Source organism: Pagrus major, chromosome 22, assembly GCF_040436345.1.
Source record: "Pagrus major chromosome 22, Pma_NU_1.0".
Classification (NCBI taxonomy): domain Eukaryota; kingdom Metazoa; phylum Chordata; class Actinopteri; order Spariformes; family Sparidae; genus Pagrus; species Pagrus major.
In genome coordinates, this window is record NC_133236.1 from 17,870,792 (window position 1) to 17,978,781 (window position 107,990).

General features: G+C 42.2%; 5 protein-coding genes and 1 non-coding gene across 8 annotated transcripts; 4 read left to right on the plus strand and 2 right to left on the minus strand.

Annotated features, from left to right (window-relative positions):
* The first annotated feature begins 45,648 nt into the window (after positions 1-45,648).
* On the plus strand, positions 45,649-80,582 carry LOC141018100 (pleckstrin homology domain-containing family G member 1). Its single transcript, XM_073492985.1, has 17 exons — positions 45,649-46,026; positions 56,636-57,207; positions 62,851-62,951; positions 63,994-64,063; positions 68,669-68,715; positions 70,593-70,743; positions 71,170-71,301; positions 72,173-72,355; positions 72,465-72,560; positions 72,953-73,039; positions 73,450-73,483; positions 73,614-73,706; positions 74,087-74,148; positions 74,239-74,424; positions 74,511-74,630; positions 74,715-76,578; positions 76,788-80,582. Exons 1-17 carry the CDS (start codon positions 46,017-46,019, stop codon positions 77,783-77,785), a joined length of 4,806 nt encoding a protein of 1,601 aa, XP_073349086.1. The 5' UTR covers positions 45,649-46,016; the 3' UTR covers positions 77,786-80,582.
* A 1,649-nt stretch (positions 80,583-82,231) lies between these two features.
* tcp1 (t-complex 1) lies at positions 82,232-87,373 on the plus strand. The gene is made up of 12 exons (XM_073492899.1): positions 82,232-82,345; positions 82,851-82,936; positions 83,025-83,153; positions 83,469-83,566; positions 83,655-83,765; positions 83,901-84,082; positions 84,882-85,008; positions 85,257-85,432; positions 85,575-85,698; positions 85,990-86,182; positions 86,316-86,479; positions 86,950-87,373. The coding sequence occupies exons 1-12, from the start codon at positions 82,273-82,275 to the stop codon at positions 87,161-87,163; spliced, it is 1,677 nt and encodes a 558-aa protein (XP_073349000.1). The 5' UTR covers positions 82,232-82,272; the 3' UTR covers positions 87,164-87,373.
* LOC141018567 (small nucleolar RNA SNORA29) lies at positions 82,601-82,738 on the plus strand. Its single transcript, XR_012180744.1, has one exon. It is a non-coding gene; the product is annotated as a small nucleolar RNA SNORA29 (small nucleolar RNA).
* Positions 87,374-87,429: 56 nt separating the features above from the next.
* acat2 (acetyl-CoA acetyltransferase 2) lies at positions 87,430-91,550 on the minus strand. Its single transcript, XM_073492680.1, has 9 exons — positions 91,434-91,550; positions 90,062-90,196; positions 89,740-89,921; positions 89,395-89,512; positions 89,155-89,298; positions 88,923-89,045; positions 88,628-88,782; positions 88,433-88,543; positions 87,430-88,328 (listed from the first exon to the last, which is right to left on the minus strand). The coding sequence occupies exons 1-9, from the start codon at positions 91,492-91,494 to the stop codon at positions 88,158-88,160; spliced, it is 1,200 nt and encodes a 399-aa protein (XP_073348781.1). The 5' UTR covers positions 91,495-91,550; the 3' UTR covers positions 87,430-88,157.
* Positions 91,551-92,385: 835 nt separating this feature from the next.
* wtap (WT1 associated protein) lies at positions 92,386-100,573 on the minus strand. 3 transcript variants are annotated; one of them, XM_073492355.1, is made up of 8 exons: positions 100,555-100,573; positions 98,246-98,283; positions 98,093-98,148; positions 97,934-97,992; positions 97,665-97,792; positions 96,283-96,461; positions 93,736-93,890; positions 92,386-93,600 (listed from the first exon to the last, which is right to left on the minus strand). In XM_073492355.1, the coding sequence occupies exons 1-8, from the start codon at positions 100,565-100,567 to the stop codon at positions 92,942-92,944; spliced, it is 1,287 nt and encodes a 428-aa protein (XP_073348456.1). In that variant the 5' UTR covers positions 100,568-100,573; the 3' UTR covers positions 92,386-92,941. The 3 variants fall into 3 exon arrangements, with proteins under 3 accessions (XP_073348456.1, XP_073348457.1, XP_073348458.1); XM_073492356.1 differs by lacking the exon at positions 100,555-100,573 and adding an exon at positions 98,860-99,024; XM_073492357.1 differs by lacking the exon at positions 100,555-100,573 and adding an exon at positions 98,523-98,541.
* Positions 100,439-103,364, plus strand: sod2 (superoxide dismutase 2, mitochondrial). The gene is made up of 5 exons (XM_073492358.1): positions 100,439-100,533; positions 101,130-101,335; positions 101,453-101,569; positions 102,385-102,564; positions 102,695-103,364. The coding sequence occupies exons 1-5, from the start codon at positions 100,487-100,489 to the stop codon at positions 102,838-102,840; spliced, it is 696 nt and encodes a 231-aa protein (XP_073348459.1). The 5' UTR covers positions 100,439-100,486; the 3' UTR covers positions 102,841-103,364.
* Positions 103,365-107,990: the final 4,626 nt, after the last annotated feature.

Below are 107,990 nucleotides of genomic sequence, written 5' to 3' on the forward strand. Positions count from 1 at the left end.
CATAAAAAGGCTCTGTGTCACTGAGAGAATGGGAGAGTTATGGGCCAGTGGCTCACTCGCTGCCTCGGCCCTCGGGACCCTTGGGGGACCAGGGGCTTGCCACGATGTCTTTACCCTCAGAACTGTTACACTATTTATGGACTCTCCGGGGTGTGCATGGGCCTGTGATTTATGGCTCTCCATCTGGTTCTGTGGGGATATTGTTGTTGATACTGAGAACATGGACTCCTATGGAGATGGAGTCTGTGCGGGGACGGTCATGGGTGGAATCATGGGGATCGGCATGTGGCTAAAGGGGGTAAGCCATACGTGGGTGGTTTGACTGGAGTTTGGGCATTGGGTCATAAAAGTAGGCAATTAAAGATGTGAAACAGAAAAGCCTGAAATATATTATATAGATAGACATTACCATTGGTGGACTGCAGGGGATAACCCCCCCTGGGATGCAGGGGGTGGTTATCATTCCACCTGGTGCCCAGGTGCCCTCTTAGATGCCCCTATTGTAGATAAAACATGATAAAGTGCACTCTAGGGGCCGCTCCAGTGGACAAAACATGTTGAAGTGCCCTCTTTCTTCACTATAATAATATCAACAAAAAAAACAAAACATAAAGAAATCACGACTTGTGGCGCTGGTACACCCCTCATACATGTGGTGCCCTTTTTATTTTTTTTAGCCCCTGCCCCTTACACACCCAGACTCCACCACTGGACAGTACAGTACAAGGAAGAGTGCAGAAACAAATGTCAAACACAAGTACTGACATAAAAGCAAAAAACTATGACCTTTTGAGCCTGCAAGTGTTGAAATTGCAGGAAAGTATGTAAGATGAATGTACTTATGACTGCACTGCACTTTGCCAGAAGTAACAGAAAATGTACTTGTATGTCTGGTTAGTGAATCTTGGAAGATCTCAGAATCCTCCGAGTCCACTAAAATCCAGACCCCTGAAGAAATAAACAAACTGACCTTAAAGGACAACACATTTTCATACTGTTTTACTTTGTTTGGCGGACCCTGCCACCTTTCTAGCTTCAAACGGTGCTCTGGGGACCTTATTTTCCTCTGAGAACAGCTTGTTGATTCAGTTGTGGAAAAAAAAAATATTTCTGAGGTTGTTTTATTACCTCATTAATATTGTAAATATTAAAATACTGAGTTTGAATTTCTTCTCCAAAACTGTCATTTGACATACAGTATACGCAATTTCACATGGCCTTCTCCGACAAAGATGAACCTAAAGACAGGGTGAGAGATGTAAGGTTTATTGCCTTTATTACCTCTGCCAAGGAGGTTATGTTTTCACCTGTGTCTGTCTCCCCTCAGCTCTGAGGAGCATTTCAGCATTTTTCAGTCCATTAGTTTGGTTTTGTGTCTCACCTCTCTCATCAGTGTCAGTTTTTGGCTGTATCTAGCTCTGATAAACTCACTGTCAGCTATCTGCCCAGCACCAAACAGCACAAGGACTCAGTTAGTGACAGCTGGTGAACATATTTGAGCTTTTAGCTGGTCCAAATGAAATGCATCTGCTGGATGTGTAAACATCTAACACTGACTTTATAATATAATATTTTTTTAATATCCTCAAACCACACGTCCACAGCGAGACTTTCTATATTTTCAAGGTAAAACAACATATTTGATAACTCATTAGCTGATGTTAGCATTAGACAACTTCCTAGCTATTATTACTGTTTGATTACATCCAGTGTGTTTCACTTCCAAGTTTAGACAGTCTCCAAGACCTGTGTTGATATTTCTGAATCAATTTACACTTTTCCTAATGGTATTGTGTCAAGACAGTAATGTGGTTGAATGCTAACATTAGCTGTTGTCTAATGGAAGTAAATCTGTTATTAAACTTGTTGTTTTACCTTGAAATATCAATTGTCTTTACAGTTGCTAATCAATCAGAAAGCAGTGAAATGATAACATTTGAGCTTCCCACCCTGAGTGTGATATCAGAGGAAAATGGCCGCCGTGTGAATGTGGTCTATTGAGTAAAGTGAAGACAGCTTTATTTTTACAGCCCCAAATCAGGGTCAGTTCAAAGCTCAAGAACAATGTTTGGGTGATCGAACTATTGGCCCTTGCTATATCATCCAACTGCACCACACTCAGCACAACAAAAAAAACACAAGCCAGCAAAGTACAAGTTACTGATGTTTGTATGTGTAGGCCTTCACACGCTGTCTAATGTGTCAAGGACAAAGTGTTGCTGTTATTCTCTGTCTATCAATAGAATGATGAATATGCATTGTGAAGCAATTTGAGGATTCTTTTGTGGATTAAAAGTGAAACAAAAGCAAGTTGCCCTTGAGACTTTGCAGATTTTTAGCTTGGAGATTTGAAAAGTATTTCTATTTAAAGTGCCATTTACAGTTTCTTTCAAATGTCAGTCACTCTGGGCAGGAGTGACAGTTAAATCCCTTAAAAAGAAAAGATGAATGCCTTTTGAAAAAAAGTTTAAAAAAGCACTGTAGTTTAAAAAAAGAAAAAGGTAAAAGAAAAACAGCTAAGCTGCGCTCCACCCCAAGCTCTCAGATCTGGATCAGTTTCCTCAAGACGTTGCCTTTTTCTGGTAAATGGGTGGGATTCCTGATCTCGTCCCTCCAGGGGTGTACAAGTGCATGAATAGCTAATGTTCCAGCGAGACCGCCCCCACTTTTATTTGATGCCAGAGAATTTCCTGTCCACTGTCAGTAAATTTGAAATCTACGCTGCTCAGAAACCCGGCTCTTACGAAACTATACTGTCAGAGTCAGATGGAAAGTTTAAATATTTTCCCCTAAATTCATCCAGAAGAACAAACCCAGATTGTTGAAAATATTTGATTTATGTTCCAATTGGCACCTGTTGAGAGAAACTAAAAATGACTCATCTAACTGGTATGGTATCTGTTGTATTGGTTGGGCCTATAAAAATGTCTCTCCGTGTGACCTCATCAGTGGACGAGGCCAGAAAAATCAGAGCAAACATTGGTGATCCTGATCGAAGACCTCGGAAGATGGGCAGGAGTATTCTTTTCAAATTACAGGGATGTAATTTAAGGTGGAACGCATCAAGCTGACCTCCTCGTGACTCGTGTCCATTATGAATGCCTAATGTGTTCAGAGTGTCAGTCAAGTGAAGCATTTGGCCCCCGTTCACGATAAGCGATACATATGACATTGATCTGCTCGCCGGCCCATAGCAGTCCATTGTCGGGCCTCTGTTGCACCTGATGTGAGACGACTGCCAGCGCTACACTCCCTTAACAGAGCTTTAATTGTTTTATATCCTCTCCACATTCTTGGGCTTCAGTTTCTCCTCAGCAAACACTCATACACACATGTTCATACGTACGTAAACAGACTGAAGCAACACTCATCCACACTTTATTTTTTCTTTCCAATGAAGTGCTACGCTTGGCTACCAGTACTAACAAATACAAGCATGTGGGAATGTGGCTTTCTGAGGAATGACTGGCTCTGAAAGTGAAACCACATTTTACTAAGCAAAGACAGCAGCATGAGAGACACTTACTGTAAGTGAATATAAAATCCCAGCTCACCTGAATCATACTTCTACAATGCCATATGGATGTGTTTTGTGATGATGTTGTAACTTGAGAAACTTTAATACATGCAATATATAAAAGTGGTTCTTAACCTTTTTGGCTTGTGATCCCTTGAAGCAGGGGTTTTTAAATGGAAAAACAAAATAACATACATTTTTGATTAATTAACGCCACATCTTTCACATCTCAAATAATTATTAATACATTTTGAAAAATGCTGCAGTAAAACAACTTGAAAATTAAACGCTACTTCTAACAATTTGGGATATTATTATGATTTTAATTATTCAAAGTTCTGAAGTGAAAGAACAATAAAGTTGTAACAGATGTAGGCCTATGTATTTCAACAAAGGAACATTTTAAAAAAGGAAACTTTTTCATTTTTAAAGATCTTTGTGGCCATTTCTTAGTCTATGAGGTGCACTTGAACGCACCATGATTTCCCTGTTAGTGCACCTTTGCCATATGAAGCGCTATAGATTTCAGAGTATACAATGTGCACCTGAATGCACCAAGAAGGAAAAACGTTGTTCAGTTTTTCCTATCCCACTGATCGCTCCTTATATTCATCTCTTGTCCTCTTGTGGGGGTCCTGCCCCCCCCTGGTTGGGAACCACTGATTATGCAATGTCCAAAAATCCATGTCTTACAACCCTGAAGACATTTCCATTCTCATTTCCCACAGCTAAACCACACTCGCCTCAACTATTTGACAAACCTTTCTTGTATCACAGGAGCTGCCATGTTTTTCTTTTTGGATATTTCCTGCTGCCGCTGCCAGGACCTCATTTACTCTTATTCAGGGCTGGGAAACGGGTTTTAGACACTGGGGAAATCTGGTGTGCCTCTGCTCCTCTCACAGCTAATTAGTGTGTGAACTAATTGCATAGCTAACTTTAGCAAAGCGACAGCCTAGTTCCATCTGTCCGCTATCTATATAGAAGGGAGGGAGATGGAGAAGAGCCTTCTGGTGACATCTAAGCTCCTTTTAGAACATTCTAGCGAGAACTGTTACCTCAGAAGCCTGTCAGCTGGTCCAGCCTGGTTCTGATGACCTTTTCTCATATTGACAACATGCTTTAGGAAATTGAGACCTTTTGCAAATGACCACAAACACTTTGTTGAAGTTTCCAAACATGGTGTTGTGTCAGTCCAGCTGCTCTGAGTATCCGTCCGACTGTCAGACATTTTGGGAAATACGCTTATTACCTTTCTCATCTCACGTCTGTATACTAAATATGAAGCTGGCCACGAGCTTAGCCTAACATGCCGACTGCAAGCAGGATGAAAAGGCTTGCTCCCTGCCAGTGGCGGACTCAAGATGATTGAGGGGCAGGGGTAGATATAATAAAAAAGGCACCAGCTGTAGGCGGTGGGGCACTAGCATGCAGAAAAGGGCACTGGAAGGGCACCCTAGAGGGCAATTTATCATGTTTTATCTGCCAAAAGGGCACTTTCGCTGCGTTTTTTCGAATATGGGGGCACCATGGGGGGCGATTGATTGATTTCTGAACATACGTGTAAAAAGGACAAGTTTTGGATGTGGGCAAGCTAGCTGGTTCCCCTCATCTCATCTCAATATCAGAAAATTGGCAAGAAAGTAAACGTTTGTTTCCCATAATGTTGAACTTTGGCTGACTGCTACTCTCTGACACACTTAGGTATGAGAACGTGTTGTATTGTATGTAAGTGAGGAAACATGTTTTTGAGTTTTTGTGAACCCTTTAAGCTGTACTCCAAAATCATTATTGAATTTTCTCCCAACTGAGGAGAAGTGCTACTTACAGGATTACACTCAGGTATAGACAAATATTCAGACTTAAAGATTTCACACACATTCTCACTTTCACGGCTTGATAATAATGGCTCTTGTTTAAAGCTTTAAACACTGCTCCCTTTGTGGCAGGTGAAACCAAAGTTTGTCTGAGGTGAGCCACAGGCTCCCAGGGTTTGATGACCTAGACTTCCCCTGCTCGCTCTCTCAAAGTTGTGGCTGATGAGGAGAACAGACACCCATTTCAAACAGACCCCCCACCTGTCTTCCTGAGGCCGAGGTTGAGTGGGCGGATTGAGGGACTCCAGTCAGACTCAAATATGATATGCAACGCAGCCAACACGCAACAGATGACAGGAGAAGGAAAAAACGATGAAGCTAGATTATGAGGGCTGGATTTGAAGTCAAGGCAGTGGATCAGGTTTCTGGGAAGCTGAGCTATGGGGTGAACGGAGGGTGGCTGCGGAGGAGATGGAGGAGCACAGCGGGACTTGACGTTTAACTTACTTGTTAAAGCGAACTCGTAAAGGTACCAGTCACAAGAGATGGCGGTAAAATGGCCCCTGGTTTAGAAATGTCCATACCAATTTCAAAGTAAAATGCTACTGAAAGGTTTAGATCAGAGGTCATGGTGTGGTTTGGTAGTTAATCCTCTGTGGACTTATTCAGCAAGATTTATCAATATGTTTATCCAGCTTCTTGTGCACATATATGGCATAGTAATAATAGTAATAATGATCCAAAATCATGCAAAACTGCAAGAATGCAACAAAAAAAAGAAATAGTGAAAAATGTAAAACGGCCTCTTGGTGGAGGACACCAGAATCCCTTCACCAAATACATGCACCAAAGTCTCAAATCTAGAGAAAACACTTCCCTCAAGTTCAATTTATATTTGTCCACCTTCGTCAAATATGTACAAACCCAGTTTGTAGCAAAATAAAGGTTACCACTTTAGTACTTTCCTAATAGACTACACAACAGATTATAGACTCCACTTACAATACAATGAGCATTTGTATGAAGGAGTTCCTGGGATCAGTCAGTTACCTCACCCAGATGACATCATCACCGCTGGACAACTTGACACCAGGTACTGATGTAACGATTACATGTTAAAAATAGAGGGAAAGGACCGGGACACCAGACATGATGCATTGAAATGTTCTCTATTGAAGGTCGAACACTAATGGACTGTGTGGCTCCAGGTGTGCCTGTGCTCCTCTTACACTCATGTCCTTTACATAACACCACAAGTCATACACCTTCTCCGGGGCCTTAAATTTATCATCCAGTCTCATGCTATTGTTGGCTACACAGGACATAACATACACGCTGTTTCCGATTATATAAGTATTGGAGATTTCTGGCCCATTTCCGCCAGTTAAAGAAAAAAAAGATGAAAAATAATGAGATAGAAAGTCAAAATAATGAGATAGAAAGTCATAAATGTGAGATAAAAAGTCAAAATTGTGTGGTGGTCAGGTTTGTGGGCAAAACACAGTTCTTCAGGAAACGTGTTTCTTTCAGCCTATTTATATCATTAACATAAATAATACTTATTACATAAAAATGCATTATCTTTTATTCTCTATCTATTTATTATACAATAATGGTTGGTGGTAATGTATTAATGACCCCACGGATATATTATTTTATTGCTTTCATGGGAGCTCAGATCCCTTCTTATGGGAGCTGCTCCTTCTGGCTCCCACATAGCTTGAACCCTGCTGATAAATAAGGATAAACTGCTCATGATGGATTCAAAAGACACGTTCTAAATGTTATCTGATCACCGTCCTGATACAATAACACTCATTCTGTCCTGAAATGCAGCTCATGCTGGCACCTGCCAGCCACCTGCTTGTATGTCCTGCTTCATTATTTTAATCCTTGCACAACCGCTGAGTCAAAAGAAAAGAGTTTCATTGTTAATCAGTGAACTGAGTGCAATAACAACGTGTAAACTTGTATCTCCTGAGGATTTTGTATGAGCTCAATGACGTGAATGACAGACACACCGGAGATTCTTCCTGTGCTCATTAGACAGTTGCTCTCTGCTGTCTTTCTGTTTCACTGAGTGTGAAACATACACCGGAGGGGCAAGACTGTTCAGGCATGAGATCTTATCAAACTTTCTATTACCTGGATTTCACAACTCAAAGTAGGCGATACGTACGAACTGGCCAACTGTTGAATTCATACCGTCAACAAATAGGGGCAACATTTCACCAGAGTAACTCCTAACTGATGCTAACTGTATTCTCTTTGTACATCCATGACTGTTAGCCTGTTAGCTCAGTTAGCAAACAAGCATGTCAAAATATTTTAGAAACATTATTTCCTCACATTTTGTTGACCCTTTTTGAATGTTTTAAACAAAAATTCTTGCACATCGCAACTTTAAACAAATAAGACAAAAAATGCACATAATTCTAAAAAAGTATTTATATTCTTGAATTCTTTCAGACGAGATAAAAGCAAAATCACCACAAAAAAGGTTTTGTGCTTGAACAAGATAAATAGAATAGTCCCCGAGCTCCCAGTCCGGACCGCTAGCTTCATAGCTAACTGTGCTTACTAGCTACAACAGTTAGCAGCAGTTAGCAGTTACAACAGGTGGCCCATTCTGACATAGAGCACCTTTGAATTCTATAGTTTTGGACCGAAATGTAAACAGTTACATACTCCTACATAATAATATTTCGAGCAAACATAAATCAATAGAATATACAATCTAAAAATGTCATTGATTGGTAAAACTGTAATAGTTTATCTAATAAGTCTTTCCATACGAGTTCTGGGACTAATCCCACTAGAATATCTGATGTCTTACAACAGCAACGATACAATCACTTTTTCAAAAGCATCCTCAGATTTCTTAGTATATTTAGCATCTCACTTGTGTGCTGAACGTACAAAAGCCTCCACTATTTTCCCACCACGTCTGCATACATAATGTGGGTGCCACTTGGGCTGTGATCAGAGATAGCATTACACACCCTCTGAGGCATTTCCTGTGGCGTTTCCTGCTTTCTTCACGACTTCATGTGCTAATGTCCATTAATCCTGTCAAACTCTCGGCAGCTCTTTCTGTCTCAGGCTCTGATATCACAAAGCCTCTCTCTCTCTCTCTTACACTTGTCGCTCTGGACTGAAAGCAGCAGACTGGGGCTCCCAGTATTTCACAGCCGATGGTGGAGATAAGCTTTCTGATGTGTGTAGGTGTACACATGCTTGTGTGTGCATGTACAAGAGGGAAAACAGAGATCTGCAGTGTGTACAGCTCAGGCTGGGGGGGAAACTGTCTGGGAAATTGTAAAACTAATGCCAAGCTGTACAAAATCTGTCAAAAAGGTCTGTAAGCGATTGCTAATCCAAATGGATGAGCTGACATTAAAGACATGAGGTCATGAGCAGTGGCGGACTCAGGATGTTTGAGGGGCAGGGGTGGGGAAAAAAAGGGGGGCACCAGCTGTATGAGGTGGGGCACCAGCGAGCAGAAAGTCATGATACATTTATAGTGAACTGGAAGGCCACCCTGGAGGACACTTTATCATGTTTTCTCCACTGGAAGGCCACCCCAGAGGACACTTTATCATGTTTTCTCCACTGGAAGGACACCCTAGAGGGCTCTTTATTACGGTGGTCCTGATCTATTTGAACCTGTAGTGCATTATCTGTATTGTTGTGTCTCCATGGCTTAATAAAACGTTTTTGCAAAACCAACATTATGCGTATGTGTCATCTGATAGCATAGACAGTCTCACGCAAAGTCTATAATGATTTTTATTATGACTGCCCACATCTTTCTTTCAGTCACAGTCTTTGTTTGTGAGCCTATTTTTGGCTTCTCCTCTGTCATATTGCCCTTTGACACTTTAAAACTAGACATCATTTATCTCTGGCATGACACAGTTCAATCTCCTCACAGTCTGCCATAGATAAGCTTTGCCTTAGCCATCACACCTACAGAATTAAACAAGTCAGAAAAGTCACACATTCACTGAGTGAATGAGTGATATATTTATAGTGACGAAAGGGGACTTCACCACGCTTTTCCACTAGAGGGGCACCGTAGAGGGCACTTTATCACGTTAATTATGAGATAAAAAGTCAAAATTTCAACACCACTGACGTTTTTATCTCACAATTCAGACTCTTTATCTCATGATTTTAACCTTTAATCTCATAATTTCAATTTTTATCTCATAATGATGCCTTTTTAATCTCATAATCAGGATTTACCTTGGGAATGTTTTTGTTTTTTTTAATATATATATCAAGCTTAGTTTTCATTTTATGTTTTTTCTTTAACTGGCAGAAATAGGCTTCCATAGATAACATATGAACTAAAGTAACAAATCACAACTCAACAATTACAAAACAACTGCAAAACCAATACCTACAGTAATGCTACCATTAGTAAATAAAAGATGAGTTTTGATATCTGCTGTGTCGCCAAATGGCAGGAAAGAAAGGACTTCAAAAAACAGAGGGTAAAAATAGACAACTGGGGCTGGAAATGATGTGAAAGTAAGAAAAAAACACAACAACTCATGTACACACACTATCAGACGTGCATAAACATCGTTAAACGCAGGAAATCTTTATCTTGAGTTCAGGAAGTCATTTTGTGTGTCCCACAGCCCAAGTCATCTACGATAAATGCCTGTTTTTGAGCAGCACATCATTTCCTGATGTCGCAGAGTGTCACAAGACACAACAGGCCATTAAGACGTTGTAAGCCGACAACCAAGTGAAACTAAGTTTGTCGGAGTTTCGTTGGAATTCACCATCAAATGATAAAATCAAACAAGCATCGTCGCATGTCAAAACCGGTGTAGTTAAAATCGTTTTCAGGCAGTCCTAAGTTCATGACCGCAACCTTCTAACTTGAACTCAAAACTATTTGGACTATGGGACTTCCACTTAACTGAAAATGGCCATGCATGCCGACACATGTGCGGGGGGAAAAACAGTTATTAGCAACCTATAATTTCTTTCACTGGAGGACTAGACAGTGACATGTTGAGAGGGACGGCATTGTTTGTCTGTTCAGCTGCTACCTGAGGGGAAATCCTTATCACTTTCAGGATTTCAGCGGTTTCAGTTGACAATGAAGTCATCTCGCTGTGAGAAAGATGATATTGTATGCAGCCTATCCCCTTCTGGGACAGCCATTTAGGTCGCGACCTCACCAGCGCCAGAGGTATTACTCACCAGTCGGCAGAAAGCATGAGACGTATAGATCACAATGTGAAGGAAGGATCGTCTTTAATAACAATACTGTCCAGACAAAGTGGCTCTCTCTGAAGAAAATACAAGGTGCAAATCAGCACTTCTCAAGTATTACAGTGGAGTCAATAAGAAGGAGGGCAGCGATGTGAGGAATAAGGTATACAGACTGTGCTGCTCATTCCCTGTGGGTTCCTCACAATGACCCAATTCCCATTCAGTGATCACAGCCACGTTCTGCCCCTGCACTGTGTTTTTGTGCCCTAATGATAGGCTGTTAATACAGAGGAAAAGGTCTGAGTTTGGTTTTAGGTTTCCTTTACATTCGGTCTGCATGCAGGGAAGTAACTGGAATCAATTACTGGTACTGTAAATGTCAGCGTAACAAAAAAGTATTAACTGGTGTCCAAGGTCTTGCACTTAAAGCAACATGATCTCTGCAGAGATATGTGATCTAGTTGTAAAAAAACAAACATATTTTTACGATATTGTATCAGCCAGAATGAGAGTGCAGGTAGTTCAAGGTTTCAGTTTCTCTGATCTCTAATCTTGCATCTGGCAATGAGAAGGGACCAGTAATATACGTACAACTAAGGAAAATATCTAGAAACAATATCAATCCAAAAGGATCACACCTGCATTTATGTTGTAATTTTAATTTTCTTGGTCAGGATGTCTCCATTATTCACTGAGCTCACATGAAGAAGTTACATAGTCACAAAATAACGGCTGCTTTGCACAGAAAGTCTCCAAAGAGGTCAGAACCTGTCATAAACTAAAACAATGTGGCCTCTGCTACCGTCTGTAAATCCTACAAGGACCTTCAGGGACTGAGATTGCCTGAAGCCAGCTGCTGAAGAGAACAAAACTGAGAAGTTAAAAACATAAAACAACATGTTTTATGGGCCCAGTGTGGAGGAACGCAGAGGTAAATTCATCGGTAACCATTTTCTATGTTTTACAAATCCTTCGGGGATCGTTTTTAAGAAAACTTAAGAAATGTGTGTTTGTAGGCTGCCATATTTGTGTTCGGACTTGTTTTCCACCACAAACTATGGCCGTTCTGCTGTCTTTATGGGGATAATGCTGGTAAAATAGATGGACTACTGTCAGGCTTGGGGAGTAATGGAATAAATGTAAGGGGGATATGTAATTAGGATATAAAAGAAGGTAACTGTATTCTGGTAAAGATACTGATACAAGATTATACAAAACGATGTAATTAGATTACAGATACATTCAGTTAAAAGGGGATTATTAACAGGATTACAATTCTTAAATAAAGAATGATATACTAGTCTGTAACCATCTGTAACACTTAATGACATCACTCTTGTCTTAAGTGAAACCAAACACACAAGTGTGTATTCTTAGAGGAGACACACTCGTTATTAAGATTACATAAAAGTCATTTTATGGATATTTCTTTTCTCTTGTCTTTATTTGCACATGTTTGGTACTAAGATAATCCAAAAGTAATGGAAAGTAATCAAGTTACATTACTTAAATATTGTGATACTTGGATTACTTTATTGACATTATTAACAGGTAATTAGTAAGTGCAGTGGAATATATGTTTAAGTATTTTTGGTTTAAAAAAACTATAAAAAACTGCTCTGTGTCTGCCTCATATCAATAAAGGTCACACACTCCAGTGTGAAAGTGTAAAATATTTCAAACTGAGTGAAAATTAAATCTGTGATTCTTAGTTTTGTTATTTTTCTAATCTTTGTGTGCATAAATTTAGTTACCAGTTACGTTACAGATTACATGCTGCATCAGAGCCAAATATGTGTTAATTTACTTTTACTTTGATACTTTAAGACTTTTACTCAGGTGCTATTCGTGTGGGTGACTTTCACTTTTACCAAAGCAATAATTATCTTATCTTTACTTTTACTCGAGTATGACTTTAGGATACTTTTAGTGCCTAAAACTTCAGACCACTCAACTGAATCTGCTCTCTGATCAGCTGATGATTAGAGGTAGTGACGCAACGCTTACAGGGACGTGTGTGACGTCAGTAATGTTTTACCACCGGGCAAACGAAGACACCGGTGTGTGAGCTGCCAAGTGTGTCAACGTGAGAGCTGTTTGGTGAGACCTTTTAACCGCTTTTAATGAAGAACGAAGCAGGAAAGCGAAGATTTGCGCATGCGCTCTCTGCAAAGACATCTTCAAAGAGAAACAGTGAGTGTAAATCGTCTAACATCGAGCCCCTTTTCTCTGTGCGTAATGGTTTAGCCCACAGGCAGGTTAAAAAACACTGGCGTCCTCAGCGCGGTACTGATCCACAGGAGCAGGTGCTACCTGTTGCGCAGCCTGCAGGCCAGACTACAGCCTGAGATGAGAGAGACACACGCTGACAGATGATAGAAGATAATAGAGAGATTGACGGTGGAACAGGTTGCATAAGAGGGAGATGTAATGAAGACCATGGGACAGTGACGCACCCTTGATTATGAGATGTGTGTGATGGACAGGAAGAACATGAAGACCTGGTGAACTCTGACACTGGCACCCCCTTTTTTTCAAATTGATCTTACATAAGTGGATCTTATAAAAGAGCCGTCCAGCTTTAAGATTGATGTTGTTCTCTGGACTGAGTAGTATGTCAAACACTGACAGTTTCAGATCAGCCATTGATGATGTTTTTTCCACTTGGACAGACATCAGGGTGTTATGTAAGAGCAGCAGATGGAAGAAGGGGGTGGAACTGTTAAGTTTTTTGGCCTTCGCAGGTGACTTTCACACTGAATCACTTCGGGTTTCATAAGTGATGATTAAGTTTTAACGTCACCCTCCGTGACATATTAAGTTTTGCAAATATGATCGACACGGCCCTTTTATCGCTGTCACATCCGCTCCTGCTGTTGCATACTGACTTAAAGACATAGACATTTTTAGAAGTATTCACTTTGAGAAGATTGATATTAACACCCTTCTCATGTCTGTGCAGTATATGAAGCTGCAGCCTGAAGCCAGTCACATTGGCCTGGCATTGACCCACAGATTTATATAGAAGAAACCAGATACCAGTTGGAAAGATGATGGCCTTTCAAACCAATGAGAATTGCTTGTGTATATGTACGCCAAAAAAGTTTTCCGGCTTCCATGTTACTTCCTGGTTATGCAGCCCATTGAATATGTAGTTTTGCCTTGAAAAATGACCTGATGTCCCTCAAGATTTTCACCATCCATTGTCTTTTCAGTTGCTGATCAATCTTAAAGCACTGAGATGATAATGACTTGTCAGACTGTTTATACGGCTTGCAATCTGGAACACAGCAGTGCCACAGCTGAGCTTTCCAGCCTGAGCGTGACGTCGGAGGAAATTGGCCGCCGTGTGAATATGCTCTATATAGAATCATATTAACATGAGAAAATGATTAGTTCATCTTTAAATCTTAGTATAAGCTCTGCGTGTTTATTCTGCTTCATCCCTGATCAGAGAGAGGAGGTTAGTTGGAGAAAGATGGCAGGTGTTCCTCTTCCTTCTGGATCTCGTGAGAATGTAATCTGAGATTGGATGACCTGTGTGCCACCCTGTAATGTTAACCCAGAACAGACCCTCTCCTCTCCTCTCCTCTCATGTCCTGTCAGTAGTTTGGTCGTGGTGATTTACTGCCTTCCACTCGTTTTCTAATGACATTGTGGCCCCGGGTTTATTTAGCACGTGGCTGTAGGGGCTTTTTAACCACGCCGGCCGCTTGGCTCTAGAGATAGTAACACTGGTGAATCTGTCTCCACAAATTTTTTTCAGACTAAAATACCTCAACAACTATTGGATGGATTGCGATGGAAATTTGTGAAGGCATTCATGGTCCCCAGAGGACGAATTACCCTACCTTTGTTGGTTCCTTGACTTTTGCTCTATTGCTGCTAAACAACGAGTTAAAACTATTTACAAACCCCTTCAGAGTGATAAATGTCCACAGATTAATCATTATGAAGGACACCTTACACATTGTCCCTGTCTTATCACATAATCATTTCATTTTGCCTGATCATTGTCACTTTAAGTGCTCTAAACGTGCTCCTGTCTGTTTGTGCTCTAGCTCACTATGGTAAGAGTAGAAATACAAAAGAGTCAGTCAAATGCATCCAAATATTTTCTGATAATATCTTTCTGTGGAAACTCAGAGGGGACAGATGTCTAGTCTATCATCACCTCAAAAGGCCATTGTAGGGCCTACTGTACTCCTCTTTGTCACATGGAAACAAACCCGTCATAGTGACGGCCGGTCAAGTTTATGATGCGCTGCAGCTGTCATGTGGCTTTCTCTGTGTGTCTCCTGATTGATGTTTTTACTGGAGGTCTTTCAGACGGATGGCTCCACAGGATGTCTTTGGCCCCGCGCTGTATCACGTTTCTCTGCCTTGAAGATTATCTTAAATCACTCCACAACCTGCCCTATTTATACTGAGGTCCAGGTGGTGTGTGTGCAAGTGTACAGCGCCAGTGTGTTTGATGGTTTATTGGAAAAACAGTTGTGTGTGTGTGCGTCTGTGTTCAATGATTGTATACCTGCTATCCTGATGTCCAGTGTGATCCAACACTTTTATCTCTGTCCTGCCTAAAGCAGTTCCAGATGGCATGTGGAGTTCAAACGCACTGCAGGCGGAAGAGACCCACTGAGCTTCCATAGGAGGCACGATACATATCTGGGGCATATTAAATGACCAGAGCAGTTACAGTCCTCTTTGGGAGACTGATACTAGAATAACAACAGATTAGAAGCAGAGTTCATGAGAAAAAAATTAATGGTGAGATTTATAAGAAACAAACCAGATTTTCTCTATTGTTTCCTTATCAGCTCCTCTTGCCTGGATTGTAGCTGTATCAAGGCAGTTTGATTGTGGGATTTGCTGAAACTCCATTTTCTAGACAGGGCTTCCTTTTGTTAGTATTTTAAAATCCTCCCTGATAAGCTGTTGGTGATGATAGACGTGATATCCCCCCGTGTTTCCTAATCTCTGCTCAAGGCTGGAGCTGCCCGCAGGAGGAGGGCAGTGAGTCTTTGTGTGGGGGGTCACGATCTTTCACCTGCTGCTGGCAGTCCTCCCTGCTGGGAGGTCACATGTAGGAGCTGAGGCGTGAAGGAGTCGACAAGAGAGGGAGGAGCAGCAAAGGAGGATGGGAAGAGAGGGAGTGAGAAGAAGATGGCCAGAGGATGAAGTTAATAGAAAAACACACAAATATTTTAGTTATCACTGTGCTGTTGTACCTTTACTTGACGACGTCAGAGTGAGTCAAGTCAAAAATCAACTTTCTGCAGAATAGGCAGAGTTTACCTACGGTAGTCCTACATAGTGTTGCTTTAATTGTCCACCTTAATATATGCACATTGGCTTGCCTCGTCTTTCTGTTTCCCTCTACGAGTGACGTTATCTGCTTTCTTCCTCAGCAATAGGTTTTTTATGAAGTTTGAAAACCAGCGTGCACTGAACGACATCGCAGCAACCGGGTGCAAGTAAACTGTATTTCAATCAGGAGAGGCTCTGAGTGAACATGAAGATTTATTGCCATGTGTACAAAAGAATGAGGAAGATTGGCGGTTAGACTCCATCGTGATGAGGTAATATTTGGGGAGGTGATGAAGAAAAGGAAACACCCCGATGGAGTCTAGACACTGGTGGTGGTGATGGAGGAAGAAGGGTCCTGGAGGTCTGACGACGGGGGGAGATCAATCTGGTGGGTAGAACCTAGCCACTGTTACTTTCTGAACTTGCGCTGAGCTTCATGTGTGGGAAATACTGGAATTGCCAGTTATTCTGATAACCAACAAAAATGTTAAAGATTTACTGGTTCCAGCTCCTAAGTTAAATGTAAGAATAGTCTGCTTGTCTTTCTCATTTATGACAGTAAATGAAGAGTCTTTGGGTTTTGGACAGGTGGTTGGACAAAAGAAGCAGTTTGAACACATTACTTTGGGCTCTGGGGAATTATGATGAGCATTTTTCACAATTTTTTGGACACTTGTCGACAAATAATCGAATCATTGAGAAAATAATCAGCAGATTAATCGATAGTGAAAATAATTGTTTTTGTGTAGGATTGCACTAGACTGTACACACCTAATAAAGTTCCCAATGAGCGTAGGAAGAGTTTACAGGTCATGAAAGCAAAGTTGCCTGAAATTCCACAATGCTGTGATAATAGTAAGACGAGCAGAAATGCTCTGGTCTTGCAGTCCCGAGAAGCCGTCACATCGTCGCACATCTATCATCAAGTAGCTTTGTTTCAGCCAGACAACCCTGGCTTCAGCTGCACAGCTGAATGACCTTTCCTGCCCGTCATACAGGAAAGGGAAATGAGCTGTGCTAACAAGCAGAGCATCCAGCTTTAAATTTAGCTTCTTCAGAGATGCACGCAGGTTGCACACTCGTCCACAAAATGCCTGCATTGTGTGAAGCGTGAAAGTTTGCTCTATAGAAAGTGTTGTTAACCTTTAGTGAAAAATGGTTGTTAAGCCTTGGAGCCATCTTATTGTGATGTTATCGCTTGGAGAATGCTCAATATGCCCACAACTACAAAATACACTACGCTAAAAACCATTATGTCTCTCTGACAGCCATCAAACTGCCTCTCTCCTCTCTCTCGCACCTCTACCCCAATGAAGATGAAAGTCTTCGCTTCCTTTTGCAAAAATAATGAATGCTTTAGCTATTATGGTTTATATTTTAGACTGATTTAAAAAGGATCATGCAAACAACAATCTCTTGCAGCCTGTAGGGGGCTGCCCGCAGCAGGTCTGTTTTCATAGGGTTAAAAGCTTTTCACCTCTACATAGCAATGTCAGCTTTAAGACACATACTGCCGCCTGCAGAGAATAAAACACCAATCATTTCATTGCTACTTGCCGTGAGAGGAGATGCAAATACCGCCAATCTGGATCGTCATGCAAAGCGTGCCCTTCCCCATGCAAAGCTGTGTGGCCGCCCCACAAGATGCAGCTGGGTATCCCTGATAGAAATGTCGGAGTAAAGATGAGTCACAGAGAGTTTCAGCATCATTCTAGTTAAATGTATTAACCTCTGTCACAAGCTGTAGATTTGTACATTTTAATTCAAATTATTTTAGTTAAACATGCCAGGTGGTGTATTTGGGTATATTCTGATGTACTCCTTAATGTGTTTTAATAATGGCGCCCTGTTGTTGTGATGGACGAGCTCGCGCTGCCGCCTTCCTGTTATAATTTCCAAATTTCACAGTTTGTCGTCACCTGTGTGGATGTCAGTGTGTGTTCATGTCAGAGGACAAAAGGTTGATGCATATCGCCATGTGTTTCCTGTTGCACTCAGGTGTGCGTGTGTGTGCGTGCATGTGCGTGCGTGCACATTTGCGGTTGCTCGTGTGTCTCCAGGTCGAGCCCATATTTCCGTGGCCCAGACTGGAGCAGCAGACGGACATGCAGAGACCTGCTCCGCGCTGCACAGAGATATTTTTGGACTGTTGTGTTACTGTGAGGCAGGCTGTTAGAGGAACTTCCTTTTCAAAACCAGATGATTTTTTTCCAGGTCTTGTAGGCTGGACGATAACTTTCTATTCATAGTGTATGAATATAAAACCAAGTGGTTATAACCCCACACCTGCAGGGAAGCAGATTCGAGGAGTAAATATTCTCTTGAAGTGAAAGAGGAGACTTGATCTAGATGTTAAACCAACCCGACCTCCTTACCTTCGGACTAAATACAGATAACCCACATAGAGAACCTTGACCTGATCTATGCAGAGTACAGACACACACTGAATCAGCAAACGAACTCGTCGAACATACACGGAGGTGACCATCTAGCCAGGAAGCAATAGTTTAGTGTTGACAGAGTCATAGAATACTCATCTCCTATGGATTATTTATTGATCCTGAACTAAGATCAGTTTTTTAGGATTTTCATTGTCAATCATTTTGTCTCAGGCTTATTTTATTGCGCACAAAAATGGGAACACCTAATTTTAAGCCCTATAGTTTAAGTCTCTGACCTGACATAACAGATTCACCATCTGGAGCTGAGCCGCTAGAAACTGTTTTGAAAAGGGCATTTTGCAGGTGATTGGACGAACCATCCGTCTATCACCGCCTATCATGGGCTAACTTCAACCAATCAGATCAACGGTAGGAAAGTGCCACCTGGCAGCCTGTTAGTAAATCAGTTGAGAAAAGCCTTCAGTGCCGTTATTTGCTTTTCTTTAAATGAAATAAACTCTCCAGTTCTGATGTAAGAGACGCTATAATGAGCAAACGAACAATTGTTTCGCTCGCTGGTCGTCACACCCAACACGACCGTAGCTGTCGTCTCTAGATATGAATAGATATGAATGAGTTTTGTTTCCAAAACCATGTTTCCATGGTAATAACCTTGGCAGTACCGCTGCGAAACCAGCAAACTCTGCTTTGTTGCAAACTCTGCTTTGTTGCAAACTCTGCTTTGTTGCCCACCATTTGTTTCAGTTCTCTTCAACACAATTTTCACAGTGTCTTAAAACATTTCCTACAGTCGTCCTTCCTGTTTCGGTATTTATGCCTCCACGCCGGCGACCACTATGGCTGAAGCATTATGTTTTGAGGTTGTCTGTATGTCTGTCCCATTCTTGTGAATGTGATATCTCAAGAAAGCCTCGAGGGAATTTCTTTAAAATGTCCAATGTGACTCGAGGATGAACTGATTAGAATTTGGTGGCCAAAGGTCAAGGTCACTTTGACCATACAAAACACATTTTGGGCCATAACTCAAGGATTTATACGATAATTATGATAAAATTGGATAGCATATGTCTATTAGGATAAAATGATGAAGTTATGACAATTGATATCCAAAAGGTCGGAGGTTAAATAAACTGTGGCATCATAATATTCTGCAAAACATTGCTACTGTTGTTTGTCATTCATAGAAAAACACAACATAGAAAAGACTTTTAAGAAAATAAACCATTTAAAATAGTTTAGATAAAGACAACTTCATGCAGGTGATGGTAGCATTTAAATTGTTATTTTCAGGCTCAGTGCAAAAATGACTCAGGTCAACCCAGGATTTTAGGTCTGTGCTGGTATGTGTGTGTATAACAGTTTGTTAGAGTGTGTGTCTGCTTTGAATCAGTGAAAATGGCCCAGATGAGCTGAGACATTTGGATTACCGAGGGCACAATGGATTTGACCTGAGCTGTCAAACCTGCTGATTTGACACATGCCTGTTCCTCACACCCACACACACTTCATTCACCTACTTCACATGTGAAACGAAGCGTGTGTGGGCATATTAGTGCATATGTACTGTATGCCACACCCCACCCTGTACATCTGATAACAAGCTGTCTGTATTTGTAAAAGCATTCCAGCAGACGTACCTATAGGCTGTGATTTAAGTGCGCGTGTGTTCTCGAGCTCTGTCTATACGACTAACCACTACTTGAAGTACTTTAGAGATCTGCTGTAAAAACATGTTCCACCTAATTACAAGGTGTGTGGCGAGGGAAAGTTTGCCCCACTTGCTTTAACGCTGGAAATGCTAACCTTAGAAAATATTTTAATGCATGCTTTCAGACTCGCTTTAATACCCACCTGGTGGAACAAGAGCTGAGGGATTACCAAGATTGTGGAGTTACTTGTAATTAGATTAGTTTAAGTGCTGCTCTGCGAAGATTTATATTGTTGTAAATCACAATACTCGTAGGGCAGATATGTTTAAGCAGTGTCAGAATGTACAAAGCTTTTAATGTAATGTCTATATAGTTGCATTGAATTTTTTTGTTTTCCTGCATACTCCTCCAGTTTTGATGATTTTTAAAAATATTTAAAGACCCCAACGTATCTGTCTATGTCCACTGATTTTATACATCAAAGTCTTTTTACAGATTTTTGGGAGTAATGCTGCAAAGTGAAATATGTTGTATGTTCTGCACCCGAGACCTTATATGAGAGGAGACATCCCGCCTTGAAAAGTGGTTGCACGTGCACTTGGCTCTCTCAGCTACCTGCAGGTTGGGGCCGTGTAAACTAAAGGCTAAAAGGTCGGAGGTCATGAGCAGGCTGAGACTGAAATACTCGCGGCAGGCTAATTCCAGATAGTATGAAAGGAATCCTAATAGTAGTGGCTATATATGGGAGTGCAGGTCGGTTGACGCGCTCACTTATTGTACAGTGGCTGTAGACTCACTCAGGACTGTAAACATTCGGCCTATGAAGGCTCTGTGCTCCTACAATGGAGATTTAATTCTGTATAGTAAGGACATGTAAACACACCTGCTTATCAAGTGGCTAAATGTGGCCCTTTGTCGTTTCTGTGTGTGTGTGTTTGTTGTTATATATGTGTCTGCCTTTCCCTGCTGGTGGTTCAAAGTTCAATTTCTTCATCCACAAAATTGTGGACATTACAGTGTTTCCATTCTCAACACTGATTAGAGAACGTAACTTGGATCAAAGACTTATTCAGGCCGTAGATAAAACAGCATAAAACATATAATTATGTACTTGTAATAAACTACTATACCGCTAGATGCTGCTAAATCCTACACACTGGACTTTAAAGTTTAACTTCATTAATTTACATTTAAAGGTGCAATATGTAAGAATTGGCCACCTGTTGAATTCATACTCTACACAACTCCAAATACAGCCGCTAACTGCTGCCAACTGTAGCCGCCGTTAGCTAGTAAGCTCAGTTAACCATGCAGCCAGAGGTCAATTTAGCTGAAACTGTCCAGACTGAGAGCTCGGAGCGTCAGGGGAGTGTTGGTGTTGTTCCCTATGAGACTATGACCTCTTAAGGTACTAAATGGCTGGGGGCTAATGGTTAGCATGCTAACTTCAGGAGATATGTCTGCAACACAATACATGGCATGACGTCAAAACTGTTATTACATCATGTTCAGTTGAAAACAGTAATTTTTAGGAAAATGGCCACCGTGTGAATATGGTCTATGGTTGATGACCACCTCACCACAGCTTCACATCGCTCACTGGTTTATTTCATTCCACCACCAACATTTCTGATGAAGTCTGTTTTCTCTCAAAGTAAAGTCATTATAATGCAATAACCACAATGGAGCCACTTTAAGCCAAGTTCCCAAGCTCCAAATTGAGAAGTGATCCTCACAGGGCTTTTCTTTAACTCGCATTATCATGTCGATCAGTGTAATAGACCTGTATTGATCCACTGAATGTTTCCTACTGGTGGGACAGACACAAAGAAGAAGAAGACGGAGAAAGGAGAATGCCAGGATGGGTCAGGGGTCACCAGCTCACTATAGCCAGTGAATGTCCCATGACAACTAGTGACATTTTTATGCCAGTCGGGCGGATTCCTTGCTAAGTTTATCAGGTTGGTGAACTCTGAAGTGGGAAACTATGTGGAGTTGAATGTTGTGGTGGAAAAGACATTCCTCTAGTTTTATTTAAATATCCCCCGCAGTGGGAATCTGTTGGTGAATGATGAAGTGCGAGGGCGAGGAAGTCATGAAGAGTGTCCCCCTGAGAACGATGGGTTGTCCCTTCAATCTTTGCACATTATATATTAAATATAGTTTTTGAATAAAATGATTTATTCACCATGAAAATGATACTGTAATTTTAAAGTAAATAACTATATAATGGATAATGATTGCAGTAAATTCACAGGAGTGCACCTTAATGATTTTACAATAATATATTGTGTTTCTACAGAGACAATTGTACTGTGAAAAAATTAAAAATGTAAAATTACATTATGATGCTTTGATAATTATCTGTAGTTATTCTAAATACACACATTTACAGTACATTAATAGTAATATTACAGCGATTTACTGTGTTTTATGCTAAACCAACCATATTGCTTGTTAGCATTTTAGCATGTAAGCCTTTTAGCCTGTCAGCCTGTTAGCATGCTAGCATGTCAGCCTGTTAGCATGTGTATCTTGTTGGACCACTAGTAGGCCTGTTAGCCTATTGTTAGCATGTTGGCCTTTTAGCTTGTTGTTAGCCTTTTAGCATGTTAGCATGTGTACCTTTATGTAAAACTACAATATCTTATTGCTAATACCCTAATTACAGTATTTCCTTGTAATGTATCGTTTTTACTTTTCTCTGCGGTTGCTCCAGAATGTCGCTAATTACAGTAGTTTATTGTGAGAATTCACTGTGAAAACCTGCTAATTGTTAACACTGTTGTTTTACTGCATCTGATGATGTATATAGCCACGTTTTTTTCAGATTTCTCTTTTCAGTATCTTACCTGTACAATGTCATTTAAGCTCCTTCCACTTTCCAATTTTTACCTTGTACAACAATTTATGAATTCCCCTTGTATTCCTGTCAGCCAGGGCGGGTCAGTCACTGCTTCACCTCAAACCTGAGATGTCATCAGGTATAAATAATACAGATTAAAGTCTGATGACTGAAGATTGAACTATGGGAGTGACAAGGGGGATTTTGTGCGGAGATTATCCTTTCTGTTTCATTTACTCATAACTAACAAAAGTCAGTTAAATGTAACATGCCAAACTGGTTACATTTCCTGGTAACAAGTGAGGCAACATTGTTTGGTTTGTTTTTATCAGCTCTGATCTCAGAGGAACTGTCTTATTTACAAAGAAGTAAGAAGAACATTGGATGCAGTTTGTTGTACCTGATCATTTGTAGATACAACCCAGTTATCTTGATTTCAGTGAGGATGCTTTTGGGAGTACAAGAGAAAAGTAGGAAATAAACCTTTTCAATAATTTAAATAACAGATTTGAATCCTTACAGCGAGTGCTGTTCCACTTAGGTCACCTAAATAACGAGGCCACCAGAAACTTGTAGGTTGAACCAGAATGTGAATGTGTGCCATTGTTGGCCTCAGCGCTTCCCTCTCTCCTCCCAGTGTACTCCCCAAGGCCCCGTATATATGGCTGGCTTCTTTCCTCCCTGATTTTGTTATGTCTACAGCCCCTCCGAATACACTGCACTATTTCTGGCATCCATTCATTTTAATGTACATGTGAAAAGAGGCACAGGGCAGGAGAAGAAGAGTAAAAAGAGGGTAGGAGCAGATAAGAGTTGGGCAGGCTGTTAAAGCCTAACAAAAATAAAATGCTGTGGTGAGGAAGTGGAGGCAAAATGCGATTAACAAGCCTTTTTTAGCTTCTGTATTAAAATAGAGTGAAACCAGCTTGCCTCATGTGCCCGAAAATATCCCAAATAAATTTTGTTTTGCGCCTCCAGTTGCAAATCTGTTTTCCACTCTTTTTATTTGCTGACTGGTGTTTTATAGCGGCAGGCTGAGTGGAGTGAGCAGCTGTATTTGAGGTTGTACCAACTCAAACATCAGGCGTGTGACCTGTGGGTCAGACCAACTGTCCATGCTGGAGGGGTGTATGAAGTGCACCTTGCTGTGTAACCCCCTAGCTTGCATACTTCACTGGTTTGTTTCTTAGAAACAGTCAGGTAACCAACATCGGGCTGTAAAATGTATTGGGTCTGTGGAATGAGGATATATTGTTTTATTACTTGTTATTATCCAAAGCACTAAAAAAATAAGTATAATGTTGTAAATTTATGACGTAACCTCTTCCTGAGAATCACCCCCGAGCACCAGTGTGTGTCTGCTGATGTGAAGGCGTTTCATAGCAGCATTATATACTTTTACAGCTTTTCTTTATTATTTGCAGTAAACCAAATTGATGTGTTGCACAGAAACACAACTCAAAATGAATGATGATGTTACTTCACAACTGTTTGCTAACATGCTCTCCACATCAACCTAAAGGGTGATGGTATACCAATGTATACCATATTGTCTTTTTCACAAAAAGATAAAGAGTCTGTGCTAGCGGCTTTGTGAGTTTGTTCTCTGTGCTAAATGCTAATAATGTAATCAATTTATAAGGTGATGATATGTAAATGTCGTGTTCACAACCTTATTGCGCTGCCCAGAGCGGCCAAAAAGAGTCGCTTGTTGCAGGCTTAGGGTCTGACAAACATATTTACTACTTCAAAACGTTTCTAAAACCAATTTCTTTTAACCTATTAAAAGAAATAGCAACATCATCATTGGAAAAGCATGAAATCACCTTGGAGAATTGGTTTTGTGTCACCAGCAGAGAATAAAATACAAACCAACGAGGACCTGCTCAATCGAAACATCTCTCCGTAGCACCACTAGTGGTCAAAAACTCCACAGGGCACCTTTAATATTTAGCTCCAGAAATGAAACCTGGATATTAAAATGGAGGTTAAAGTCTGACCTGTTGAACCTTGTCATGCTCACAATAAAACACACACACCTGGCCAGCCTCCAGCTCTTGACTTAACAGCAGCTACTAGCTGTCATCTCCATCCCTGTGTTTAACAGATCTGTCAGCACACAAGTGCAAGTTTAGCCATGAAGTGACTCACTGATTCTGATACAGAGAATTCCTCAGAAACGGAGGTAGAGGAGCGAAAATGCAGACTGTACCTGAACTTAAACCGATTGTGTACGAGTGTGTGTGTGTGTGTGGTGAAGCTTTTTGAGACATTTCCACCCCACTTTCCACACTGAGCGAATATTGTAAAGAAACAGTATAGCTATAAGCTGTGCCATTGTGCGCTCTTCAATTTGTGTACGCCTAAAGAGACCCGAGGGGGGCCTCACCCTAACGATGGCATAGCTTGAACAGGCCACAAACATAAAAGTAATTTATTTCACTGACAGAGAAAAGAGAAAGAGAGCGCTCCCCCCTCTTTCCTCCAGCTTTCTTTTTCTCTCGTGCCGCCACCCCCCCCTTCATCCAACTCTCCCACTCAGCAGCTGTTCCTCTCACTTTCCGCCCTCCCTGCACCCCTGCATGCTCACCCACCTCCCCCACCAGCCCCAGTGTGATGGCTTTGTTTTATTGTTGTGCAGCGTTTGGCAGGGAAACCCCCGTCTGGACTGGGGCAGGGGTCCGACTCCCTCTGAACGCCGGGGTGCAGCAGTGTGGACGCCCGGATAAGCCGAGGATTAGGAGAGTCGGTTGGACAGTTGGTTCCTAAATGAGCGTTAAGATGTTTTTTGTCGGTTAATTTTAACCTATTTTAACACGTGTTTCTGACGTGAAACTGAATTTCTTTGCTGTGATTGAAACATTTCCAAAACAAAAAGTGTTAACTGTTGAATGTAGAGTTTGTTTTTCACACCTCTTTTTACCCAGACCGGTTTCATCCTGTGTTCATGGAAAAAAAAATCTCATCAGCTCAAATGGCAACCAAACTGTTGCAGCTGACTCACTGAACTGATGCATTTTTCTGTAAATATCAGCTCCAGCCCTTATTTTTATGTCTCGCTTGGCTTGGAAAAAACACGTATCCGATGTCAGCTCCGCACTCGAGTCCAAGATCTGTCATGTAGCTTCCAAATGAGCCGAAAAATCCCCAGTCAAGGACAGGAAGCAAACAACATTTATTTGCAGTGTTGACAAACGGCTGTTTCCTGCGGAGAGGAGAAAATATGTAGAGGGAGCAAAAAAATCGGGAGCAGCACTACCAGCCGAGAACATACAGCAACCTCATGAAAACAAGAAGGATGTATGTTTATACTCTAACCACCAATCAGCATGAATATGGTCCTAGCAGAGATGGGGAGAGCCCCGGGGTGTATTATTATTGTGGAAATGATATGTACTGAAGTATAGATTATGCTCTGTTGCTCATGTTGTTGTTGATCTGATTTTAGCTTATATAGTAGTCATTTCCAACATAAAATGTCCTTTTAACAGATCTGTTTTTGTGTCTTTTCTTGACATTGTTGCACAATTTTGGAAAAGATTTAATTTGCTCACAGTTTAAGTAACACAACTTGTAGACGGTGTAAAATACCTTAAATTGCAGGTTTTTACAACGTGTTAGTGAGCCTGGAAGTGATTTATGGATATGTGTGGTGGAATTGTTGAGTTTGCGGTTTGAAAAAGAAACCGTACTGGTTTCCTGTACCCCTCGTCTGCCCCACCACTGTACCCCTGCGGTTTGCTGGTAGAGAGTTGAGAAGATAATGATCTGAGCTGTTTACCCCTGAGGGGCCACTTTGGGCAGCTCCCGTCTTTATAGGAAATAGCTCGGAGTAAATGGCTAAAAGAGATGGCAATGTTTTTAGATTTAGTGGAATTTTTAGGTCATTGAATGTCTGCGTCGCTGGCTTGACATGACAAGATTTATGCAGCTAACAGATTTGTAGTTTTGTGCTTGACTCTGTGGCTGCCGTTGTGAGCCGACAGCCTCCGGGCCATGAGGGTTATGAGCTGTCCGGTGGCTTTTTAAAGCCCCTAACTGACTTCCTGTTATATTGAAGCTGACATGAAACAGACAGGCTGTAATGAGCTGTCATCTCCAGCACTTAGCCAAATGTCCAACTGTGCCAGTGGAGCTCACATACGGCATCTGTGCAGGTCTGTGTGCAGGCATGTGTGAATTAACGCATCTATGGATGTGTGTGTGAGCTTCCGTGGGTGTGTGCGCAAGAATGTCAGCCTGTGTAACAGGTGGTATCAGCTTTTGGAGTTTGTCACTCAGACTCAGAACAAAAGCTGTGGATATTTCTGAATGCTGGCTTGTGTCTGGCTGCTCCCGTATTCTTTGTGCTGCAGGGCCACACTGTGTGTGTGTGTGTGTGTGTGTGTGTGTGTGTGTGTGTGTGTGTGTGTGTGTGTGTGGTCAGCTATATGGACTGACCATTGTGCCCATGGCCCTCAGCAGATGTGGTCTGAACAATGAGCTGGGTAAATAAAAGGAAGTGGTGTATAAATAGCCCCTTACGTCTGCATGAGTGGAGTTCTTGTGCTGTGTGTGTGCGAGTGTGTGTGAGATCCTGTTTGATCTGAAGGAATTGTATTTTAGGAAGTTGCACTGTACTGAGCTCTCTGCAGGTGCAGTTTGCTGTACTGTCAACAGTTGTAAATTCCCAACACAGCAATATTACACACAACTTTGTTTTTGTGATTGAGGTCTGTCTCTTTCAAAGATTTTTCATGTTGTTGTGACGCTCCACTCTGAGATATTTCCCCTCTGTCTGTCAATGCCGTGTAAAATCTTTACAGTCCTTCATAAGCGCCGCGGCATGTCTTTATGAGCAGTGAAGCTCAGTTAGAAACTTGTCTCTAAATCACATCCTGGTGATAAGTGCGCAGGGGAACAATGCTAAAAATACAGGAGCCTCCTCCCCTCTCCCATCCAGCTCTCTCCTTGGCTCTCGTGTATCCAGGCCACATATAGACCGACGGCCGTATACTTTCACCAGTTGCACAAATGTACGTCATGTCACGTGCATTCATACTGTACAACTTTTGTTTTCGTTTCCTTACACAGCAGTTCCTTGTGAACACTGTGTACTTTCCAATGGACGTTTCATGGCTGACTGACCACAGTAAAATCACTGTATCACTGTCAAAACATAAGCGATCAGGACAAGATATACATGTCTCCATATGTCCATTAGTGATGAAATGATAAGTTAACTGACAAAACATCAAGTTAACAGAGATTATGGTAATCTATGAAGCGAAATGGCCAAATAGTAGCTGGTAGCAGCTTCTCAAAGACTCCTTTCACCTATTTGTTATAATTATAAGTTAGAAAAACAATCAAAAGATCAATCAAAAATGGAGGTAAGCAACACTTGAGGGGGGCAAATCGCACAAATTGCCAATTTCTACGTAATGTTGCTTTCATTTGGCTGCCTGTCGTTATAACCTGATACATCAGGGGAAGGTAGTCTGCGAACGTGACTTTCATTGCTTTGATTGAGAGACCCCTTGCAGCATTGTGTGTGTTTAACTATTTGTTTTATATGCTTAATATTATAACAGGTGTAAAAGTTCAAAGTAGCAAAGAAAATTCAAATAGTCAAGTGAAATACAGCTCCATTAAAATTGTACTTTAGCTACTCGAGTAAATGTACTTAGTTACCTTCCACCACTGAATGAGAGTGTTTTTTCTCCTTTTGACTGAATGTGATGGTTTTCTTTTCAAGCCTTTCTCCTCTCTCATCCCAGATCCTGAGTTCTGTTACAGCTCCACTGGGACGTGTGTTTTTGTGTGTGTATGTGTGTGTGGGGCAGTGTGCGGGTTCGGGCTGGGTGTTGTCATTGGACTCGGCGATGGCCTATATTAGCAGCAGCACACGTCAGCTGAGACACGGCACAGGTGGCGAGCGCTGAGCTGCACCTAAAGACAGATGACAACAGAGAGGAGATGGAGGGAGATAAAGAGAGGTAGAGTTACAGCGGTGACAAAGTGGAATGAAAAAGATGTCAGTGTCTCAGGTTTGATTTATAATTGTGTGGCCTGTGTGATGTTTTTCAAAGATGTTGTCACATGTTGAATAGCGATGCAGATGAGCTTAAGACGCAGCAAAAACATATCCGTTTTCAAGTGTGTCAGCATATATAAAACAATCATTTATATCAGTTTCAGTTGCTGAATTTGCACTCATGATAACATCTTCATGATCCCACAGACTGTAATACTACTGTTAACCCCTTGAATGCAGCCCGTTCGCCTCAATTTAAGTGTATAGTCATGCCATTTATGTTATAAAGCTTAGATTCCCGTAATTCTATTCATGCAAACCATTTCAAGAAAAAAAACACATCCGCAAGGTAAAATCAACAAACAATCAAACAAGTCAACAAACTAGCATGTATGAAGTTTTGCCAACTCACCGATAAAGTGTCTGGGTGTTTCAGTAGTGCATCAAACTCCAACAAAAACTGTCCTCTCTTATTCCTAACTGTCCAGGAGGTCCATTTCAGTAACATATTTTGTCCAAAACATTGATTTAATGGTGACAAAATGGCACTGAAACTGCGATCCTGCATACTTTTTCAAGCTTTTATCTGTTAAAAAGTTCCTGAGTTGGCAGCTGTTTGATTGACAGCTCATTTGAGCAGACAGGAGCTTTTATGCCCACCCTCGAGCCTACAACAGCCAATGACTGATGCAGCCAAGTGACCCACTCTTTCTCCTCTCTCCTGAGCCACTTACACACCAGCCTCCACATGACTGATGCATCATGGAGCCAATGAGATTTCAAATCCAGTAATATATAGTTTATTACAGTTTTCAAAGCCCTAAACTGGGAATTTAGGCAAATGTATGTAGTTTATGCGTTTTGCGCTTTGAATAAGCTGTTTTTCTACCTATGCACTTGTTTTTGACTATTTTATATGCAAGTTTGTATAAATGAGTAAATAAAGAACTATAATGTGTTTTTGTCCCAGTTGCTCTCAATATAGGGTATTTTTAGGTCACAAAATGGCAAATTTTTGCGTGGCACCTGGGTATTTCCTCAGAAACACATGTGCTTGGACCATATAAGACAATATGATGTGGACCCACTCTGTCTTGTGCTAACAGGGGCAGTTACAAGTCATCTGCAGGCTTTTTTTAATGTGTTTCAAAGATTAAATAGGCAAAATGAATAGGCGAGAAAAATAAATAAATAATTTATGCTCCTCGTCCCCGCAGTCATAGTCCTGGTCAGAGCTGCTGTAAATCTCCCTTGTACTGTACTGTATCCCCTGTCTTCAAACTGGCATAGTTAGTTTCAGAGGGCGTGTTCAGTCCCACTCTGATGTCCGGCTGCATTCACTAGGAAGTGGCTTTGCTACAGCAAAGAGTGTTTTGAGTAGCAGTTAAGCTACTTTTGAATTCTGGCCATTTTGTACAAATTACACCTTTTTAAAGACAGCTGTGTTGGATGGTTGAATGCTTCGGGCCTTCGACCTGAATTTGACCTGATGACAAGGACTGAAATGTCGTAAATAAAATAATTGCAAGTGAGCAAATATAGTTTGGATACCATATGTTCAGTTGCGGTCAATCTTTGCAAAATGTTCTGTGTGCACAATCTGCTTTGTAAAAGCAGAAAACCCCCCAGAAGTATTGGCCTTGGTATCACCATAATCTACATGGTTGCCCAAATTGCCACAGATAAAATGCTCCATCTCAGTGCTGTTTACCTCAGAACTTTCAGCATGTGGAGCCGGAGGCTGTGGATGCATTGCATGTTATATTCTTTGTTTCTCTGGGATGTAGAAAATGCTGTGTCAGGGCGTCTGTGGGTGTTGAAGTGTTTATGGGGCCCATCTTCCTCTTGGTCACATCTGGGCCGAGTTAAGACCTGTCACTAACATCTGCATTTACTGTAAACACGAGGGGAGAACATTTTTCTAGCTCCAGAGCCTTTTAATGACTTTCTTTGGACTGGAGACATATTTCTAGTCTTGGTGTCTGAGTGTTATTAGAGAGACGTGTGACAGTAACTTAAAGCCATCAGCTGGACCACAGTTTGGACTACTGTTGATACAGTAGCTTGCAGCAGACCTTGGCCTCCACGTCCATCAAACTACAGACTCTTGAAAGAATACTAGCCTTGAATCAAGTTGCTTAGCAACTATTAAAAACCTGTTATGCTGAAATCTGAAATCTGAAATGTCACTCTGCAGTTTCATCTTTCCTTGTATAAGGCAGACTTCATCTGTAAAACATTCAGTTCTGTGGATGCTGTGCCGACACTCACATGCCAGTATGCCGGTGCTTAAACGTATGTCAGCAATCGTCTTTCAACACAGATTTCCTTTGAAATTCAAATTAATTAATAAAATGTATTCATCATGAAAGCTTCAAAGAATGCCGGTAAAAAGCTGGGCAGAGCAACATTTGCTTCAGTTTATTTTACTGGACAAGGTAATCTACTATGATTTCTATTTATTTTAAGCTTATTACCATATATTGGATTTCTGTATATTACAGTAGGATAACTGTGTTTCACAGTAGTTTTACAGCACATGACAGCATGTTACAGTTTATTTACAAAAGATAATAATTACTTTTTTTACATTCAATTTATATAAATCCCCAAAATATAGCACCTTATAAGTCATTCAAAATAATTATCAACACAATGTGAAGGAACAAAGTACCGTTTTGCAGAGATATCTTGAGAAGTTTGTAATCCAAGTGCATTGGATTACAGTATATCACCGTAAATTTACAGCTATTCATTACAGTGTAGTTTTGATATGTGACGTGTCAGTCATATTAAATCCCCTGAAGAAAGAAATGTAAAGCTGTGTAAAATTCCCCAAATGCAGCTCCTCTGCTAAGAGGGACTTATACGATCAGCGTTGAAATTTCTGCCTGTTTTGAATGGCTCAATGCAGATCGGTGTAGGGCTTACCTCTAATTTTGGGCTTACTGGTTACAAAACCCACTATTTACTTTATTATGGTGGGGGCTGAGAGGGCTGGAACGAGAAGGAGAGAGACATGATTGGAGGAAAGTGAAGCCAGAGAAAAGAAAAATGAAAGGAAGGGATTGGAAAAGGGCAAAATAGGGGAAGCATTACAAGGAGACAGACGGCTGACGCTCGGAGGGGGGGTTACTGTTCGGGAGAAGAGCGATTTTCTTTTGGTACTGTAAATAATAGCCCCTGCTTGAGTTGGACGGCTTTCACGGCTCCTTTTGTGTGCAGTGACATCTTAGGTTCCCCAAAGAGAGGAGAGGGCCGGAGAGGGCTCGGCTTCCAGGGTTTTCACTGGCATGGGAAAGGCAGAGTATTAGCCCAATATGAATATGAGGGAAAATAAAGCCTCCACAGGTCAAAGGGAACCTGCCAACACGCACTCCTGACTCTTTATCCCACTCAAACCCACATGAGCAGACATACGCACACACACAGACATGCTCGGAGTGTGGCGCCTACACACACACACACACACACACATCAGCACTTCACCCATGCTTTATCTCAGTCTGAGCAATAATGTGTTTTGGCTCGTACTTCTGTCGAGAGGAGCCCAGCTAGCGGTTGAGTTGTGGTGTCTCCTCTGTTTTTAACTTAAATGTAAAGCTTTAAATCTTAATGCCAAACACATGCACTCCCTAACATGCCCCATTCATATTTATAGCAGCGGTGGTAATATCAGTTACTCTTTTTAAACCACACCAAGAAATATTATTTTAATCTAAGTGTGTATACAGAGCTGCCAAGATGAAGTAGTGATGACTCATTCAAGAGGGCCCTTTAGTACTGATGATGATGTCATGGCTTTCTACACTGAGGACACTTTGTCATACATCAATTATCAGAAATTCTCTCCCACCTTTGATATACTTGATATGCTCCATGTTTTTAGATTGCAGTTTTGTTGCAGAAAAACTTGATGTTACATTTCTACCCTGCCAGATTTTTGGCACAATTTCTGGTTGTGTGTGGCCCCCAGGGATTATAAATTGAGATTTAGTACAGTCATTAATCTAAGTGGGTTTGCGGTCTTACCTGGAGTTTGATGGAGTTTGATCTCCGTGCAATTAGAGTACAGTCCTCTTCTCGTTAGCTTGTGTAAATCCAAGCAACACACTCCTCTGGCATAATCCTAATCCTAGGGACGACTAGGAGTCCGTCTGCACTGTTGAGCCTGATACTGGCGTATAGGTGAGATATGGAGCAAAACCTATGTAGAGAAAAACATTTAAACAGCAATTTTGTCTTGATGGGGACTTTAAGGATTCAAAGAAGACGTTTAGAGTTTAGGAGAGTGCTTAATGCTATCGAGAGCTACTAAATGCATTGAGAAACACTTTGAGGCGAAGAGGGATGAGGTAAAAGTCAAGCTTGCCAAGGCAAACAAGCTCTGATCACAGACTGCTGTACAGCTGTCAACCACAAAAGCTACATCACAACTACCTGTCAGTTGTTGGGGAAAAAAAATGTTCCAGTTTATTTATTTCTCCATCATCCTCCTCTTCTCACAACAGCAGGGAAAGGGCAGGAAAACAGTCCTTTACAGCGAAGTATCCCACCACAGCTCTGAAACTCTTTGTATTCGCACGCCCCCGATGACATCACAGAAACAAGGATCACTTAAAGAGAATAAACGTGCAAGAAATAAGTTTTGCTCATTAACATTTCCTGCTCTGTCAGTCTGATGTCACCAGGAAGTCCCTGGGTGGAGGAGATAATGATGAAAATCGTAATGTCGGGTGACGCCGGAATGACAAAGCCATCACATGAGTGTGATTCACCTGCGTGATGATGTCATGTCCTGTTTGATTTTTTTTCATCTGTAAACAAGCAACAGGAGACGGGCAGGAAATGGTAGGGGTGGTGGTGGTGGGGAGGGGGTTTCTTCCTGTTGTGAGTTGGGGAATCTCTAAGCTGCTGTCCAATTCACATTCCCACTTTGGTTCAGTCTTTTCTGTTTTCCTGTTGGAGAAACATCAGCGTCAGTCAACACTTTAATGATCCTGTGGTATCCACCAGTGGCTACAGACGAAAATAATTGACCTCTTTCCTTTTTCCAGCACAGACAGCTACTTTATTCTGAACATCAGGCAAACAGGAGTTGCCTGTACACAAAGAGAAATGGGATATGACTAGTTTCCTCTTAATAATCACAGTTGAATGTAGCTTATGACATCAAAACAGGCTGGACTTAACCTACTTTCTCGAAGTGTTTTGTAAGGCTGCAATTAACAAAACTGGTTGTGATAAATCTCAGATTAGTTTCTAAATTAGTTGATTAAAGGTCCAGATTTAGCAGATCTATTGGTAGAAATAGAAGATGATATTCAACACTTTGTTGTTGTTAGTGTTTAATCACCTGAAACTAAGAACCGTCGTATTTTTGTTACCTTATATCTACAGAGGAAGCTGGTCCTCTACCACAGTCCAACATGTTTTTAGTGGCCATCATTGGTTGCAATCTGAAACAACACCACTACATCTCACACACTGGACCTTTTGATAGTTTGGTCAGGACTAGTGGATCATTCATCTTGACTTTTTTTTTTTTTTTAATTGCTTGTTTTTTCTTGCCAACAAGATAAACTGTATTCAATTCACAACTAGAGTTCAGTTTGGGTACCCAGGCCCAACCCGAACTTGACAGCCTTTTTCTTTTGTTTTTTCTCTCACATCTGACCCTGACTCAACTCTGTCACGTAGAGTACCCAAATGAACACATAAATGTTTTTTGCCTGGAAAGTAACAAATAGTCTCTGTGTTGTGTCGTCTTTACTGCACTCATAAGACAGGAGGTCCATCACCTATTATCAATTATCACTTATTACTTGTTATTATCACCTATAACATGTTTTACATTTTATTTATTTGCACTATATTTTCATTAAAAGAACTTGAAAGCACCATGTCAATTGAGGTGATGGAACCCGACACGAACCTGGAAATTTCAGCAGGAACCGAATTTGCCAGGTATCCATGCTCTGTTCACCACAAAAGAAAACAAACAAACAAACAAGCAAACAAAAAAGCAGCAGATCAACACATTTGTGACGGATAAACCAGAAAATGCCTTTTTGGATTGTCCATCCGTACCTCTGTCCCATTCTTCTGAATGCGAAATCTCAAGAACACCTGAAGGTAATTTCTTCAAATTTGGTGCAAATGTTCACTTTGACTCAAAGATGAACTAATTAGATTGTAGTGGCCAAGGGTCAAAGGTCAAGGTCACCGTGACCTCATGGTGTCCAATTCCCATGAACATCATATCTCAAGAACGCATCAAGGGAATCTTTTCATATTTGGTGCAAATGTCCACTATGACTCAAGGAAGAGCTGATTAGAGTTTGGTCGCCAGAGGTCAGAGGTCAGTGTGACCTCACAAAACACATTTTTGGCCATAACCCAAGAATTAATATGAGGATTACAACAATGTTCTGATGTTTAATATCCAAAAGGTCAGAGATTGAAAGCACTATGGCATTATATTCTGCAAAAAAATGTTGTGGCCATTATTCAACGCCACAGCTCTGGATCAGCAACTTGACCTGTGCGTGGAGGTTTACATCCGTGATGCAGTAATCCTGGTTGCTTATGAAACGATCAAAATCACTGCAGATGAATTTACAGTTGATCGACTGATTACTTGTTCCATCATTTCAGCTCTACTATTGATTTTTCTTTTGAAATTTCAAGCAGATGTTTCTCAGAAAAGTGGAAAACAAACTGACCTTATCATTCACCTCAAATAGTGATCATATTACCTTTGCTAAATCTGTCTATATGCTGTTCATCTATTGTTCATGGCTCATTGTGTATAAGTAGAATAAATAAGATTTTAGAGATGACCTCGGCCATAAATTGTTGTCGTAACCATATATTATTTGATCAGAGATAACTCAGACAATCACAGGAAACTGTTGAAAAGTCAGTTTCGTCTACTTTTCTGTGTTTGACAAGCTACCTGACACTTGTAGTGAACTCCACCCATCTTGTCCTCCAAGCAAAATAAAAGCACAGATTAGAATGACCATTTGGCAGGAGGCTATCAGCTTGTTTTTCCTCGACACGGTGCTAGCGTCTGTCTTTGTCTCTGTGTGTTTTTAAAGTGCAAGGTGTTGTGTTGGGTTTCAAAGGCTCGCCACTGCATTTGTTGGGTTTATCCAGGTTAGGATAATAATCGCTGACCCACATCGGCCCTGTTTGTGTGGTCACTGGTCACTGCTACAGTAGGTCACAGACAGTGGGGCTGAATACGTCCCTCGTGTTGATTGATGCTAAAAGTCACTGCATGCTCCATTGTGCGTGCACGAATCATGAAGATTTAGGTCATTTTATTTTCGAGTTAAGTGTATTTTAGTGGGTTTCTTATCAAAGGTCAATGTTTGCCAACGTCTGCGATTGCACAGGAGCACCACGTGCGGTTTTGTTTTCCCTGGAAAAACTTTAAGACCGAGGAAACCATGGAAGTGAGAAAGTGTGTGTGCTGACAGGACCAGGAGTTGCTTTATCAATCCCAGGAAGCCTTGCTACCAGGAGGCAGGAACAACAGCCACTGGCTCAGAGAACGGGGACTTTCCTCCATCCTGCTCCATTAGGATGCAGAACAATGACCAACTTACTCACACACACACAATGAATGACCGCTGGATATTTTCTGTGTGCGCTCATACGGGCTTGCTCACAGCAGGTCGAGCTCTGAGCTCTGTGATCTCTTGCTCTCTGGCTGTTTTTGGGTAGTCTAACCTCTTCCCCTAAACCCGACCTCTTATATCCAAGAAGCTGTGATATTGAAAGTGACGCTGGGGACTCAAGAGCAAGAAAAAGAGGCTCTAGACTGATTCTGTATGCAATGTGACCCACTTGTCGTGTTTTTTTGGGGTTAGATGAGACGGCTCGTCCTTGCGCTGCCCTCGTTTTCTTTCCTCTTCTGCATCAGCTGTTCTCTTCCTGTCTCACCCACCCACACCCCTCGTCTCTTAATCACTATTACCTCTCGATCCCCTTCTCTTCAGTCTCTTCGTCACAGTTTCGGTGACGGCTCCTGCCGCTTTTTTTTTTTCCAGTGTGATTTCTGTCACCAGTGTCGCCTGCAGTGCTGGCTGCTCTCCAGTTCTTGCAGCAGAGAGAGAGAGGAACGAGAGAGAGGGAGAGAGAGAGAGAGCAAGGGTCCAGTTGGAAAGAGAGGGAGAGAGACTAGTCTTGCAGCAGTAATTGGTCAGGAAGTGGGCTGCTTGGATGTGCGAGCACTTCTCTCCCTGTCTCTCCCCCTCCCCTCCCAGTGGGCAGTCAGTTCAGTTGCGTTTTTGCCTCCATCTGCTCCCCCCCCCTCTCTCCCCTCTTTCCTCTCTCTCTTTCTGTCTGAACTGACCTCATAGAGGGGTGGACCACGGACCGGGCCGCCTTGACACGAGCCTACCTCTCTGAGTCAGTCAGCATTTCTAAGACGGCACATGTACTGGTGTGAAACCTTTTTTAAATGCCTGGACATGGATCTAACCTGTGACAGGATACTGGGATACCTGCGGCTGAGGAAAGGCTAATCATGGGAATGGTCTCTGTGAGGTGAGTGACAGGTTGTCTTTGCCTCGGTTTTTGATGCGCGAACTGGTTTCATCGCACGGACGTCACAGAAGAGTTGTTTCTCCCTCCTTAAAGCTCTTTATTGAATCATAATTGCAGAGGTCCACTCCACCAAACCCAGTCTGACCTCCAATTACTCGTTCCAAAGTTTCAATTAACTCTAATGCCACCTTTGCCCACTTGTCTAATTAGGAAGCATAAGTACAAGTTTGGGTTCAAGCTTGGGAGTCAACGGTGAGCATGGCAATGATAAGGCTTTCAAGTCTGTATATGAGAGGATGATCAACATTTGTAGGTGTGTTTGTTATGTCTGGTCTGATTTGAGCCTGATTTGGTTTTCATTAGAGTTTTAACACACTTTTTTGTGAGAAAAATGAGTCTTAGCTTTAATAGAGGTGTCCTGTGTTCGCAGAGAAAGTTTGATAATGAATAATTGAATACAGAACAGAAACAAATTAGTCAGTTTTTACCAGAGATGAAGTTAAGTTATTTGATTGTGTTATTTCAGTACAGTAACCTCAAACTCTTACCTAAGTGTGTGTGTGTGTGTGTGTGTGTGTGTGTGTGTGTGTGTGCGCGCACATACACGTGTGTTCTCCTTTGTGGTCTGTCCTCATTCTGGGAGCTCTAACTGGAGCACCCAGCTTCTGAGGGACACAGATTTACGGACAAAATGGGATGGACTCATTTGTTGTCATGTGTGATGTTAATCATTAAGATTTATCGCATGAAGTCACTTTATTATTGGTTGTCTGACTTCCTTTTCTTTAAAAACGTGGTCATGTTGTCTGTTATGTTAAATGGGACTTTATATGTTTTTGGCATTATTAGTGCTGTTGATGATAACGTGGTGATATAGTATTCATAAATTCTGGGATTAACTTTCTCTGATACTTTTAAATGTTGTTGACCACCATTTTGTAGGGTTTGGTTGCTTAAAGGTGCACTATGTAGTTTGGGGGAAGAAATTTTAATCAGAAAAGAAAGATCATCATTGGCTGCTTTTTTAATGCCTAAACAAACTATGGAAACACAATTTTTGTTTTACTTTGTTTATATGTGGCGGACCCTGCCACCTTTTCTACCTTCAGACAGGGTTCTGGACTTTATTTTCCTCTGAGAACAGCTTGTTTATTCAGTTATGGAAAAAATAAATGTTTCTGAGTTTGTATCATTACCTCAAATATTCAAATTCTGAGTTTGAACTTCTACTCCGAACTGCGTAATGCCCCTTTAAACACCTTCGGAAATTATATATATATTACAAAATAACTTTCAAATCTTTTCTTTTGGCCTTGAAAAATCCATGACATAAATCTTGCAAATTAAACACAATAACATGGATCTAAGTAATATTTTATTTCATATTCAAACAATATTGGAGATAAAATAGGTGTACTATATGTAAATGTTATTTTAGTATGTGTCACGTGTTTCCCTAATGGGAGAAAAGTCCCTCTGTCTCCACTCTGCTGGTCTCCTTTCCTGGAGCAGGACCCTTGTCCTGCATTTTAATCTGAGGCCAAACACAGCTTCCTCCATGTATCCGCCACACATGCTCACATACTCACTCAACACACAATTACACTGAATATATATACACACACACAAATACATGGCACTTAAGAATCGGGACGCTCTCTTTTCAGTCAGATCTGCTGAATGCTACACAAACAAAAAATGTGCCAGTAAGCGAACTAGAGTGCTTAAAAATGTGAGATCTAACTAAAAAAAAAAAGAAACGGCAACACAGATTAATCAATGTGGTGCGTCACGTAATGTTGATGTGTAAAGAAATATCTCTCTACAATCCCCACGGCCAAATGATCTTCACTTATGGGAAATGAAAGTTATAATTCCTGTAAACCACCTGTTTTTCTGCTCTTTCGCCCCCTCTCTCCTCCTCTATCTGCTTCTGCTAATGTGAATACCAACTCACTGCATAGACGAATACTGACATTATCTCCCATCGTAAATACTTTTCCTGGGTTGTGCTACGGCTGGGGTGCCACCCTGCTCTATCATTAGCTGCGGCTGTTGACCTTGTTGTTGTTGACGTAGCAGCTGTAGTTATTTCTGTGTCGCGCTGTTGTTTAGTCTGCTGGAATGGCGAAGACGCTCCTTGTTTTCCTGGATTCTCCCTCCGGCTCCTCCAATTTTGAGGGATGCCTGCACTTATATAAGCTGAAACTGGTGCTCCAGTCAGATTTCTGGCTGGCTGGAGTCAGAAATTCCTGGACTTGTCCTGGCACTGCGAGCAGACTGCTGCGGCCCAAGGGAATACCGTCCATGATTTCTGGAAATCTCATAAATCTGGCAAAGGGAAAATCAATAATGGATATTACAGTCAATCAGGATTGTAGATTTTACACGGATAAAATTGGCATCAGCACAGAACATGTTTAAGGCTTCTTACTGGTTGTTATCCAGAAATCTACTCATGATTGATGGAGTCTGATGATCTAAGACAACAGGCAGAGGTGCTGTCACAAGCATGCTGCAATGCATCAACAACTAAGACTAAGGACTAAGACAGCAGTAAAGAAGATGGCTGTACTGTGTACTCACAGAGCTAAAAGCTGGGGCTGGTAAGACTATAAACCAGCAAAAGCAAGCAAAAGTTTGAAAGTATCCAAACAGAAAAATCCCACCTCCTCTCCTGGGACTACATGGACTGCTCCGTAGCTCTCACTGGCCAGCTGGAAGGTGTATTAGTGGCTAGTTCCCTTTGTTCAACGCACTCTTTTAACTTTTTAGACCAATAAATACAGAAACAAATGACTCTGTTAGGTGCGGAAATGCCACAATCATGCAAACAAAGGCAAAATAGCCGCCACTAACTTACCTCAGCCTGAAAAAGCTACTCAGCACGACAGTTACTCCAGTTGTGTTGTGTGCTTTGTGGTACCTGGTTGGCGGCTGAACGACAGCCTGTTATTACCGCTACTGCTCACTCTGTACTTCGGGTCAGGGGCTGTGCGCTGTGTGCAAGCCTGGTTCCATCACTCTGTTTCACATTAAAGGCCCAAACCCAGACAGTGTTGCCATCAATAGGAATACCAGTGGGTATACCTGTGTTTCTACATGCTACAGTAGAGAAATTCTGACCAAAAAGGTCTTCACAGGCGAGATTAATAATGGGATCTCCTACATAGCTAGCTACCTCGCTAGTTTCATGAAAAATTAGTGACGAGACTTGTATGACGTCAGTGCAGATGTTTTTAAAGTGCTACAGTGACTTTAAAATGCACAAATTGTTGTGCTTACTTGTTGTTTTTTTGTATGAATACATATTTGTTACCTCCAGACAGAGTCAGGCCAGCTGTTTACAGTCATCATGCTAAGCTAAGCTAACCAGCTTTCACTATGGCCTTAATAGCTAACGGAGAGATAGGAGTGGTTTTGATCTACAGTCTGTTTATTTCCCGAAATATTGAATTATTCCTTGAAATTTGAATTATTTGTTACCGCTTGTGTTGTTTCTGTGCCACATGAAAATCACCTAACCGAGAAAATTTTCATCATTTCAGCATATTTTTACATTCAAGTGACAAAGCAGTCTACCAGCTGTAGTTGTTGTGACATGAGTAGAGGGGACGTTGTTATGGATTGACAGTCTGCATCGGGAGGACATGGGGTGGATGGACAGGTCAACAAAACAATGGACCTTTAACACAGGAGACCAAACTCTTTTCCAACAAAAACTCAATGAACCTTTGTAAGGATGTCCGTGCTCGTTCCATAACCCTTAGAAGTGTGGTTATTACTGTGACCACAGTGCTGGTTTACAACATAACCAAATCCCATTTTGAAACCCAAACCAAATTCTTTCCATACTTTTTGATTTATAACAGTTTTGGAAGCCACAGACAAATAATCCTCTGATGATTTTGGCCTCAGTTTAGAAAACACTTGTATGTGTTGTCCTGGAGAGCATGGACAAATTATTGATTTTGTATACGTGACTGTCAGACAGTGAGGAATGATACTTCCAACCTTGGAGCTACTTAAGAGGGAAAAAAGGGGGACGAAACTGTGTTCGGGGGTTAATGAAGAGCTCAGGCGGCAAGAACAAAAGCTTTAAGAGTTGTGACACTTAAAGAATCTGAGAGAAAGAAAGAAGCAGAGTGTGTGTGCAGATGATCCATCTCACCAATGACAAAGACGGACAGCGTCACAGAGGGAGGGGGAAACTGTATATGAAAGACCCCTCCACCCACAAACTCATGTCATTAGTCACAGTCTCTCCCAGTCTGAATCGCTTCCCTTTGGTACTCTCTCCGTTTTCTCCACCATGTGCTGCATACGTTACCACAGAAACGTCCTCGCTTTAAACTGTGGACAGCTGAGAAAATGAAGAAGCTGTCAGGCTGCCTGAGGAAGTGATTGCACCTGATTTCACACATGCAAACACACACACACACGCTGCCCGCTGCAATAACAACCATCAAATAAGTTCTCCGCCTCCCTCCGCCTGCAGCCCTCTTTCCTCCAGGACATGCTTAAGTGGTTGGGGATAGTTTTTATTTCTGATTACACACACACTCTTCCCGCACTAAAGCATTTTCAAGAGGCTGCAGACTTTAAAGTTTACAATGCACTCGGAAAAAAAGCGATTGTGTGTGTGCGTGTGTGTGTGTCAGCAGTTAAAGTTAAATAGAGTGTGTATGAACCCTGTGCCCCGCTTGGCTGTTTGCACTGCTCGAGTGTTATGAGGAATGGAGTGGTTTATTAACAATAAGCATTTTCTTCCTTCCCTCCCTCGCTCTCTCCCTCTCGATGTCTTTCCACATGCCACTCTGCCTTGGAGATGAATTCCTCACCGCCGTCATAGTGACCACCACGGCGCTCTGAGCCCGATCATCTTGGCAACCTCTCAAACTCTCAAACCATCAATTCCTATTCTGGGTGCATGAGAAAGTCTTACTGCCTTGTTATATAGCTTGTTGATAGCCTTTAAAAAGGAGGTCGGGGGGTGTCTGTTGGGAAATCTGCGCTCTGAGTTAGGAGGGAAAGGATAACTCCGAGACCAACTGCGGCCAGCTTGATGACAGGGAATCCGATATCGAGGTGAGCGGTCCTATTAGCCAGGAACTAAACCCGGCTGGAAAACCACCTTATTCCCTCAGACAACACCAAGTCCCTTCCTACCTGACCGTTTTTACAGGACACAAGTACATATGGGAAAGCAAATGTCACTCTGCCTTCAGTTTCAGCTCCACTTTAACTCCCTGCGAGTCGAGCTCATCCTACAATTACCACAGTGCAACTCAGCTGCGCCTTTAATTAAACCCTCCCCCGGCTCCTGAATGCCCCACACCTTGATTTTGTAATGCAGGCTTGAAAAAACCCTGATGGTGACGACATGTTAACAGTTATGCCCCAAAGTAAAGGATTAAAGGTGTTGTGTTAGTATGGATGCTGACACATTTGAGACAATAGTGCCATCAATCTTCTTATCTGCCTCCTGACAAGAAGGTGAATGAGCACAAGATGTCACACTATTTCTTTAAGATTGTCAGGCGAAAACCAAGGAAAGAGATGGTGACAGTTTTCAAGTATTTCTAATATTTTACGAGCAAAATGATTTGTCAGTTATAATCAACCGTTTAATCAGTAATGAGAATAATCACGAGCTGCTTATTCTTGTCAGACATTCTGCCAAGATGACTTTTCATTTGTTGGATCAAATCTGCAGCCAAAACATCAAGCTAATCTTTGATTCTTATCAATATCCTCAGCCTCACTGTCGTCTCTTTCATCCCCCTTTTTAAAGCACTTTGTCTACATGTGTTGCAGCTCATGTAGAGATTGTCATATCCAGTAAAAGAGGAGCAACATTGTTTTTCCGTGGTCAGAGTGTCGCGGAGGCCGTCGGAGCAGACAGGGGGCATCAGATAAGCCGGACTGCCGCTGTAGGTTTCTGTCATCAACAGGTCGTGCTTGGCTGAACCGAGGAGTTTAGACGCTCCCTCTGTGTGTTTGCCAAGCTAGAGGTGCTCGTTATGTACTGTGTGTGTGTGTGTGTGTGTGTGTGTGTGTGTGTGTGTGTGTGTGTGTGTGTGTGTGTGTGTGTGTGTGTGTGTGTGTGTGTGTGTGTGTGTGTGTGTGTGTGTGTGAGAGAGAGAGAGAGAGGGGTGGAGCTGGCAGGGGGACTCGTGTTTAGATTCGGAGTGGAGGTCTAGGGGCTTCGTGGGTCAACGGACCCTCAGACCATTAGAGAGAGGGGTCGTGCTTCTTGGGGTATGCTCTGTGTGTGTGTGTGTGTGTGTGTGTGTGTGTGTGTGTGTGTGTGTGTGTGTGTGTGGATAGACCAGGGGGTCTCTGTTATTGTATTGATGAGGAGAAGGGGGTGGTGTTAGCTGGACCCCATGCTGCTGGGACCAGTCCCTGTCTTTAAAGAGCGACAACTAATAGTCGACACATTTGCTTTAGTGTGCGAGACTGAGGGCCTATTGTCTCCCGTGTGTCTTCCTTATGGGCACATGGCCTGTCCTGAACTATAACTGCTTTCGGACATTATACACTTCAGACCACCTCTTTTGCTTGTTTGTATTTCTTTTAACCAATCACAATCCTTTTGGCCCATGCTAAACCCAGTGACAGTACCCCTGGAAAATAGTGTAGAGGAACTCTTTGCATGGGGGCAGGCTGACCCTGACATTAAGATGTCTGAATCCCTGAAAGAAGGGAAGGTTAGAGGTGTAAGCTTGTGCAGGTTTGTACTGTCAGCTCCCAGATTAGGATAATAGAAACTTGCCATTTTCAGCGTGTAGGTTGCTCGCTGAGGGGTTGTTGCTTCCCATAGTAAAGGGGAATGACACCTGAATGGCAGGCTTTAAACATCGGATGAGTCAGACTACAACCTGTAGACATATCCAGCGCATCAAATCTTGATACTTTTGGAGTTCTTGGTCAGATTCTTGTCTTTAGTCTTTTGTTTATCAGCGTCTTTTATTTTTATTCTTCTTCGGCTTTTATTCTTCTTCGTTGTCGTTACAGATTGCAACCAACTGAGTACCCCTCACCGCACCCACCCCTACGATAGATGCTAAGATCGTGAAAAAGACAAATGGGCCTCTCTTAAGATGATATTTGGTTTCTCCCTGCTGGGCCACTGTACAAACGTGGAGGTGCAACATGGCGGACTCCCACTCCCTCTGTAGATATAAAAGGCTTATTTCTTATTTTCAGGTAATTAGGTTATAATCCTCCTCAATCCTACACACCGGATCTTTAAAGGGTTACTCCATTGATTTAGCTTTGCACTGTAAAAGTTGAGGTAACTACAAAGAGACCTTAAGATTATTGATGGTCACAGTTGAAGCAGCAGCGGGCGAGATGTCCTGTCTTTAAGGCCCTAGTGTGAGTACAGCTCCAAAAATATCCTACAATTACCACAATGCAACTCAGCAGTGCCTTTAATTAAACCATCCTCTGGCTCCCAAATGCCCCACACCTGGATTTTGTGATGCAGACTTTCTGTTAAAAATGCTGATGAGGACGACATATTAACAGTTAATTCCCCAAAGTAAAGGATTAAAGGAGAAGTTTTATATTAGTGTGGGTGCTGAAACATGTGAAACAATGATCTTACACAAGCCCAGATGATTGTGAACCACTGTCTGATGTTCATGTACATGTTGAATCCCACTTCTGACATTTTGTGCGCCCATTCAGTCCAGCCTTCCTCTGATCTGGGACACAATGAGCAGTGCAGTGTCTCGCAGTGGACGAGGAGCTTTTGTTTGAGCTGGCAACCGGCCTATTGATCAGCCGTAACCCCCCCTCTGCCTCTCTCTCTCTCTCTCTCTCTCTCTCTCTCTCTCTCTCTCTCTCTCTCTCTTCTTGTAGAGTGTGTGTGTGTGTGTGTGTGTGTGTGTGTGTGTGTGTGTGTGTGTGTGATCTCTGGAGCTGTGCGCTAACAGCAGCAGTTCAGCTGCCTGCTGAGCATGCAGCAGACGAACACACACAAAAGGTGTCGCCAGACCCTACGAGCGTTACAGGACCGAGCTAAAAGTTTGATTTTGGGGACGAGGGGAGAAGAGACAGAAATGAAGGAGCAGGGAGAAAGATAAAAGAAGGAGCAAAAAAAGGAGAGGAGGCACTTAATGTGGAACTCCCGGCTCCTTGTAATTTGCTGCGGGAGAGAGGGAGGAGGAGTCAGGGGGAGGGGAATACCCAGCAGGGAGGGAGCAGCAGAGAGCAGAGGCCATTCACTCTGACACACACATACACACTGGCATGCAAACACACACATGAACAGTTTTAGACGCACACATGCAGGCAGTGGATGTGTTGCCACAGGAGAGAGAGAGGGAGGGAGAGAGGCATTCAGACAGAGGAGATCAAACTGAAGTGAGAGAAAACCCAGAGAGGAGTGTGTTGGTGTGTGTTCAGCCTGAGAGTTTGAGAGTTTGGGCTCCGGTGTATATTTTGGAGGAGTGGACTTGCATGTTTGCTCCCAGAAGAAAAAGGATTCACAATGACTGAGAGAATTTGGGAAATCTAAGGGAATTGTCTCTCCACACTTTGCTGGGAATACTGCTTGGAATACTCTGGATATGTGACCTGCTGGTTTTCCTTAAAACCTGCACATTTTCCAACCTCATTCACTTTCTTTTCTGTTGAAGAAGAGCCAAGCCACAATGCCTACTGGTAAGAGAGAGCTTTTCTTTTATCAAATATATTCAGTCATGTTTCCCAGCGTGATCAGATTAAAGTTTTTCCAGAGGTGATTCTGGGACTAGATTCTGCTGTCATGTCTACAAACCCCATCACACAGGATTAAATCATAATCACGTTGAACAATTTGTCAATGAATGAGGCTTTTTCAAACTCAGAATTTTAATATTTACAATATTAATGAGGTAATTCTACAAACTCTTTTTCCATAACTGAATAAACAAGCTGTTCTCAGAGGAAAATAAGGTCCCAGAACACTGTTTGAAGCTGGAAAGGTGGCAGGGTCCGCCACATATAAACAAAGTAAAACAATGAAATTGTGTTGTCCTTTAAGATCAGTTTGTTTATTCAGTTTATTCAGTCATGAAAACAAAGAGAGTTTGTTTATTGAGGTTTTCTCTTTTTCTTCTGATTGAAATTTCTTCCCCAAAACTACATAGAGCACCTTTAATATCACGTGTCGCACCACAGAAAAAGTGGTACTTCTAAAGTGGCATCTGGCCAAACTTCCAAAACAAACTTTATACGAGTCATTGATGGTCTGGCTGTTTGTCTTGGTGGCTCTTTTGTGCGGTGTGTGTGATATTTTGTCCTCAGCTGACAGCACCGTGTGAAGTGTCTCTGCACCGTACGTCTCTCAGCGGCACAGTTGTATGAACAGCGTCTCCTGGTTGTTTTCTCACCCCTGGTGTTGAAGGGAGCTTGTTTGCTTTCCCGCAGAAAGCCTTAATGATGCTGAGATGATGGCGTGCGCAGCTTTCTGCTGTTACAATTATAAACGTTGTTTTGTTGGTTGTTCCAGATGCAATTTAAAGGCAGAAACTGCAGAAAAGCATTTTTGTGTTTCATTTTCCCTGAAGAGAAATAACAAATAAGATAAACGTTTAACTGTAATCCGCTTTTTTTTTTCTAAGGCCACCCCATGTGTCAGCGTCCTCTTGCTGGGTGTAGGTTTGACTGAGTGTTGAAATGCCATTCTGCTGCCTGTGACCCAAATTAGAGCCTTGAGGGCAGCAGTTGGGGGGTGGCTACAAATGGGGATAGAAGACAGGAGAGGAGGGGGGGGAATAATTACTGTTTAGAGCAAACTCTTTGGTTTAGAGGTGCCGGAGACAATGGACCCCTCCGTCCTCCTCCTCCCACCCTGCTCGCCCAGTCCTCTGGGGAGGTGGAGGACATCTGCCCCCCGTCCCGAGCGCTCACGTGCGAGGAGCTGCAGCCCTGTGGAGGGGTGGGGAGGGCAGGTCCCTTTGGAGTAATATGAAAACAAATCAATAGCTTTCCAATCATGCAATCAAGCATGTGCACTTAGCTACAGGAAGTCTAACAAGGGAGTGACTGATATGGATGCAGAGTCCGGTGGCGAACGTTTTCTCCGGGCTGACATCCAGAGAATGAGGCTAGTATGTCACACTTGGAGGGAGGGCCAAGGGTGTGTTGCAGGACAGGTCGCATGGGTGTCCCAAGGGTGGGTGTGAGAGTGTCTGAAAATAGGGCGGTGTAAGTTTGCGGGTGGACATTTCTTTTTTCCCACAGAGGCTAAACACCGCTGCTGTCAGCTGAACAGTGTGCACCGCATTCCTCGCTGATGTCCAAACAGAGAAACTACATGTCTCATAAACACAACTTGAAGATAAGAAGGTGTTCATCTGTATACATAAAACCTGTGGGATGTTTAATTGTTTGGTTTTACTCGATCATGAGAAAAACGCCATTCGTTGCCAATTAGCCTCCCAGCTGTGTGTGTGTGCGTTTACTTTAACCGCGTTTTGTGAGCCAATGAAAGCCACAGGAGTCTATTAAGCCGCACATCAAGTTTAAGCTTCCGTCTTTACCAGTCATGAAGCGTTGTTGTTGTTGAGATGTTTGAAATACTTTCTTCTCTATGCCTTACTTTCTCTCTCCTTCCATTCTCCGGAACATCTGCATTAAAATGTATGTCCTCGGCTCTTTGTCGGTCCAGTGATAAGTTGCTCAGTGGAAACCCCGCCTCCCGTCTCAAATCCCATCCTCGGCCTCTCGCCGTCTCTCCCACCTCTGCCCTCTCTTCTTCTGCCTCCGCTCCTCCGCAGTCGTCCGGCCGCGGTGTGAAATCCTGAGTGACACTTTAAGGCCCTTAGCGTCAGTTGAGATCAAGCCTGCGTCTCTATCAGAAACGTAGAGACTGACCTTAAGTGGACGCGGCAGAGGATGTGAGGCCATAACCAAACAGACAGCATGGGCTGAGGTGCCTCATTGTGCCGCTGCAGAAAATTCGAAAGACGAAGGCGCTGAGAGAATTTGGTTAATTGGTTTGAGATAGAGAGAACCTCTGAGGGTTAGAGTCCCACAAAAGGCAGGATTCAAAATGAGCGAGTGGGAAATGGAAAAGAGAAAAAGCAAAGGGAGTGGGTGGTGTTTGACCTTTGGCCCTTTCTTCTCATCTCTTCTTCCTACTTTCATTCCTCTGGGTCCTCTCCTCCTCATTTCTCACTCTCTCTCACAGACACACATGTCCTCTTCTCGCCATCTTTCCCCATTATGTTCGCCACTGACTTCCAATGCTATAAAAATAACTAATTCTTCTCGCAATCAAACCAAACCTCTGGATTCATTTACATTTTAAACGCACCAGGACTGTAAAGTCAGCAAAAAGCTGCGTGGCAGTGAACGCCATCTGGTAGGCCTGTTGCAGAATAAACAAGAACACACACGGACAAACAAGGCTGATTAGAGGATCCGTGAGCTGTACGAAGTGTGTGGTCAAGTCCTGTCTGGTTAAAGGGGCACTGTGTAGTTCTGGAGAAGAAATTCAAACTCTGAATTTTAATATTTACAGTATGTATTATTACTCATATTAATGAGTAATAATACATACATAGAAGTATTTATTTTTCTCCATAACTGAATCAACAAGCTCTTCTCAGAGGAAAATAAGGTCCCAGAACACTGTTTGAAGCTGGAAAGGTGGCAGGGTCGGCCACATATAAACAAAGTAAAACAGTAGTTTGTTTATTTAGTCATGAAAACAAAGAGTTTGTTTATTTAGTTTGTTCAGTCAGTCAGTGAAGATCTTTTTCTTCTGATTAAAATGTCTTCCCTAAAACTACATAGTGCACCTTTAAAATCCTGGAGATATTTGTCTTATTCTGTTTCATTTTGATCATTTCTGCTTCCTTTTTGTCTTAAATGTGCTCAGTTGTCGGTGGATCTTCCATTTTAATCTCAGGCACTGGGTTTCTTGAATGTGCTCTCAGAATTTAATTAAAAGATGTCACAAAATCTTTTTTTCAGGTGACAATTAAGGTCGTCTGCAAGGTTTAAATCCCTGCTGATTATTATGTATGTCAGTTATTTGAGTGTGAATAGGGAGTGTTAGGAATGCATGTAAATATGAGCCCCGGTGGTCTGCAGCCGAACACACAGGCTGGTCAATGTGTATTTTTACATAGTAAAGTATATGCTTGCAGAGGGATGGTCTGAGCCCAGAGGAATGTCCTGTGGAGTGAATTTGGAGTTACTTTATATCCTACCAAACATATTCTGAGTTTGAATGTATATTAAGGAAGAGGGAAGAGGAGAATGGCAGGAAAGGAGAAAGAAAATGGCAGGAAAGAGGCAAGTGGCATTAATGAGAAAGGACGGGGAGAGATGGAAAGAAGAAAGGGGACAGTCTTTCGGCTGACAGAGCCTGTTGTCCTGGTCTCTCCTCGCTGACGTCATGTTGGAAATGATGTTGATGTGAATTTTTTTTTTTGCGCATCCTTTCAAAATAAGTGGTCTGGTTTTGTTGGTGGGAAAAATGTTCTCAGTGTCAAGGCCATTAGCAGTTGGTCAAACGGCCAGATCCGTGTGTCAAAGATCGAAGACTTGCTTTGCCTCCAAGTACGCAGTTCCTTTGAAATTAACTGATTTTGATATATAATAAATATACTGGTAAATACTGGTGTAACCTACTCATAACGCAGTATTTGGAATCGCATTTTGTTCTTGGTGTTTTCGTGAAAGGCTTGAAGGAAGTCCAGAAGAGTTAAAGCCAATTTATACTCTTCACGGTCGCGTTTCGACAAGGTTTTACATGCGTGTTGTAAATTTTGTCGTTTACCTACAGTTTGTCCCAATGCAGCTCAAAACTTGCTAAGCACTAATAATATTTATCTATTGGTTGTCTTAATTTATACATAACACGTCCTTTCATTTTTTGGATTTTTATTTAATGTTTAACGCTTACCTTTTAAGTCAGGGATTATTCTAGCAGACCCCTCCACTCTTATCTGGTCCTTCCATCTCTTCTGCTTCATAGTGCACCACATAATATCTGCACGCTGCTCTATATATCTGCTAAAAGGAGGAAGGAAACTAAAGATACTCAACATCACATGCTCACTTTCCAGTTTGCCAATTCCTTTAGCGTCAGTCGACCTAAAATGAAAATACGCACACAATAAGGACATCAAGTCATTGTAAACCTATTAGTTGCTCGGCCAATTATGACCTGCTGCGAGTCCCTTCACCCCCATGGGGGCCTCCCCCCGCAGCTTATGACTGCATGGACAGTGCACACAGTGACCCAAGCAGCATAAGCGTAAATAAAACTGCATCCAGATCTTTGTGAGCCGCGTGTCCAAACCGACAGCGTATCTGCCCTTTTGTTGGCCACTGTAATCATTCGTCCTCTCCAAACCGACCCTGAACTGTTCCCTCTCTTGCACGACTCGGTCCTCACTGGTAGCAGAAATGCCTTCAAAGTTCAGCCAAATCTAATGTGAGCTGTCAGAGCGCGCCAAACCAAGTTGGTATTTTCCAGTCTTTTCAGTACCAGGTCCCCTCTTTGATTTTCCTGGGTTTTATTGCTGAGGGATACTCCCTGGAAGTCGCGTGCAGGCTTTGTTGCTGGAACCAGCGAACTACACATTGTCATTTTATTACACTTGTCTTGAACCCGATGATTACGAGATGCCGCGCAGCTTAAAATAAACACTGTGAATTTTTTCGCAGCTGTTCTGTATCCAGAATCTGCATATGACATAATACTTTAAAATATGTTGGTTTAAAAGTCCACAAAGGATGTTCACATGCCCATCACAAAGCACTCAGTGAGCTGTTTGTGCTGTTTGAGCTACTTCTGAGGATCATCGGGGTCGTAAAGAGACGAGGGTGCTCACAGCTGTTTGCTGACCACTCCAGAGTAAAGAGCACTTCAGGTGACCATAAAGTGTGCGGCTGAAGTGGACGGGTTAAGTGTAGCATGAGTCATTAAACCTGGCCGGACAGGTAGAGAGGCTCGAGAGTGATGGCATCGAAGCAGAAGAGTGTTCAGGTCTTAATCGATTAGTTTTCAAATATTTTGATAATCAGTTAATCATTTCAGCTATTTTTTCGAGCAAAAGCTTTAAACATTTATTGGTTTAAACTTCTTAAATGTGAGGATGTGCTGCTTTTCTTTGTCATTTATGATAGTAAATGAAGGATCTTTGGGTTTTGAACTGTTGGTTGGACAAAAGAAGCAATTTGAAGATGTCACTTTGGTTTTTTTCACAATTCTTTGACATTTTATAGACTAAACAATAAAAAAGATGTATATGAATGTAGAAATTATAGAAATTCAACTCAACACTCACTCAATTTCTCTGAAAAATGTTGTTTCCTGCTGCAAGATCATCACTGTATTTTACTGTAAGGGCCCGTGTCCACATAGTGTTTTTCTTTTTGGGCATGAAAACGCTGGCAGTGCGCTCTGGAGTGCTGGATTGAAGCGCTTGTGTGGTGAGAGGAAACAACACAGAATGTTGGTTTTGAGCAGAGGTCGACTGCACAGCTCACAACAACCTTACAATGGAACACTCACAGCAACATTTAGTATAGGGCTTTTCTGTCTCTGTTATGTTTCTGTCTAATAAACTCAAGATAAACAGACACAGCCAGAACAAGTTTTTTCTCAGTTTTCTTGACGAGTCCATCCCGATCTAATATATGATTGGATATCTGCTTTTAGTCGTTTTTTTACCCATGTTTTAATAATCAAAATAAACGTGAATGTGAAGGTTTTTTAATCCAAAATACATCAGAAGAGTTGTGTTTACTTGTGACAACCACACTCTCCTAAAAAGTAAAACACCACATGTGACTCTCAGTGTTTTGTACCCTCTGTGGACTTTGTCAGTCTTCAGTCTGGTTCGCACTGTTTGCCTTCCAGGCAGCCTTGATGTTCAACATATTAAACTTGGCTGAATACTAAAGCGCCCCAGCTCTTTGTCTTTTTCAAGTTAAATGAAAGCCAGAGATTGAAGCCAGGTTGTTCAGGCTCTTACTGATTCTCTCCCTCTCTGGTCTGGCAGGAAACACAGCTATCACACACTACCCTAATCCTCACATACACACACACACACACACACACACACTGAGGAGAAACAGTCCCAACCTGCATGCTTATGACCATAATTAGAGATCATTTACAAGGATCAGGTTGAACATAATCTGGACAGGAGGTAACTAAAGCTTGGCCATCTTTGCTCTGTGTGTGTGTGTGTGTGTGTGTGTGTGTGTGTGTGTGTGTGTGTGTGTGTGTGTGTGTGTGTGTGTGTGTGTGTGTGTGTGTGTGTGCGTGTGCGTGTGCGTGTGCGTGTGCGTGTGTGTGTGTCCAAGAGCCAGTTCACCCAGGAAACGGTCGGGGTGTGCCCCAAACATGAAGCTGGAAGGTGGGAAGGAGGGGCTGGGCAAACACAAGATGGAGCAATCTCTCTCTGAGATGTTTGGGTTTCACTGCAAACGGAAACACATGGCCTCTCTGTGTTTGCTCTCCGTGTATGTTTGTGTGTGTGTGTGTAACTGTCTGTCTGTCATGTGCACAGTCATATCTAGCTGCACTAGCTGGTGTGAGGACCATTAAGTTATTAGCTCGGTTAGTGTTATCTTTGGAGCGATAAACGTAATGCATTAAGTGTGATTTACATACATAACCTGCTGTGATAAGGAAGTAAATATCATAGATTTGCCGAAGGGTCAGTTACCTATTAATGTCATGGTATGTGATATAATGCAACCCATTGTGCATTGTGTACGCTAACTTAAAAGCAGCGTGATGCTTATCGAAAAGCCAAGGCTGTTGGTTTGTGTGTGTGCGTTGTTTTCTTCCACCAGATTCCTTCTCCTGTCTGATCTGTAATTGTTAAAAAGTGGGTCAGGCTCGGGAGCGCAAACATTTGGAAGGACACACGCACGCACGATGAATCGGCTCCAAACTTGTCTGAGGAAAATCCAGTTTTCATGCCACTTCAGTTTTTGGACGCTCCAGTTCCTTCCTGCTTTTCTTGGCACGGCTGTGGAGCGAAATTAAAACTGCAGAAAGCTGCGATTCAGCGCTTCAGACTCCAGCCCTCAACACAGTTGTTTTCGAGATTTTGAAACATTTCCTTCTGAGGAACAATGTAACCAGGAACTCCTTTTATATTCCAGTGAAAAACATGATGTTTTGGAGGAGCGGGGCAGACTTGAGGGACGTGACTTTGGACTTACGTGCACTTATCGATATTTTTTATATTAAAAATGGATCAAATTACTTGTTTAGTTGATTGTTTTGGTTAGCCTGAATACTCCATCCTCATCAGCTTCAATTCAAGATACAATAGGCAGCTGTTTTTAAGCTGAATAAAGCTCTGATAAACCAACTCTATGCCACCTGCCTAGTGTCAAATGACTAGCTAGTGAAGAAAAGGGAGCATTTAGAGGCTGATGGAAACAAAACCAAAGAGTGGATATTAAACTTAAAAGAATAGAGTGATGCAGGAATGATTCCTGAACCTGGAAATAAGTTAGCATCTTCGCACATCAGCTTCCCTTGTCCTGAGGTCAATGGGTTTCAGTTTAAATGTCTGAAATACGGTCTGTGGTAATGGGTGCGATATATAAGACTTGTGGTTGAAAACTTGAAAAATTAAGTGAAATTATCAAGAGAATTTTAAGAAATAACAGACATTATGACGTCTATGTATTGTGTTGCATAGATATCTACTGAAGTTAGCATGCTAACTAGCTCGCCCCGATCTGTCTCAGTCCAAAACTCCTGTGCTAGCAGTGTGTACACCAACACTACCCCGGCGCTCTGAGCTCGGGCTGTAAGTGTTTTAAACCTCTGCCTCAAGCTGGAAAAAAAACCCAAAAATCTGAAGTTTGGTAACGCAGGTTCAGTGTCTTAACTTAGTATCAGAACAGTAGTGGTTGCCAAAATCAATCCTGTGATCTTACCATCACAGACCAGTCGAACAAGTGGTGTCACCATGGCAAAAAGACCTCCAAGGTACCTATTTGAAAGGTGAGAGAGTGGGTATGTACCGGGATTCTTTGTGCTTGTTCTCAGTTTCACCTTTCATGTTTTTGAACGTGAGTCTGTGATCTTCGATGCTTTGAAGTGAGACGGGTTTAGGCTGAACTGGTGCTGCTGGCAGCGAGGGAGCGACACCATCCTATAGTGCATTGAATCTCAGTGTTGCCACAACACCGGAGCTGCAGGGTCACCGGTGTATGGAGCTTTGATGATGGAGGCTGGTGTCAAACTCCAACTGAGCTGGTATGAGGCTCTCTCACATTGTCCTCCCCTTGCTTGTGTTTGTTTTCTCCCTGTTCTTCCCATGAAAGCTGGCCTTTCTATGAAGTGGAGACCTTGGAAAACGTTGAAGGAAACTTGGAAGGCTTCTGTTTGATACGCTGCATGTGTGGTTTCACTTCAGCTGGCCAGACTGGGAGGCCTTGAGAGAGCTGGTAATCATATCTTAACGGATCTCTCCACAGACACAAGGTTGTGAGCCAGTTTGGCACCGGCGTGACGCCAGATAGACTCCTGAAACTGCACACACACAAACACACAAACGCACAACCTTGTCTCTTAAAATAGGGCTTTCATTCAATGCCTCAGAGTGAAGTGTTCTCTGCATCACACCGTTAATCTCGTTGTTAAATTCAGTACCTTTCACAGTTTTTCCACACACAGACATTTATCTCTCGCACAAATCACGGTTCTGCTCTGTTCTGTTTCTTGTCTTTGTGTGTGTTTTCTCTCGCTGTTCAGCTCCTTGTACACGACTTGTTTCTTCGGGTAGAACTGAGGACAAACCTGGGAGGGCTAGCGGCCCTCGTTTGGCGGGTGGTCAGTCAGACTGTGGTCAGCTGGAATGTCAGGAATTGGGATGCCAAACAGATAGAGACTGTAAGGCTATATGAAAGTGGTATTGTAAGTGTTCAACGTTACATACAGTGAGTCTTTTTAGCATTTAGTGTGAGAGGGGGAAATACAGGGTCAGTGTCTGTCGAATGTTTGAATTTAATTTGAATTTTAACGGCTCTGTGTGAGACTTTCCAGCATCAGCAAATCGTCAGGACTATTTTGAGAGTCGTGTAATTACTGTAAACAAATACGGTTTTAAAGGTGCGTGAAATACTAGTACTCCACGTTGTGTCCACTCTGATTTATGGCACCTATTGCTCGTTTGTCTGTTTTTTCAATCGAAATCGTCAGTCTAAGGTCTTTAAAGGGTAACTCCACCAATTTTACACATGAAATTGTGTTTACAGGTCTTGGCGAGTACTACAGCATATGTGGAAAAGTAGTATGAAGACTTTTGTGGCTCCCCACAACCTGTAAACACACTGAAATGTGTAAAATTGGTGGAGTTACCCTTTAAGGATAAAACAATTTGAGCCCGATTTCATGCACTCGGCTTTATAGCACAAAGGAACATACAAATGGGAACGATGGTGCTGTTCTTCTGGTATCTAAGCCATAACTTTTATATTACAAGTAGCGTCATCGTTGTGTCAGACAGCAACATTGTATATGTGACATTTATTTGGAAAACACAGGACAGGAATTCCAATGTAGGCATGTATAAGAGATACCAGAGGTCTAGACTGTGGTCTTATATGTTTGCAGTAATTATACCCAGGCATCATGACTGATATATCAACAGCGTATTTAAAAATGCTATAGGCAAAGCCATTGTTTCTGAGACTTTCAGACCAACAATGTAACTACCGCACAACAACACAGCAAGGGGCTGCATCGGCGTGGATGTGTTGCTACTTAAGTATTGTACTTAAGTACAATTTTGTGCTTTACTTTAATATTTCCATTTTCTGCTACATGTAGGAGGCAAAAACTTTGCTTTTTACTTCACTCCAATTATTTCATAACTTTAGTTACTAGTTATTTTGCAGATTACATGCTGCATCAGAGCCAAAGAAGCCATTGATTCAAATTTGAGCCTGGACTGTGCAACTGTGGAAGGCTCTCTAGGCAACACGCAGTAACATCTCTCTCATCTAAATGCTTGGAAAGTAAATTAGACCAATGGTGCAAATTTCTGCAAGCCATTCCACCATTTGCACACCATTATGCACTTGACACTTGATGGTAAACTCAGTGTTTTGCTGGAGTCTGCAGTCTCAAGAGCCTGTAGTTTCACTGAAATGAACAAGGAAGTTGGTGTGTGCACATGTTTTTATGTGTGATGTTGCATGAACTAAAACTTAAAATAAAAAAGAAGAATACTAAATTGAAACTCTACTGACTGATTAAGAATCTCTTCCTTTCTCTTGTTTTCCTCTGTAGACGATTATAACTACCTGCCTGATGTGTTGCCTCCTCTTCCTGAAGTCCCGGACTCCGGCTCAGTCCTGAGCTCCGTTGACATACAGGCCCGCTGCCTCCGCAACCCGGCCTTCCGCTACACCTCCTCCCGCTACTGCTCTGCCCTCAGCATGGACTCCTCACCCGACAGCGCCGAAAGGCCAATCAGCTACAGCTCCACGTCTTCATCCGCTTCATCCCGGGACAGTCACTGCTCGCTGGGCAGCCGCTCCACCCTCGTCACTGCCCCTCACTGTAACCCGGTGACCTCAGATCGGGACTCCGGGGCGATTCGGTTGGAACTGGTCCCCGCCCGGCAGCTGGGATGCCGGGAGGAAGATGACAGAAACGATGGAGGGATGGACACAGGGAGGGGACAAGGGAGACAGGGCAGTGGGCAGAATGTGAGAGAACATTCAGAGCCTGAGCTGAGCCCAGATGGGGGAGAGCGGACGGGTCAGGTGCAGGCACCCAGGACGTATGTGGACCGGGTGGTGCAGGAGATAATAGACACAGAGAGAACCTATGTCCAGGACCTGCGTAGCATTGTAGAGGTAAGAAACACTCTTCCATAGTGTTAAGTAAAGTAAATTTACTTTCCACCAGTGACTTTAGAGGAATAATATGCAATAATTTTAGTTTAAAATGTATGTCCTTAATCATAAAACCACTTGAAGCTCCCAGTCATGCCCGCTCACTGCACGGCTAACTGAGCTAACTAGCTAACAGCAGCTACAGTTCGCTGTTACTCTGGTAATATGCTGCTCCCTATTTCTTCACAGCATGAGGTCAAGATGTGGCACATTCTAGCATATTGTACCTTTTAAACTTTGGTATCTTTGTGGCCTGAAAGCAAATTGGAGCATGTAGTTGTAAATGTTCAGAGGCCTCATCTTTCTCTGGCTAAACCCCACCCCAAAAAAACAGTCTCCCAGCTGACCCATCTGAAGTCCGAGCAGCAGTGGGCTGTCATAAATGTGTTTCAGTCCAGCGCTGGCTTGACCTTGATCTTTCCATGAGGAATACGGGCCTTTAAAACAACAGATAACACACATCCTTCACGTCTTTGTGGTTTTCCCTCACACACGTGACAGACACTGTTCGTTGCCTGCCGGGAACCTCCGCTACAATAAGGTCACCTGCGCTCGCAGGCGGGGTTTGGCCGAGTTACACGACACCGATGCCTTTGTGCTGCGGGCACAGGCACACATTCAAAACGTTTTTTTAAGCGCACACACGGATAAATACACTCTTTTTGTGAGGCTGGCTTTGAACTGCAAGGATACACATTGCCTCTAGTCAGTGCTTTATTGGCTTTGTTAAAGATTGGGTGTAGTGGTTTGTGTCAAAGGTCGCTCCTTTCTCTTCCCTTCCTCTTTGTTTCTCTGCTCAGCTCCTTTTAGTTCTTTATGAAACTTATAAAAAAATTCATACTGCTGTGCTCAAATGTGGTGCGCACATGAGACGTGTGTTTTGCATTTTCACCCTGCAGCCTAATTTGAATTGATGGTGTAAAACGATGAAATGTTTGTGTGGAAGTTGTCATATTCTGCATGTGTTGGAGCTTTTTCTCTACATTCCTCTTTTTAACAGTGCTTCCTCCCAACTCCTGTCTGTGTGCTATTTGGGGTTAAAAAGGTTCATTCCAGGGAATATTTGTTGAGCAGGAAACTCATATCCCTCAGAGACGCGGTAAGCAGGAGGAGTGAGGCTTAGGGTTTTGTGGTTTTGGCCCGTCACCCCTGATCGATGTTCCACCCTCTCCTCCTTCCTTTCCTCCCCTCTTTGGACACAGAGGTGAGGAAAAGGGGGAGAGGGGGAGGAAGCTAGGTAGAGGGGTTTAGCTCGGAGATAACAATGTCTAAAGTAGGTTAGGAAAACACAGAACAGAGCTTAGGAGCTGCACTTAATAGGCCTGTACTGGCTCTGCTCTGCAGACCACCCAGCCCTGGAAGACCACACTTACATGGCAGGACAGCCAATTCGTCACCAGTACTTTGGATAAAGACACATGCATTTAGCCTTTCTTCACCCCTTTTAATGACAGTTCCAGTGAGTGCACAGCTGATGTATTGCACTGATTATATCTGTATGAATAGAGCTTTTAGCGTGACAGTTTACCTACACAGCAGACAGCTGCTGGACTGCACAGCATCGACCCACCTATTATCAGCACGGTCCTACGTGAGCTGGTCCCGTAGTAATCCCTTTGCCCGTGCTGCTTCCTGCGAGGGAAGAGGGTGTGACAGCCTGAACACAAATATTTACCCAGACTCCCCGGGGCTCACCTGTGTTTCATCTGTCAGCGGCCCAGTTGTGGTCCACACTCACACTCCTGCTCTGGCTGCCAGTCGGTGAGCTGTATTTGTGAATTTAGAGAACAATTTGACGCCAAAATTAGCCCATGTATGCCGTTTTTTAAATGTGGGTAAACCTGCCAAAAATAAACAATTGACTTCTTTCCTATTGCCAGTAGATGAGTTTGTCTTCCTGTTTTTATTTCTGGTGTGTCACGGTTGAACGCACCCGAAAACAAGGAAAGTATGCAACATGGGAGCCAGTGACTATGTTACAGCGGTTACTTTTTAATAGTGCTGACTATAGGATGATTGAGTGCTGCTTGAACGGAAACAGACTGAAAAGTATTACGTACTTAACTTCAATGCACGCCATAGCATTGTACTGGAAAAGGGGCGAAAATTACCGTGTCCACCCTGGTGTTGTTTTCATCACTGCTGTTCGAAGCTAGCATAAAAGGGCATGCTAATCATTTAGCAACGCAGCATACCCACGCAACGGGAAGAAGCTCAGCTAAAAGCACATCATGACCATAAATACCTAAACAAAACATAATTCCAAGCAACTAAAGCAGAAGCAACAAAAATGGTGCATGACCCCAAAAGCTGGCGCTAGCGATCATAGATTTTCATGCTAACAATACAGACAGTATGCCATATTAAAGCTGACAATCTACAGATTTGAGGCCAAAAACAGCTGTATTTAGATGGAATGGATACTTTAGTGAAATGTAAGAACATTTTAATGAATTTTTACTGGCTGTAACATGAGGAATCTAAAATGGCACATTTGTAGATTCTGCCCAAAGCATCAATCCTGACAGGAGGAATGTTCAGATGTTGTGTTGTGGTTTTCCAGAGGTTATGGGCCGCAACTGCATCATTCCAAGGGGGTTTTCACTCTAAAAATACAACATTTTGTTTGGCGAAAATATTTTGTTTCTGTTGTGTTCTAACTTCATTTTACTCCGGGAGACTTACCCAGGGAGACCAATACTGATGCTCACACCTCTGCAGAAATGTAGAAGAAGTGTTACCTTTAATTTGGTGTCAGTATTTTTTATGTAGACCTTGTAATTGCTGAGATAAACTCTCTTCATTTTGAGCAAGTATTTTCCAAGAATTTAGATTTTTTTGAGTCCAGTTTTTATCAGGTTTATTGAACAGGGCTGAATGTTGATTGTACCCTTTTATCACTGAAGACAACAGCCAGATATTAGCGAGTGTTTGTGGGTTTTTCTTCTTTTACTTATTACAAGCAAGAAACATCTAGCATTCATTGTATTGTATTGTATCATTGTAAGAAAATATATCTTTGCCGTTTTGACGACACATGCACGAAAGCTTTAGGCCAAGACTTTAGTTTCGAGGATTTGAGTTACACAATTAGATTGACAGGAAGGTTGCCAGTTATGTCGGGGGTCATGTGAGGTCAAAGGGTCATGTTTGGATGTTGTTAGCTGCTGAAGGTGATGTAATGTGGCGCAAAAAACACATCTACATATAGAAAATAGAAAGCTAAATTTCAACTTTGTTGTCAAATTGGTGACAGCGTTCTTTTTTGTCTATTTGCATGTGTTTTATTAAGCTGCGGTGTTCAAGTTGAGCTCTCGGGGCCAGCGCACATTTCTGTGTGATCACCCCTCCTTGGCTCGATCAGTGTGTGTAATGAGGCCAATCCGTTTTCCACAAACAACCCCAAAGACAAAGCTCTCATCTTTCTTTCCCTCCTCCTCCTCTTCCTCCTCCTCCTCCCTTTTTCCGCTCTGAGAACTTGAACGCATCGCCAAACCATTTGAAGCTAAGATTGGAAATAAACTGGAAACATCACATCGAACTCGGCCTGCAGAAAACATTGAACACAATGAGATTTGGATGTTTGCACTCGGCATTGTCTGGAGGAATGACTTCCTACTGCGGTGCAGAGTGAAGGAAGCATTTGGTGTGGAGGAAAAGAGTGTGTACTTGAGGAGGTTAATGGTTAACACGAGAAAGTATCAAGTTTGTACATGTTATGTCTTAGCAGGGAGTGTACCTGTTTGCGTGTGTGTGTGTGTGTGGATCTGAACGCTGCCCATTGTCAAGTGTGGTGAGTGACTGGGTCAGGCCGGGTCAGATCGGTGACCCGGTGGCTAATACAGCATCACATTACACATCACCTGCGATAGCCAGCAAAATCCAAACATGACCCTTTGACCTCACGTGACCCCCTGATGTAACTACCAACCTGCCTGTTTGTCTAATTGTGTAACTCAAAGCCTCAAAACTAAACCTTTGCCTAAAGCTCTCTAAACCCTAAACACCCAAGATGGCTGTCATTTGTTTTAGCTGGGATTATTCAGTCTCTTTTTTTTTTTACATCCCTCCCTTCGCCTATCCAAACACAGTTTAATGGACTGCTCAGACTCAGCTATTATAATAATAATTATGATAATAATGGCTAAATACATTAAACACTACCAGAAACAGAAACCGCTGCAGCAGACTGGAAATTATGCAAACAGACTCTATGTCTCTCTTCTCTCTCTTTGAAAACACACAAGCGTTGTGTGCAGAAATGATCAGTGGGTGTGTGTTTGTGCATGTTCAGGGCAGCCTGGTACTTTTCTCAGTGTTGTAATGTCTGTCCTGCCCAGTTGCAGGTTGTGGTCTGGTTTGAAAACTGCCACCAGGATGCTTCTGCCTCCTGAACCCGTATCCAGACTGCTCCTGGTTTGAATACAGCTGCTGCATGGGTGATTGAGTTCATGTTTGTGTGTATGTGTGTGCAGGTGTTTTGGGTTGGCAACTCCCAGAGCTTAAAGGATAAGTTCAGGCCAAAACTGAAAATTCAGTCATGATCTACTCACCCTCATGTTGATAGAAAGTCATGTGAAGTTTTGTAGTCACGGCGAAACAGCACTTCAGTTGTTTTGGAGAATGCTGCAATGCTGTTTCACTGTGAAGCTCCAGAAATGTTTTGTGACATATGAAATTTATAAACAAATTTTTATTTTGGGTCTTTTAAGATGCTTTGTAGGAAAGAGCATGTGACATTTATTGTTAAATTACCAGCGGCTGGCAGCAGTAGATGTAAAAGTGGCAGAAGAAGCTTTTAACAGAAAAGCATTAAAATGATCCGTCTTCGTCTCTGTACCTTTCACTTTCCTCCTGCAGGGCAGTCTGACACCTGAGGCCGCTGTTGTATCTGCGACTCCTCACTAACGACAGTGATGGACGCAGTGATAAGAACCAAGAGAATAGACTTATGGTTGTTTCTCAACATGGCCAACCTTTGTTTCCCAGCATTCACTCTCAACTTGATGACCTGTGCTATTTCCTTATCAAGCCGTTTACACAAAACAACGCTGTCGTTATCTGGATTAAAACAGGTTTTAAAACAGGTCACAACGAATTCTAGTGTGGACTAAATCTAATCAAATCTTTGTTTTAGTTTCCGTTTTTGTACGAGGGAACCTTTTATTACCAGTGTTTCCCACACATATATTTTACATGCTCATTCTCTACCATCGTCAAAGCTGACACAGCTTGATTGTTTTTTGTAAACACAGACTTATTGTAAATTTGATGCCTGCAAGATGCAAAGTGAGACGAACCACAGCGTCAAATCAGCAGAAATCTTTAAAAAAAAAACACATCTCTGAAAGCCCTGAATCATACTGCTAATGTGTTATTAATATGACTCTTAAACTAAAGAAATGTTACTTAAGCAGCTCTAAAAATGTGACTATTCACATATTAACACACAGGTTGTCAATGTGTCAAGAGAGCAGTGGGCTTTGAAAGCTACTGAGGGCCGTAGGAGTGCGAGTGGTCCGTCAAAATCAAGCGCGTGTGCCAAAATGGCAGCCATGTACAGTACAGCTCCATCATGACTGCTTTCTCTCCGTCTCTCTGCAGGACTACTTGGAGTGTATCAGTAACCAGTCTCGGCTGGCTTTGAGCTCCGAGGATAAAGGCTCTCTGTTCGGCAACATCCAGGACATCTACCACTTTAACAGGTACAACGCACATACAAACACACACACGCGCTCTTTACGTACTTGTGTGAGACTTCCTCATCTTCATCATCTCGACAATAAACTTTGACTGATGTGATGCGTCCCTATTTCCTTGATGTTCAGGCAGTTCCACATTATGAAGCGCATCGTCAGAAATATCCCACGGTCCCCATATATATCCCAGTCGTAGCTACTTGGACAAATGAATTGTCTTAATGTTATTAATCAACTGGGAAGGTTTTGAGATAATATCTATTGGTTTAAAGTTTAACTCTGTCTGTAACGGGTCTAAACTCAGACATGTTTAGTGAAAAACAGGGATCTTGACTGTCAGTTTGTTAATCAAGACTGGAACTTGACTTTGACTCGCCTCAAAAGGTCCTAAAACAGTTACACATCAAAACATTGACTCTCTCAGGTTCAACAAACAATGTCCTGCAAATAGTAAAACTGGGCTGAGCCACCTGTTGATTTCTGGGAAGGGCGTTGTCGCAGCAGTCAGGTGTGTGTGTGTGTGTGTGTGTGTGTAATAGGTCCCCGTCTGCATATTTGTGTCCTCCGGCACCATTCTTAACTGTGTGTTTGTGTGTGTGTGTGTGTGTGGCTAGCTGAGCATCAGCCATGGTGGTCTGGAGACACAAACACACACACACACACACACACACACATACTCATTTCTCCCACCTATTCATTTCTCAGCTGTCCCACAGACAAACTGGCCTGTAAAAGGAAGCATAAAAGCGGTTTAAAGCGATCACAGTGACCTCATGCTTCAACCATGAAACAATAACTCCCAACAGAGGCCTTTTTTTCCACACACACACACCCACACACACACCCACCCACACACACACACATACATGGCCACACATGGGAGATGCCTGTTTCAATACATGGAAGTTTCTCATTTGTTCAGAGCCGACTGCCCTAAGACCTAATTTCTGTAGTCAGAGTGACTCTTGCTCCTGAAAGTCGCAGTTTGGAACAATGAGTCGTGGGAGAGTCGTTTGTATTCACATTTTCACATGTGTGTGTGTTTCAGAGACCTTCTTCACGATCTTGAGAAGTGCAACGCCGACCCCGTGGCCATCGCAGAGTGCTTCGTATCCAAGGTAACAATGGTTGCCTACCTGCACCCCTTTTTTCTCCACCCCTCCATCTCTCTGTCTCCCGTGGTGAAATGTACATTTACTCAAGCACTCTACTTAAAGGAAAATTTCACCCAAAAATAAAAATTCAGTCATGCCGCAAAAGTCGAGTTAAGTTTCGTAGTCCACAAACATTTCTTGGGCTTCTCAGCAAAACTGTGTGTTTCATGTTGTTTTATACTTCTACGTTCACACTGCAAGTTCACTTTTCTTTTCTTTTTTTATGTGGCCAATATCTAGTCGAGTCCAGTGTGAACTGGTCATGGTCCTAAACTGATCTGGACGCACATAACAACATTAACACGTCATAAAACTTCACATGCAGGAATTGAAAAGATCAGATTTGATGTGATTTGTGCAGTTCACACTGATACAGATCTAACAGATCCTGCAGTCTGAATGTAGCCAGTTAGAGTTACTTGTTTTGAGTAATTTTAAATAAAATAAAAAAGTGGCGTTATCCTTTTTAAACATGACACTGTCCACTTGAGCCCCTTGTACTTTACATTTTTTAAGCTTGTGAGTACTTCTACCTCCGCTGTCTGTCTCTCTGCCCACATGCACTCTCCTCCTCTTCTTGTTGAAACTCGTCCAAACAGCTGGTTCCAACACACACACACACACACACACACACACACACACACACACACACACACACACACACACACACACACACACACACACACACACACACACAAATTAGAAACCGACAATGTGCTATTTCAGGAGATTCATTTACAAAAATCAGGTACAGCTGCTGCACGAAGTCAGTAAACTTTATTGAGGCTCGTGTTATTTTTTGGTGGTTTAAATGTGTGTTTTAAGTGCAACAGGAGGGAGGGAATTTTAAGGACCGTCCAAATGTATAATCACCTTTTTACAGGAGGGGGATAATAGCAGGGCTTCATTGAGACAAACTGGACTCAGCAGCTCTGCTATCTCTGCTCCTTCTGCCTGTGTGTTTCAGCCTTTATTCCTCCTGTGCTCCTCGCCCATCTGTGCCCTCAAAAAAATTGCATGATTATGTCCCATGATGACTTGCTGCATTCCAGCACTTCCTTTAAAACACTTTACATTCCCTCCCTGCCCGACTGCAATTACACCCAACACCACAGAGCAACTGTCTGACCATGAAGTCACATACTCCCTAAATACGGCAGCTGTTGTTGAGACAAACCCGTTTTATAGCAGCCCACAGCAGCACTCTGCATAATTAACTGGGATCCATAAACAAACCAGCGTGATGACATCTTGTAACCCACTGATTCATGTTACAGTCGCAAAAAAGTCTTTACGAGAAAATAAGCCGATCTCAGAAGAGCCCCTAACCTGAAATACACACATCCTATTGTTGACTTTTATTCTGTAGCCAGCACAGCATTCATTATAAAACCAGTATAACATCCTTATGGTGTTTACTGTGTGGTTTATCCAGGGGTTAAATTGGGTGAAAGCCAACTGAAAGCAAGGCTCCACCTCTGAAAGTCAAAAAAACACCCTGCCTCTCATAACTACTCTCTCATGCAACTCTTTCTTGATTAAACCAACCAAAAACAGTGAAGTCCCTTAAAAAAACACTCAATTTTGAGACTTGTTACGTTACAAGAAACTTAGTAGCTGAGATGAACACACAGTATCTTTAACTGTGCATTCAAAGAGTTGGCGTCTTTTGGCTTCTATAGATTTTACAGTGAGTACGAGCGCTAAATCTGTAGCCAGTCCACCGCCTGGAAACATTTAGTCACCGCTGACCATCACACTCCCTTTACATTGAGACATCCAAGGACTCACATCCATGTGTGTGTCTTCATCATTTCACACACGGACTTCTGGTAAAAGGGTTGTAACCAGAACAGTAACCAGGGTTCTTTTGTATTGCTGAAAAGTTAGTCACAGTTGCTAGGACCCAGAAAAACCACAAAACCTTTCTTTCACTATCTGCAGCGAAATGCACGCGCACACACAAACACACACACACACACACACACACACACACACACACACACACACACACACTAATGCATTTCTAGTCTGAGCACAGTGTTTGAAGAAGAGACAAATCTCGCTGTAAATCTCTCCCTCTCTCTCAGATAATTGGCTATCTATCCTCATGTTCTCTGACTGTGCTATGTGTTGACTAAGCCTCCAAAGCGTTTTATGGGTTGCTACATGCTGACTGAAGCACAGAGGGCACAATTACAACAAGGTCTTAAGCTTTTCTTTTTTTCACCCCTACTGATCTGTCATGCACCTGATGACTCACTGTGACCTGACCAGTCTCGACAAATCGCAACAAAAACAGCTGGTTAATTACTTTAACCTCCTCTTTTTGTTTCAGTTTGTCGTCATTAGCAGCCAGCGCTCAAAAAAGTACAAATCTTCTAGTATAATTTGCATCTTGATTCTGGAAAAAGATATGTTTTGATTTTCAGAGTTCAAAACGCTCACATGCAGCATTTGGACATGCTGATTATATGATTTAGCTATAGCTTGTATATATTTCTTAAAGGGGAAGTTTATTACAGATCTGAGCTATTTCAGGGTCTGCTGGTTTCATGGTCGGCTTCAAAGAGTTTGTGCAGACATGCGTGCTCGGCACAAATTTGTAGCCCATGGAGGCATTTGTGTGTCTTGCGGTCTAGTGTTCATGGTCCAGACGGATATTAAGAGTGTGTATTAGGAGTGTGTGCTGGTGTGTGTCATCAGAAATCGATGGTGGCACATCTGGTTGTGTTTAGGCCTGGTCTGTGGCGGCAGACTGCTGGAGACGAGGAGGAGAGCTCTGCTCTTCAATTTAGGACGGTTCCCACGGAGCACCTCAGGCTAACACATCATGAGAGTCTGTGTCTGTCCACTTCTGTGTGTGTGTGTGTGTGTGTGTGTGTGTGTGTGTGTGTGTGTGTGTGTGTGTGTGTGTGTGTGTGTGTGTGTGTCCAGTTTGTGTTCAAGTAGGTTGAAATGTTTGCTGTAGCTTGAATAGGAATGTATATTTACATAAAGCAAAAAACAAAACATTTACATGCATTCAGTCTATGTATAGTGTAAGTTTACTATGAATTACATGTTGGAAAGTGTGTGTGTCTGTGTGTGTGTGTGTGTGTGTGTGTGTGTGTGCGCGTGCGTGTGCGTGTGTGTACATTATGAACCAGGACAGACTTCTGTCATGTGCCCTGTGTGTTTATGATGTCGCTTCCTGGTAGCTGTCCACATCCTGCGACCCCCGAGTGTTTATGGACACAAATAGAGTATAATTGGACACAGTTATGCAACAGTATGGGGCTCATCTCCCGGCCTCCAAGAGAGCACGAAGACGAGGAGCTCAAAGTTATTAAAAAGCAAAGGAAATTAGGGGAATATCCATAAAAGATAGATGAAGAGATGAGATAGAAATCAGGACGATCTGGAGGTTGAGAGCAAAGGAAGCCCCTCTCGTTCTAGCTTTGACAAGTCACTCCGTCTCTGATGTCTTTGATGTTCAGAGAGGCATGCAAGGTGGGAAAAGTCTCAATTAAAGGGGCGGTGATGAAGTATGAGGGGATATTTAATCCGAGCGCTCAGGGCTGTTGGGATCAACAGAGACTTAAAGGCCAGGACGAAAGGCTAATCATAAGCTACGGGGTTGACTTTCAATTAGTAGTGGTGAGCGGAGGAGAGAGGATGCCTTGTCTGTGGGCTCAGAGTGTGCAGAGTCGTAAACATGAAATAACCGGCGAGTCATCAGAACTCCGCCGATACAGTGATGAAGAGGCAGATACATCTTGACCTTTAAAAGGATAACACAGGAACATTGGTTTTGTGTTTCAGTCCATTTATTAAAAGGCATATTAACTTTGTATTAAAACCAATAATGTTGAAATATGTGCTGCTGTGTTGTAAGAAACTTAGCCTTTGTTTTCTGTTCCAGGCATCCATTGTGTTCAAATCATTTTCGTATGATATGAGAATTTATTAGCAGCCTCTTGAAACTTGCTTTGGTTGTGTAATCCAAGTCTGCATGAAGTTTTGTCAGAGGATAACATGTTGTTGTGAGAAAATGGAGTAGACTTTTCAAATTAAACTGCAGAACAAGGAAACAAAAGCTTTCTTCATATAGCACAAGAGAAGAAATGAGTTTACAAAGAAAAATGTAATTATAATCATGGTCAATATATATTATACAAACAAACATGTTACATATGTCGACATTTAGACATTTTACAACCTGCTTCCACACATAAAAACACATGGTAACAAACTACATTGATAAAAGTGAGAAAAAGTCAAGTGCATGATTTATTGTTAAAGAGCGAAAACTTGCAAAAACACTTCATGGGCCTTTAATTAGTGTACGTGTAATTATATTGCGGAGCCAAAAACCACCAAAAGTCACAAACAAAATTCAGTCAGAGATTCATCCTCATGGTTGTGAACATGATGAGCATTATACATGATAAACATCTGCATATTCATCCCTCAGTACACACACCTACATCTCTACATCTCACACCTTTTCTTCTCCTGACTCTTCAGTTCGTCCTGTTTCCTGTCAGCAAAACACATAAACTAATTTGTCCTTGTTGTGTTTCACAGAGTGAAGAATTTCACATCTACACTCAGTACTGCACCAACTACCCACGGTAAGACCAAGACCAGAATGTGTTGTTGAGTGTGTGTGTGTGTGTGTGTGTTACAGTACAGTGTCTACTCTCCAGAACCCATCTTGTTGTTGTCGTTGTCATCCTATCTTGATCTCACCTCCACATACAGTCTTCCCAGCGTCTCACATGGCTCCATTGTGCACATCGATCAATGCGTTACCCTTTTTTCTCCCTCCCTGACAAACTGACACTGCTCCATAGAAGCCACCTCAGCAGGAGTCGAAGTGTCTACCTACAGTTGTGCCTCAGGGTCTCCCTCCCTCCCTCCGTGCTCTGTTTCTTTCCTCTCATTCTTTTATTCGCTGCCTATTGACAGAGTTACAGCTCGCACACTGACAGACGGGGTATTATAGTTGTCACCTTATCATACCGTACACCGTTAATGTTTTATTAAGCTTTGTGTGAGTGTGGTCCTGTGGGGATCGCTCGGGAGGAGTAATGTGGAGGTTTTTTGTGTGTCGGTGTGCATATTGTGTGTGACTTAAATGGGCTGAAACGTGAGGCTGTTCTTCATGCCAAGACAAACTGCACCGAGCAAACACACCGTCTCCTGCGGCTACCATATTGATGATAAGAAAGGCACGTGGGGTAGAAACTGTTTACAAGCTAATGACGACTAATTGAATGCTGATTTGGTGTGTGTGTGTGTGTGTCACTGTGTGTGTGAAGGGGCTATTGTCAGCTGTTTGAGATAGACCTTCTCCCACATCCACACCACAGCTGGTGACCCCGACCAAGGTCACACACGACAGACACACACACACACACACACACACACACACACACACACACACGCATACATGGGAGACACTCGCAATCACAAATGCACACGCACACACACAGAGGCTGCAGATGTATCGCGGTCATGCTGAGCTCTGAGGTCGGGTTTCCTCCAGAACAATGTGAAGCCTGTGTAGAGCTTCACTGGAATTTAGGCATGCAGACATGCACATGCATGCGCATACACACACACACACACACACACGCACACAAAGACACAGAAGAAAGCCGAGTTTTAGAGCAATTCACAACCGTCTTTTCCACTGTGCATGTGTGCGCACACAGACACACAAACAGCCTACTTTTTTTCTTCCCCTCAGTAGGTCACACAGCACTGACAAGTAAATTCAGGTCTTACTGCTGTTTTAATAGAATATGTACCAAACACATATTCATAATAACCCAATAGTTTAAAATCTTTTAAAAATGCTATACAAACAATAATCTACAATCACCATTTATTGACCTTTTAAAGCTCTCATATTGTAGAGGGGGAGATTTTTGGGTCTTTCCTCATTATAAAGCAGGTACTGTATAAGTCCTGTGGAAGTATCAAAATGTTTGTGTTAATTTGACAGGGACAGTGAACAGCTTCATAGCGGTAACAGAGTTAGCTACAAGCTAATTTGTAAGACAGAACAAGAGTATGAACAGGAGGAATGATGGATGAGGATGTGAGTGTTGTTTTAAGATGAACTTGGAAAAATGTGAACCTCCCCTTTAATTTAATTATAGTTAATAATTTGATATTCGAGCAGATTGTTTATGCATGCACAGTGCAGTGCATTGGGTCTAGAGCATCACAACTGTACTCATATTTGTCATATGAATATCATGCAAATTATATTAATTTCAACAAAAGGCAGATAAAAGGTTGGAGATTGTCACAGTCTTCCCATAATTTGCTAAAATCTCTTTCTTTCAAATGTGTTTTTAGTGCTTTCTGTCCAAATCAGGCGTGAAATCTTTAGTACTCTCAGTCAGGATGAACATTACAACTCCTGTTTGTCATCACTGTCAGTTTACACTTTCCTACAAATCCCTGATATCTCATTCGTCGTGTTTCGTCTCCACAGGTCGGTGGCTGTGCTAACAGAGTGCATGAGGAACAAGGCGTTGGCCAAGTTTTTCCGCGAGCGCCAGGAATCTCTGAGACACTCCTTGCCCCTGGGCTCCTACCTGCTCAAGCCAGTGCAGAGGATCCTCAAGTACCACCTACTGCTGCACGTAAGTCACACAAACAGTTACTTTTTACCCACACAAATGCAAGCACGGGCACAGGACAGGACACCGATGGATAATGTATGCCAATATAAATAGATGTGTCTGGTTACAGCATTTCTGACTCGTCTCCAAATAACAGTCTCCACTGGAGAAGCCAAATGTTTAGCCATATGGTGCTCAGTATGTATGTTCCTGTGTGTGTACCGTACATGTGCTTGCATTAGAGTGTGTTTATGTGCAGAAACATGCACACACAAATGAAAAAAGTCCTCATCTCACTGAAATCTCTGAAAAAAATTAGATAAAATCCTTTTTTGCTTTTTTTCTTAGATTTTGTGTGCACCTCTATGCATGAGTATATGTGCATACATTATGTCCAAATGCTAGCTCCTAGCGTTATGTGTGTGTGTGTGTGTGTCGTCTGTACAGGAGATAGCCAACCACATGGAGAAGGACACGGAGACCTACGAGGTGGTGCAGGAAGCCATAGACACCATGCAGAGAGTGGCCTGGCACATCAATGACATGAAGAGGAAACACGAGCACGCCGTTAGGTTGCAGGTACAACTAGCAAAAATTCAGTCGATTTGTGTGCAGACCTTTCCTGAATTCATTAAATGTTGAGCGTGTGATCTCCCCCACGATGCATCCTGCACACTTTTCACGTCTTTCATTATTTCGAGCCTTTCAAGGAGCCGATTATTTTATAGTCCTGCACAAAAGCTATGTGCACTCTAGGTTTGAATCAGCCAAGGCTCTGATCCTCCCCACGTCTTTCTTACACAAGTCCCCGCATTTTCCACTGGGCTAATGATGGCCTTGCATAGAGAGGACACATAAAAGAGAAGCTTGTTCCTTTTATCAGCTGGGAGCCAGAAGGGTCAGATGAATGCAGGAATGTGTGTGGAAGCGTTTACTCTCCATGTCTGGAGAAAGGATTGGCTTGCTATTACATTTTCCAGGATTTTTTTGTTTTGTCCGCTTCATTATCATTTTTTTCTCCTTTGTACCTCTCGTAAACCTTTTTATTTTTATTTTCTGTATTCTGTTTCTTCCACAAACATCCTTTTATCTTCCTTCTTCGGGCCATCTTTAAAAACCCACATTCTTAAAACAGCTGTTCAGTGATCCATCTATAATTTTATGTTTTAACTTTTATCTGTTCACGGTCTCCATGTTGTTTTGAGTTCTCATATTTCAAAGCACTTTGTAACTGTGTTTAAGTCTCATCTATGAGCACGTCACACTTCTTTTTCCAATCATTTTCTTTACCTTTTATCTAAGTTTTTATCTAAACCAGATCAGTCTAGCTTTATTTTTTGAATGTGTGGTGATCAAATGTTTATTATTCTGCAATATGTTTTTAAAATCACCTGTTTTATTTGCCTTTTTACCTGCTATATGTTAAAACAATTTTCTGTGCTTTCTGCAGGAAATCCAGAGCCTGCTGACCAACTGGAAGGGCCCTGATCTGATCGGCTACGGCGAGCTGGTCCTCGAAGGAACGTTTCGTCTGCAGCGAGCCAAAAACGAGAGAACTCTCTTCCTGTTTGACAAGCTTCTGCTCATTACCAAGAAACGCGAGGAAACCTACACGTACAAGGCTCACATACTGGTCAGTCGTGCTACTTGAAGTGTCCCAAAGAGACGCTAAATAAACAAATGTTTCTACTCAGTAAAAGAGTTTCTAACTCGACTTCCTACATGTCTGGTTTTTTTTGCAGTGCTGCAATCTGATGCTGGTGGAAGTTATTCCTAAAGAACCACTGAGTTTCAGCGTGTTTCACTACAAGAATCCCAAACTTCAGCACACAGTCCAGGTATAGAAACATTGCACAAGAGAACACACATCATAGCACAAGACGTCCAAGTCTTTGTGACTGTAATTACATGTTTTGGTTGAACTTGCGCAGCTACCCGCAGCCTTGAGCAAGAGTGAAATAAGAAAGTGTGACGATTATTTGCAGGTGTCTGATTGTTTTGTAGATCGTCCAGGCTCACCCTCCTAGAGATGCTTAGACATGTCGAGTGCTCAGAAGCTAATGCAGCCATTGTTGTTACCTAACCACTGTGTTTTGGACAAGTGCTGAAAAATATAAGATAATCTGTGTGATGTAAGAACGTCAGGGTTAATCCCGACCCTTTCAGCCACCTTTTTTAAAGTTCATGACTGACATTATCTTCTCTGTGATGTTTCGCACTCTGCCCTCAGGCCAAATCACAGCAAGACAAGCGCATGTGGATCTTACACCTCAAAAGACTCATACTTGAAAACCATCCTGCAAAAATCCCTGCCAAGGTAAGAGCAGCTCGTCTCCTGACAGCTTGTTCACTGATGGCGTAAACACATAATTTGAGTAGGATGTATTGGAAATGTCAGTCCCTCTCGCCCACTTCGCTTCTCCTTCGTCTCCACCTTTCTTTCCCCCTGATTTTTCTCCTTTCCTTTCATGTCTTCTGACAATTACTTTTCTGTCTCATCATCTGCCGTTGGCCATTTGTAAGTGCAAACTGAGGATTTCTCTCCAGGGGTGAAGGTCACTGAGAGAGTTCACTGTGATTACATAAAAGGGCTGCTTGTTAAGTGTCAAACTTGTGCAAAGTTGTTGAGCAAGGCCTGTAATTTGGCGCCACCTTGTGGCAAAGCTTATGTTCTCGCATAACCTTTAACCTGTTGAACTCATTGTCTTTTTCATATTTGAATTCTAGGCTAAGCAGGCGATTTTGGAGATGGATGCAATGCGTAAGTGCCAATTTACACACAATTTATAGAATATTAATTAATTTCTTTATTATGTTTTGGGTTTAACCATATTCATACATTTTAATCATATTGTATTTGTTGTGTGACATCTTTTCTGTCTTTTCTTTAGATCATCCCGGGTTTCATTACAGCCCTGATGGAGACAAGAAGGACTCCCCTCAGACCAAGGAGGGTCCTACCCCTCGAAGAGGACGCAGAAAAGGTAAGAGATTAAAGAAATGTACTGTTTTGAAAAAATTCACTCCTTTGTATGGAAGCTCTATCCTGCCAAGGGGATGAAAAAAGGATCCTTAAGTAATTATGACAACATTTCTCACTTTCAAGATAATAACTTAGTATCTCTTAACAATGATGTAGTATCTGTACTGGAGGTACTGATCCATGTGGTCTGTATCTGTAAGCTATCAGAAAACATGCAGGAATATGGATGAAATGAACCCAGAGCACGGACTGAAGGCTCCGTCCATATCTATAACTAACACTGAGCAGAAATGAGCCTCAAGTCAATACATTACGAAGGTTTCTCATTATTTCAACTCATCATTTTAAGATACTAAGTCATTCCTTTGTTTGACTTCCCAGAGCCTCTATCGAAATTATTGAAGAATGCCAAGCAGAATGCTGCCAACACGGACGGCGAAAAGGTAAGCTACAACCAAAGATGACAAACAGTTTTAGTTTGAGAAGCATGACTACGATGTCATTTCAACACTTCATCACTTGCTCCTCTTCAGCGGCAAAGTCTGGGTGCCACCCTACTTTCACCAGTGTCCCAGCTGGCTTTGGGCACTATCGGTCGCAGCCGCAGCCTCATCAACCAATCACAGGAGTCCCTGGACCCCGGGGATCACTTTGACCACAGTGACAGAGAAGAGGAGCCACATCAGCAAGATGCTGATGATGAAGACGACAGTGGCCTGGTGAGTTTAAAAGCTGCCCAGTGAAGATTCCACTTTCATCTTTGGTCCTTCAGACATGTTGTTAATGCTGAAAACTGTGTATTCAGGGAGGTGGAAAGCGACTGCGAGTCCCCGGAAAAAGCAGCAGGAAGAGGCTGAACCCTCAGGCATCTGTCGATAGTATAGAGCAGTGGAAAACCTTCAACATGAGCCCTTCAGACCTACAGGTATGATCACAAATGCACAGATAATCTAATTCCGTCTGGATGTTTTTAAACTGCCTTTACAACTTCTGCTTTTCTTTACCATAGAAAGCAAGAGAGACCCTCGTGAGGGAAGGAAGTCACCACCCTCCACTTCTCAGGACACCTCATGTGGTTGAGGAACCGCCAGAGACACCCATTCCCTCCGTAGTAATCACAGAAAGTGACCATTCTGTGAGCAACATCTGGGCAGACCACCGAGCTCGCAGGGCCATGTTCCCCACCCGCCAGAGAACCATGCAGCCTGATGACGAGGACGAGGACATCTACCAGATGTTTGTCCCCACAGAGCCAAGTGGACCGGAACCAGAGGCACCATCGGAGAGGTCTGAGGCCACCTCTTCGCCCAAGACAGCTCGGCCCTGCAGCTGGCACGTCGAACAGGTTCCCACAGTGCATGTTGACCCTCCTTCCAATGGGAGCAGAGTCCTGCGGAGGGCGAGCAGTGCCGGAGAGAAGGCTACAGAGGCTATACAGAGTCCTGATGATGACCAGTCTGGTCATAGTAACTTGGAAGTGATCCATACTGAATCATCCAGCAATGACATATCTGGATCGTCCTCAGCCGAGCAGCTGACGATAGATGATATTGAGAATGTATATGACAACATCAGTTATGAGGACCTAAAGAGCATGGGCCTCATGAGAAGAGACCCTGAGGAGAATCAATCACGGAAAGAAACCTCTACAGATGTACAGGGTTCCCAGAGCCAAACAGCAAGGGTACCAGGTGCTCCGGAGGTTCCAGCGGTCACAGAGCCATTGATTGAACCAGACAGTTCGTCAGAGAGCAACAGATCCTCCACACAGGAGGGGAGGCCGTATGGGACATGTGACCTTAAGATAGTGGAGGAGAACATCTATGACACCATCTGTTTCAGGGAGCCCCCAACAACAGAGCTTAAAGGAATGAATGAAGGCAACAAATTAAAAGACGAGAGGGACAGTCTGCTGGCCTCTGAACAAGACCTGACTGAAAGCCTCAGAGGGTTTGTATCTGAGGAGAGCCTCCACTTTGGAGAGGATGAAGGAGCAGACACCTCCCATCCTGTACCATGTCCCTGTGAGCCAGATTACTCCTCCTCCTCTGCCTCTGAAACTTTCTCTCAGCGCTCACATAAAGGCGATAAGATGTCAGAGCAGGTCGACGAGATCTGGAACGACCTTGAAAACTACATCAAGAGCAATGAGAAGAAAGCTGATAGACTTCCTGCTGCCTTCCCTGTCAGTGCCAGTGAATCGCCCAAAAAGGCTTCCTCCGTTAAAAACAGCCCTACAAAGCGAGCCCATGTAAATAGTCCTCAAGCAGCCAGCCCTCCAACTAAGAGTCCCCCAACACATCAGCCTAAAACCCCACCTGTCACCTCAACACCATCATTCACCATCCCGGTCATCAACCTCCCTGACTTTCTAAGTGAAGAAACCCCTGTGGAAGAACATCATAGCCCTCCTCCTGCAGAACGCCCCCTTCCTGTCACCCCAGAGCCCCTCCCAGGCACAGTTAAGAACATTCGTAAAAGACTGGCTCGCCTCAGCAGTGGCAGCTTCCGCCTAGAGGACGACGACCTGGTAGAGATTCCTCAACGAAATGTAACTCAGAGGGATATTCCCCTCAAGGACCTTCATAGCTTGTTTCCAGGGGAGCTGGCAGGTCTGGACACACCCCTTGCCTCATCATCTCTCCTGCTCTCTCCTCTGGGTGAATCTGTGGACCTCGACCTGATGGATAAATCAAAGAGCCGGGTGTTCCTGATGGCACGGCAGTATAGCCAGAAGATAAAGAAGGCCAACCAGCTGCTGCGTATGAGGAGCATGGACCCTGGAGACTCTTGTACTCGGGCCAGAGCTGAGAAGAAGCAGAAAGACCTAGCAGCCATCTTAGAAGAGAAGAAACAAGGAGGCGCTGCCATAGGTAACACAAAACATTTAGTTCTCAGAACATTAGTTTCTAACTCTGCTTTTGTTGATAGATCTGGCTAACCTAACCTTGACCCTCCCAATACTCAGGGAATCTGTCAATACTGAGTACTGATCTGACAGGAGTGCTGTCTTTTCCCTTAATGTAAAATCTTTTCCTCAATTTCTCACACGTTTTTCAAATCTTCTGTGTTCCCTCTTCAGGTGCAAGGATAGCAGAGTACTCCCAACTCTATGACCAGGTCATGTTTAAAGATCCTCCTGGTCCAGCTGGTCAGACCTCCGCTGCCCCACACCACACACATCCAGGGCTGCCATATTCTCCGTCCATGCCCGAGACCTCCCTGGAGGAGGAATGGCTCCACTCCACTTACAGCAACGGGGAGCTGGCCAGCTTCATTTCCTCATCCAGCGAGGTGGAAGATGGCCAGGCGACCTCAACCCCGCATCACAGACTTACCTCCTCCTGCTCCATCCCTTCCCTCCAGACCTTCCCTCCCTCTCCGAGTAGCCCACCGTCCCAGAGGTGGAGCATGACAGCGCCGAGTGAAAAAGAGGAGCATGTGTACAGTTCCATTAAGAGACATCCTTCCTTTAACACTCCATCTTCGCCCTCCTCAAAGTCTTCCCCATCCACTCACTGTCAGTCAGTCGGCTCTCTGTGCAGCCAGCAGCAGGAGAAGAACCAGTCTGGTCTCAAATGTAACGGACCCACTTTGGATCAATCCACAGACAGACTCCACGGCCCCAGTCTGGGTCGTGCTGGTCGGCAGAGTAGCCTCCCAGAGCGCTCCACCCAGGGACAGTCAGACCTCACTTTACATGACGGTCAACAGGTGGTGGTCCTGAACCGGGCTTCTGCACTGAGCATACTCAACGCCACCCAGAACTACCTGGCTAATTTTAAGGACAACGGGGAAGACGATGATGACTATGTCGAGATCCGCTCAGAGGACGAGAGCGAGCAGGAGCAGGTCAGGTTGGCCCAGAGAAACGGCAGCTCAACCAATCAGAACAGGGGTCTTGTCCATTCCCAGAGTCTGCCGTGCACACCGGTGCGCTCCTGCGACCCGCTGAGGTCTCTTGACCGTGATCAGCTGGAGAAGTACCTGTGGAGCGAGCCGCAAGCATCCAGCCAACCCAAAATAGTCCAGTCTCTGAGGGAGAAGTTTCAGTGTCTGAGCTCCAGCAGCTTCGCCTAAGTCTATATGACAACTAAAAGCCAAATATATATATAGATATATATATATAAACATACAGCATATAGCAACAAAAGGGACACTGCTGCTTTGCCTTGAATGGCCTACAGCATTCAACATCATAAAACATATTAAACAAACATAAACCATCTCTCAACATAGATCAGAAACAGTTTCTTTGATTGCAGACTAACTAACAACTAACCTCTCTGTTACAGGGCTTCAGTGTAAAATGCACAGTAGGTTACTATTAATAGTCGAAATGCCACATCAAAGCCTGCATGTGAGCTGCCTTAGCACTTCTTATGTATGTTTCAAAGTGATCTGGTGGGGAAAAGTAAGCAAGAAGTGATCGAAGCAAAAATGTTCTCTTTCTAACTGCATAGATCACATTCACACGGCGACCATTTTCCTCCGACATTACACTCAGGGTGGGAAGCTCAAACCTTATACTCCTGTATTTCCAGGGTGTAAATCATATAAAATTAGGTAATCTGTCAAATTGTTATAATTTTACTGCTTCCTGATTGATTCACAACTATAAAGACAAGGGATAGTTTAATCAAGAGGGACATTGGATCATATTTCAAGGTAAGACAAGAAGTCTGATAACTGATTAGCTTTCATTAGACAACAGCTAACGTTACTGTTTGATACGATATGATTAGAAAAGGTGTAAATTAATTCAGACATATTAACACACGTCTTGGAGACGTATGTGCAAACCTGGAAGTGAAACACAGGATGTAATCACACGGTAATGTTAGCTAGGACGTTGTTGAATGCTAACATCAACTAATGAGTTATCAAATCTGTTGTTTTACCTTTAAATATGGCTGAATGTGTCCAGATTTTCACTATCCATCATCTTTTCAGTTGCTGATGAATTAGGAAGCACAGCAGTAACGTTAGCTCGAATGTGGTTGAATGCTAACGTCAGCTGTTGTCCTATGGAAGCTAATCAGTTATCAAAGTTGTTGTTTTACCTTGAAATATGGTTCGATGTCCCTCCAGATTAAACTATTCATTGTCTTTACAGTAGTTACTCAATCAGGAAGCAGTGTAATGATAACAATTTGTCAGATTACCTACGTACTGTATACCACAGCAGCATTACATTATCCCAGCATTCAAGTTTCCCACCCTGAGTGTGACGTTGGAGGAAAATGGCCGGCTAGTGAATAAGGTCTATCCAGTGTGTCTGAATGGATTCAAACTCTTTTTATTACTTTACGTGTGAGCCTTGTGGAAAAGATTGGAGTCATAGGAATTGACTCAGCTGGAGGACTTGTGCCAATAAACTGTTGTGCAGACACAGTAGTTCAGGCTATCTGTTACTGATCGTAAAGAACTAGAATCTCCTTGCTGCCCAACGTTTTGACCTGAAGTACAAGATTAAAAAATCTGTTGATCTTTTGTGGACCTCCTCAAGCTCTTTCTTTTAATTTGCTGTTAAGCTTATTTTAACTGCATTTTCAGCACTAGTTAATCTTAACCTGTGTAGGCGCGGTGAACCACGGCGGCGGCTAGTGTTTTTAATTGTGCTTTCACTATCAAACAGTTCAAATTCTGCGGTCTTCAGATTTGCTACTCAGGCTAGATTGTCACTTTAACAGCTTTTTTTAGCAGTAAGGATGCAGCTGTAAAGAAAACATGTTGGCTATTACAAGATCCAATAAGTTAAGTTTAACTAGACTTAGACCTGTAAGTCTATTTGAAGTTATTGTATTTCACTCTACCTACCACCTTCGCCATCACTAGTGTGTCACGCTTTAAAAATCAAGAGAAGATGCTGATATTTTAGATGATCTATAAGGAACTGTAGGGCTTCATATTTATTTTAAAAATCTGTGAGTAAATCAGATGTTTTACATGTTTTCCATCATGTAGAGTGAAATGTGCATCTCAACAACGAGATGATGGTTGTTTTTTTTAATCACACTAGTTTTAACCTTTTGTTTTTAAGAGGGACCACGAAGGAGAGTATCAAAGAGAGAGAGGGTTAAAAGACTACAGTACTGTATTTGGTGTATATTTTATTTTTCAAACGGATAGTCAGCTGTTTGTATACTTTGTTTACGTTATGGGACACTGTCACACTACTGATATTGCATCCACAGTCACAGAAAGAAGGTCAGATAGTCGTCTAATAGGGTTCATTTAACACATTGTTTTCCCTCCCTCACACACTTTAACTCCACGAAAGGTGTCCTATTTATATTTTTTTAATTTTTTTTTTACCCCTGTTATTTTGGCCCTTACCACTATCATCTTAAGCCACAGACAAGTTGTAAAATAAAGTCAAATGTATTTATTAAAAGGTGGTTTTATTCAGATTTAGGGACGCAGACAAAATTTGAAATACTGTGAATATTTTCAGAAGTGGGTTTTCTATCACGCACTGCTCGATTAATACAAGTTCCAAATCACAATAACACATGGACAGTTGAAAAGCACAATCTCACGGCCCACTGTTCATATCAGGAAATGTGCATCGAAAGCAAGTTAGGAATATGAAGTATGTTTTTTTTTTTTTCATTGTACATTTTTGTCCTCTGTTTCACTGGTGGGGATCGTCTGTCTTCGTTGACTCTGTTTTGCACTTTTCTGTCTTTTTTTTACGTTTTATTTGTAAACACTTTGTAAAGATGTACATTTTAGGAAAGTTATTCTTGTATGCCATAGGTATGCTTTATAATGCTTTAATGTTTAAGTTAAGTGTACTGTATTTTTTTAACTGCCTAGTTGTCATTGCTCAACAAAACAATGTATTGGAGGTAATAAATTCAGATTAAACTCACCTCTGTGTTTTTGTGGTTGTCATTAAACAAATATTTCACCACAGTGAATATCTTATAGAGGTTATGTTCATCAGTTTTAAGTACTGATTGCTTTTCCTTTCAGGGAGCATCACGAGGCGCCCAATACAAGCAGAGCAGGCTGGAAATATGACACAATTTGAGATGATAATAAGAAAATGCTCAGTGCGGGATAAACATAATTAATTCCCCACTTATTTTATAGCATGTAGATTTGTTAAAATGGATGGCATCACACTTCCTTAATTTAACACAAAGCTCGGTGAACAATTAGCTTATTACCAGGGGTGGAAGTAACTAATTACATCTACTCAGATTACTATGATAAAGTCATTTTTGGGGTACTTTTACTTTTATTAGTATTTTTCAAGTCTGTTATTTTATTATATATATTATTGTAAGTCCATATTACACCACTTAGTTACTTTTAAATTCATAATTGAGAACTGAGTACAATTTTAATTCATATGTAAACCTTCCATCTGCATTTTTGTAGCCAATAATGTTATCTGATCACAAACGGGTGACTGAAAACCCTGACATGACAGACTGCTATTGATATAGCAATAAACATCAACCGTTAAAAAGTAGCTAATACTCTGAGCAGCATTTGACAAGAATACTTTGTACTTTTACTTAAGTATTTTTAATACCAGTAATATTTCAGTAATGTAACTGTACTAGTACTTGAGTACAGATTTCCAGTACTCTTTCCTCCAGTGGTTGTTACATATTGGTAGAAACTAAGAAAATATGCTAAATATACTAGATTATTTTCCAAAAAAGCCTTAATCAGATGTATAGTAGTAGTATATAGAGTATAGTCCAACCAATAATAGATTTTTTTTTGGTCAAGACCAATATCTAAATTTGAGTTTAAAATTCCGATAATAAGGATCTCTTGATGATTATGTTTTTGTAAACAAAAGATTTACTGAAGAGTGCATTCAATAACGAAAAAAATGAAGTTGTCAAGTTGTGCTCTCTGTCTGGATTCTGGCTGACAATCTTTTCATGGTTTCCAAATTACCGTAAACATATCTTTGACATTTCTGTAATTTCTTGTTACTCAAACTGGTATGTGAGAAGCTAACATTAAAGATAAATGAAATATACCTTAGTACCCATACAATATCTCTCAAAACAAGAGAAAAAATGAAAAAGAGGAAAAAAATAGATCAAATTCTAATAAAGATAAGACAAAAACATCTATAAATTGAAAACGAAATACAGAAAGAAAAACATCAATACTGTAGTCTTTTAGATAAGCTACCATTTACATAGCAGGCGCACTGTGAAACATGAATTTTGCCACCGTGTATTTCAGTGTCAACACACCCAAACCAACAGCAGAGGGCGCACACGCAGCCCACTATAAACTAGAAATTATAAAAGAACCAAGAAGAAGATGGTGAGGCATGCTGGGAAATGCAGTTTTTATGAGATAACGTGCCAAAACATTATTTTCTAATGCGATAAAGGGGCTGTTTCACTTGCTGCTGCCTTATAAATGTAAAGTTGAGACTCTTTATGTAATCAAAACCTCCTCATCGGTAATTTACGGAGTTTTTTTTGATAAATTTTCTTCTCGAACCTTCTGGTTAATGCCGGTTTACCCATAATGCACCGCGCCCCTTCCTTTCTTCTCGGCTGTGTGGTGGTGGTCCAAAAATGTCGATGTTAGACGGTCCGTTAAATGTGCTCGGCCAGAGGACAACTGGCGAGTCTGTTCGCACTCAAAATGGTAAGTTATGGTGCTGCTTCACTCGGCGTTTCGTGTGCGCTCCGTGTATTTTCTGTGCGTCACGAGTGGCCGGCAGGAGAAAGGATTTCATTTACTGCTGTGGACACACGTGTGGCTAATGCTAATGCTAGCTAACTTTCACGTCGAGTTTAAAAGTGTCTGCTCGGTCTCTGGGGGGAAATTTAGCAAAGCGCAGAAAATTCTGCTGCTTAAACAATGTGTCCTCTACGCCAAAAACTTTGCTTATGAAGTCGTAGTCCCATTTCAGTACCTTCCACTCCTATCACTATGAATGGACGGCTATGCTAATGGGATAGAAAAACACTGTCATGGTCTGAGGGTGTGGCTAACTTACTGTGTACCTCACTAAATAATATGACAGAACATATCAGTGATGGAGATATTGTTATAAGATGACACAGACATGTTAAATATATCCTTAAATGGAAATATAAGGTCATTTAGTGCTTGTTAGCTAGTAGCAGCTTCCTCCTTTTCTTTGCAGTCATGGCCGCAGCATCCATCGCCAACATCGTCAAGAGCTCCCTCGGACCGGTGGGCCTCGACAAGATGCTGGTGGACGACATTGGAGTATGTTTCTCACTATAAATCAGATATTCCTTTAACATTTAACATTCTGGCATGAGTTGCTCACCATGTCTCATGTACGTATTGACAGGACGTGACCATCACCAACGATGGAGCCACCATCCTGAAGCTGCTGGAAGTGGAGCACCCAGCTGCCAAGGTCCTGTGTGAACTGGCTGACCTGCAGGATAAGGAGGTCGGAGATGGGACCACGTCTGTGGTGAGTAGGGTCAACAGCTGCTCCTACATGGTGCCAGGCACTGGCATGTTTTTTTGCTGCCAACATAATGAGTTAAAAAGTAAATGTCCTGTTTTAGTACCATGCATCTGCATTTTGTTACGGATGTGTGGCTATGCTAACAGGAGAGAGAAACTGTCCGTTAGTGTCTGAAGGGGTCGAGCAGCCTCATTTCTGCCACCTCTAATGAAACAATGGTACAATATTTTAATGGTGATGTCGCAATGTATTCTCTGTAGGAAAATGAAACGGATCTCATTTTAATGTACATCATGTGACCATTTTTTATTTTATTAGGTAATTCTCGCTGCAGAATTGCTTAAGAGTGCAGATGAGCTTGTGAAGCAGAAGATTCACCCCACATCAGTCATCAGTGGATATCGTCTGGCTTGCAAGTAAGATGTGAACAAGGAAAACCACTGAGTGTTTAGAAATAGATTATGATTTTTTTTTCACACGCAAAATTGTTTTTCCATCTTCCAGGGAGGCAGTTCGCTACATTAATGAGAACCTCACCATCGGGACAGATGACTTGGGCAGAGAGTGTTTAATCAATGCAGCCAAAACCTCCATGTCCTCCAAAATCATTGGAGTGTATCCCTTTTGCTGTACAGTGCATACAATGTTTAGTTTGGATCCAACCCACATGTCTGTAGTTTGCGGTATGTAAAGGTTTACATTATATGTATGCAACTTCAGACTTTATCTGCCTTAATCCGGACCCCTCAGTGATTCAGAATTCTTCGCCAACATGGTGGTGGATGCCGCCATGGCTGTGAAGTTTGTGGACAGCAAGGGAGTGGCCAAATACCCCATCAACTCTGTGAATGTGCTGAAAGCCCATGGCCGCAGCCAGAAAGAGAGCTTCCTGGTTAATGGGTATGCGCTGAACTGCACAGTCGGCTCACAAGGTATGTTAATTACAAAGAAATTCCCAAATTTCAGATTTAAAATGTGAGGATTTACTTGCCTCATCGATTGTCACTGCGGCTGAGTAGACTCCCATTTAAGTTTGCTGCTATGTCTCATCTGATGGCGTAAGCAGTGATACGCGTGGGAGACAGTATACTGGCTTTGAAAGGATTGAAGACACAGTAGTTTGTAAACTGTGGTTCCTCTTTTCTAGCCAGACAATGGAAAAATAGTCAGAAGTAAAATTAATTATGTTTTTCATTACCGGTTAGTTTCGAAGCAGCATTTGTACGAAGTCTAAAAAGTTTGGAAACTACTGAATTTTAACCAGAATGTTTTCGAGGTGAGGAGTAGGCTGGAATGCAAACATAATCCTTGGAAAATGCTTGATTTTCAATATAATCTGGTGTTTGATCTACAATATCACACTAAAATCTTGGTTTATTTTAGATAAAGCCATCCTGTTGCCATTTGTTTGTCTCCTGGTGTTCACAATGATCAAAACATACAAAGTTAATATGAACAGCTGTTAAAACAAAATGACATATACATTGATTGGTGTGGGTTTAAAGGAATTCTGTTAATCTTCCCTGAATTGCATTCATAGTAACAATTGAGATGTGATCATACAAGCTATGAGAGTCTTGAAATTTTTGATTTATGTTTGTTGAAAGTCTTTTAAAAGTGCTTGAATTTTACTCTTAAAAACTGTATGAACACTGTGTAAGGTTTGGTCAATTTCGATTATTCTTCGGTTATTTTCCCTGTTGAACATGCTGTTTTTGCGTTCATCTAAAGGCATGGTAAAACGTGTCACCAACGCTAAGATTGCTTGCCTGGACTTCAGCCTGCAGAAGACCAAGATGAAGATGGGAGTCCAAGTCATCATCAACGACCCAGAGAAGCTTGACCAGATCAGACAAAGGTAGAAACCCTTTTTTATGTGATATTATCATTAAGAATTATCCCATTTAAATTTGCTGTGATGCTGAACCAGTAGTATACACAGTGATACGCGTGGGAGAAAATATCAGCAGCCCGAGTCGAGGCAGCAGCTTCTCTCTGAGCTGTTTACCACGACTGTGGGCTGGACAAATCTGTATTATATTTGTGATGAATTTCATCTAAATGTTTGTGATGAAACTGAATCAATATTGGATGTTGTTTCTCTAGAGAATCTGACATCACCAAGGAGAGGATCCAAAAGATTTTGGCCTCAGGTGCCAATGTCCTCCTGACCACGGGCGGCATCGATGACATGTGTCTTAAGTACTTTGTGGATGTAGGAGCCATGGCAGTGAGACGGGTCCTCAAGAAGGACCTGAAGCGCATTGCCAAGGCAACAGGAGGTAAGGTTGAAGTAGACTACAGTTTGTGCCGATTGGCTTTTGTGTTACTGGTCTTTTACTATGAATGGGTTTTAACGGTTTGGTCAAGTAGTTTCATTAAACTGATAGATATAATAGTGACGTCGTGTTCGTCTGTTCTCAGCCACCATCTGCCCCTCTCTGACCAATCTGGAGGGAGAGGAGACATTTGAGGCCACTATGCTGGGTCAGGCTGAGGAGGTTGTGCAGGAACGCGTCTGTGATGATGAGCTCATCCTTGTCAAGAAGTAAGAACTGCAACTATATATAGTAGTGTTTTATACTTTATAGTGTTCTTCCAACACAATGCTGATGAATACAGCTTGGTCAGTACAGCTGTAGATTAAGAACATTTCAGTGCATGTAATCATACCTCATCTGTAGTTCTGACAGGAGTTGTGATAAACTGAGACAATGAAAAGGATTTTTATGATCTGTAGAAGGCAGAAGTCCCTCATGTTTGTCTACATATAAATGTTCTGCAGTCTGACACATGTTAACTGTATTGGTTGTCTTCTCCTAATTTTGAACTCTCTCAGCACCAAAGCACGCACATCAGCATCCATCATTTTGCGCGGGGCCAACGACTTCATGTGTGATGAGATGGAGCGTTCGCTGCATGATGCCCTCTGTGTGGTGAAGAGGGTGCTGGAGTCAAAGTCTGTAGTTCCAGGCGGAGGTGCTGTGGAGGCAGCTCTGTCAATCTACCTGGAGAATTATGCTACCAGCATGGTGAGACATGGAAGATGTTTGTCGAGCATGCAGCTGCTGAGTTTCTGGGGTTGGGAGCTTGGATTTTTTTATTACTGGAGATGATTTGAGTAGAGTGTAGGTTGTAACATTTATTTATTTTTCGGTTCTTCAGGGTTCCCGGGAGCAGCTGGCTATTGCAGAGTTTGCTCGTTCTCTCCTCGTCATCCCCAAAACACTGTCTGTGAACGCAGCACAGGACTCCACTGATCTGGTGGCCAAGCTTCGGGCCTTCCACAATGAGGCTCAGGTTAATCCTGAACGCAAGAATCTCAAGTGGTGAGTCTTCCTTACGGCAGCAGTCATGAAACCAAAGTATCCGTTTACAAAGTGGCACAACAGATTTAGTTGACTATTCTTAAAGGCTTGAGTTGGAGATGATGCTCACTTTTTGGTTGTGCTCCCTTAAAATACTGAACTGAAAATCTTGGGTTTTTGTAGGTGATGGCACTTTTTGGGCTATTTTATTAGTAAAATGAGGTTGACATTAGAGCTACAACTAACAATAATTGTCTTGATCACTTCAGCTGTTGATTATTTTATTTCTTGTTTGCTGTTACCCATTTGAAACAAAAAATGGCAGCAATACGCTCATAAAAATGTAACAAAGATATAGGAGCAGTGAGTGTTTACTGGGAGCTGGATGAACTTAAGATATTTTGATAAGTCTTCAGTTTGTCTCAGGGGCGTGGTGACCTTATTGTGTAAAGTAGAACATCCAATATTTGAACACTTTGGTTGTCTTATAGGATTGGTCTGGACCTGGTGAACGGCAAGCCTAGAGATAACCGTCAGGCTGGTGTGTACGAGCCCACCATGGTCAAAACAAAGAGCCTCAAGTTTGCCACCGAGGCCGCCATCACCATCCTCCGTATCGATGACCTCATCAAACTGTTTCCAGAGCCGAAGGAGGGTGGCCAGTCGTACCAGGATGCCGTGCAGTCAGGAGCTCTGGAGGGTTAAGAGGCTGTAGTTGGTCCTGTCCAGTTCGTCTGTATTTATACATAAGGAGCTCTTCATGGCTGTTGCTCTTAGTGTAGGCCGTGCGTGCACTTTGCCTGTTTACTGTTCTCCCACTCCCTCTTGCTTCCAAAGGAACTGTTTAGTGATTTGTTTATTTGGACACTTAATAAAGCTCCAATGGTTGTAAATGACCTTTGATTTGTTAATTCACATTGTGTGGCTGTGGTTATTTTGCAGACTTCGAGAAATGACTTTGACTGAGAAAGTTTTAAACTCTATGGCTTATACTTCTTTATTGATATGATTACAGGAACCTTTCACAAACATCAGGTTATGTACAGGAAGAACGAGGTTAGAGAAGGCTAGCATACTTAACCTTATGGCACTTAGCTGTGGTTCAAGGCTGCTGTCTGCACGACTGATAAGAGAAAGTGGAATGTCGGTCAGTATAAGGGTTACAGAGCTGACATGCTGAGTGCTTGAAACTACTCAAATAATTACACCACAAGTTACACTCTACAAATACTGTCCTTACTCAGCAACAGTTGCGCTTTGCCTTCAAGTTTAGCGTTTCACTTTTTTCAATCGTGTGGATAATTTTAAAGGAAAAACAACCAATCTTCATTGACTAACTAGCATTTTAGCATATCTCATACCAGGTTGTAAGAGCAATTCTTAGTTACTACTGGTTTATGTTAAAGCCGTCAGCATACACTACATTTACACGATCTAGACATCTTAAATCCTCTAAAATGAAGCCAAATGCTACACAGCTACAACCTGAGGAGGGTTGAGTTTAAGTTCACAGTGAGACTGGCAAGCTATGGTCGGATGAGATCCAGTCACAAAATATACACGTCGCTTACCTCAAGTACAGTAATTTGGAACTACCCAGGAAAATTACCATTTTATCAGTGTAAACAGTTTCTGTATCCCTTATCCATTTAAAAAGATGAGATCATCTGCACTCCATGGAGCAGCGTTAGGGTTTTCATCAGACTCTCTCCACGCACATGGCGATGCCCATCCCTCCTCCAATGCAGAGAGATGCCACGCCTTTCTGTCCTCCAGTCCTCTGAAGCGAATGCAACAAGGTCACCAGCACTCTGCAGCCGGACATACCGATGGGATGTCCCAGAGAAATGGCACCACCACTCACATTCACCTGAGGAAATAAAAACAAACATTGGACTCAAATGACAGCAGACAAACATCATCCAGCTTGTACTTCGGACAGACGGGACAAAAATGGCACAATATAGCCATTACCTTGTCCACATTGAGGCCAAGCTCTTTAACCACAGCAACAGACTGGGCAGCAAAAGCTTCATTGATCTCAAATAAGTCAACCTGGTCAAGCTGCCAGCCTGCTTTCTCAACCTGTCAGAGAGGGAAACGAGGAGAATGAACACAAAGAAGCATTTTCTCAGTTATTGTTTCATTCAGGTGCCTCTGATTTCTCACCGCTTTCCTGATGGCTGGTATAGGTCCAGTTCCCATGATAGACGGGTCAAGGCCAGCTTGAGCCCACGATACGATTCTGGCCATTGGTTTTATGCCACGCCTCGCAGCCTCTGATTGGCTCATTAGGACAGTCGCTGCTGCGCCATCATTGACACCTTAAGTTACAAAAAGATACAAGTTACAAAAGCTTGATACATATTATATTTAGACAAAAAGCTGGCACTGACGTCTGTTTGGTTAGTGAGTTAAACCTCAGTGACATCATCATATGTTAGAAAGGCACCAGCTCTCAAACCTGAGGCGTTTCCAGCCGTGACGCTGCCACTGCTGTCCTTAATGAAGCAGGGTCTGAGTTTGGACATGCTCTCCATGTTGCTGCCGTGCCGAGGAAATTCATCCACCTTCACCTCCACTGGACCTGGAGACAATAGACAAGTGTTACAGTGAACACACACCAAGGACAGATTAAACTATTTCTTCGAGATAGACGGATGATTTAGATAATAAATCACTGATGAACTTCTTACCTTTTCTGCTTGGCACCATGACTGGGACGATCTCTTTATCAAAATGTCCTGCTTTCTGCGCAGCCTCAGTTTTGTTTTGGGACTGGACAGCAAACAGGTCCTGCGCCTCTCGACTGACTCCCCACTGCTTCGCCACATTCTCAGCTGATAAGAATACACAAGTGTTATCACAACAATGAACACTCGTATAGAGGTGTGACAATCGGCCGTTTGCTCATATGTATTCTCAGCTGTGCACACCTGTGATGCCCATGTGGTAGCCGTGGAAGGCATCTGTCAGGCCGTCAGCCAACATGGAGTCCTGCAGGGAGGCGTCGCCCATCTTCATACCTGCTCTCATGTGCAGGGTGTGAGGAGCCTTTTGGTGGAACAAGGAAACAAATGTGACATCATCGAGTAATTGAAACATCGAGCCTTATAAAATATGGCCAAGGTAAGTAAGGTCTGATTCTCTTACTAAACTTGTCATAAATCCCTTGTTTCAACTTCAAGCCTAATGAGATCTGATCATTAGTATAAGCAAAAGAGCCAGCATTTTTAATTTATATTACACTTTTAAAACGCACTCCTTCTGTCCAAGCCTACCTTGCTCATACTCTCCATGCCCCCTGCGACCACCACAGTGGACTCTCCAGCCTGGATGGACTGAGCTCCCAGACACACAGCCTTCAGTCCAGAGCCACACACCATCTGGCAGCTCCATGCCGGGACAGGGTAGGGGATACCTGCCCCAACACTGGCCTGACGTGCCGGGTTCTGACCATGACCTTGAGGACAGAGAGGGAAAAAATAAAACACCAGTGAGAAAACTTAAAATCTGACTAATATTGCTCAACAGCTGTTAACATGACACAGGAACACTGGACCTCTGTCACTCTTTGATCTCAGTGGCTTCCTGAGCTTTCACCTGCAGTGAGAACGTGTCCCATGATAACCTCAGAGACCTCTTCTGGCTTCACCGCGGCCCGCTTCAGGACGTCCTTGATCACCACTGAACACAGGTCATGCAGAGGGACCGTGGACAGAGCACCGTTCAAGGACCCTGTGTAAAAATTGGAAGAAGATATTGTAGCATGAGTACACCATGGTGCATGTTCATCTTTCCACATACAAAGGAGGGTAGATAAGCATGCAATGCTGTTGAATTAATTTATCATCGTATCATCTTACTTCTAATGTTATTGTATTATGCACTGGTTTATATTATATTTTGTATATTTCACTTATATTTAATACTCTGTTTATTGTCTTAAACTGGGAACAGTGTGTGACCCTGACCCGGGAAACCTACTGATGGTTACTGAAGTTTCTACTGTACCGTAAATTTTGTAGCAATCTCTAGCATAAGAATTTCCTTGGGGATTAATAAAGTTCCATCTTATCTGACCTTATAGCGAAGCTTTTGACCAGGTTCTCAAAAAGGTGTCTTGTTGGTCCGATTGTAAGCTTTTCACACTGACTCTGACACCGAATTCAGACTTTAATTTGAGATTCTTGTGATCACTTTTAGAGCTCTGCATAGTCAGGCAAACACTTACAATAGACATCTACAGAGCCCTGTCTCCAAGGGGTCTCTACAGTCCTCTGATCAGAGCTTACTGGTTGTTCTTCACTACAGATTCAACACAAAGCAGACTGAGACTATGAGGTTGTGGCTCTTACTCTTTAAAACGGTCTCTGTAATCTGTGAAGTTCAAAACCCACCTGTTTGGACTTGCATTTGCTCAATTCATTTTATTTTTGGAGGCACTTTGGACCTCTTGATCAACAAAGCTGCTATATAAACAAACTTAGCTACTTAGTATAAAGCTGCTATTTGTCATTTAGGAGTGTCCTGTTGTGACATTGATACCTTTACTGAACACACAGTGGCCTCACTGTCACATCTAAAGTGTCACACCTTTGTGAGGAGGTAACCAATCATAGGAAGATCGTGCTCCGTGGCACTATGACCAGCCAGCCAATCACTGGTCACAGAATACTCCGGACACATGCGCGAAACCAATCAGAGCGCTGCAAAACTGGGCGCATTTGCCTGAATGAATGGACATCAACCACTTTGGCAAATTAAACAAGACAAATGATAATACGGCTGTAAAAGCACAACTTACAACTAAATACGGTAGCTACAATACTATTTCATTTCTGTTACAGTTAATGTGACCACAGTGAGCTGTGGTGTATGTTAGCAAACACTGACTGGTAGCAACAGTAAAGTAGCAACGTTAGGAAGTGTTTCAAATTAACGTGTTCGCGTCAAGCCGGATGTTAAATCTTACCGATTGGTGTCCGAGCAGCAGACACGATGACAACAGGCTCGGAGTTCATTTTGGAGTTCATGTCTGGGTCCGTGCTTCAAAGTGCTGTTCCTGTTTGTCCACACTGCAGTCAGCTCTGTTGATACCGTGGACCTGTAACGCTGAGGAGGTGTTGTGCAAGTGTAACTGGAGGCAAGAAGCGCCACAGCGCCACCGTGTGTGCGGGAGGACAACAGCAGCGTTTCGTTCATTCATTGTAAGGCCACTTTCCATTGAGCTGACAACAAAAAAACAACAAAACTCATTCTTGTATTAATTAAAAATATGTATTTATATATTATTTTTTATTTATGTTATTCTTCACATCATGCCTGCCAACTGTACAGTATCTACTATGCCACACTAGTTGGATATAATGTACTTTTATACTCAAGCTTTCTAACTTTGATCTTTTGTATTTGTACTTAAACAGTATAATAGTGTATATTTTCACGTATTACATTCACATCTTCTGTTCACATCTTTTTTAATTTTATACCCGTTTCATCATAAAACAGCATACAGAGTGGAAGGAAAAGGATAAATTTTGTACAGGGAAACATGTTCTTTAACTGTACATGACAATAAATGCTTTTAATTGATTTATCTGTACATATGTATTGTTTCTACTTGTTCTCTCTACAATTTCAGTCTTCTTCAAAATTATATTCTGTTGTAATGCTTTATTTCCCTCCTAGGATAAATAAAGCTTGATCATATCACATAGCCCAAATTATGTTCATCTGAGGTTTATGATGATCTAAAATTAAGACAAGTCTTAACACAAAGCAAACCCCTTATATACACTTTTTTATACATGTAATATTGACTCAGTGGAGTAGACTATATGAGGAGGCCTTTTAAATTTTTATGCTTCAGCTCAATGAGTTTTCATATTAATATATTGGTGGTAGTAATAATGGCTTTCACTGAATAGTATTAAAAATCTTTATTGGTATTTGGTCAGTACATGAAAAGGACTGAAGTCAGAATAATATGAACATCGCATATAAACTACTCACAATTCAACAGAATCTTTTGAACAGAATTTTTTTTTCCTCAATGAAAAATTAAAATTGCATTAAAAAAAAAAAAAAAAAACACAGGCCAACATCTAAAAATGACCTTGAATATTGCGAAGCTACTGCAATTCAGTGATTTTACTGACTTTTGACGATGAGTTACAACACCAGATGCCCCATTTCAGTGTCAAGAGCTCAAACAAGAACAGCATAGACGTGCTCAAATAAACAGCAGAATGAAACGGACTAGTTTTAAATCATACATCCACTCACTTCAAATCTAACATTAACCCATACCTGTTACATCCCTGTTTAGCAACACAAATGTGACAGAGGCATCACGATAGGCGAGGGGAGGAGGGTGAAAACAAAACGTCTTGGACAGCAGTGCTGTGTTACAGACTATGCGTTTGTTGCCTTGTTTGTATATTGTATAAAAAAAGAAAAGACAGTACGTGTCAAAGTACATTACAAAACCACACTGTCGCTCGTGCTGGAGTCCAGGCCGTTCTGAGCGTGCCGTGACCCTGCAGTCCTGGTGCCCTTGGTAACCAGGGCAGCCTTGTCCTCATGGGGGTCGGTGGTGGAGTCTGTGTCATTCGAGTGCTGAGTCAATGATGTCTCGCTGCCCGTCGGAGAGTCCACGCTCTCGTACCCTGCACTCAGCTGGCTCCCGAAACCCACAGGTCCTCCAACTCTCCCAGCAGCAGTCTGACTCCCTGACGCCTCCTCCGAGTGGTTGGACAGCTTGGTCTCAGCTTCGCCGGGGCTGGAGACCATGGGGGACATGGGAAAGTCTTCCTCTGTGCTGCTTACCTCCCGGTACAGGCTGGGTGTGGTGGTCTCGCTCCTCTGGGATGAGTTGCCGTTGCTTGGTCCATTGGAGACCCTCCCGTAGTCTTTGCCCATTGGTTCGGAGGGTGCGCTGGCCTGCTCAGGCTGGGTGGACGGCTCAGCGGACGAGCTGGAAGCAGTGGGTGAAGTCCTGCTGGGTCCCGCTCCGGCCATTGACCCCTGAGTTTGAGTCAGCTGCTGACGAGAATCTTTCAACTGCTGCTGCAGGACGAGAATGGTGCTCTGCATCCCCTCCACCTCCTCGTCCAGCTGGATGATAAAGTCATTCAGCTCTGGGAGAGACGGGAGATCAGAACAGAAAAAGAACAAAATCAAAAACCAACTCAACAGTAGTATGTTAAAAGTAAGACTTGACTTGAAGTTAAACTGGTCAGGCTGAAAGATGTGGATGCTGCTCATGTCCTCACCGTCTTGGCTGCTCTTGAGTTCCTCGCTGTACTTCTTCTGCAGGGCTAGCTCAGCCTCCAGCTGGGCGATGCGTCCCTGTGACAGCTGCCTACCCAGCTCCTGGTTTTCCTGAATCAGCATTCGACACTTGGCCATCAGTTTCTTCCCCGTTTGGCTGCAAGGGAAACAAGTCTCACATCACACAGTGAACCAGGAGACAAAGATGACAGGCAAAGAGGTGCCACTGAATCTGTTCCAACTGACTGATCCACAACCTAACAAAACTCTTCGACCTAGCCATCCCTAAATGACTCTGTTGTCACAACAAGATTCTTATTATATCAATTTGATTCCAATAAAATTATCAGGAATCAATTGGTTCAGTACAAATAAATGTACATTATTTTCTTGAGAAGATCCAAAGTACATTTTTTCTCTAAATTATTAAATTATGAATACATTAAACATCTATGGTCCTCACTGTGGCTCCACAGCACACTATCTAGACCCACATTTCTCTGTAACTGATACATCCATTCTTACACTTTATCTTAATTCAACATGTTGCATATTGACGACAAGTGAGCACGTTGAAATGAACTGTAGAAATTCTGCCGCAACCAAATTCTCACATTCAAACGCACTCGCAGCAGAATGAAAAATGTCACAGAGTTATATTAAAATTGACACGCTACAAAAAAACTACAATTTAAATATCAACCCTTAACTGAGTAGCAAAAATGGAAATGTGCACTGCAGAACCAGGCACCTGTTTCGTGTAGTCATCACTTTAAATACACAGGAGAAAGTGTTTCAACAGTCAAATTAAACAGCTTGAGGTGCCGCTTTCTCAACAGGTTAAAGAGCACTCCAACAGTCCTGCACACCTGGTTTTTCATACATAAGCAGTTATTGTGTTTATGCTTTACCAAAGCCCTAATCAAGAAGCCAAAATTGCAAACATATGACAGGCATACACATTATTTAAAACCATAACTGCTATCTATTTAGTCTTTAAATACCTATAGAAAGTCATCTGGCCAGTGGAAAGTTAAATATAAACATTAAATTAATTTAATTACTCAGCAACTTCACCCTCTAAAAGCAGAAGCAGTCATTTAAGTTTAAACAGCTCAGAAAACCATGTAAGTTATTCTTAATGTTGTCATTAAAATTACGCACTGCACATTATTTACTTAACTGCATTTACTGCACTTCTTCTCAGTAGTTTAGTGGTCATCATAACCATCAGTTTCTCTTAAGGACTGGGAAGATGTAGGCTGTGTAAACACTACCAGCTCTAATCTCACTGTCTCACCTAAGTGTGAGAGTGTAGTATGGCTTTGTTTTAAAAAAGACATGAAAAGACAAAACAGATTCCACGTGCGTTTCATTGTGAAAACAGTGGCTAAGATCTGTGTCACACAGGTGAGAGATAAATGTCTCATCAGCTATTAGCGTTAAAGGCTGAGGGAGAGATTGTGAGGTCAATAACAAAAATACACAGAGATACAATGAATACAGTTCCATCAACTCATAACATGACTTGTTAAAGACATTTGCATTCACAACTTGAAAACAAGACTCCGTGCACCTACAGCAGTGTGTTTGGTATGGATCTGAAGAATTGAGCAAAGCTTAATTCATCGTCAAAGTTCAAATGTTTTTACGTAAACAATCAAAGCCAATCGTGCTTCTTGGTTCACACACACTGCAGTAAGTGTTTGTTTCAGAGAAACAAGAGAAAGATCAAATGAAATGCAGATAAAAAGAAACAAGTCACAAAATAAAACATGTAAATACACTCTACCGTGAGTGGGCCCATGTTCAGAGACACAGGCGACTGGACCCTCATGCCTGAACCACAGTCCTCTGTGGACCGAGGATCTGGCTCCGCTCACAGTCTTAACACCATTTCTAGTGGCTCTTCCCCCCAGAGTCTTACTTTTAAATCCTAGACACTGTCCTCATGTTACTGCAATGTATCTAGACTGTCCAAAAAGTCTTTACGTTTCTCAGGCAGACTAGAGGGGTATGTGTGTGGTGTAATCCACAGTTAAATGTCTTTATAAACCAAGTATGGGAATTGTCTGTAAAATGTTCAATTGCTGCTTTAGGCTAGGGATGCTCCCTGCCTGACTCACCCTCCACCATGACCCCCCTATTTAATATGTGTACTGTCTGGTTTGAGCTGAGGGTGCGGGGAGGGCATATATCCGTGTTGGGAAGTGAGTGACCACCTCTTCAGGAACAGTCCGGACTCCTTCAGGCCCATGGACGGTGAGGGGATACGAGGGGAGAGAGCTGAAACACAAGTGTCACCTGACCATACTGTCTTTTCACTTTAGGTTATGTGATATGTAGCTGGCACAGTGCAAGAGTACAAAAACAGTTTTGTTCTGCAGTGACTGGCTTTCTGTAAAGTCTGAGTCTCGTGGTGAGTACAGCATTTGTCAGCCTTCCACCCCACCATTGTTCCTGCATGCCTGCAGTGAGCGTGAGGGTGGGGGGCATGAGGAAGTCTTGACTTTTTTGTGGGGGAGGGGGGTTATTTTGATTGTCTTTACCTATCAGGTGTAAATTTCCAGGCACTCAGTTCATTTTGGGCCTGCTCCAGTTTGTCTTTAGTCTGTTCGAGTTCAGCCTTCATTTTGAGGAAAAACAAGTTGATGGCTGGGTCCACCATGGATGACCGCAGTTGGGCCGCACTCGGCTGCTGGACTTGCTTGAGGTACTGGATCTGGGTCTGCAGGATAAAACAAGCAGGTGTTAGTGACTGGAAAAGTGTAGAAGTACTTTATAATTTTATGAGCACCAGTCCTTTAGCTTGTCCAGTTTCCAGTCATGAAGTCACATGTAAAAATGTACCCCAATATCAGATGAATTTAAACTGTTTGGTTCTAAAATCCACCAATATTTTTAAGATCATCAGACAACTTTTCAATCCTGAGCCCCTGGATAACAAACTGGATGTTACTAAAGGTCAGGACTCGAGCGTTTTGTGCGTGTGGCCTTTTCAAACAGCAGCTTTCAAAAGAATATAGATTTAGATACAGATTGCTGCAAATTCAAAATACTTAGATCAAGGACTATCGGGATTAATCTTTAATTACATAGCCATTTGAACTCTGTAATTAAAGCTTTTGTTCGACATGAGCTGCATTCCAAGACACACCCGGAGAATTTTCAGTTGAAGAAGACCAGACAAGTTCAAAACCAACTAAAACTCACCTGCTGAAGTCACAGTTATGATGACCTCAGAACTGATTTAAATGTCATTGCATTAGAGGCAAAAGGTGCAGCTAATATGCCTCAAAACACAACAGCCAGATGAGAATTAAACTATTTCAGCCACAAATGGTAAAGGTGACAACGAGACACGAGTTAAAAAACCTCTCTAACCTGTGTCTGGCGGTGTGTGTCGTGTTTACCTCAGCTGCCCTGTAAGAATGGCATGTGCTGCCGTAAAGCCACTGGGTGATCCACTGAGCTGTCAATCTGATAAGAGCAAAGGCTGCCCTCTTTGACACTATTAACCTTTAGCCTACATACCATGCAAATGAATGAATACAAGGTCTAGTGCAGTGCTGAAATGATGCCAATTGGTAGGCTAGTCTGCAGAGAGAAAATTGGAGGATTCCAGCTTTAAGAAATTATTTCTTGTATCTTACAGTGTACTTTAAGGTTTTTTGTGCCAATTTTAAGACATGGCAACTTGATTTGATTTGAAGCATTTGTCAAAGCCATCAATTACACAAAAAAAATCCAATAACTAATGAATAATGCAAGTAATGGTTAACTACAGCCACAGGGTAGCTGGATTTTTGTTAGAGATCAGCAATTCTGGCTTCACAATGTAAAAAGTCTAATGCTCTCGCTTTGAGTAAAACAATTGTGTATCCCATAATCATATCAGATGCATCAACAAAGTGGAGGAATAGATACATACTGTGCACTCTTGCATTTCCTGCTCCTTGGTGGCAAGTCGCATGACCAAGATGTTCTCCCTGCGTGCAGACTCCTGCTGCTGCTGCTTGAGCTTCTCCTCCGACTCCTTCAGCCCAGTTACATCATTGGCTAAGACGGGGGAAGAGGGGAAGGAAAGAAAGTGCATCAGAAGACGTGTCCCTTTCTCAGGCAGCCACTATAGTGATTACTGCTGGCAGGAGAAACCCTGTCGTATTGGATGACATTTTATGTAACAGCAGATGTACTTACAACACAGATCTGCATATTTTGCCTCCAGGACCTGGACATATGCTTCATGCTGCTTCCATCTGAGAGGAGCAGAACATGTGTAAACATTAACAGCTCAAGCGAAATAGATCAAGTTTCCCCACAACATAATTAATCTCTACCTGTAGAGCTGTTATTTACCTTGTGCACAGCTCCTCCCTGGTCAGGGTCTTCATGTCAGATTCACTGAGGCGAACCTGTAGAGAAGAAAACAGAGGGTGGGTTAGACACAGAAGACAGTAAGATAATCAGGCTCACATTTGGACATGAAGGTTTTCTAGAAAAGACACTCACCTTCTTGGGAAGAGGCTCCTCGTTGGTCATTGTGAACTCTACAAGTGAAAGTGACAGGAAACATCATTAATCAATAGCTTGGTGTCGTGTGTTCAAGCGACTGCATCATCTTCAGCTGTAACGCGCTGACTGTCCACACGCAGTGAAATATGACATGTATGACAACTTGGCTGATTTGAAACTAATGCTGTGGTTTCCCCCCAACCAAACGAAGCTAATGGCGTGTGACGAGTGAGTTAACCACCAGGCCGACCAAAATAAAAAAGTTGAACATTACCAGTTCATAAGAGGTGTCGAGCCTATGTTAGCTGGTGTGGCAGGCAAGCAACGATGGATAGCAAGCGATAGAAATAAGCTAACCAAGGTTAACTCTGGCGTGCTACTAACATTTAGCATCCGCTAGCAAAATAAATACAAGATGTGAAGGTACACGTTTGAGCGACTGTATTTTCTTTATGTTCCGCCTGACAGCATGCAATTCTTGGCTCTGTTTTCGGCTCCTTGTTATCACAAAATGGCGGTGAAGGAAATGACTCCCTCCCTTGCGCTCCTTTTCCTGAAACTAGCGGGCTCTTGGCTGCAGAAATCGGGCCTACAGCCCTCAAAACACTCACCAGACCCGTTTCTCTCGATGTTTCTGGGGCTTCTCGGCTTCACTAGTTCTTTATAAGGAGGAAAATTGCAACTACGTTAAAAACTCGCTGTTAATTTATATGTAGTTGCCTCGGTTCGGCGTGATCAACATCATCTTCGTCACTGAAGGCAGGACAGAATGGCTCTGACCGAGCTGCTGCACTCGCGTTGCTGCAGAGCACAGCCAGAGACGGGGGAGAAGAAGAAAGACCTCTCACTCTGCCGCGATTTCCGGATCCGAAAAACGATGCAGAGACGAGATACTTGTGGAAAATGCTCAAATACAGTAATGTTTACAGTTAAATGACAATAGTTCATGATTGTTTATTTCGGAGAAAGCTATGGAACGTGGCATTTCCTCATTATTATGATTATGATTCTATTATTATTATTATTATTATTATTATTATTATTATTAATCAGGTTTATGTGAAAGCTCCAATTTTCTGATTAACTTACCAATGAAAAATCATTCACCGTTTTGATAACCTATTAATCTGTTCATTTTTAAGATTTATAATCTGATCGTTGCCAAAATAACTCCCTGGTTCCTGCCTCTCAGTGTAAATATTTGCAGGTTTTTAACATCTTTACTCTTGGTTGGATGACACAAGCAATTTTAAGACATCTGCTTGGGCTCTGGGAAAGTATCTTGGATATTTTGTCGACAAAATGTTTAATTAGGAAAACAATATGTAGATGATAATCACTGACTGCAGTACTTCATGTAGTTTTTGCGGCAGTAGATGTAGTGCTGTGGTGTGCTGTGCTGCCCTTTCATTCAACTTTTCTTAACTATAAATTGCCTTTAATACATCATTTTTGGTGCATCAGTAATTGTGAGTTGAGGCTCATCATTCCCTTGAGTTTTATGCCTGCCTCAAATTTTTTGTTTTTGTTGCACATAATTGCATAAGTGACAACATCTAAAAGTTATATTTTTATCACAAATACTGAGGTCTTCTTGGTTTTAATCCCTGAGTGATTCATTTGCTTTAACATGGACGATCTCTGGCATTCCCTCCGATGGATAGATGATGTGTTCACGTGATATTTTTTACCTCGCGGTTAGTTGTAATAATTATGCTTGTGCAGACTACATATGTGATTTAATTAGGCTATAGTTATATTATGGATATATTTTATTTTATAAAATACTGTGTATTCACATTATCATTGCATATTTCAAAACGGTCATGTAATATAATGTAATATAATTAATAGACGTGAGTAAATTGTTTCAATAACAAAATATACAATGAAACTTCTGCTGTGCTTCTTGCACTTTTATTGAGGCCTCTGAAACCAACCAGGAGGGCGAGTTGGAACAATGTTATAGAAGAGGGGAGGAGGGAGGGGTAAATGCATAATCTAGTGTGTTTAAATATATTTCAGCATATTACGTTTTCATCACACAAGCCATATTATTGTATCTTTCCATATTTATGAATTGAGTGGTGGCTTTAATTGTGGCAGTTGAAGTTTGTCTAATTATTGTACACTCTCGCCACACCCCCACTCGACCATAATGGTACGGTCCTCGGTCTGTCAGGTTGAAATTGCACACTTTCAAGGGCAGTCACCAAGAGTGTCAACTCTATCTCGTGTATGAGCTCTATCGTGAACATGCTTTGCAGAGTTGGTCAAATACGCAGGTAAAACTGATATCAACCTACCGTTTGGTGCCATTGCCTTGTCCAGAGTGCACACGGACTTAGATCAGCTGGCTCCTGTTAGCGGCGACTGCTCGTGAACTTGAGACAGTTGTTTAGCAGAGCTAACAGTTAGCTAGCTAGGATGCTAACTTATATCAGCAGCTCAGCAAGGTTAGCTTGTGGCGCACCAAAACAAAGGCTGTTTTTATATTCGGGCACGCTTGACCACACCTAACTCGGTGCCTCCAGCTAATATCTAGTTAACCACATAACTACTGGATGTTAATTCAAAACTAACGTCATAATGTTGTGTAGCTGAAAGCCAGCTGCTGAAGGCTTATCAAACTGATGCAACTTAAGCTAATACAGCTACCTGTGTTAGGCAATCCTGGGCTAATATTGTGCAGTTTAATCACACAGGCATCACTAGTAGCCAAGTTACTTTTGTCTCTCCATATATTTGAAACTGGTTATACTCTAACATGTCATGTCAGTTTCTCTTTCCAGTTGGCTGCCTTTATACTATCCTGTACTGAATTTTATTTCTAATAGTATGGTTTGGTTGGTAAATCTCTCCCCTCCCCTCTTTGCTTCAGGTGTGCAGCCAGCCTGAGCCAAACTATAAACCAGGTAGCTGCATCGAGGCAGAAGCACACGCTCCCTGACCTGACCTACGACTATGGTGCCCTGGAGCCCCACATCAACGCAGAGATCATGCAGCTGCACCACAGCAAGCACCATGCCACATATGTCAACAACCTCAACGTCACAGAGGAGAAATATAAGGAGGCGCTAGCAAAGGGTACAAACACAAAAGCAAAAGCAAACTGTAGATTTGTCTCAAACGTCAACAGTCAAATGTCTTTTGACAGATCTGATGTCTTTGTATTCACCTGCCTGTATTTGGCTTGTATTGTAGGAGATGTGACAGCACAGGTTGCTCTCCAGCCTGCTCTGAAGTTTAATGGAGGAGGCCACATTAATCACACCATCTTCTGGACAAACCTGTCTCCGAACGGAGGAGGCGAGCCACAGGGTAAGGCAGAAGTGCGTGCAAAACCTGAACAGCTTGTCACCCCATTTTTCCTACACTTTGTTTTGTAATTAAAGGGGCACCAACATCAGAAGTATTTATTTTTTCTATAACTGAATAAACAAGCTGTTCTCAGAGGAAGATAAGGTCCCCAGAACACTATTTGATGCTAGAGAGGTGGCAGGGTCCGCCACATATAAACAAAATAAAACAGTATGAAATTGTGGTGTTTGTTTATTCAGTTTATTCAGTCATGAAAACAGTTTGTTTTTTCTCTTCTGATTAAAACATTCCTCCCCAAAATACATAGTGAGCCTTTTGATTAAACCTACATTAAGCAACACATGGCTCTATAATGTCACGTTAAGCTCATTAATAGTGCTGAACCCACTGGGAGTGTACAGCTGATTCTGTAGCTCTGTTCAGCTCTTAGCTCATCATAAGCCACCAATATAAAACAAAGACAGCCATTCCCAGTGAGCAAGCTCAGACAAGTGAATGAGTAGCGTGCGAAGTATCCAGTAAGACAAAGTTTTTATGAGGATTTTGCATTCAAAAACAAGTCATCAGGTGGGCAAAACGTGACTCAAGTGCCCCCTAGTGCTGAAAGATGCTGCCTAAATGTAATTTTGCATCCGCAATATTGTATGGCTTTCCTCAAAGATTGTATTATTTATTGCAAAAGGATTAGGAGAAATAAAATAAATTGATTAAAAATAAATTTGCAAACTTTGCTGAAAATGCTTTCTGATTTTGCTCCTTGCTTTTAATGTCTAGCTTTGCCCTAAAGTAGCGCCTGTCTGTGTCACTTCCTGCAGGGGAGCTGATGGAGGCCATCAAGCAGGACTTTGGCTCCTTCCAGAAGATGAAGGACAAGATGTCTGCTGCCACAGTGGCAGTGCAGGGCTCGGGCTGGGGCTGGCTGGGCTACGACAAGGAGAGTGGAAGACTTCGTATCGTTGCTTGTGCAAACCAGGATCCCCTGCAGGGATCAACAGGTCAGTTGACAACATATTTGACTTTCTTTCCGCAGCACATCAGTTACATTTTATGCTCATACTTTCTTTTGTCAGTGTCGCATATGAAATAGAGCCATCACGGTAATTGTTTCCTGTCTTTGACCCTCAGGTCTCATCCCCCTCCTCGGTATCGATGTATGGGAGCATGCCTACTACCTTCAGTACAAAAATGTGCGGCCAGACTATGTGAAGGCTATCTGGAACGTCATCAGCTGGGAGAATGTGAGCGAGCGCCTCCAGACTGCCAAAAAGTAGAATCTGATCCTCAGATATCTCCCATAACTTCTTTCACCTTGACCTAGATCAAATAGTAGTTGCAAATAATGTTCAGGTTGCATTGAGTTCTCAAATGATTATCTGCTTCAAAGTTGATTATCGTGGAAATACTGCCTATATTGGTGCAGATTATATTGTCTTTATGGCAATCACACCGCCCTACACACACACACACACACACACACACACACACACACACACACACACACACACACTGGTTGAAGCAAACTTAAAATTATTTGCAAGTTCTTTTTATATCAGGTCTGTTCTCAACCTCCAGACTTTGTCAACGCACAAATAGGTCTCCCTTTACATCGAGGCTGACTTCTGTTAATCAAACCCAAACACTGGCTGCCATACATGTGAACTAGGTATCAGATAACCAGACTGCTTATTCAGTGAGCTCTTCTTTGTCAGAATAACTCACACCAAAGTCAGACAATGTTATTGCAGTCCATGTATTTGATGTATTATAATAAAATTATAGGATTTCAATTATAAAAGCTTGATTGTTTGGTGCTTCATTCTTCTATTTCTATGTGCTGTTATAGACAAACTCTAAGATGTGTTTTAAAGTTAGAGAGTTATTCATGTCAGAGAAGGATGACTTAGGAAAAAATAAAAGCATGGTGATTGTATTGAGTGTTGACCAACACAGGCTTCTTTTTTCTTCAGTTTAGTTCTTTATACTCTCCCACGACGACGATGACGATAAAGATCAGATCACTGTTACTGGCTGTTTAACACAGGCCAGGGAACATTGTTTTTGGTGGCATGTTCAAGATAAGCATAGTTTTACCAAATTTGGTGAGGCATGTAGGATATTTAGAAAACAAGAAAGCTCTTCAAAGAGCTCTCTCCCAGACTGTAATTCTCAGCAATCATCTTATTTTGCTCTACACGGTGGTTATCAACATTTGTTTTTCTGTGGCTTGTTTTAAGATTTTCTTATCTAAAACATGGCCAGGTTGGCTTCAGTCCAATCAAAAGATTTAGTTAAGATATGTAAACACTTGTGTTTGGGGGACATTAGATGCTGTCTAGTACTGTAAACCTGATCTCTTAAACCTCATGAACCTGAGTGGTAAAATCAGTAAAGTGTATACTACACGATCTGCTCATCTTCTTCATAGTGTTACCAGAAGAGGGCAGTGTTTCCAAAGGTTTCCTGTTGTAGATGTCTGGTTCATTCAGATGAACGCTCACATTTTGCAAAAATCCAGTGTATTTAAATGTCTGTATGGGAGTTATATATTTGGGCATAACTCAAAGAAGTAACAGTTAATAGGTCTCTTCATCCATCCATGCAACCCACAATAGATTTTAAAGCAACAAAACAAAATATAACTTCCTGGACAAAGATAGTTGATTGATCTTCATCCACAGATCTTTCAAATACTGACACAGCTCGGGTTGACAGCTTGAGTCAGACCTGGGGAGGTGACTCAACAATCAACTATCTTTCTCCAAGAAGTTACATTTTATCATGTTAAAATGCTTTAACAAGACACTGTGTCTGTGTGAAGTTTGTCAAAAAGGGGGTGTCCCTCAAAATAATAACACGGGCAAGTTTACTTCAACTGTACAAATGGCTTCCAGCTGGCTAATCTCCCGTCATCCAAGTGACTCCGCTCTTCCTGTCAGCGATTAGGACTGACCAGTTTGCCAGTGGAGATTCCAGAGATCTCGCCCTTTTTCTTTAGGTGGAGTCACGATGCGGAGGTGAAGTGGTTTTCAGTTGATATGGTCGAGTTCAAGCACATGGTGACCAGACTCCAATCGTGAGACTGGAATCGGCAACATTTTGGTTTGGTTATTAATTACGTAACATTTTGGCCAGAATCGGCTAATTGAGTGAGGTAACTGACTGAATCAAAAAATGAGAACATGTCATCCAATGAATCATAACATATTGGCATAGTTTGACTCTATTTTAACATGGATAACTATTGTTAAATCTGACCTACACGCCCTTTGGGACTTATATATACAGTATATCAAACTATTATGATGTGGCAGGAACCAGCTGCAGCAGGAAGCCTGTGGGAACAGACAAACTAATGACAACTGACTTCAAACTGCTTTTGGAGTGAGCGACAAAGAACTGCTTCAGTTTATCAGAACCATAAATACTGGCACACAGACTTGAGTTTCATTTGGGAGACATTTCCAGGGTTTAAAAACAGAAGTCTCCCTCATTTATAAGATGATGGTTTGTCTAAATGTGGCCTACTTTTTGCTCTGTTAAAGTTTGGGTGTGCCAAAAATTATTTCCCTCTTCCACAACTCGTAAAAAAGATGGAATTCACTCAGGATAGAGTTTCTTTAACCTCTGGAAGTGAAGAGAGGAAAATATTGGGGAAATGTCTCAGTCACTGAGTTTAACTCTGTCTTTCTTCTTTCTCTCCTCTCCCTTTTTCTTTTGGTGGCACTTTTTCCATAAAACTGCCACTAAAACCTCTGCAAAAAAAGCTGAAAGTGAAACGTACACTCAACTCTGTGGCTTATCCAATAGGACCTTTGGGACATACATACGCTGATAGCCAAGATGATGTTTAAACACATGCTGATCAGTCTTTGAAAGAATTTTGAATTGACCTCGCGAAACCATCTGGTGGTGAGTCAGGTTAACTTTCAGTTGCAACAAAGAAGGCTGTTTTCTTGAGCTTCCCCTCAAACACACACACAGATGCACACACTTTGGGAAATACGAGCTCCGCTGTTGGTGCGGTTTCTCAGTGGGCGCAGACAAGCATGCAGTGAGGCTCGCATGTGGCTTTGTTTCACATCCTTATTTTTCATTGTCTGGGCACAAGTGGTGGAGGATCGTGCCCATCACATACCGTATTCTTTACTGAATCAAATTCTTACTGGTATTACCGCACACAGAGGGTTTCATTTTCTTGCACAACAATGGTAAAGTTGTCCAAAATTTCAAAGATTAATGTTGGATGGCCAAGAGAGAGAAAGCCACTGACACGATCACAAATAAAATATTATTTATTGTATTTTATTTATTTTCTATGTCTCTCTGGGCTTTTGTTGGGTTTTTGTTTACAGAAAAAGTGTAGAAGAACTGACAGACATATGAATAGCTAAACAGTTCAAATAGCTAATCAAATATAATGGATAAATGGTTGAAATAGTTTGCTAAAAGTTATGAATAAATGATGAAAAAGTAGCCTAATAGCCAGCCTAAATGGTCAGTAAAAGTTAACTGATAAAGTGGTTATAGCTAAAAGTAGGCTAGGCTAATGGATATGTAGCTAAATAACTAATGGACAATCAGTTGAAATAATTGGCTGAAGCAAAGTAATGATTAAATGTTTGAAATAGGAAGCTAATATGAGTAAATTGTGAAAAGTAGCCTGCTAGATAAATGGCCAGTTAGCTACATTAAAATGGGTATAGCTAAAAGTACTAGATAGTTAGCTAAGTAGCTAATAGATAGTCATTTCAAATAATTAGCTAAAAGTAATAGATAATTGGTTAAAACAGCAAAGTGCGAATGAATCAATGGTGAAAAGACTGAAAGTAGCCTAATAGATAAGTGGTCACTTAGCTAAATGTAATGAATAGCTAGCTAAGTAGCCTAGCTGATGGATTATCCGTTTGAATAATTAGCCAAAGTTAATGGATAAATGATTAAAACAAGTTAGCTTATAGTATTGGACAGCCCTACTACTAGCCTATTAGTAGGATGGATAAATGTTTGAAATAGGATAGTCCTAGTTAGTTGAAAAAGTTAGATAAAAGCAATACTCAGTTGAAATAGTTAGCTAAAGGTACTGGATAAATGGTTGGAAAGGATTGCTAAAATAATACAGTTAAACTAGTATTAATAAATGATGATAAATCAAATGGATCAGTCATTAAAACAACCCTGACACCCAGTAACCTAAATGTTGAAAGTTTAATTGAACGCAAAGTTATGGTAACAATTCTACTTTTGTATAATCAATAGTCTGAAATAACATCCAGTCTGGAAGTAATTCAAGTGGACACATCTGGAACATGATGAGGTGTCTCAAAGAGCTGTATGGTGGACAGAAAAGGTTGTGAACCTCAGCAGCACTCACACCTGCCTTGAAAGATCAGTACGTCTCATTTGCCTCTAAGCAAATCTGATAAGCTATGCATACTTGTCATATGACTCTTTCCTGAACTGAGGTCAGAATCCTTAATCTCGTCTGTCTCCCTAACCCTTGGAGCTTTGTCAGCACATTTCTAGGCTCCAGACGATCTCCTCCGCCCTGCAAAGCTCTCCCACATTGTTGCCTGATGTGGATCGCGGGTGCTGTTTGCCCTACACAAGCTGTCGTTGTCCCATTTGGACTGGAAAGCTATTCGAAAAAGTGAAGTGTCAACATTAAGGCGGTAAAACTTTCCAGCATTTGCCGTCCGTTGTTCCTGGCAGCTATCGGCGACGGAGCTAAATTCAGGGCACCCGTTTGGGTCCGAGCCCGAGTCTTGAGTGCTTTGGAGAAGGAGCTCTTCACCAGGCGCTGAGAGCCAGGAACCAAACATTTCAGTGGGTCTGAGGCAGGAGGGTTTTGTTGGGAACCTTTGATACCTCAGCCTGACAGGGTGATTGATTCATCAGGACTGCTGAGAAGACCAGACAGACGGTGAAGCATCCTCAAGAGCTTGAATAAAGTAAAGGTGTATACGTATATTTCATGAGCTCCACATGACTTGCTCTCCTCTGCCTCCGTTCGTGTTTCATCTGAGCATTAACGTGTCTTCACCTGGAAATCTCTCTGTGAGAAATTCTCCTCTTTAAAGAAAAGAGAGAAAAAGGTTGTTTTAGCCGAGAGGGTGTGACTGTATCTGGGTAATTCTTCTCAGTTACGTAACAGTCACTTGCACCAGTGAGTCTAAAGGCTTGTGGACATGGTTTAGGCAGCAGAGTGCAATAAATCACTGCAGGCCCGGGGTCATTTAGGTTTATGTGGGATTGATCCAAGCTTGACAAATCCACACGGATATCACTGGCTTTACTTTTTAAAAATGAAATGCTCTTCTCGTTGCCAAATCTAGCTCATGCAAGAACAAAAACTCCAGAAGAGAGATCCTTCTTTCCATTAACAGGACAACTTTTAAACACATTTATCCTCGTAAACCCAAAT

Coding starts and splice junctions, on each gene's coding strand:
- tcp1 (XM_073492899.1), top strand. CDS start 82,273: ATGTCGATGTTAGACGGTCCGTTAAATGTGCTCGGCCAGAGGACAACT. Junction 85,433..85,574: donor CATTGCCAAGGCAACAGGAG/GTAAGGTTGAAG, acceptor GTCTGTTCTCAG/CCACCATCTGCCCCTCTCTG. Junction 85,699..85,989: donor GAGCTCATCCTTGTCAAGAA/GTAAGAACTGCA, acceptor GAACTCTCTCAG/CACCAAAGCACGCACATCAG.
- wtap (XM_073492355.1), bottom strand. Junction 96,462..97,664: donor AGGAAATGCAAGAGTGCACA/GTATGTATCTAT, acceptor TTTATCCTGCAG/ACCCAGATCCAGTACCTCAA. Junction 93,891..96,282: donor TGGAAATTTACACCTGATAG/GTAAAGACAATC, acceptor TTTCCCTTGCAG/CCAAACGGGGAAGAAACTGA.
- sod2 (XM_073492358.1), top strand. CDS start 100,487: ATGAGCTCTATCGTGAACATGCTTTGCAGAGTTGGTCAAATACGCAG. Junction 101,336..101,452: donor TAAGGAGGCGCTAGCAAAGG/GTACAAACACAA, acceptor CTTGTATTGTAG/GAGATGTGACAGCACAGGTT. Junction 102,565..102,694: donor TCCCCTGCAGGGATCAACAG/GTCAGTTGACAA, acceptor TTTGACCCTCAG/GTCTCATCCCCCTCCTCGGT.
- LOC141018100 (XM_073492985.1), top strand. Junction 72,561..72,952: donor AACTTCAGCACACAGTCCAG/GTATAGAAACAT, acceptor CTCTGCCCTCAG/GCCAAATCACAGCAAGACAA. Junction 73,707..74,086: donor TCGAAGAGGACGCAGAAAAG/GTAAGAGATTAA, acceptor TTGACTTCCCAG/AGCCTCTATCGAAATTATTG.
- acat2 (XM_073492680.1), bottom strand. CDS start 91,494: ATGAACTCCAAAATGAACTCCGAGCCTGTTGTCATCGTGTCTGCTGCT. Junction 89,922..90,061: donor GGGACACGTTCTCACTGCAG/GTGAAAGCTCAG, acceptor TCTGTCCTCAAG/GTCATGGTCAGAACCCGGCA. Junction 88,783..88,922: donor CACGGCTGGAAACGCCTCAG/GTTTGAGAGCTG, acceptor TTGTAACTTAAG/GTGTCAATGATGGCGCAGCA.